The sequence below is a fragment of the Rhyacophila brunnea genome, unplaced genomic scaffold, assembly GCF_057557595.1.
Source record: "Rhyacophila brunnea isolate RB1 unplaced genomic scaffold, BYU_Rbru_1.0 scaffold_12, whole genome shotgun sequence".
Lineage (NCBI taxonomy): Eukaryota > Metazoa > Arthropoda > Insecta > Trichoptera > Rhyacophilidae > Rhyacophila > Rhyacophila brunnea.
Window position 1 is genome coordinate 4,695,334 of NW_028232774.1, and position 127,594 is coordinate 4,822,927.

The 127,594-nt window shown below is 36.4% G+C and overlaps 7 protein-coding genes across 11 annotated transcripts; 5 read left to right on the forward strand and 2 right to left on the reverse strand.

The window, feature by feature from the left end:
- Positions 1–936: 936 nt before the first annotated feature.
- On the forward strand, positions 937–7,304 carry LOC147077672 (cytochrome c oxidase subunit 5B, mitochondrial-like). Its single transcript, XM_085960668.1, has 4 exons — positions 937–1,033; positions 2,335–2,508; positions 5,484–5,527; positions 6,571–7,304. The coding sequence occupies exons 1-4, from the start codon at positions 946–948 to the stop codon at positions 6,631–6,633; spliced, it is 369 nt and encodes a 122-aa protein (XP_085816794.1). The 5' UTR covers positions 937–945; the 3' UTR covers positions 6,634–7,304.
- A 9,932-nt stretch (positions 7,305–17,236) lies between these two features.
- Positions 17,237–21,512, forward strand: LOC147077673 (uncharacterized). Its single transcript, XM_085940068.1, has 3 exons — positions 17,237–19,816; positions 20,777–21,021; positions 21,420–21,512. The coding sequence occupies exons 1-3, from the start codon at positions 19,738–19,740 to the stop codon at positions 21,510–21,512; spliced, it is 417 nt and encodes a 138-aa protein (XP_085796194.1). The 5' UTR covers positions 17,237–19,737.
- Positions 21,513–23,927: 2,415 nt separating this feature from the next.
- Positions 23,928–29,326, forward strand: LOC147077674 (cytochrome c oxidase subunit 6C-like). Its single transcript, XM_085940122.1, has 3 exons — positions 23,928–24,021; positions 26,497–26,666; positions 29,091–29,326. Exons 2-3 carry the CDS (start codon positions 26,497–26,499, stop codon positions 29,155–29,157), a joined length of 237 nt encoding a protein of 78 aa, XP_085796248.1. The 5' UTR covers positions 23,928–24,021; the 3' UTR covers positions 29,158–29,326.
- Positions 29,327–31,481: 2,155 nt separating this feature from the next.
- On the forward strand, positions 31,482–53,359 carry LOC147077675 (uncharacterized). Of its 2 annotated transcripts, none has more exons than XM_085960620.1 (6): positions 31,482–31,930; positions 37,938–38,096; positions 39,247–39,484; positions 40,398–43,322; positions 43,792–46,566; positions 46,909–53,359. In XM_085960620.1, exons 2-6 carry the CDS (start codon positions 37,941–37,943, stop codon positions 46,962–46,964), a joined length of 6,150 nt encoding a protein of 2,049 aa, XP_085816746.1. In that variant the 5' UTR covers positions 31,482–31,930; positions 37,938–37,940; the 3' UTR covers positions 46,965–53,359. The 2 variants fall into 2 exon arrangements, with proteins under 2 accessions (XP_085816746.1, XP_085816747.1); XM_085960621.1 differs by having other exon boundaries at positions 31,482–31,679.
- Positions 53,360–74,213: 20,854 nt separating this feature from the next.
- On the forward strand, positions 74,214–90,217 carry LOC147077676 (snRNA-activating protein complex subunit 1-like). 2 transcript variants are annotated; one of them, XM_085960622.1, is made up of 7 exons: positions 74,214–74,529; positions 78,243–78,392; positions 78,818–79,164; positions 81,219–81,356; positions 83,164–83,280; positions 87,380–87,434; positions 88,823–90,216. In XM_085960622.1, the coding sequence occupies exons 2-7, from the start codon at positions 78,247–78,249 to the stop codon at positions 89,052–89,054; spliced, it is 1,035 nt and encodes a 344-aa protein (XP_085816748.1). In that variant the 5' UTR covers positions 74,214–74,529; positions 78,243–78,246; the 3' UTR covers positions 89,055–90,216. The 2 variants fall into 2 exon arrangements, with proteins under 2 accessions (XP_085816748.1, XP_085816749.1); XM_085960623.1 differs by having other exon boundaries at positions 74,221–74,533; positions 88,823–90,217.
- Positions 90,218–92,410: 2,193 nt separating this feature from the next.
- On the reverse strand, positions 92,411–98,957 carry RpS7 (ribosomal protein S7). Of its 2 annotated transcripts, none has more exons than XM_085960624.1 (5): positions 98,912–98,957; positions 96,280–96,447; positions 95,251–95,435; positions 93,667–93,814; positions 92,411–92,539 (listed from the first exon to the last, which is right to left on the reverse strand). In XM_085960624.1, exons 2-5 carry the CDS (start codon positions 96,445–96,447, stop codon positions 92,462–92,464), a joined length of 579 nt encoding a protein of 192 aa, XP_085816750.1. In that variant the 5' UTR covers positions 98,912–98,957; the 3' UTR covers positions 92,411–92,461. The 2 variants fall into 2 exon arrangements, with proteins under 2 accessions (XP_085816750.1, XP_085816751.1); XM_085960625.1 differs by having other exon boundaries at positions 98,835–98,936.
- A 12,252-nt stretch (positions 98,958–111,209) lies between these two features.
- Gale (UDP-galactose 4'-epimerase) lies at positions 111,210–126,220 on the reverse strand. Of its 2 annotated transcripts, none has more exons than XM_085960629.1 (7): positions 125,863–126,220; positions 119,144–119,386; positions 117,957–118,070; positions 115,029–115,208; positions 113,714–113,827; positions 112,839–113,010; positions 111,210–112,607 (listed from the first exon to the last, which is right to left on the reverse strand). In XM_085960629.1, the coding sequence occupies exons 2-7, from the start codon at positions 119,384–119,386 to the stop codon at positions 112,366–112,368; spliced, it is 1,065 nt and encodes a 354-aa protein (XP_085816755.1). In that variant the 5' UTR covers positions 125,863–126,220; the 3' UTR covers positions 111,210–112,365. The 2 variants fall into 2 exon arrangements, with proteins under 2 accessions (XP_085816755.1, XP_085816754.1); XM_085960628.1 differs by lacking the exon at positions 125,863–126,220 and adding an exon at positions 125,445–125,594 and having other exon boundaries at positions 111,647–112,607.
- Between the last annotated feature and the right edge of the window lie 1,374 nt (positions 126,221–127,594).

The following is a 127,594-nucleotide window of genomic DNA, read 5'->3' on the forward strand; positions in this document are numbered from 1 at the left end:
TTTAGTGCTTTTTAAAATAATATAAAGTTTATATACAACATAAAAGGCCTTTATTTTATCAATAATTTGTAGATAACATTAAGTACTTAATTAATTATTCTTGTCACATTTTCATTTGACATCATCGGGACAATAATATAATGCCACATACGAATGTTTCTTACAGGGCCAATATTTTCATCAATATAAAAATTAATAATTGTGTACAATCCATGCACCTATCCACCTAACAATCCATACTAATGATAAATATATTATTTTACCAGTGGCGGTGTACCTGTTACACGACCACCATAATTGATTGGTGGAGTTCTTATTATTCTACAAAGAGCTCAAGTGATTGAAACTACCTATTTGTGTTTGGGTTTGAATAGAACTTAAAGAACCTAGCGGAAAATGTATAATGTGGCGATATTGCACTGCATAACTCATAACAGCGAGTATTATCATGAGTGTCTGTTTGCGTCACCATTTTAAATCTATCTATAAACAGCGTAATACATATGTACATTCTCTTCATCTCACATACCATCAACCAGTAGATACATTATTTTTGAAATCGTAAATAAAAATTTAAGTTTTTTGGAGATAGGATGAATCTTCGCCGTATCCATGTCCGTAGCCAAAGCATTAGCAAAATTATTTTATGTCAACCAATAAGACCAATAACCTCTTTGAATGGGATACTTTAAATATACTTACCTATATTATTTTAATGCTAGAATATGAATTTTATTCAAGTAGATTTCAACTTTTTATGTTTATTCGATTTAAAATACCTTTATGATACGAATATAGTTCGTAAAATGTTACCATAAGAAAAAAATATACCGCCTCAGTTACACCGGATATAAAATTTGTAGCCCCTATGTTCATGTTGGCCAACTCCTGAGGATTTCAGCAGAAATATTTTGTCCGACTGTCTGATAAATAAATACTTTCAAAATGGCTGCCTTGTGCGCTAGGCTCGCGCGATTCTCTTATTCCAAGAATTTAATTCTGTTCAACGCCCGTCGTTGTTATGCCGACAAAAGTAAGTATTAACGAATATTTTGTCGTGAAAATCTACCCTTTTTACTCCACCTACTTGTCAAAATGTCGTTACGTAATGTCAGATTTCCACCGATACCGGACCGTATATTGATCTTTCTTTAGACTACTATCTAGTCTTAAACCAGTTTTATATATTGCAATATAAAATTGTTATAGTTGCTAACATCCTTTGATTATTTAGTTACCTAGTTAGAACATCGTATATCAGTAAATACAAAGAGTTATATAAAAAGACAACGGTGCCGGAGTGCCTATACTATTTACCATTATGTATTTATACCTTTATTAGACTTATTTTACCAATGTCTCGATTCTATTTTACGCAAATGTAAAGTATTGTTTGATTCTCAACTGTTGAAACGTATTCAACATGATTTTATTGATTAACTACATTATTACACTGACATAAGCAAGAAAAGTGTGCATATTGTATCCACACTTCATGGAGTTTAGTTTATATTACATTGAAGAATTATTATTGTCTTATGAGTTGCAAAAGATGGTTTAATTCCACAATATCTGTCACAGGTACACATCTTCTCTCTCAAGATAATCCCAAATAAATATAACTTCAATTTATGTTTCAATCATTATTATCCATGTAGGTAGGTACATATCGCATATTTTGTCAGGATTTTGCCTTCAATGCTGATTGATTCCTTAAATCCAACAAATGACTGTTGGATCGCGTAAACTATATTAATAACCTACTTTAACCATCTGCTTTTACAAACACCATTTGCTGATTGAACAATTTTTTATTGCACGCCCAATTATAAGTAATTTAGTAGTAGTGAAACGATCACAGAAACACCCACGCTTGAGAAAATCACCAAGATGTATTAAACTGCGAGGATCGTATAAGATGTTTTCTTAAAAATCGTATAAAAAACAGATCTATCATCGCGTATGCGTATTTCACAAAATAATGTTTTTATGTTCATATTAACCACCTAATCGTCTAACTGCAGGATTTAAAAAAAACAAAACCACCGATATTCCCGAAGCTTGGGTAATGATTCCCATTGAAGACAATCGGCGCCAATTTGATGCTGCTGTTGACCAAGTGATTCTGTACAATCGCTGTCAATTTGGCGCCACTTGTCCTATTGAAGTATTTCAACACCTACACAATTTTTTTTAAATATTGAAATTAGACATAACTGAACAGTTTTAGTCTTGTCAAATTTACTACAATGTCTTAATCTGGCTCTTCGTCCACTTTTTTCTCCCTTTAAATCTGTCTTCAATGGGCTAATTGTTGTTATTTTTTATTTATAGTGATGGCAGACCCGATGGAGCACGCAACCGGCTTGGAAAAGAGAGAGTTAATGGCAATGGCTGCTGGAAACGACGATCCCTTTGATGTAAACGTTCTGAAACGTGGCGCTGGTACAAAGGACAAACCCAACCTTATTCCTTCCGCTTTCGAAGCACGTATTGTAGGCTGCCTCTGTAAGTTACCATTGTTAATGAACTTATGTTAAAAATGATTAATAAGTGAGTGAATAATAATTTTTACATAACTTTTTTCATTCTCTCATGTAGCAGCAGGTTTTAGATGACAACAGAAATGTCCACAGTCACATTTTTCTCACTAGAGAGCCACCGGTAAAGCCTTAACTTGATGTATGGCAGAGTCACCCAGGAAAGGAATACATACACTATACAGAACACAATATGTATGTCTCAATGACTTCCTCAGTGATATATTTAGATTGCTCCACACTCTCACAAAGGAGGGATATTAAATCCTCATGCATGCTATACGAACATTGGTTTTTATCCCTACGATGCATTCCAGATGGGAGTTTCTTACCTTGCACCCCTCCAGGCCCATCGTTCTGCTGAACCGAATTCTTTCATAATATACCTATTAATATATTATATTCATAATGAAAAGAATATTATGTTGTACAATATTATTTATCCGTACAGCCACGTCATAAATACATATTCATCAACTATCATAACAGATTTATTTTTGTAATTGGACTATACTTCCATTATATAATATAGTGATGGTATGAAACGCTGTACATGCATTTGCATGTCATTGATCCGTAAATATTTACCAAAATTCTAAATATTAATGACACAATTTTAGTATAATTGAATCATTCGGTGTCAATGGTGGATCTTTCCGATATATAATATATAATAAAGAGCATACTTATACCATGGATACCAGACGACTGATATCGTTATGACTGACTTTCCACTGGATATTGCAAAGGTTTGCAAAAACATCTTCAAAATCAGAATAGCAATTTTTTTTGATAATCAATCTGGTGTAGCTAGTAACATTAGCTCTCTATGCAAAAATGATACAATAGGGCTGATGAGATGGCATAATTTTATTCAAAGATGCTTATCGATGCGTTCATGAATAATATTTCGACTGACTAACGTATGTTGTATGTGATGAAGGTGTTGAGGGGTTGTAGAAAATATGAATGATAAAACGTCAAATTATAAAATATTCCATGAGAATGTGAAATCGATAATTCTCAATTTGGAATGGGAGTTCGAAAATTTTACGTAATTTAGACAAGGTGTGAAAGATTCTGCGATGGGGTGAGGGGTAGTTAAAAAATACTGAAAATCGTGTGATTCGAGAATTCTCAGTACGCAGGTAGATAGAATTTTCTTGTCATACGCAAAGAATAGGCGCGTTTAACTTGTGTATCAAAGGGTCAGTGCACCAGTATTCTATATCCAGTTTTTACCGAATTGAAGATATATTATATACAAACGCTCCTCTACAATATAGCTCACTGCTGTAAAAATATACGTCCAAATAGGGTGTGTCAAATACTTAATTATTACGATTTCGCCTTTGATTTTTAATCAATTAGAATCTTTCATATCCAATTTTCACAAAATATACAAAACTGGAGACAACATCTTTGCACCCATCAATATTGTGTATGGTTACTAACGCCAACAGTGTTTACATTGTTCCTGTTGTATCTAATCGTCTCACTTCCTCTCTTGTTACCCGTCCGACATATCAAACCTTATTTACAATGTACATTTGATGGGATCTAGAAACATAAATAGCAGTTTTAAAAATGTCTTATTATTGGTTATATTAGTACACAAATGACATTTAAAAATACTTTTTTCAGAAGTTATACTCATATAAGTAAAGAAGACATTGTTAATGATTCAGTAACATTTTACGTAAAATGTATACTGCCGTTTTTGTCTCTGCCCCTCATTAAATTTATAGAATGGTTTTATCATATTTTTTTAAACTGCAATCGTAATATCTTTATTGAATACAAAATGTGCAAACACTTGGGGTATATTATAATATAATATCTCTATTGATGTTATTGATTAGATAACATAATATTGTAGAAACACATATGTGTATTCTGTTGAATTTTATCTTTTATTTAAAGAATCTTGCAAGAACATTGTAAACCCCAGAAACATTGCATTGTTAACTTTTAATTTGATCGTTTATCGGTTTATGGATAAAATATTTAGAGATTACGCCATTACTAATCCTGGTAGTTGAACGTAGACTAGAAGTAAAATGTCTACATATCAATTGCAACACATCTATATGGAAATAAACGTCATATTATATTAATTAATAAAAGAAATATATACTTTGCAGTTTTATTAACAGATCTGTTAATACAAACCTCCACTCTGTGGAGGCGGAGGCCCATAATATGATCTTATTAGGTTTGGTATTATCGTCAAAAGAAAGAAGAAAAAAAATATTTTCCAATAAACTGAAAAAAATAACATTAATCCTATTCCGTACGGCGAAAAACAATGTAGCTACATGGTATGCCCTGCCTTTCTGCACTTATTATGTAAAATTTGTTGCTAACTGTCAAATAATCTGATTGTACGGGCGTGATAAACGAGTGTTTCCTGTACTTGCAAATTAGCAGTCAGTCTGCATTCAAACCTTCTACCACGGGCAATGTGATATAAAAAAAGATAATAATTAAGTTTCCTAAATTATTGTTTTTTAGATTTTGATATTATGCTTTTATGGTCTATCCATCCAGATGCACGGATGTCGTTGTTAAGTTAACGGTTGGTAGTTATATAATACCTTACGAAATGCACAGTTATTTATGTATGTACAATAAGTGAATGGTTGCGTTATTAATCATTTAGATTAATAAATGCACTCACTGCAGTTAAAGTAATCCTTGCATTTTGAGCATAATAATTTCAATGACTGTCATTCAATATTTACATACAACAAAATACTCACTTTCTGTGTACAATATACTCAATTATTATGACGGTTGTCACTTCAGTTTCTCTATTTTATCATTAAGTGTCGAGGAGCTGTTAGTTACTAAGTTACATACTTATGTATACTATAAATCATACTTTAAGTATGACTGCATCTGGCATATGTCCTATTAAATTCTATTTTTCTTTGTTCACAGGTGAAGAAGATGCTACTTGTGTAAACTGGATGTGGTTGCATAGAGTAAGTGATTTGTTTTATTACAAATTGTGGAAATATTTATTACGTATCAGAAAAAAATTCACAACAATCTTTTGCAGGCTTCAGACGATTTCAAGTATTAGACATTTATTGTCAGAGAATTTTGTGGGATGTCTATTAAATTAACACGAGTCCTCATTTTTTTGTTGCGCTTATGTAAACCCATGAAAATCGTCTGTGAGTCCACTGTCAGATTGGGCTCGCTTGCATCATGGTGACTGAAAAATGCTCCATACTAATCAGCCTGATGAAACACACTGATCATTGAACGGGGCCCCAATTGCCTTACGAACTGTTAAAAATTGTGTATGTATCAAACCTACGTGAATTTAGCTAAATATGGAAATTAATGGTCTAATTTTGAGGATTTATACAAGGCAATTTGTAACATATTTATGCATGAATTTCGTTGTTTCCGTTTGCACTTCGATTGGTAAACATAATATGAAAAACCGAAGAAAATACGCATGGCTATGTCATCATTATTTAAAAATATTATATAAGTAAGCACTTATATGTTTATTTGTAAAACTTAAAAAAATTTTTTTTTAAATATACATAAGATAGTAATTTCTTTTCTCTTCAAAATGAAACATTCGCGTGCCATGCAAAATCATTTCGCGTGCCATAGGTTCGCCATCCCTGCCCTAGATGTTCTATATACCACCAAAATTAAAACATAATAATTATAGATATCTCATACCTCCAATGTAACAAACACTCAATAATGACAAGTTGCCACTTGTTATTTAAATAATCAAGTTAATCGGAGACTAAAAAAATAATTGGAAGTCTACCTTAATTTGTTTTCTGTAAAATTCAATTTTGTTACGTCATAGGTTTTAACAGCTCGACAACGAAATGTAATTTACACGTTGTTGATCTATTTGTGATTGATTTTTTACATACAGCAGTCATAATCATGCGCAAACATGGGTCTCAAAAATTATTACTGCCATCTGTTGAATATAAGTTTTATGTTAATCATTTGAATATAACTGACATTTCATATGTTTTTTTTCCAGGGATCACCCCGCAGATGTGAATGTGGCCACTGGTTTAAGCTAATTGAAAAGGCAGCACTATGAGGTGCTCTACCAACAAACAGTCAAATGATGTAGTTGTTATATTTATAATCGTGAACACGCATTCGTTACCAAAGTCTCTCCGAAAATCTTGGAAACGATAAATAATTAAGAAAACTTAAAAATGGGACAAAACTTTTATTCAACAAAGCCATACAACCTGTATTTATTATAAATATGTTTACATTCTGTTTAAGTGCGTTATTTCACACTTGCATTAATTCATAGTTTTTAAAAGTTTTTTTTAAACGCAAACGGTAAATATTTTGTCCTGTTTATTTATTTACTTTATTGTATTTCAATATTTGCCAACACTTTTGTATAATTTTGACCATTGTTAATCGAACAATAACGAAGCGTGTTGCAATAAAAAAAATATTCTGTAAGTTACCTACATCGGTGCATCTATTTTGCTTCAAGAGAGTGTAGATGTTTTAGTAGAAATACATATTTTAATAGTATATATGTTGATTGTGGCGATTTTGATGGTGGCCGAATTAATTTGTTACATAATTTAGCCGCAATTAAAATTGTCACACTGAGGGTGAAGAAGTTTGATTGTCATCTTGGTAAATTATGATTTGGGCGTTGTAATTTACTTATTATTGCTGTTGATGTAAATAGGAAATAATGACAAATTACTTAATAAAAATGGCGTAATTATTGTTCCATCACTCTTGTTTTTATGCATTGATCTTCACAGTTATAACCTGTGTCAAAGTAAAGATCATCGTGTCAGCTGCTTGGCTGCTAGGCACATAGGTCAATGGTATGAGTGTAATTTTGAAGGTTCAAGTGTCATCATCCAGTCGTTTCTACCCACTTTGTTTCTACTGCTAAAGTTCAAATGAATGGCTATGAAACTTTGATATTTAAAAATGTAAAATTCTTGACGATTCCATATTTTTTAAATAATCGATTGATTATCAATGATATAACCACTCGACAACATTGACTTCCTAACTAATCGCAAGCGTAGTACTACAAGATTCTAAGTGTCGATTATTGGCAAAACAAAAGCAACAATGAGGTAGTGTTCTCAAATGCCTCTAGCTACTATACTCGCGAAATGTAAAATTTGTCCAATCAATTTTATATTAAAAAAAAAATGATTTCATTTGTTTTCACCAACAGGTGTAGAAATTGTTTTTTTAAATCCACTGGAACAGGTATTCTAAATTTTGTCAGTTCCCTTGGTGGATCAAGTTCAAAAAGTTGGAAACAGTTTCAAAAAAGCCTCCCCATTTCATTTTCCTTCATCACAGCATATGTACAGGGGGAATGATCTGTTTGTTTATGGGTAAGTAAAAAACTCTGCTTGTAATGAATTATTTAAACGGTTCAGTGAAAACATTGGAATACTCCACAGCCCCTCTGTAAGTGCTAAGGCACGATTTTTATATCTTACTCGATTCCAATTGGATACATTTGGAATCGAGCATGACCTGTGTTGTGTCGATTTTCAGTGCTGTGTGTCTTAGCCAATCACGGCACTGGGAACCGTTGCACTAGTATTTACTCATTTTCACAAAAAACTGATTTAGTAAGGCCACAGACCACTACTACAATTTATGTCCAGGTTTGGTATATAGATATACCATCATAAATCGTCATATGTTTGAATTTAGAACTAAGCTCATCTCGGTATAAAAAGTATGAAAATGATGTCAAATGTTAGCATGTGGCGCTCTCATTCAGTGGACAATTTATACTGGTGGATCTATAGTAGGGTTTTCATATTGAAAAAAAAAGTGTATGTAACAAATGATGCTTGTACACGGATTTATTTCTGAAAAAAGTCACAAAATCAGTATCGCCAAAAGATGGAGTATTCATACTTAGTTTTATTTATACATCCCAATAGTTATTTATTTATTTAAAAAAGACAAGTTGAGCACATGACAAATTATTGATTCAAGACGTTCACAACATATTTAGAATAAAAAGTACATGTAAATCAATTAGAGAAAAAAAAACAAAGCAAAAAAATTATGTTATAGAAAAGAATTAAAAAAAAACTATTTAAACAATAAAATAGAATTTTAAAAACAGGTTGCATAATGCATCACAAAAATGTCTACATCTCTAGGGAGTGCACAGCCTTCGCTATTGGTGCCTGGTAAGCCTGACATGAGGAAACAGCTTTCACCCAAAATAGGTCATGGCTGCGACCACACATGTAATTTACGGGTGCATAAAAATTCAAATTTACTAGAATATCGGGATTGGAAACTATACCACGTGAGCAGGGAAAAATGCTTTATAATAATGTTCATCGAAGGAAAAACAGAAGATCTCTCATGACCCAGGGTATCACACGGTAGATAAGAAACTGCGTATATGACAACGGTTGGTATCTATTTTCCAGCTTTATTAATTTTATTGGCTGGTAGGGGGACATTTTCTTGACAAAAGGGAATAAGAGTTGTAGTAATTACCGATAAGTAAAGTACAATATTTCTGTTCAATAAAGTACCCTGGATATAATGTGTCAATTACATTGAGCTACTTTACGAGCTGTTGGCGAATTTAAAAGCGGGCAATTCAACAACTGCGATTGTGATGATGACAAAACTTTCCATTCGCTGAGAAGCCAACAAGCTAGCTACTATTTTGACAGAACGTAGTTCGTTTTTTACCGGGAGGTCATTATTGCGCAGACGCAGTAGGCCCACAGGCCGGCGTGTAGCATGCAAAGTTGACCAGCTTTCAACTTTTCTCGGTAGATTGTTTACAATCTGCTTGTTCGATGATGACACTGGGCGACTTTACAGGCAGATTGTAAATTCGCCAACAAGTAGCTCAATGTCATTGACACATTAGAACAATGATACTCAACCTTTTTTTTCTTCGGGCCTTTCGCGGGTCGCATCACTACTGGTGTGACGAAAAAAATCATGAAACCCCCCCCCCCTTTTTTACAAAACATTTTTGAGATTTTAAAGATTATGCGTGTTTTTTAAATTAATCGTGTGCAATAGCAACATTCTTATACCAGATCTTATGTGTACCATAATGACAATCCCCTTCGGGTGTCGAAAAAGTCGAAACGAATTTCAGGATATACGAAATTCCTGATAATAAATGTGTTTCGGGCCGCACACAAAAGCTTAAAGGGCCGCAGGTTGAGTATCGCTGCATTAGAATACGAAAAATAAGTTATGTCAAACTATTTAATTTCGAGAGATCGAAGACAAAAAAATATTATTTTGATAATTTTCCCTTAACACGCACTAGATTTAATTAAATAGGCAGTGTTCGAAATGGAAACGATATTAATGTTCCGAAAATATAAACAAAGTTATATATTTTTATGTATATTTTATAGAAATAAGTGTGTTAGATTTTTTTGTTATATGGCGTATCGAGCTTGGATGGTAAAAAATATTTTTTCTACGAGAGCGATATTTTTGGGGATTTCATGAACCTGAACGGCGCTCCGGTGGATTTCAAGCCCTGTAAATAGCTAAGTATTAGGCCTTCAATAGACAAACCATATTTGCTTTTCATAATAAAATTATGATATCTGTTCATGGAAACATAGTTTCACTAAGTATATAATATGTGTTTGGCCGTATATATTTCTTCTTTCGACCATGTCCGATCCTAATAGGATCCTATGGCCCCCCACAGAGTGGAGGTTTGTATTAACAGATTTTATTTTTACGAGAAATGGATGTCAGCCACTTGCTCAACCTATTAGGTCCATACTCTGACTCATACACAAATTGAAAAACAATATATTGTGTACTTGCCAGACCCAGGATTCGCACCTGGGACCCTCGACACTATGGACCGGCGCTTAAGCCACGCGGCTATCGTGGGTGTATATATTTAGTGAGAATATAATATCCATGAATAAAAATAAATTATTGCTGATAAAATCCAAGCTAGAAAACAAAAAAAAAAATAGTATATAACTAAAGGACCAGCCAGAATTCGTGAAAATTAAAAAATGTATAAATTCTATATATGAAGATCGCTTCTGCCTAGTGGAGATCAGCCACGATCCGGGCGATCTTTGCCTTTTCATCTACCCGAAACAGTTCAGTGGAGCTGCGCTTGTACCAATAGTTCTTAGCAGCGGCGGCTTATCTAATACCATGCAAGTGCTATGGCAGCCTGCGTTTTTGAAGACATTGCTCAACTTTTCATTTTTATTCATACGTGTATCACTCACTTCGCGAAGTAGAACATGTAGCAGTATTATGAACAATACTCCATTCATGAGCGCAAAGCGATTGCGATCCAAATAGATTTTCAGTTTGCACAGGATTACAATGAGGTCATTGTATACTACTTAAACGGTAGTTAAATGTTTCTGTAATGGCGTTTTGTGTAGAATTTTTTACACACTTAGATCGGCGCACGAAACGAAGGACTCTAGAAACTAAAACGCCAGTTTCTGTTTTATAACAATGTTGGCGAGTTAATTTTTAACAATTTTACAGTTAACATATTTAATGAATCGCCAACATTTTACGAAAATGCAAACTGCTGCGTTTATTTCTAAACCACTCAATCACATTCAAAATAATTATAAAACACATCAGCGGTTATTTATTTGGCTAACGCATTGTTCCAAAGCCATAAACTGTGACATTTATATTTCTTTATTGATATTAAATCATTCTAGCTGTTCAAAATCTTTTTTGAGAAATTGTTTAAATAAACAAAGACATATTTAATTTACCTTCTGAGAAGTCGTAAGAGAACACGGCAGCCTTCGGTGATTGAGGTAATCATGAAAAGACGCTTTACGACCTTACGTGGCTAGGACACGTGTTCCGGATGCCGCCAAAAAGTGAAGTACTTCGTACCGTTATGGCACAGCCTCAAGGGTTCCGTCGCCATGTTCCCTCCCTCACCCTGCAGCGGTGCCACAAAAGCGACCTACGTGCTGCATGTCTGACATAGCGGGAGGCGCAAGAGTTGGCGATGGACCGAGGGAAATGGCGCGAACTTGTGTTTGCCTATGCCCCAATGCTGGGTCGTGACAGGGTGAAAGAAGAAGATCTTCTCTTTATAGAAGGTAAACCATTGCGCACTACCGGAAAATGCTATTCTGAAGACCACCGGCCGCCACTGGTTCTTAGGCCAATAAATACGGTGTCGTCCTCTGATATGGTTGCTGTTGACCTTTCTTTTGGTGATAAGTTGGGGAATGCTGTACTTTTGTCCTCATAATGTGGCCGAGATACTGTAGTTTTCTGGTTTTGAACTACACAGAACTTCTAGTACCTGCTTAAAGAATTAAAAGTACAATACTATAATTTTGATTGGGCGAAAAATGTAAAATAGGTAGGTACTATAATTATTTCAAGCGAAATTTGCTAACTCGTTCACTGCTGACTAGTTAATTACCACAACACGGTCACTACTAAAGACACGCCTGGCGTGAAGCAATTAGCGTGGTAATTAACTCGTCAGGAGTAAAAGTACTATCTAATGGCCCGAAAAATGTTCGTGTACCTACCTAGGTAGGTACTGCTTTTGTAGAAAATACTATATTTTTTACACCTTTCAGCAAAGAAAAGGATAGCAACACTGGTAAAAGTAAATTACAATAGGTACGTCTTATTTTGATTCCGTGAAAAATGTAAAATACTGTAATTTTATGCCAAATATGTTAAAAAACTATTATATTTAGGATTTATTATCAAAAATATTTTTTACTAGGTACTATTTCACATTATTCGCTATTGACTCTGAAGTCCCTTGAGATGTTGATCGTATTTTTTGCCTTGTGTTCTTCTGTGCTTGCCCCTTTTTACCCCCTTTTCTTCTCGATTATTTATCTCTCTGGTTGCTCATCTTGTTTAAAAGGCTGGCAGGACGACGCTTCTATCGTAGCGTCCTTTGTCTTTGGTTATTCAATAGTTTATTATTATTTTTCTTTTGTCAGAAGCGAAAATTTTTTTTCAAACGTTAAAGTACAGTTAAATTGTGAAATTTGTGCATTAACATGGAGCGTAATGAAGCCAGCAAAGTCGCGGTGGGACTAGCGATGGAGACCGACTCCAATGAGTCGGAATTACTGTTGGACGATCCAGTAGGTGAACTGAGGGCATCAGTAATGTCACTGGATAACAAGGTATCTCAGATTTTTTCAATCTTGACCCAATAGGGTCTGCCTGCAGTGGTGCCTACTCCGCAGAGGCCGACGGTAAACATCGACTCTCCGGTAAGTTTTTTACGGCCGCCTGCAAGGCTTGAAACAGCGGAAAAACCCAACAGGATTCCGTTGCCTGTATTTAGTGTCGTAGTTCAGGAGCCTGCTTTTCCGACGCCAGACAAAGCTCGGGTAGCAGAACTTACCAGACTCCAACTTTTCGACACAGATAATTGGGCGGGGGTTCGCTACGCTGAAACCCAAAAACAATATTTGGCGGCCCCGTCTTTCGTTGAGTTGGGACTCAACGATGAGTTACGCCCGATCGTTCATCGCAAATGATACATCTAATGGAGCGTACGATCACCGGCCTCCAAAATGCGACGCTCGCTCAAAAGGAGTGTATTCGGGTCCTCTTTAGCACTCAACAAATTGTCTGAGGACGTCACCCGAATCCTTTGTGGAAAACGGGCAGAGTTGGTTCAGACGAGGCGGAAGAAAATCTTCTCCGTTATACCTTCACACGAGAGGCTCTTAACAAGATCCCACCTAGCGCCGAACATATCTTCAATAAAGATAAACTGGCGGTGTTCCTAGAAAGAGGTGGGGGTCGTGAGAAGGTCTTCGATCAGACCACCAAAGTGGTTGACCAGGGCAGGGAGAGTCAACCTAGCACTTCGTCAGGTGGACACAAGGACACCTTTTGGAGGCAGGGATACACTAGGAGGATACTAGACCAGGTCAGGGGTGGCTTGCCGAGAGGCCCACGCCCATCCAACCGAGGTTTTCCCAGAGATAACCGAGGTGGTGCGAGGGGCACTTACCCTAGACGCAGGTGACCGAGTCTCGCTCACCACGTTCAAAGGGGGACGCCTCCAGCATTTTCAGGAACACTACAACGAAGCCTAACAACAGTTAACGCGATCAAACAGAAATTGAGACGAAGTTTACGTAGATTCAAAATGGAACACAGTAAGTTGTTTAAGACTATTTAAAACAAATACCAAAGTGTTGTACCCACGCGTATAGAAGTCAGTTCTGCGGAACTGTCCATATTGTCGTAATAATAAATAGTTTGGTAAAATAAAATTAGGCTTGGTCGCGGTGTTACAGATATCTTTGGCTAATACTATATCGATGTATATCTCTTACTCATCCCAAGATAATCAATATTCATGAGTGAGATGTTATGGACACCAGGTGGATTTCTTGCAGCATCTCGTTCCCTACTAAACATAGCATGGGTTGGTGTTTACAAAGTACTTGGTATTTTCACAACCTTTAAATACGCAGAATCGATTTTCACACACTGTCTGTCCTTATAAAAGTGACAACCATGAATGTCTCAAACATTATAGTTAATACTCGCAAAATTTCAGCTGCCTAATAACATTACAAAATATTCAGTTTACACAGCAATGATAAACAATCTACCCTATTTTACTTTCATGTATAAAACGCATCTTTGAATGGCTACCTTCATACTGATTATTAATGTGTATACATTTTGTTTCAGAAATACCTTTGTGCTGAGCCAGGGTTGCGTATTGGAGTTCCACAGCACCATTGTGCAATTGACAATCTTATGCTTGTGATCATTTGAGCCGCGTTGACTCGGACCGAGTGCCATCCAAGCGCACTCGTATGAGACAGCTTTATACAAATTACTCCTATCCAAGCTAACTTGGATGAGTAGGACGCGGTTCGAGTAGCTTGGATAGGAATAATTAGTATAAAGCTGTCTCATACGAATGCGCTTGGATGGCACTCGGTCCAAGTGTACTTGGACCGTGTGAACGCGGCTTTACCAACTGATTTTTTATATTTCCTATGTATGGTTGTATTTGTCCGACACAGTAATGTGTCACATAATGTTCCTTTGCTATTTTATATTTAAAAATAATATTTCCATTAACATCAAGTGTTTACTTTTGATCTGTGCTATAGTTTTTGTGATAGTTAAGTTGATTTGTTAAATACTTAAGTATGTGACCTTTTCCATTATTGTAATTAAAATTCCAATGCCCATTTTTAATCTAATAAAAATATTCTACACTTTCTTTTTTAAGCATTACCATGACAATATACTTTCCATCATTAATTCACTTTATTTTAAAATTTGATTGAACTGTATTGGCAAGATTTGAAATTAGGACTAATTGAATCAGTTTTAGAATTTATGAAAACTAGTCTCAGAATTAGAATTTATGCCCAACATCATGATGTAATCTCAGTAAACTAGCACTAGAAAATCTGGTGGTGCCGGATGGTAACCTACGGAATGGTACTTATGGAAAATTGTAAAAAAAAAACAAGTTTTAACATATTATGATTTTATTTCAATAAAGTAATATGTAATTTTAAAAGAGCAGTCTAGTTTTATTGTTATATCACAATGGTATCCTGAGATACAACGCGAATCTTCTATATCTTTCCAGATCAGCCAGTGGGTAAGTACCTGTAAGGCGTGGCTAAGTCTATCATTGCATCTTCCACGAGTCCCTTCTCCAGCAGTTTTTAGCGTATATGGCACTATGCCAGTGGCTGAAATCACACCCGGCTTTGTGGGGTTTTGAACCTGAATTGTGTGGCTGTATTCCAGTGAATTATTTTTATATGATATTATATTCGTTAAATAATAGGCACTTACAACACCGAAACAAATATTATGTAGGTACTGATTTCCACACCACCCTGGAGGTATAGTGCTATGGTGCGTTTTTTTTTTACTTTGTGGTTTCCCCAGGAGGCATATTCCACAGCGTTTTATATTTAAAAGTCTCTTCATTATGGTCAATATTAGTAATATATATGTACACAGAAAAAGAAGCCTTCTACATATTTTTCGAAGCTCAGTATAAAGTTGACTGAGCTTCGAAAACAGATGTTTGCGATGGATACTGGTATGACTGTAGGAGCAACGAGGAGGTATAACGCACCAAGCAGCCTATCATCGCACTGAGAGTGAAGAGGCGACATTGGACCTGGCTCAGCCACGTGCTGCGGATGCCAGAAGAGAATTTCAACCTGGCTTGCCTGTTCTTCAAGTCAACTGGATTCCGGCGTCCTAGAAGGCCGCTAAATACTATCTATAGAGTATGTATGCCGGGGCTACGGGATGCTGGTTTGACCTGGAACGATGCAAGAAAACTGGCAAACGACAGGGATTCTTGGGGGCGCCTCGTGGTGTCTATATGCTCCAACTAAGGGATGGATATGGCCGAAGAAGAAGAAGTAATACTTTTGTTATACTTATTATGTTGAAACTATTGCTAACCTAAGCAAAAATAAGTATATACAATGTATGTAAATATAACTACCAACCTATATCTAACCATTAAACAAAATAGAAAACATATTTATAGTGAAGTGTGGAAACAAATATAGTAACTAATAAAGACTAGGTAGGTACCTAAATAAAATTGAAAAAACTAGACTAACTAAAACTAATAACCTATATCTAACCATTAAACAAAATATTAAAGACAAATTACACTAAGTAAGAGGTACTTTGAGAATACCAGGTAGGACTCCATTCAGTTGATACTTTTTGCTCCCACAAAATCTATATTTGATGAAGTAACAAAATATACCTACTAAGTACCGGCGAACAACAAATAGATACCATAGAAACAAGTTACAGATAAAAACATGATAGGTAGGTACTTAACTGAAATATTGAACTCTGCCTCTACACATACTAAAAGCATTAAAAATTTTATGGAAAGTTCCTGGATGCAAGAAGTTGAGCTATCTCATTTCGTCTATCTGCGCCAGCTGTACTATTATTGCGGGATAAATAGGATGAACCTGCTTCAACACTATTTCCAGTAGGTGAATCAATATCCCACTGAAACTGGTCATTTAAAGACATATTGTGTAAAACACAACATGCTTGAATAAAGTGAGTAATTAAACCAATGTTTTAAGTGGTAGAGTTGTCTAAATTTTTGTTTCAGTAGACCAAATGCGTGCTCAATTTTGATTCTAATTTTACTGAGTTTGGTATAATAATTAATTTGAGTTTGATTTAGTACTCCCCTGGCTTTATAAGGTGTCAGCAAATTCCTGAGGCAGGGATATCCACTGTCGCCAAGTATATATTTGTTGTTACATTTACTTGGTAGTTGTCTATACAGTGAAGAATTTCGATATACTCGACTATCATGCACTGAGCCTGGATATCCAACATAGATATTTCGAAATTTGAGATTATCATCACACACAGCCTGCAACTAAAATAAAGGATAGTTAGTCATACAGAAAGCAATAAAATCCTGCTCCTGCAAACAAGTATGGCACGAATGAGATTTGTGATTTTCAGCTAGGTACTTGGAAAACTTATTAAATAACATTCTTTGAACCAGTGCTATGATTAAATTTATGTGAGATTATTTATTCTTTAATCTAAGGCGAGTCTTTTTTATTATTTTAAAACACAAATATATCTAAAACAAAGAAATATCATAGAAAAATATCTTGTCTTACCTGCATTGAATAATATGATTTCTTATTGATGTATGACAATGGATCATCTTCTGGCTTATCTATTTTTATATGACTACCATCAATGACACCGATGACTTCCGGAAACCCGTTCTCCCTAAAAGCCATCTCTATAACTGCTTTCTCAGAATTCGTTGGCCATTGTATTATTTCTGGGGATAAATTACTAATAAACACAGTCACTCTTTTGATGACTCTGGAGAGAGAACCGATAGTGATATTAAATCTATCAGCCACATCTCGAAATGACGCAGTTTTATGTCCAGCAAACCAAAGGAATATCAGTAAATGGTTAGTGGCAATGATTCTATCATTGCCGCCTCTGTTCTGGGTTGGAAAATGAGAAGAATTTTGAAATCGTTCCGTGAGATCTGCATGCACATCTCTAGAAACGCGAAAATGCATCATGAACTGCCTGTCCGTGTAGTCTACAACAGTCTCTTCGCAATAATTTTCATTTTTCTTATTGGCAATGGGCTGAAAGTCTTCCAGCATGAAAAAATCATCATCAGACGAATCTTCCGACGACGATTCAAAAAATAATGGGATACATTGAAATAAATCCATTGTATTGAAAACCAAAAATACAAAGTACTAAATCTAAAATATATTAATATTAACATATCACGATGATCTTACACATGCCAGAGAATGCTGTTTTTAGGCATGTCGATTTTCCTTAATCCTACAAAATATTATATTAAAGTCAAATGTCGAGAAAATAACAAACGAAATAGGGTAGTTGTACCAGTAGTCAGCCACTTAGCACATATCTGAAGTGCATACTGACGTAATATGTTTATAAATAACATTGGGTGTTGTGTGTTTTTTTTGTAATAAGCGAAATTTAACGAAGTGTTGTTGACATTTTTTATTATGTCTATATCTCATGGAGTTTAGCATATAAATATTGTTTTTGTAAAGTAAACCCAATTTCCCAGTGGCCAGCCACCATGTTCCTAATTCTGGCCACCCCAGCACCAGAAGTCAGCCGCCTGATTCTAAATAGGATTTGAATTATTATACTCTTACTATAATGCTAGTAAAACAGGGCTATTTAATTTGGGTACTCAAATTTTATTAAAAAAGTTAAAAAATATTTACTTATTATATAAAATTGTACGTATAATACTATTGTTAGACGATAAAAAACTTGCAAAACATACTACAAAAATAGAAAACTACGACTACTTAGGTACAAAAATCGCAGAGAAAACTGTTGGTGTCCGCATCAGCACATGCCACATGACACCACACATCGCAGACCACGCATTTAATCCATTCTTCCCCTAATGTACCTTGTGAAAATTTTCGTTTGCAATATTCGCACTCAGCATCGTCAGAAGATAAAACAGAGTTTTCACTGTTTTCTTTACGTGCTTTCAGCTTTTTCTTGGGTATCATCTCCGTAGTTGCAACACTTTTATTTTCTTTTAGAACATTTACAGAAAGTGCTCTTTTTTAGTTTTTTTGGCTATATTTCCCGCTTTCTGACGAGCCTCTTTCCTCGTTCTTATTTCTTCAGCCTTTTTAATTTTTAAAGCTTCCTTGTTCGTTTCAAGCAACCTCCATGCACTCGACGAAATCGCACTGGGCTTGGAAAGTTTATGTTTGGAATTAGATGGGCTTGGAAGTGGGGAAGGGTAAAAGAGATGGCTAGAAAAAGGTGAAGGAACTGAGAGAAATTTGGTTGGTAAGAATATGTCTTCTAGCACAGTATTTTTTTTTGATTCAGTCGTTTCAGATTCGTCATATTGCCGCAACAAACGCTTCTTTGGCTCCATATCTGTAAACTGAAAACAAATAATCAATTTATCAACTAGATCTCGTTATAAATACAAGTAGCTGTTTTTATTATAAAAGAAATCTACAATGATTAAATGAAGAACTTAAAAGGTGGCTGACCTAAGGATTTGAGAACTCCAGTTCTCGGCCGCCAGCATAATAGTACTTTTACAAGCGGCTGACTATAGGATCCTATGAGAAAAATAAATATTTTTTAATTGTATTGATTAGAGAACATCATTAGGTTGTCATTTCAATACCAAGCGATATTATATATTTTTTTATCAAATAATCCAGTTGTCGGCCGGGTGGCTGACTTTTGGAAAACTCGGAAAAAGTTGACCCTAAAGGCAGCCGCTTTAAAAAAGTAACTAATATTATTTAAATGCATTCTTTTTACACTAAAACATAATAAATATATCATGATTAAGTAGAAGGAAAACTTACCTTGAACAAATTATCACAGAATATTGAAGTATATCGTATTTTCGAGCACTGTATCAACTCGTCCAAAACGTCAAAAACACGTACTCACTCTCCGAACTTCCAACTGCAACTAAATAAATATTAAAATTTATTTCTCATTCGAACCACAGATGGCAGTACACTATTGTCAATAATCGTTATTAGGTGACCGAGCATTGGGTCAAATAAATTAAATAATTTAATGTTTACTTTACTTCGTATACAATGTTTTGTTTGGCATGGCTGACTACTGGAGCTGGCTGACCAAAGGAGCACCTACCCTATTTGTCGAAAATCTTGGATCGATATCGTTTTCAGGTTATGTATACTTTTTAATGATTTCCCGTTTGACAGATCGTCTTAGTCTATGAATCGTCCGAATTGGTTTGAAGTTTCATGCCAAACCATTTCTGATGATCCGAGAACGGTTTGATTTTCAATGATACACTGAACCAAACGTCAAATCTCAAACCATTTCCGGTCTCATACAATTTGTATGTATATTGTCTATGGTTTAATTGGATTTGTTTCGTACATGTTGAAAGAAACGAACCTAAAGAAACTGAGATACCCGGGGTTCCAGCGGCTAGCTCAGGAAGTCCATCGAACCCCGGATTCACAAAAAAAAAAGATGTAAACGGTTAGAGTGGAAATAAAACTCGGTCTTTCGTGTTCGTGACGTGATCTTATATTTTCTTATGATTTTTAGTTTCACAAATTTATCTGGGTTTTTACGATTATAGTCGCAGGTCCTATCCTATTGGAAAAGGGACGCTTACTAACTCTTTTTTTTTTCTTTTTCAAACTTCGCGTACCCACGCCATTCTACAAAAAGGACTCTCGTGATTGGCCAAATTTTATCGCATGATTTTGATTTGACGAATCACGAGGACCACCTCGGCGCAGGCGCGCAGATATTTCGACGTAGCCGGCAAGTGCGGCCAAATTTATTATTTTTGAATCCTTATATTTGGTCTAAAAATTATCTCTTTCATCCATCATCATTTTTACTTTTTTAAATTAAATTAAATTTATTTTAATTACACCTCCGCCCAATATGCGATTTTCACACACCGGACGAAGGCCTTTACCTATGAATAAAAAATACTTACGTGGTTGAGCAAGGAATCAGATTAGATGTTTTATGAAGCCGTTTCTAGAGGTCAGGGTTACGTTTCGACTTATAGCTACTAAATGATTATTTTACACCGGGAGAAGCCCGCCTGTAACAGGGGTGTATCAAAACCTCCTCTAATAATGCCTTCCGTACAATTCCAGAAGGATTTCCAAACGCGACAATCGCCGGAGATCACTTCATAAATCGCGGAACTGAAGAAATCGGGAGTATTGGAATCGGCAGAACCATCTCCGAGCTTCCTCTCAACCCTGTTCCTAGTAAGGAAGCAAGACGGCAGTCAACGACCCGTCTTCAACCTAAAACGCCTAAAAGGTTTCCTACAACCAAGACCGTTCAAACTGTTCCACCATTTCAAGGTCCCAACATTCCTGCAAAGGGAAGACTGGTTAGTAAAAATAGACCTAAGCCAAGCGTACCTACATGTACCTATAGCTATACAACATCGCCGATTTCTTCGGCTAGTTTACCAAGGAGAACTCCTTCAATTCACGTGCCTTCCGTTCGGACTGTCAGCAGCACTAAGATTGTTTGCCTCAATAACAAACTGAGTGGCCGAACACCCCCGGGGAAAAGGCATGAGAATCGTCACTTACTTAGACGTCTTTCTGATGGTAAATCAGTCCAGAGAGATTCTTCTGTCGCAACTGACTTATATGATAGATTTCATGCAGGCACTAGGCTGGATAATCAACATGAAAAAATCTTGTCTGATTCCAAGCCAACAGCGGGAGTTCTTGGGTATCACGTGGGATACTCACAACAATCGGAAATATCTATCAACAGAGAAGTGCACATCACTTCGTCACCACCTGCAATTGCAGTTCCAAAAAGGCAGTTGGTCGCTCAGGCAGGCCCAACGCCTCCTCGGGTGACTAAACTTTGCAACCTTCGTCACTCCACAGGGGAGGTTGCATTGCCGACGTCTACAACGTACGAGCGCTCAATTATCAAGGAGCCACCCTCACAAAACAACATCGATTCCACCACAAGCTCGAGACGACATCATGTGGTGGATTCGAGCAGTGGGCTCCTCAGGAAAGATTCACAGGGCAACCAACAATCACTTCCTCACCACAGACGCAGCTGATTCAGGCTGGGGAGCGCAGTTAGACGAGACGAGTACCACCTATCAGGTACAAGGAAAAAACGCCAATCCACGTGGCACTCCAACCGAAAAGAGCTGTATGCAGTACTCTCAGCCATACAACTCCGGGAGCAAACGCTCAGGGGATCAGAATTACTCCTACAAACCGACAACAAAACAGTGGTGGCCTACATCAACAACGAAGGGGGCACAAAGTCCGCAACCCTACTAAGTCTTTGCCGACAGATCCTGGAGATCACCAACCAGGCCAGTATATCATTGACTGCACAATACCTTCTAGCAAAATACAACTGCGTGGCAGACCATCTCTCACGCAGCAAAATTATCCCAGAATGGCACCTAGTTATCGCGGCTACAGTTCCCCTATTTCAAAGATGGGGACTCCCAGACGTAGACCTGTTCGCGTCCAACACAGCCCATGTTGTCGTAACGTATGTCTCACGAAATCCGAACGATGCCCTTGCACTGTTCCACGATGCCTTCAGTCGACAGTGGGACTTCAAACTAGCCTGGATATTCCCGCCACTGAATCTAATTCCACAAGGTATTGGCACACCTGAACATGGCAAGGGGAAAATATTTACTAGTAGCCCCATGGTGGAAGAAGTGTTTTTGGAGCGCAGACCTACAGCAGAGATCACTGGAACCCCCCTACCCGATCCCGCACTTGGAGTCATTTCTGGTGGATACGGTGACAAACCATCCACCTCCACAAGTCCGGGACCCATCACTCCAGTTATGAATAATTTTGGGTGGGCAGAGTTAGTCTCTAGCTGGTCGGTAAAGGACAGATCACTTCTCACTTCCGGCTGGCGACCATCCACTTTGAAGACTTATAGACCTGCATGGGACAAATGGAAGACATGGTGCATGGCCAACACGATAAGCTATAATACCCCCGAGCCGATTGAAGTGGCTAGATACCTGGGTCACTTATACAATAAGGAAGGTCTTTCATATAACACTATTCTTGTACATAAGTCGGCCATAGCTACCTTTTGCAAACCTATGATCAGTAAAGACATCAGCAGTAACATAGTAGTGCGTCATATGTTAAAAGCCATATATCCACCCGCAAGACTAGACCTACAAAACCACCGATTTAGGATCCAAGAATAATCGTGGACTACCTCAAGAAAACAACACCACTAGTATACAACCTATATGAAGTTTCACGCAGAACAGCTATATTATTATTACTCGCATCGGGACGACGGGTTCATGACCTTGCCCTACTCAGTGTAGCGGATAATGGCCTAGTCGATAATGGTGACCATATAATTCTATGGCCAGTGTTTGGTTCCAAGACAGACACATAAAGGCACCGCCAATCTGGATGGAAATTAAGCGCTTCCAGTTGCCAAAACATCGATCCAGTATTTTGGCTATGAAAACTTATCTGCGTTTCCAATGAGAGAAGAGAAGAGGGTAGTAATATTCCGGCATTATTTATCTACTCAAGAGGCCCCCCAAAACCTGCGACTCGAGCAGTCATCGGAAATTGGGTGAAGTCAGTACTCGCCTCTCTAAATTGGTTAGAGAATTACCCCATAGATGACATCCCTGCAGAGAAGTAATTGGCGCCAAGAAGCTACTTTTAAAACATTTTACCAGAGACCGATAGACACACAGACTTCTACAGCGGGGGAACAAAATATGTTGACCTCTCTGTTCAGCCCGGTGCACTGAGCCTAAAAGCAAGGAGATGTTATACCTAATTCTCATGTTAGGTTCATCCACCCTATCTTGCAGGATCTATCTTGCTTTACCAGGTGATAACAAACAGATATCTCAAGGGACTTCAGAGTCAATAGCGAATAATGAATGGAGTTTTACCTACCATTAAAACTCTTATTATTTTTGTTGACTCTGAAGTCCAGAGAACATCTACCTGGTTTCCTTGAGACATATCAAATTGAATAACCAAAGACAAAGGGCGCTATGATAGAAGCGTCAGTCCTGCCAGCCTGCTAAACAAGATGAGCAACCAGAGATATAAATAATCGAGAAGAAAAGGGGGTAAAAAGGGGCCAGCACAGAAGAACACAAGGCAAAAAATACGATCAACATCTCAAGGGACTTCAGAGTCTACATGAATAATAAGAGTTTTAAAGGTAGGCAAAACTCCTTTCATTGTATTTTTAGACCTTTATTCAACTTAGAAAAAGATGGCAACACTGCTTGGCACTGACAACTTGAAAAACTGTCGCCATATTGATTCGGCAGTTTATCGACAAAATTTTTCCTCTGTTTCGGAAAGAATTGTAATATCGTTGTAAAGTAAGTAATTTTTTAATACTTATGAAATGCCTATGTATAAAATTTATTTAGCTATTCATTTACTTGCATTGTTTTGTCGTTCGCTAAATTATGTAACATTTAATCCGCTGTCAAGCCTTTCCTAGATTTACGTAAGACGGGATACCTAACCAAAAAATACGACATTTCAAAAACTATCATAAAGATTAAATTTCTTAATATGCTGCTATTATGTTATTTGTCGTATGAAGATACCTCCAAAGCTTCACTATTATAGCGGAATACGTTAATATTCTGAAAAAATAGATAGGTAACCAAGCCACTTTCCAACTTATTTTTTACGTTTATATCTATGGTTTTTTGACACCACAATTAATAGCTTTAAAATTTCAATGGAAACTCAAATATTACCTTAGGTTGAAATCCATTATTCTGTTTATGTTTACCTTATATTATAATATTAATAAGTTTTACTGACAAACAACTTATTTTCTTTTCTTGCTTCGTCATATTTTTGCTAACGATATTTGGTTTCCTTGAAAGTGATTGTGACACACCTATATAATAATTTAATTGGTATGCCTACTTATAACGCCTGTACACGTGCATGGATTTACTGGCACCAATAGTGTATAAATTAAACTGTCGCGATAATAACTGTTTACACGCAAAAGTGCAGACTATCTCGCCAACCTCTTGTATGGTGCTATTTGATCGATTGTGAAAATTGGTAAACATCAAATTGCTTTGTACGGTGTTGTTTGTATTTTTTCTGGCAGGTTCGCCACTATCATTCTACTGCACATGTTCCAACTATAATGTGAAAATTCAGAAGCTGCTTAACTTTTTTGATCCATGTATGCAATTTTGAAACTTGCACGATAATACATGTTTACATATGCATTTTCTTGTTATGGCTGCGTCGCTGCGGTAATATGTACTGTCAGCTGTAAATCCATGCACGTGTAATCGGGCTATTAGTTCAGACCAAGATGCTGTTTCCGTAAGAACATGAATGTTATATAAAATGTTCATGTTTTTTTGTATTCTGCCGCAGATGGAAAACATTGCTCATGTAGTAATAAAGATATAGAAAAAGCCTGAGCTTCGAACTGTTATTTTTTTTTGTTTCGGTTTTCGTTCCATTTCAAGTAAAAACATATATATCGGTTCAGTTCTGGTTTTCATTCTGAAAAAAAATATTTCTTATAAAAGTTTATGCTTGTCGAATTAGTGTTTCCGTCAATGACCAATGTCGACTAGTGGCACAATTGTTACGTCGCGGTGGCGAGTAAGATTATGTTAACGCACGTGGTTGAACATTTACCAAATCAAAAAAACTGATATTTATTTTTCAGTTCCGGTTCGAAGCCTTGGAAAAAACCTTCTCTTTTATGTTGTATAACTTATGTATAATAGGTATTATGAAAGTGCAGCTGTAAAAAATGTTCCTACTTAAAGTCATTTTTTAATAGTTTCATCTGTAGCCTATTCATACGTTATGGAATCTAAAAAGTTTTTAAAAGTATATTACTCCCTTTATTGTAGTTATTGAATCTCTTTGCATCTCACATTCTTTGCACAAGAACCAATTCAACCACAAATCGAAGGAAGTTTCTGTATAGGTGTAGATTTCAGGGACGGTTCTGATGTAAAGATATGGTTGTTGGTTGGAAGGATATAATATTAGTGTGGAGTAGGGAATCCAATCCCGGGATCACGGGATCCCGAGCTATTTTCGATACCTATGAATCCCGGGATTGATAAACATAATCCCGGGATTTCGGGATTGATTTTTTTATCAATTTTTATGGAAAATATAACAGAAAAAATACTTTTAATACAAAATAACTACATTAGAAATAAACTGAGTTTGTGTAGGTTGCCGATTCGTTTTATTTTTTCACATAGATTATTAAAAATGAGAAAGATTGGTAAAAAAACAATGCTTCGCACTTTTAACAAAGTAATTCCACCATGATATCATACGTTTTACGGCAGTTTCATATTTGGCTGACTAATTAGATTTATGAAGCGAAAAGGCCATAAGTACGACATGATTATTTGCTTTACTATTTTAAATCTCGCTGATCTATTCATTATGTCTTTACTATCAGAAATAGCAATCTCATATTAAATTCACATTATTATTTATATTACAATATTATTTACTCCATTAAACTTGTGTATTTCCAAGATTTAACGTATACAATAATAACAATAAATGTCTTAAATAGTATAAATTATACTAGATTTATTTTTGACCGATTTTATCAATGTTATTTGTAAATATAAAAATTTTATATTAACAATGGAAAAAAATTCCAATCCCGGGACCAGTCCCGGGATCCCGGGATTGTCAAATTGTAATCCCGAAATCCCGGGATCAGAATTTTGGCTCGGGATTGGATTCCCTAGTGTGGAGGCGTCACACACGGTTGTTCTCGTGTGTACCGAGTATATTAATTGTGTAATGGTATTATCTTTTTTACAAAGATGGCTGATGCAGTAGCAAAGATTGCGAGACCCCCGCAAATGCGAGGATTCCTCAACAGCGCCATGAAGAAGAATGTTGTGATAGCCATCGTACTCGGGGCAGCCTCTGGAGTGATCATGAAGGTGACTTACAATGATGTCCGCAAACAGAAATATGCGGAATTCTACAGGTAATTAATTTAAAATGACATTCCCTATTATAGTAGAATCTCGATTATATGGACTAATTATTAGTTAAAAAAAGTGTTTAGGTTCGTTGATAAATAATAATAATCTAAAAATTCAGAAAAATCGAAAGAGATCTTGGTTGTGTCGGGTCTTCAATAGCTACAATGTGTCGCTTCAGAAGTTGGCGAAGGCAACACCATTTTCCTCAGCTTGTAGGATCTCGTCGAAATTGCAGCTTACTGGGCAAGTCTTGCATGGAAAAAGGTGCTCCATGCTTTGCATCTCACCGCACTCGCAGGTTTGGTCACCGGAGAACCCCCACTTCACCATGTTGTCTCGAGTGCGCCCTACCATGGTTCTCAGTCTGTTTAGGACTTTCCATGTACGGTACCCGAGACTGGCTCCGGGTGGGAGATGCTCTGCTTGCTTTACCCAATCTTCGATACCCTCAGTCTGGGTTCACCTCCCATGCGGATAATCTATCTTCTTTGGGTGGGACGGTTAGAGGTATGGTTGTCGCCATAAAGCTTCTGGATTTTAGCCTTGTTTCGCACATTTGATACCCATGCATGATTGAAAATCCATCCTGACTCGTCTCCGTTTTGGTTTCAGTCGGCCGCTTCAGTTTTTCATTTACACGTCAGTATAACGGGCAGCTCGATGGAAATGGCGACTGATTGGATAGCAAAACTGATCATTTAAAAGCACCCTTATCGTATCCGTTTTTAGTGTTGTCAGTTAAATTGACGTGTAAATTACTATGTTGCCATATTTTTCATTCTACTTTCTAATTTCGATTGAAACATTGTTATTTCTTCTACTGTATTATACCAACCAATCTGTTTGGAAAGTTATTTAGGCCAGGGAAAAAAATAGGAGACCCTTGCGTTGTGGCATTAAGCATACGAGCTATTAAATATACTAGAACAGACACTTTAAATTACAAGTTAAGCTTCAATCATCTGCGGAAAGAGCATCCCCAATGTTACCCGATGACTTCTCTATCTTGACCCTACCCCCTCCCCTTCAATCCAGGAGACATCATTCTTAGGGATCATCACAAGTTCTATGAAGATTTGAAGGATGAGTTATGAATTAATACTGAATTGATTTATTTTTAAATTTCATTAAAACCTTCTTTTAATCTAAATTGTACTCCACTATAAGCCGCCTCAGTACCTCCAGTACCTAGTCTTTTATTTCATTTTAATTCTCATTTTAGATATACAGTCTAACTCGGTTATAGCAAGATCTCGGATGTAATGAGGAAACATTCGTTGACATTTGGTTTATGATTTTCTCCATTCAATTATTCACTGTTATAACGAGCAACTTATCAGATATACCAAAATAAAATACTGTTAATGGGTCAATCGTTTAAAAATATTTTGACTCTAAGCAATAAAATCCGATCGGACAGGATGCCGCCGGGGGACGGATTAAGTTTATGAAACTAGTTAAGAGTCTTAATTGTTGTTTTCGCCGACAAATAATGAACAAGTATCCATGCACATGGTTGAAAAATTCAAGGTTTGTGAAGTCCGTAGGTACCTACCAGTGTTCATTACAACAAACAACTTCTTTTGTAGTTTATGAAGGCCATGCTTGTTTTAGGGTTTTTTTCGACTTTTTTTGTTATATGACCGCTCATTTAAAAATACCTATTCTCTGATATAACGAGTACCGCTTAAAACGAGCAAATTCAGTCGGTCCCATCTTCCTCGTAATAACCAATTTCGACTGTATGTAGATGTACAATTTATAGTCTCTTAAATGGTACATAATTAATTAGGAGTAAAATAATAAAGGAACCTCATTCAAAGCAATTGTCTTACATTAACTCATAATTTTGAATCTATGTTCAAGAAGAATAACATTATTTTTATAAAGGAAAACAAATTATTTCGGAATTAAAAACTGAGAGAATAAAGTTTACATGTTGTAGAAAAGGCACAATGAAATACGCAAATGACAAAAGAAAACAATGGCAAGATTTAGTTATTAGCCAATACCTACTGATGTTAACTTTTGCACATAGTATAACACTTTACTTGCCAGATAAGATTGGCATCATAATTTAAAAAAAAGATTAATGATCTTTTACTGTGAGGGTGTACTCGAACAGCATCTTGGCTACGTCTTAAAACTGTGAACCACAAGCTACTCCCATTTTTAACCGCAATTCCATTATAAACTAACAAGCTCCTCCCATTTAGTCAACTACAGCGCCTTCCGGTTTTTGCCTAAATCTTCTTGTTGGAGAGTAGTCTGTCATATTTTAAAATATTTGACAATTGAAGATCGCCGCTGTAACTTTTGTTTTTTCTTTCTTGATTAAATGTATTTTATGGAATTTTAATGAACGGCTGGCTACATGCTTTCTTCAAAATTTTCTATACGTTTAATGTTCTTTTTCTCATTCTCAGAACGTACGATGCAGAAGCTGATTTCAACCAAATGAAGGCAAAAGGCTTGTTCCAATCCTGCAAGTAAACCTGTGGTGGCTTCATTTCTTCACTTCTTTTGTAGGATAATATTATTATAATTTGGTTCGAAATGTACATTATATTTTTTTTATTACAATAATTGTTTCACCTGTATTTACCTTATGATGTGAAACATTTGAACCAGGAATACAAAAATATAATTTATTGTTAATGTATTTGATTTTTTCATTCTCCATAAATCCAGAATGTAATCCATTACAGACACTTTGATTTGATCACATTTAATGTAATATCGGATTGTCAGGTGATATGATTCTGTTAGCTTGCTGCGCCATCTAACTGCCTGATGTTCCAACGAAATTGGGTTTCCTGTAGAGTTGTACTGTAGTTTGCCGCTAGTATATAGTGCTTAAAAGTTAGCAGGTACATGTGGATGCATAATATGTTTCCAAAAGGTAAACTAGGAGGCTAATGTATCGATGTGATAGTTGAGGTCTAGAAATATGTGGCAACACAATGTGCAGTAAACTGAATTAAATGGGTCAGCTTGGAGAGGCCTCAGTAGTGGTAAGTATCCGGCCTGATAATAATGGCTAGGTGCCTCCCTTGCTGCTGTTAAAATATAGCATTTATTGCAACAATTACAACCAATACTTTGATACAAACCTACCCTAAGTTTGATAATATTTACCACTTTAGCGGTCGATAAGTATAGAATAGACCCACTGGTCAAACCAGTGATTTTCAAAAAACGATATGGAGTACCTATTACCTAACATTTCCCTCCAGTCTCAATCGAGCGTATTACGAAGCCCTACGTTTGACGTGAAGCATCAGCAGTTTATGCCTGGAAATGTCTCGGGAGCAGATGCCCAAGAGTGAGGTCGCCATACAATCAAGTGGTTTACTGAGACAATTCAATCCAAGTGCCCATGGGGGAGAAGCACGGAGGCTTAACAAAAATAAATAATTCCAATTAATCGATATGGAGTACTATAAAATGACCCAACCTTTTTACTTTGAGCATTTTGAACGATCTAAGGAACCCCTACCTGGCTGACGTGACAACGGGTAAGCTCTGTTATCTTAAAGTATGAAATGAAAAAACAGCAGAATTATTTACAGAAAGGGATCAACATATTTTTTTCAATAAAAAGGTAAGGATACAGATTACTCCATATCGTTTTTGTGGCTAAGGTGTTTTGAGACTAACAACCTACAGAAATGAAACCAAAACCTAACACAACCTACTTATTATTGGGTTACATTAGTTGTTTTTGGTTTTAAAAAATCGCGATAACAAAAACGGTATGGAGTACTGTCGGTACTGTAATTTTCAACAAAAAAAATCTACATGAGAACGCGACAATGAACAAATTGGTATAAAAACAAATCCACGAAACTCAATCTGTCACTTAATAAAATGTCTATGGTGTGAACTTACTGTCAACAAAGAATAGACAATGATATGTGTCGATGGGATTAAATTGGGCGCTGGTTTTTGTGGAGTATTGCGAAATATTTCCGAAATAATTGAAAACATTTTTTTCCATTATAAATATGTACCTAACATGTTAATATACCATCACAGGTTGGTTTTGTGTAATATAGGTAGGTAGTTAGGGTAAAATAGATCACTATTGAAGTTAATATTATCAATATGACTAGTACCTACCATAATTTTTATAATTATTTACTCTTCATATCCTATTTTGTTGTGAATTACTTGCAAAGACAGTAAAGTTGTATTTTAATTGTAACTAGATATGCCAAATTCAATTAATGTAATTATATTATCTACCTAGATAGTTAGTTAGGTATCTAATCAATTTCTATTGAGATATTTTCGATAAATATCTGTATAAACATTGTCATAAATTTACTACCTACCTACCTATTCTAAATATAATTTCACGTATTTTTATATGTTTAATAAATTAGCTTTGAGACGTTCGAAACTAATATAATATTTTCATTTTATTATTTTCGTCGAACAGGAAGTGATTATGGAGCTCACGTATGTTACAATAAATTAACCAATCACAAAGTGTTCTCTATGAACGGAGCATGCAGAATTATATTTTGGCCAATCAAACTTTCAATGAAATCGTATCATCGACTAGATATAACATTAAACGCGAGTATTGTTATATTTTTTGATAATTCTATAAAAATCGAAAAAGATTATTTTTTGGGTACCAAAAAATAGCTAATATTTTGTAACAGATTATGCAATAAATAATTTATATGTATTTCATTAAAATTACGAATATTTTCCATTATAACATAAAAAATGACGCCGTTTAAGGTTGAAACGATTATTATTTATCTCCAATCCACTCTCAAGTGCGCATGTCAACTCGGAAATTGCAAATGGCGCCCGTTGTTATTGTTCGTACCGAATCAACTATTTGTAAATTATATATGGTACGATTCGTCATATTTTCTATAATTTAATCACTGTAATATGATAGTGAAAACGCTAAAAATTGATTTTAAAATAGTAACTGTCCGTTTTTGAGTGTGTGAAGTGTTGTTTTAGTGATAAAAGTGTGTCATGCAAATGGGGTAAGCTGGATTTATCGGATGTCGCTTAAGTTGTTTTGGTGTACTCGATTTCGTTGTTTGTCTCAAGTTAAGGAAAGAAACTGATCGCCGAAAGGAAATTTAAACTTGTGTAAAACGAGGATGCCACTCCGCGAGTGTAAATGAAGTTTCAGACAACCGTTTTTGACAAATGTTGCATGCCGTGACTACACTCCCCCGTCCATTTCAAAATGGCTGCTGTTCGCTGGATCTAAGCTTTGCGTCACTGAAATGTAAATCACCTTTTTCTTATTGAATGCCAATGTTTTCCCACCGAGTCCTGCAATTTTCTGAAATAAATGTAACTGTCCGTAATTTTTCCACATTGTGTACGTGTAAGGTTATCGGCTGATAAAGTGACATGTTCGGTTGAACTGTACAAAATGTTCGATTGGACCCAGTCCGATGATATGCACGAGCCGGAGACTAATGTCAATTCAATTATTATTATAAAATTAACTAACTAATAGTTTTGGCAATGCGGAATTGAGAGAAATGGGATGTAGCATCGAGGGTATGTTATAAAAAATATTTAGTATAGCGATTTATGGCGCAAAAAGTCATAAAAATCAAGCGTATAATGAAATCTAATTTTTGCTACTCTCATTTCAAGGCATTTATTTGACATTTATCTTCAATAACATACGATATTTCCGATCTTAGCGGGAACAAATTTTGTTGAAGCTTTCTTTTAACATCCGACTTTCAACTTTTAACCAATTAAAACGTAGTTTTATCATGTTTTTTTTTACTTTTAATAACTTGCCTTCCGTGTACACGGAGCTCGTTAATTATGCCAAATAATCCAATGCGAGTCCATTTCGCAATTCGCCCAGCGCTCTTCGTATAGTTATTTTTAATTATTAAGGAAACGTTGGAAAGATGTTTATTTACATTTTAAAATACATAACCTTAACAGAAAACAGGGTATTTTTTTGAGAAAGTTTCGAATAAATATACGGTGGAAATATCTCATTTCTGGTCATAACCTTGAAAATACAGTATCACAATAAAAGTTTTCGAATACGTACGCACGTCCGATCTCAAATTTCTGCCTAATAATATCAACACGATCTTCAATAAGGAGATACGTCAAAAATATTAAAATGTATGGAATATTATATACGCATTAGAATATAACCACATACAATATTAATTACAGTACCTATGTGAAGTCTTCGGTATCATTCGAGGTTACTTTGACATCTTCGATCTTACGATTCCATTAGTTCGTAACGAGTTATAAAGGCTACGTTTTCCTCTTATCTTCACTTGTAAATTTCGAATGCTTGTGACATAATAAATCAAAATTAAAAAAAAAACATTACGGATTTAAATTAATATAAAACACAATATAAATGTGTCACTAAAAAAAAACGATATTCTAAATACCTATATCCCAAAAATAAAATAAAATGTATATTATAATAAATGACAGATGATTTCAATTTGTAGAATTGAGTAATTAAGTCGTCAATTAAGTATTGACAACATTAAATTTCCTCACTCCCTATTCGAGAAGCAGTTTTTTTCATAATGTAAATAATATAATGCTTCAAATGTCAATATTTTCATGATAAGTAACTTCTTCTTCTCTTGGTGCTGTCTTCTATCAAAGGTTGCCTACCAAACTTTCAGTCCATCTTTCATGTGACATATTGAAAGAAAAAAGTTTATTTAATCTGTTTTCCTTACCTAACTAATTAACGTATGTGTGCTTATTTTATAAGAAGGTATTTGTAAAATATAAATTACCCACAAAGTTTATTTTTCGATAATAATGAAAATTCGTGAATAATTTACTAGTTAAAACATTGAATGTGTCACTTTCCTGGTTAAAGTCGTTACTGGCAAAGCTATCCCATTTCCTTATCAAAAATAGGTGTTTATATGTTTTGGGGTAAAATAATAATATTAATGCTATTTATCTATACCTATATCAACACTGTTTTGGTCTATGGAAAAGATCATAATAGGTATCAGATGGAGACATTCATTTTTCAATATAACTATTGCTTACTTACCTATATAGATTAATATCATGCTTATAAACGGCTGTTTTCATGGTAATGAGATGAAATTTGAGAGATAGATAGATGTTGTACCTATTTTTCTTCCGCGACCAATAAACTTAGCCATGTTAAGTAAGTTAAATTAAAATGAGGCATTAACACCCACCCCAGCTTCGATAATTTCTGATTTCTGACGACAAATTTGAAAATCCTACTTCTAAGATACGTTCTGTTGTACAACAATTCACAATATCACCCTCAAAACTAGTTATTTTTAAATACGCATACCTATATTTTAAATACTGACAAATGGCTCAGATAATTTATCCACATTCAGAAAACGCAATACACTGCATAGCAGTGGTGAAGGTGGAGTTAGGCTGTTGAAATCTGACATAAATAGTGCACACTAAATTTTGTCAACCGTAAGTAGTATTTGTTTTCATTGAAATAAGACGACAATGTGTAGACTGTAGATAGTGTTTGTTAGTTTTTACAATTCAATTAAACCGTGCCAAATACCAAAATTCAATTAAAATTAATGTGACTAAACAAGAACACTATCTGCAAATTGTATTCTTAGTTCAATGAAAACAAATGACTGACGAAGTTTAGTGTGTATTATTTATATTTATGCCGAATTTTAACAGGCTACCTCCACTCTTCGCCACTGCTGAATAGAAATAATAAATCTTGGAAATTGAAATAGCGTACATCAAAATGTTGACAAAGCAGCAGTCCTAGATAATAATATTTTGCGCAAAGTGAGATAGGATTTGTCTTTGAAACTTGGGACGTTGCATACGTTTGCTGATATCATGGGGACAAATAGCATTAAACTTCATACAAAATAAAAATCTCAATTACTACTCGCATTTGTTAGCAGACGATTGACGTTGACGATTTGTATACAGTATGATGTCTGTGCGTATGTGAATCCTAAATACAATAGTTGAAGACAGATTGTTCTGTTAATTTTTTAACGTTATAATGTCTTTAGTCTATTTTTTTTTTATTTAGAAGGTAAGCTTTAAATAATCGCCTAGTATGGGGCCTTTGTCACTGGGGCAAGGTGGGAGAAAACATACACGTAAATGCAAATTCTAAATTTGAAAAATAAACTGACACGTAAATAAAGGAATCATTTATTTCAGGTCGTGAAGGATACTCTCATAATAGTTTGACAGATGGAGAATGTTTTTTTCTAGTACATTATAGTTTTATGTTATAGTGTATAGTACTTAGGTACATATTCTGCATATGTTATCACCAAGAATTGACAGCACATTCGATGTGATTGAGTAAATATGTACTACAGACTACTCCTTATCGGTAAAATAGCAGTTTTAATTTTCTTTCGACACCCTACACCAAGAAGTCAAAAAAGAAAACCCAAAAATCATGTTTCAAACAATTAAATTGATTGTCAAAATGAGAAAGTTTTTGTAGGTTGGTTTTTTTTGTTTTGCTATTTTTCAAGTATATCTTTGACGAAACGGAGTACTACTTTTATATTTTCCGGCGATTTTCAGTATAATTTTAATATAGAAAATGATCTTTAATATTTCTCCAAAGTACCGCACTAATAATCTACGTTCATACAAACATTATTTATGATTACAGACTTAATAATTTGATAGTACTTATTTAAACGCAGCACTAGCCTGTGCGTTTTAGTAGAACGGCAACAGTGACTATTTTAACTACCGCATCACTTACGCAAATTCGACGAGTCGCAGTTGTGCCGAGTTTCCTCATATTAGTTAAATAAATATGTGTTTCCGAGTCATAAATGTCTCTAAAATATCTCATGGTGGGAACATTCCCAAAGATTATGCCGTGAAAGTACTAAGAATGCCATACCTATGAGTTATTTTAACATGCAATGAAGATAATTATGTAAACGTTGTATCATCTATTTTTTACCTATATAGGGCATAATCTATATAATATGTGTAGGATGCTTTGAACGACTTTGAGTTGTAAACTATTCGCTCAAACCATATTGTCGTTTGCCTGGTTGAATTTCACTATGAAGCAAATTACCATTTTCGATTCTACATTGGTAACAGTTGGCCATTCTCCTAACCCACAAAGTTCAACAGTAAAAGGAAATATTAATAATTTAAACAAATTAAAACCTTGTCTTCAAAATCATTTGTAACATGTGTATGTATTGAGCTTCTCATGTCTATATTTACCATCACCACCTAGCCGAGAAAGCATCCTTAACTTGAGACATCAATAGTCATTTTTTGTATTATTTTGTAAAAATTAACATGCACAAATCGAATGTTCAAGGTTACTCTAACAATCTTAACTTTCATTCATATATTTTCAGGAATGCACTTACTCAAACTGGGTCAGGTGATTGGTTATCCGTAAATGATGTCACACGTTTATTGGTATTTTTGACCATCCCTCCACTTTGATACGACACCCGTTGTCCTATTTCAAGACTAAATATTTTACCTCCTGTCTGTGTGTAAATTACATCACATTTCTAAACCTTACACCCAAGTTATGTCATAAGTATATGGACGAACGACGTCTTAGGATATGACCATTGTGATGTTTCTCCACTTTATATTCTCTCCACCTATTCTCTTTCACATGAATTTTACTGAATGGCTAGCAATCAGTATGTAAACCCGATCACTGCCAGATACAAGATATCTCGTCAAATGGTCCATGTTCGCTACGCCAGATATGAGATGTCTCGGTTGTACTAACCATTCGATCAAAACAAATAATTTCAAAATAGGACACATACTGACATCTATCGGAATGTTCCTAAAACATATTACGGCATCAGTTAATGATTTTAACATTGATTTACTTTGAATTTTGTCAAGTGATTTTAGAGATGTCGAAGTTTTTTGATTTTTTTTTCGCAAATTATATTTGTCCTGTTGGGTACTGCCAAGGCTTTTTTACGGCAGCCAAAAGGAAAGATGTTAGATTAATGGCATATTATACCCAACCGCAGACTAGATTAGGTGCAAACTGTCAGTCTCGGTGAAGTGTGGAATTTTATGCTCTGATTAAAATCTTGGCTAACTGTGTCCCTCTCGCCCCATACGACTGGCTTATCACCAATCCAAATAATGTCAGGAAAATTCAAAATAAAAAATAGTTGCAACAAGGTTGGATATCCCTGACTGTTAAAGACGTTGAAGAAAACCTTTACTAGACCGAGCCGAGCCTACTTCACTTTTTTCGCCCTCATCTGTTAAGGCTATACTTCAGCTGGGGCACGGTGTAAAACGATTGTGACTACGCGACGCGAAGATTGTGCAAATGACGCATGCAGAACAAAACATAATTTGTCATAAAAAGTCAACATGCGTCCATTTAATGTTATGTTTCATCCGACCATGTCCGATCCTAATAGGATCATATGGGCCTCCACAGAGTAGAGGTTTGTATTAAGAGATTTTGTTTTTTACGAGAAATGGATGTCAGCCACTTGCTCAACATATTAGGTCCATACCCTGACTCACACACAAATTGAAGAACAATATGTGTACTTGCCAGACCCAGGATTCGAACCTGGGACCCACGGCGTGATAGTCCAGCGCTTAAGCCGCGCGGCCACCATGGGTGTTCTATTACTAATAATATTAATAATATATTCATTGGCATGTTTTCTTTTTAACGTAAAACTTTTTAAGTAAATGGTTAACGTTTTTTAGTCATCTTTACACGATTTAAGAATTAATTCCCCCGTCGCCATCACAAAACAAATTGATGTGTTCAGCCAGTCCGAAATTTCGTCACACCTATAGTTGAAAAGTATTTGCCGTTTCACTGAAGTACCGTCTTAAAGAAGCAACCATTTCAACTCTATTTTAGATTCACTCAAACAGTCAATTCCAAAAATAATAATTAATGTTATGTTCAATTCATGAAGTTGCAGAATCTGCTTGGCTTGACTTTAAATGGCATTGTATGACAGGAGTGCACGATTCAGAAGAACATGCGACCATTATCAATCTGCCCTGTTTCAATTTGAATACCCGACTACAAAATATTAATTTTGTTCATGCCATCAATTCTCACACTGTTCCGGGCCAGAAATGCACTCGAGTGTTATAGTATTAAAATTTCATAAGGGTATCTTGTTATGAATCATACGCTTTGTTATCAAACTTTTTGTTTATACCTAGTGATAAAACAAAATGAATGCAGTAAATAATGTGAAAATGTGGTTAATTGTTAATTCCAGGAGATGTTTGCGGAGAGCCGGTGCGGGGTGGTGGTGACGTGCGAGGGCGACCTGCGCGCGGAAGACTTCCCCGCCCGCCTGCGTCATCTGCTGCGTCACCTCCGGCACCTGCTCGCCGACGCGCGCGCCCAAGCCACACCACATCTCAAAGTCGACAAGGTCATTTCCATCATGCAATAATTTACATAGTTTTGTTTCTGTAGATACTGGATCAATTGTATAGAAATGATATTACGGTGGATGTTAAAAAACGCGGCCAAGACTTTGTGTATGGACAATTCATCACATCCAATTCACCGTTCACCGAAAAAATTTATATAGTTTTTATAAACCACATGACGATGTAATCATTTCTTTTAATGAGATAACTGACTCTAGTTTAAGAATTCTTAATTTTTATGATTAGGTCAATGCTTGATTGAGGTAGGTAGGTGACTAAAGCTCATAACTAAAAATATCAGTTTTCAAATCAGGGATTTCTTCCTTTTGTTTAATTGTAATATTTCAAAATATGCAAAAATGAAAAAAGCAATTGCATAAAGCTTTTCATTGCTATATTGTCAAAACAATAATGGAGCTTTCTCGTCAAGTCTGCTAGGACTGTTAATAACTCATCGCTAGGGTTGGATTTCTTTTCATTGCCTATAGAAATGCCTAATAGGTATTTTAACTTAACTGATTTTTTATGAGAAATACTTGCTCAACTTAGCGGATCGATATTCCAGATCCAAACATATGTTGAAAAAACAACATGTAAATTTTCCAAATGTGTAATTCGAACCTGCATTCCACAGCTTCAGAAGTAGACATTCTACACTCACCTATTGCAGACTATTGGGAAGTAGCACACCAGTTGGGATGCTCTGATCTAGGCCTAATTTAATAAATGGATTGATAATATTTTAAATTATAGCTATAATAATATGTTTAAAAGTAGTAGGCCATTGTTTTTATAAATAAAGGCTTTCACGCAATTTCGGTATTTCTATAAATTTTGTCTGTCATAATATTATTAAAAAATCTCAAATTGGTTTGGTGCATATTTTTGGTTTGTTTGTATAAAATTCTGTTAGTATACATATTACGTGAATTTTGAGCACATAAAATAATGAAGTTTCACTGTATGGTCTGGATGGATCTGAAAACTACTCCTAACTTATTTTTTAATTATATGTCTCTTGTACTCATTTAATCCTCGACCCTTCATTTTATGTACTGTAAGGAAACGAAAATATGCCAAATTCGTAGAAATCCGTAATCTGGAGACCCCTAAAAGAAGGCAGTTTGACTGAAATATGAATGTTGGCAGGTGGAGCCGTGGAATTCGGTGCGTGTGACGCTGTCGGTGCCCTTGGGCGCGGCGCTGCGCCTACGGGCGTTGGCCGCGGCCGGGGCGCCGCAGCTTCTGCAGCTGGGCATCCTGTCCGTGCAGATCGATGGCGACCGCCAAGTGCACATCCGCCTCGCCAACTCTGCCCAGCCCCATGCCATCGCCATTGCTACGGCCCTCACTACCGCGACTGCCTCCGCCAATACCACCAATGCAGGTTTGTGCCGACACCAAATTACACTAATGCCAGCTTGTTGCAATGCAAACTAGTCAACTTTTGTGTTAGTGGAGTCTTTATAAGGGGTGGTTTTTCAATTGATTTATATTCATTTCTTTTCAAATAAGCTTACTTAATATCGTTGGGTAATTGGAAACCATTAAATATACTGTTACACCCACGGTGGCCACGCGGCCTAAGCGTTGGACTATCACGTCGTGGGTCTCAGGTTCGAATCCTGGGTCTGGCAAGTACACATTGTTTTTCAATTTGTGTGTGAGTCAGGGTATGGACCTAATAGGTTGAGTAAGTGGCTGACATCCATTTCTCGTGAAAAAACAAAATTTGTTAATACAAACCTCTGTGGAGGCCCATATTATGATCCTATTTGGATCGGCCATGGTTGGAAAAAAAAAATTTACTGTTGTATCTTTGCTGTGTTGTGTATCAGTGCCAACTGAACGCTACCTAAGGTAGTATTTGCAGTTTAGTTTATAATGAATATGATTTTATCACTCTCCTTACTTTGAAATATACTAGTACTGCTAGTAGAACCTCGATTATGTGGACTAATTGGGGATGAAGGTAATCAGGATATTCGAAAAAATAATAAAACATAATTTAGTTCCAGAACAAACTGTTTTAACAGCAATTTTGGATAAATTCATATTTTTTACTGGTTATATGTTTAAATTATACATTTTTTTAATAATAATTATATGAAACTAATGATCAAAATTGAAATCAAAAATCTGGATAATCAATCGGAAATGAATAACACTGATTTAATGAGACATGTAAAAACTATTGCGAATATGAATATGAAGTGTGTTTCCTTAAATGGCTTTAATATACTTACCTAGTTATCTTGTAAAATGTCTTTTTCTGACACAATTGAAATTAAAATTTCCAGGCGGTGTTGCTTTGGATGCGGCGGGACCATCGACGAGCTCTTCCGGCCTTCCGGTGCGACTCTCAATTCCGGCCGGTGGAAGCGGGGTAGAGACTCAGACGCCTCCCTCCCTGCCCCCACCGCCCGCTCCTCCCGACACTTTCAAATCGCCCAACACCGTTGCCCCTCAAGATGGAATCCTGCCTCACGTTCCGAGCTCGGCGCCCTCACCAGAGTGCCGCGAGTACCCTTTTGGCAGCATGACTCAGGCCAGGGTCATTCACCGGAAGGAGAATACCATGGGCTTGAGTGGGCCGGTTGCCCGGCAGCCTGCCGTTTTTGCTGCGCCCCCACCACCCTACCCCCACGCTGCGCACAAGCTGCAGATGGCTGCACAGCAGGCCGCCAACGTTGCCATCTCTAGCCCCCTCCTTGTCAACTTGCTGCAGAATGAGGGCGCTGTTGGCCCACCAGGGCCACGCCTCAAGACCGAACCTGATGATCGGCCCGGCCCTTCGACAGTCGTCGGTGGCCGCACCATTGCCTTTGCTCCGCCTGACCCCCCGCCCTCTCCAGCCCCTCCTCCGCTTGTCAGCCGGCCGACAGTCCCTGTCGCCGCGTCTCCTGCATCCTACCCCCTCTCTCTCCCGCGACCGTCACCATCACCGCGACCTCAGCAGCGGTTTCAGCCTGGTCCCCCTATCGTCGACCGGTTTCCTACGCAGACACACGCCTATGGACGGCAACCTGCGCTACAGCGAACTATGGCTGAAAACCTGCAGGCGCTCATCCCCACCGCCAGCAGCATGGACCTGGAGACCCAGTCGAGCTTCCGAGAGTTTCAGATGTATCAGCAGCAGTACAATGCCAGGCAGCGGGCTGCGGCTGGCCGGGCCAAGAAGGAGCGGTGGCCGGCTGACCCCAAAGACTCCCTCGCCGCCCTCCCCGATATTCCCGATGGCTGTGATCTCGATCAGCTGCTGCCCAGCTTGAGCGCCGCCGACCTTAACCTGGATGGGGCGCTCTCCGCTATGTCTGACCTTGAGTCGGAAATGCCCTCTGGGGCGGCTCTAGACGCTGTCCTGAGGGACGTCAAGCCTGACCCACCGGCAGAACCCCTTCCGCCCGCTCAACCCCCTGATGTGCTCGCTCCTCCTCCGGCGGAACCAGAACCTGAACCCGAACCACGGATACCCTTGCTGCCGGAGGTGACAAAGGTGGCTCCTCCCGAGCCTGCCGTTCCACCCGCTCCTCCGGTTGCCGTGTATGATAGCAAGGGACGGCCGAGAGACTACTCGCTGAACTCTCTTACGGGGGAGATGGAGCCGTTGCCGACTGAGTCTTCTTCCAGTGAGACAGAAGATGAGAGACCCCCTCCACCGCCGCCCGATCCCTACTTTGACGCCCTCAATTCCGAGAGATCGGATTCCTTTTTCTCGGATGATGAGAACTCCGGGTCGGCCGACCTGAACAAACGAAACGACTCCGACCAGAGTGACCCGGAGGCCTCTGCAAAGTCTTCCAACTCAGAGAGCTCCAGGGGCGCCTCTGGCCGGTCCAAGGTGCCGCGGAGAGACCGTCCGCTTGCAAGAGATCTCAAAGCGGCTGGGGGTAAAGCCGTCAGAGAGCGGCCGGCCAAGGAGAAGGCAGGGGTGCCGCGGGATCGGCCCCTCGTCAGGGACAGGGCGGTTCCAGCCGAACGGCTGTCTGCTCAGCCCCCCCGAGCTCCCCCTGTCAAGGCCGCCTTTGTCCGGGAGACGGTCGCTGGGGAGAAAACAGCGATCGTGGAGAAGGAGAAGATCAGACTTCGACTGAAGCTAGAGAAGTCCGAGCCGGTCGTTACGCCAGTCTACAAGGCTGACGTCAGCTTTGTGAATTCTCCAGCTGCTAAGAGAGGGCTGGCGGGTGTCTCCGGTGGGAAGCCCGCGACTGGGTTAAACACTGGCGCAGAGCTGAGAGTACCACCCCTCCACATCAGCCTACGGGGGCGGAACTCCGCCGTCATCAAATCCTCCAGGAGAGACAAGAAGAAAGCTCCGTCGACGTTGCTGGATGCTGTTGAGGGACCTCCCAAGAGATCCAAAGTCCGGAAGGCGGCCGATCAGAGTCCCGACCGCTCGCAGAAGACTGTTGCTGAGGGCGACCGGACAGAGCTTGATCCAAGGCGGAACGATGATGATTCCGATGAGTCTCTCCGAGATGTGGCTACCGAGAGCCTGGCCAAATCAGTGAGGGCAGTCAAATCTAACAGCCATTTCGGCGCAGATCGGGAGGAGGGTGTCGCCGACGCCAAGACACGACCTGGGGGAGACGCCATCAGGAACTATCACATGAAGAGTCTTTATAAGAACGCTCACATCGTCTCTAAATCCCCCAACTTGATTTCGAAATTTGCCACCCCGCTGAAGAATGCGTCTGCCGTCAGACACACTGACGCCAAGGTCAAGCGGGTCCGATCTGAGGGAAAGTCTGGCGGGGGGAGATCCCAGGAAGCCTCTTCCGATCCAGGCGGGCCGTCTGACCGCGACGGGAAATATTCTCACAATGAAGGCTATAGAGAGACAGACCGCCCTGTCGATGCGGATCCCCGCAGGAAGACGAATGATGGGGTTAGGAAAAAGTCCAGCGAGAGAAGTAAAGCATGCGTAAATAATGCCGTTTTGAATAAAACAATTGGTGCTCTGCGTGAAGTGACTGTGATGAGTGTTTCCGTGAAAAGTGACATTGCAAAAGAGACAATTGCGGACGGAATCGTGGATTACCACCAGCAGTTAAAGGTCATCGACGGACATTCAAAAAGTGGGCGGATCAGCGACCCTGTCTCCGAGGGGAAGGGGCCTGGGATGAAGAGGAGTCTGGCCGACAGTGGCCTGGCTGGCGCTAACGGCCTTGTCGCTCTCGAGAAGAGGCGGAAGCTCAGCCAAGCCGTCAATACTGACTTATCAGGTGAGCGCCCCTCGATTTTCTCAATTTTGTTTTTCTTTCAATGTTGACTGTCTGGAAACCAAGGTTTATGAACTGCATTACTCTAAAGTTTGGTAGTCTGCGTAGGAAACATAAAATAGTAGTTGGGATGCTGAACCAAAGAAGGCTCAAAACTTACAGCAACACTGTCTAACCATGATGTGACATTTTCTTTTTTATAGAATATCGCATGTCTGAAATACCCAGGACTTGAAAAATGTGGATTCTGATATGAAAACTACTTCTCAGAATAGGTTTTTGCTAATCACTAATGTGTCAACTTTAATATTGAGGATTTGCGTTTAAGATTACACAATAAAGTCAAGGTCTGGTAAAAAGATAACGGCACTTTGCGTAATGATTCATATTCCAATATTTTAATGCTAACTTTCTACAGGTTTTCTATAATTGTATAATTTTTCCTAATGTATAATCGTATTATACTTTACAGAATCTCCCGGAACCGCCTCGCCACCGGTTTCCAGAGATGCCCCGCCCTCATCGGCTGTGGGTTCCACCAACACAGGAACGCTCCTTCACCATTCGCCTCCTGTTGACCTCCGGCACGCATCAAATGCCCATCCTCAGCGTACCTCGCCCACCGCTCCCTCGCATGTGTTCAAAACCAAGAAAGACAGAAACAAGGACAAATCTTACTCCAAAATGGTCGCCGAAAGGCAAATGGAAAAATTACACCTCGAGGGTTCCGCCAAACCTGTCCAGACAGAGTCCAGAATTCAAAGCCCCAGAGACAGGGACGGCAAGACTGCTAAGACCGTCCTTCCTCAGGGTAATATAGCGGAGATGGAAGCCAAATTCAAACAGAAGCTGTCAGAGGATCCTAAATTTCATCGGGTAGAAAAGTACGATGGCCTCGTCTCAGCGGACAACTCTCGCACGGTCAACCGGGAGGACGGCTCCATTGAAAAAACAGACGGCTCCGATCCGGGAGAGACAGATTTCAAAATGTTGAATCGGCTTTCTAGCAGGCTGGTGGAAGAGATGAGAGAGATCCACCGAGAGGAGGGCCGGGGGGGGGTGTCGAGGTCACCGAGTCAGGAGTCACAAGGTGCGCCTGGCGTCGACAGGACAGCGCCCCGGCCAGGGGGAAACTCCAGCCGCTCGCCCAACTCCCAGGCGCAGGGGGAGGACTCTGGCATCGAGTCCATGGACGCCCTTTCGGAGAAGTCACCCAACCAGGCCAGCCAGTCACCCCGCGCTCTCTCTGCCGACTCTGCCCCTGCCCCGCCCCTCGGTGCCACAGTACCAGCTGATCGCGCCCGAGACGCAGCCCGACACAGGAAGGAGGAAATCAAGGACAGACCGCGGGGGAGGGCCGCTGAGTCCCCCCCTGACGGGTCAAAAAACAGTGAGCCGCGCGCGGTTCCGCCGACTGACGGCCAGGATCGCGCGCTCGAGAGTCCAGATAGCAACCGACCTACCCTCGCCCCGCCTCTCACCGGGGACACAATCCTCTCAGACGAGTCCAGGAGCCGGCTCCTAGACGACCTCTCCTCCAATGGGGACCTCCGCCTGGATCTACTCCGTGGAGGAGACCCCAAGAAGGGTAATCCCTATTCCCAGGTCCATTACGAGCTAGAAGACATGGGCGACATAGAGGCCGAGCTCGCCAAGATGGAAGGCCTGCACTCTGAAGTGAACGGACAGCGGGCTGCCGCCGACCGCTTTATCGATGCCTACATTGGCGATGCCCTCATGCGGCGTGGCCACGCCAAGGCTGACCAGAGCCTCGAATGCATCCTAGTTGGGGACGGCCTGCTTGCCGGGAAAGACATGAATGAGAACAAAAATATCATCAAGAAGGAGGATCGCTTTGTTTTGGATGAGTGCTGCAACATGCCCCTTCGGGATGGTAAAGCATCAGTCACTGACCTTCGACGACCTGACTGCCCGGTGGAGAGAAAGAACGCTATCGGCTCCATTGACCCGCTCAAGGAGGAACCCAAGAGCGATGGCTCCAACGGACGTTCACTCAAATCTGAGGGTGATGTATCTACGATGGTGGGCCTCAACTATCTCAAGAGGGAGACTGATGACTACGATCCCCTGCCTCTAAGGGTCACCCCGGCTCTTTACACCTATTCTAACCCTGACAAAATGAGAGAGTCAGAGCTGTCTGACCAAGAAGAACCTCCGGAACGATCACGCGAGGGCGATGTCGGACTGACAGACCCGGAGGGAGTCAGCCGGCAGCTGAGAGAGGAGAGTGCGCCACGCCGGCTGGAGCAGTGCGACTTCCCTGATAAGAGTCTGCTGGAGCAGCTGCTTATTGAGATTCCCGGCCAGGAGGCGGGTGATCGACGTGTGGGCTCCCTCTCCCCCTCGGCCGACCGGGGCTCTGTCAAGTGCACTGTCAGGACCAGGTCCAGCAGCAAACTCGGCAGCCCCGCTGATCGCCTCCGTACCCCCAAGCACAGCCCTGACCTCCTTCGACCCGACCCTCGGGCCGACTCACCCGCCAACTCAGGCGCCAGAAACAGTCTGCGAAGTGGGTCCGCTGATAAGACCAGTCCCCGGCTGGCCGCCCACAAGACAGTCGCCCCAGCTGCCAAGAGGAAGCGCCATGAGTCTGAGAGCTCCAACCACTCGAGTGTCGGCTGCGACGATGGTCTCTCGCCCAATCTGCAGCAGGCCAGAGCGGGAAAACTCAGAAAATGCATTGACGGCGATGCAGCCGTTTTGAAAATTGGCAATGTTCCGAGTGAAGCAATAGTCGATCGCCCCATCAAGATTGACACAGCTCAACCAGAATCCGAGGGCAAAAAGATTCCCGACAAAGGAAAGACGATAGTTAAAGAAACTGCGGCTGGCGAGAGTGAAAGGTTGGAGTCAGACTCAGACAGTGATGAGCCGCTCATCGCCGTGGCTGGCAAGGTCAGAAACAGAGGACCATCCAAGAGTATTGAGGGAAATCCCCACATCACAAGAAATCAAAACAGCAAAACATCGACAGGAAAGACTCAACCGGCAACTTCCCCCGGTTCGCAGACTACGACCTCACCCGCCTTGACTGGAATGAAGAGCGTGTCTGTAAAAATTCAGAGTTGTGAGGTGGCCCTGGACAAGGTGGGTACCCGCCGATCCGTCCGACAGTCAACGGGCGCATCCGGCTCTGCCAGGAAGGGGAAAGGGAAAGAGGGAGCCGTTGAAGAAGGCGGCCTTGGCACCCTCCCTCTCGCCGCCAGAAGGAAAACAAGAAGTGCAGGTAATTTCATTCGATCACTGTTGTGTAGATTGTTTACCTAACAATGAATCCATCTTTTATTATTCTTTTTATAATTAGTAATCCATAATCAATATAAAAAAATTAATCTCACTCTTGACAGTCCACCGGTAATGTTTCAATTCTCTTCACAATAATGTTATGCTTATTTATGATTAACTAATTTGAATTGAATCTTTTAAATAATACAAATCAAAGGAACCTGTAAAGTAGTTATGTGTACTTATTACTTGAAATGTTGCTCTCGCCACTGTAATTGTACAGCATGTTTGACTGTAGATTGAAAGATTGAGGAGATGTAATTGAGCGGTGTCATTTTTTCAGCCGTGGAGTCTTCGTGGAGCGGCCGGAGGCGAAGGGGTTCGAGGGAGGGGAAGTGACCCCGCGAGGGGCGCCCCTGGCCTCCAAGCGGACCACCGGCGCACCGCCACCTGCAGGCGCACGCCCTCTACCCTCGCCACTCGGACCTCTTCTATGACATCATCCGCCCCCCGTCGGTCTCTCCGCCCCTCCTCCCGCCCCTGCCGCTGTCGCTTCTCATCCCGGAGACGACGGAGCTGCCCCCCTGTGACGCCGAATCCGACCTATTCGCTGATATTCTGCCCCACGACACATTCTGAGCATAAAATGTCATCTTCCGCTGTGCCGCTTCTGTTTGAACATTTTGCAAATCACTTGGAGTGTCAGTTAACTACTACCTTTATGGAGTCGAGTATTTTGAGTGAGCACCTTTTGTAAACGTAAGCTTTTATAATGTGATGAATGGCAGGCCGACAATTTGACATTCGTCTCGAGTAATAATACATTTATAATGATCGGTCAATCTGAATAGCACTTTAAATAGCTGACAATAACTGTTGCAAAATATTCTTTTCCAAATTTACAAATTAAATTAACATTTGTTTTAAAATTGAATTACTAATTTTTGATGGCAATGTAGAAATTATAAGTTTTCCAATAATTCTACTCTATAGGTTATTTTCCTTATTTCGGAATTGTGATTTGATCATTATTTTTTTGATGTGAACATTGTGCTTGTTATTTTGTCTTGGTGTTTTAATGGTGACACTCTTGACTGCAGTTTCTTTATTGACCTGATGAGCTCTGATCTAATCATGAATTAATAGCCTGAATATTGGCTGCATCTTTTTTATATCTATTCAAACACAGAATCACACAGTCACAACTTTTCAGTCTGTAGTGTATGTTACGTAGATATTATACATGGCACATTTTTAAATATTTCTCATGGGCCGGACAGTTTAAATACCATCACTTTAAATGAGAGCAGTCAAAACGGAGAAATCATTGAAATATTAGTACAAAATATTAATTCTGCCCACGATATGTACGCACGTAGTTATGGATCATCCACCTTGCCATTATGTTGTCGGCATTATAAAATCGATTTCGGTATTGAATAATGAAAACTTATTATTTAAACTAAACTCGACACCGGAACATAACTAGACAATCATATTCACAGACGTACTAAGCATTTAATTGTAATCAAATAAATTGTAATCAAATTAATTTTACTCTTGGACTCGCTGTACAAATTTATATTTTGAAAACCGTATCGCATAGAAATTTTAACTGAAAAGTTTTTATAAATTTATTTATTGGATTGTTTCGTTATTGTAGAGTGCAATTTTTTGAATAAGATAATTTACAAGAGAACACGAAGGAGATACTTCTACAATAACATGTGATAAACATTATTACAAAAGTGTAGGTTTAACTTATTATATTACTCGGTAGTGATGCAAGAATATAACAATATAGTATAGTTCATTTATATTTAATACAAAGAATTCAAACACTACAGAGGACGTAATATGGAATAATTATTGGCTATTGCGTACAGTTGGAATGAACAATCTTAAAATGACTTCCCAGAAAATGCTGAATTTATTTTTTCAGTCATCCAAATGACTCGTTTGTAGTGTTTTGAAAGGTTTCAAAGGTTTAAGTGTTATATAATAGTGTACAAAAACTGTCATAGGACTGAACTTACATAAATTACTCCGATATGAATTTTTTTGACGTAATTTTCAACTAGGCGTGTGGTCATTCTTCTGTTCTTTTAGAAGTAAGGAAAATTTTCTGTATTTTTGTGCCTTCGCCGAACTGATATGTGGTTATTTTGCTGATCGTATAGTTGATTTCTGCAACATGTTTAAAATGAATTTACGTAGTTAGCCGAAATGCCTTTCGATATGATATTACACTCTGACTGGAAAGTCCATAGTAGTCCATTTCTCGCTATCTTTTTAAATACCTGTGGTCTTTGGTTAAATTTCGATAGCTGTGAGGTTTTACAAATACTATAAACTCTTCCATATAGTTTAATTAAACTATTATAATAATGACGGTATTTGAAGGTTAGTTTTATATAATTCACTGTTGTAGGTTCTTTTTTCAGTTGAGAGAACTTAAAGTTATACAATCTTCTAATTAGATATGTCAGTAAAGTTGTCAAGTAGTGTGCTTCTCACAAAATAACCAAAAATTAGAGAAATAGAGAAAAAAAACACCACTTATACATAATATATGAGGCTTCTATTTATCAATACCACTTTGGTAAGTCATTACGTCTTATTGTGTGAAGTTATGTTTTTCTATCAGTTTTTGGAAATAGACTACATATATCCATCTATCTACCAAGATGTTTGGACTGCCGATGACTGCAGTAATGAAAAAGATAGCTACCAACATTAGGGAATATTTTGAACTGTTTCTTTCAAAAGGGACAAACATGCTAAAATAATCACGATTAGTTGAATAACCACAGCGGATTTCCATACCCTTGTTGAAAATTCTGTATGCGGAATTACAGAGCTGTCCCGCTATGTTGAAGACAGTTTGATACGCACGCTGCGTATGCATAATTTACGGCAATATTGACGTGATGTATTCGACAATTTGCCAGTACTGTACGCCCTGCTGATATGGATAAATATAGTTTGTAAATAATATAATTTATATATATTTTGTAAATAAATAATGTTTATTATCTGTAAATTGAGATGGAAATGTAAATATGTGTAGTAATAATCATACCAATAGTGTTTGTAAACGGAAACAGTACAATACACAAATATTTTGTTATAAGCTTAACATTGTAAATTAGCCTCTAGGATTTAAGTGGACGCTTTTGTTTGTAATTTTAAGAGGGCTTCTTCATTTTTAATATCGTCGGCGCGCGAGTGTCGCCTTCGTGCGTTAATATATCGTAAAAATTAGATAATAATATTAATAAATAAATAGCGAATGTGTTGAAGAGACGGTCGTATAAGGTTCGGGTTATCATAAGGAGAATCGGCGCGCCGCGGCTTATCGCTTGAAAGATTCTGAATGTGTACTGACATTATTGTGAAATCGCTGCCTCAGCCATAGATATTTTTATACCCAATATTGTGACGAATCTATTTATTGTCTATGGTGCACCTGCCGCCGGCCAGTCAGCTCGACATGAGATGTCGTACTAGGCCTTCCCGCTTTTCTTTTCTATTTATATATATATTTATATAAAAAAAAATGTATAGAAAATATATAATTTTTTAATCTTTAGAAATTAGTAAAAAAATATTATTTTGCTGTTTTTAGGTGATTCTATAGTCCACTTTCAGTATATTCTTTTATATTTTTTTTGTCTTTGATGAATTTTATCTTGTGTATTTTCAATTTACTAACTATTCATAACTCGGCACTAGTATGAGAATACTCCATACACAGACTACATAGCAGACTTCGCTTTTCGACATGACGATATAAATAATATACAGTCGAATAATACACATGTCCAATATGCAAATGCTGTCGTTTAAAGTTAAAATAACTCAGATATTATTTATAATTAGCTGTGATGTAGTAGGTAGAGTTTTACATGAATTGAATATTAAGTCATTCTAATCGTACTGATGGATAATAATAAGTCGTATAGAAGCTAGATTATTTCTCAAAATATGCGGACTGTTCATGATGTACAGTGCTCCGTTCGAATCTGCTATGTTATATGTGTACGGAAATGAATTTCCTCCAATGAACATAATAATCACCGATCCGAGTGCACCACGTTTTAAAAAAAAATTTACTAGGTGTAGTTTGACAAGCAATATTTGCAAGTAATAATTCCAAATATTTTTCTACTCTTTTCGTATTCACCGTTGATAAGTTAAATGGTAGCTCGTAGTGATAAAAGTAATAGCAAATTTCTAATATTATTTTGCTCGGAAGATATAAATGTGATATGTCCGTGCGCGTTAAAATGTGCACTCTTGTAATATTACATGCGAGTCACTCGTTTCCTTCATAATTTATTACGTCATCATGTTTTTCTTTTTATTACATTTCGGTGTAAGAATGTGAGGTATTTTACTTTTTTATTGACAGACTAATTACGTGTCACAAATTTAAACAAACCAGTTGATAGTTTTAAGAGTCGAGTTCATTTATTTTTGAGAGGTTTTGGGATTGCGCTTTCGTGCTTGTATGAACTTATTTAAAAATGTAACGAGGGTGCGCGATGACTGGCCGCAGAATATGCTTCTATTCAGCTGTAATTTTTTTTTACTCACCGAATGTTTCATCCCGACTGGGAATATTTAATTATTGCAATAATCATATGTGCTTTTAAAGCATCAGGTGAAAAAGATTATTTCACGATGAATTTTTTATTTAAACTCTTAACATAGTTTGTTGTTATTAAAAAGCCTATATTAATTATGGCATTAATATTTCACATCATAGAAAATTGACAATTTAAATCACTAAATCGTTCTTCTGTGCCATTAGTTTGCTATCAATTAGCAAATTTTTTTGTAAGGCGATCGTATAATTTATTTATTCTTTCAATACGGATGAAATTATTTTTTACCTATGAATTTTTCAAATCTTTATTTAAGTCAGAAGCTTTTCTGTGGTTGAACGCTTCGATAGTAATCTTTGAATGAAAATTTGAAAATTATTATTCTTTTTTTCGTTTCTTCAAATTTAGAATGTTAAGTGTGTTGTATAGTTTTACTGATTGTTTAAATGTGTTATTTCCAATTGTACGGACGATTTTGTAATATTCTCTGTATAGTTTTGTCAATGGGAGTCAGTCGGATCAATGACGGGACACTAACAAAATCATACTGACAGAGTACCATATCGAAACTCTCGTTGGCAAACCTTAATATTTTTTTTCTGTGGTAATATACAGAAGCTAAATGCACTCGGCATACTTGCGGACCGGCATCGCCGGAAAAATATTTCTTTTAACAAAAAATAATATTGTGATCATGGAACGGTGTTTAAATGAAATGCCTGTTTTAAAAATAGTTATATTAGCTAAAATTAAAGTGTGGATAGCCTGAAAATTTGTTGTGTAAAAAACAGTATTACATATTCAAAACGAGTTAAAAAAAGACAATGAAAATGAATGCTGTCATATAATGTTCATTTTGTGGGTTATTTAGTTTCTTTTTTTTTGTTGTTGAAAATGTTCCTTCAGCCGATTATTAATGTATTTTTTCGTAAGGGAACATCTTTACTTTCTTTCATCTTTCTTTGTGACAGCATCTTTAATTAATCTAAAATTTGTTGCCAATGTGATTTCAACCGTCTTATCCTCGCAAATTACATTGCCTCACTATAAAATTAATATGCTCTTGTGATTTTATACTGTGCTAAGTATTTATCTACAAGTATGGACACAATACAATTTGGGACATTATATATTTTATAAATATTCTGCATGATACCCGACACGACACTACCTGTTGTTTCTTGTAAGCATTTTGCTGTGAATTGCTTCTATATTAATTCTAAATATTACACCTATTTATTTAAATTCATTATTTTGCAATAGATTATTTTATAAAGGGATCTGGTAGTGTTTGTGTGTCATCTTTTACTTTATGAAAATCATTTTCCCACTTGACCCGATTTCTTCTTCAGCCAAAATTGAACTACGTGCATCATTTTCTATGGCTTGTCTAAGAATTATTCTTGTTTTTCTTAGTTAATCTGATTTCACAGTTTTTATCAGTTTTACATATGTAAGAGAGATAGTGTATATATCATTCATAATTATATCATTGAAATGGCAACTCATTTTTCCCGCCTTTCCGTGCGTTTAAGACATGTCTTATTATCCAAATCTCACTTCCCTCGGTCATCATCTCTTTTAGTGTTGTCATTGAACACTTTCTCTTTTGATTTTCCATTAATAAATTGACCTAGTCATAACTGTACGTATGATCGAGTATTTCAAACTTATCCGGGTTTACGAGAATTAATTTTTTTATTTTTTTGTTACATATATTGATATAGAATTTGTTTTGGATACTTTTGAATATGGAATATTGTTGGGTACACGCGGAGGTTGTAAATTTAAGAAAGAGTGTGTAAACAAACAATAGAAATTTGCCTTTGCACCGTTTTTCATAGGGAACGTGTTCACTCTACAGTTGTGTATATATAGGTTAGGTTAGGTATAAATGATAGAAGCCTTTTCTTCGAGCAAAATGTAATCGTTTTGGTCTTTGGATCATTAACACTATGAAAATATATGAATATAAATAGTAAGATTAAATAATTATAATATTTGCATATATTAAAGGATAAGAAATTATATAATTGAGAGAGGATTTTAACAGCTTTAGGATATTAGATTATAATAAAATCACAACCCACATTTGTATTTTAGTATTTTAGTATGGTACATTTTATGATATGAAATGAAACAAACATTTATTGTAATTTGTAATGATTATTGTAGATTTCTGTGGACAGGTTTATTATAGCTAATCTATAAGATCTATATTGTTGAATAGATATCTTACTATTGTGTTAAATTATGTGTTTCATTTTATTTTGTTGTCCTATAAATTTTTCCCTTCGATTTTTACTAAAGAAATTCGACCCCACCCATGTGTCTCAAAATTACACAGTTCATCGAGTTCATTCTTCCGGAAAGATAATATGGGTAAGGACGAAGAGGTTGAAAAAAAAACATCACTAGTTGGACCGGTGTCTGCCAAACAATGTGCCGCAAAAGAAGTCTGAATCGCAAGTTATACCCGTGGAACTGCGGAAAGTTAAAAACTCAGCTTGATTGCATCTCAGATATAGAAGCTACCTCAAACAAATTAAAAAAAACTGAGAAGACAGTAGGAAACCTCTGTAATATTTTCCCTCACTTTATTATCAAATCAATACCATAATTCAATAGGGAAATAACTCAAAAACCGTTGTTCCAAGATAGCGTATAATTTTTTTGGCAGAAATTCTCATTTTAATTTTAAAGCCTTGATTTTTAGGAAAATGTATGATTTTTTAATATGGTTTTAGTGGAATTCAGCAGTGCATAATAACATTTTACAGTTTAATAAGGAGTTAACCCAGACATTTCAGTATATAATTGAATTAATGATTGATATCAAAAAGGGTTATTCGATTTTTGCATGACACATGAAGAAATTTTTGACTCTTGGTGAATTATAAAGGGAAGACCTCATTTCTGACCCAGAGTTGTCAATCAATATCCTCGATTAGCTACTACAGCCATTAAATCTCTGTTACCATTTGAATTGTCATATCTTTGCAAATTAGGTTTTTCAGCTTAAAAAAAATGAAATTTAAAGAAAAAGATAACCGATACAGATGGATGAGGAGTTACATTGGTTAGTTATGTTTATCTAATAAAGAGTTTAAGTCTTACGAGTTCTTTCTCAAAATCAATTTCATCGTTCTCATTAGAAAAAATATTATCTATATTACCTACCTATATATAAATAATATTATATTAACACCTTGTACGAAAAAGCAAGGGCATGGTTATTTATATATATATAAATATAAAAAAATTGATAGATAAAACCATAGTATCTTATTGTTAGGTCGGTAGAATCATGTTAGATTCTTCTAGCAGTGTAGGCGACTCATTTAGGTGTTGGTTGGTTACTTTCAAATGACACTACCACTGTTCCAAAGTGATTTCGTCGTAGCCGCAATACCAGAAGAATCTGTCCTTCCTCTACCTATGCTATGCTTTTTTTATTCATTGCATATAATAAAGTACCAAGATTTAATTTATTATTAAATATTATAATTAATTTAATTTTTATTTGATGTGCCACAAAACAAATTCCCCTTACCCAGTGTGCCATCAGGTAAAATGGTTAGCAGTTAGGCGGAGCTTAAATATAATGAAAATGAAATTGAAAAGAGAACTCATGAATTACTGTTGAAATTAGCTGCAATTCATTTCGCAATGCGGATTCATACGTAGTGAAATTCACTATTTTTGCTTCTGTCAAAGACTGCAAACTTATCAGCACAATTTTGGATTCACTGAAACATTCAATTCTTTAAATTATTTTTATGCCCAGTTGCTGAAGTCACTGAATCTGTGCAGTTTTAACTTTAAATGGCATGATATCGTCACCGTTCAGGCAAAAGTCACCAACCCTAAAAACATAGTTTTGAGATATCGCAATTTGAATGTTTGAAAATGCAGGAAAAATCAGATTTTAATGTTTTGAAGGTTTTATCTACATTAAATTATTTTCTCATGTCTTCTTAATAATTTCTTTAAGGTACTTTTACTTTTTGATGCTAATTAAAACATCTGGAAGGTTTTAAAGGAGGCAAGGTAGCTCAAATTATGGTTTGGTGACTTTTGCTTGTTAATAATCTGAACAATGTTAGCCAAAAGAAGCATCAGTAAAACTCACCATCCATAGTATAGTGACTTTTGCTTGTATATTTATAACGAAGGATTTTTTTTTTATAGAGTCAATAATGTCTATTCACCTATAATGACTTTTGCTTGTTAAGATTTTATCGAAAGTCATTTAGTGAAAAACAAATAATTCGGATTTAAGCAAAATTTTACTAACTAATGTACCGAGGTGAGTTTTGCATCTTAAAGAACATAATTTTACGCTTCGGGTGACATACTCAACTCAAAACTGCCATTTTCAGGGTTGGTGACTTTTGCCTGAACGGTGACGATATGACAATGATAAGTGAAAATGTGACCCCGGTTATCCTGACATAACAGAATAAAATATCGCACCCTCGCAACTTAACTGCCACAATCCAAAAAAGTCAAACAGAGAAAATCAGCTTTGAAGTTTTTACCTTTCGCATTTTTGTACTGTGTTTTTGAAATATGTTTAGTTATTGAATAAAGTTTTGACTTGAATTTGATGACTTAGAGATATGAAATTTTCGGTATATATACTATGAGCGATAGACAATGAAACGTAGTAATTAACTCAAAACACGTAAATTTGGACTTGCGGCGGTTTAGTTGCAAGGGTGCGATATATGAATAATTATTGTCTAATGAGTTTTCAATATGGAATTGTATCATAATTATTGACATATTTGTTACGGAAATTCTAATTCAGCAGTACGCAGAGAATATTTGAATAAACAATCACAATTATGTCAGATGCGTAGGTCTTTCTGGGTCATTCATATCGAAGAGTGAAAACAAAGATGTCGACCATAAATAAATAACGATGTTTCCATATCGTCGCCGTAGGATTCGTTTCTCGAAAGATATGTGAAATGTTTTGAAGACGAAAATGCTTGGAAGATCTTACATATTTATTTATTTTACATGGTGAGAGATACATAATTATTATAATATATATTGTGATATTACTCAAAGGATTTTGTATTTATTTAACAGCAGTTTGACAGTAATCGCTCTGAATTGTGGAGATTAAATATTGTTCAGGATGGAGGAAGTTTTTGAAAAAGGCCAAGACCCACCAAGGGTTGTAGTGTCATAAATGATAATGATAAAAAATTCCAAACCGTATTTTAAAATGGAGTCATAAACACAACTACAGAGTGGCAAAAACGGTTATCCAGAAAATATTAAAATTGAGTTATAATTAATTAATACTTAACCCTTAACCAAAGTATTACATAATGTTTGTTAGGACTATTATTTGTATATAAAAACTAGAAAGAACATCATACAGTCGAACTCGATTATTACTATTACTGCCATAGCGAGATCTCGGTAGTAATGAGGAAACATTCGTTGACATTTTAGTTTATGATTTTCTCCATATATTTATTCACTTTTATAACGAGCTACTTATTGGATATACCGAGCAAAAGTATTGTCAAAATTTTTATTAAAATTGTCAATGTGTCAATCGTTTAAAAACATTTTCGACCCTAAGCAATAAAATCCAACCGTAGACCGATGCCGCCGGGATCAGATTACGTTTATGACATTAGTTAAGTGTCGGAAGTACCTAATTGATGTTTTCACCGACTTGAAAAAGTATCCACGCCATAGACTATAGATACATATAGACGCCACCCGTTGCATTGCTAAATGAAGCTACGTGCCGTGCGTTTGGTTTGTGGGCGAGCGAACGCATTCACCTATAAATGTTCGAGACCATAGACCATTTCGCTAGTGCTCGCCCAAAGTGCTCGCACTAGACGCTCAGAATTAAAATATAATTTTCTGTTTTTTTACGTTATATAGTATTTTTAAGCGCTCAAAATGCAACCAATTAGGTAAATATATCCATAATTTAAGTTATTTTAATGAAACACTAGGTCACTGATATTAAAATAAATAATAATATACAAATAAATTGTCACGAACATGTATAAACTTACATATGAAACGTAATACCATCTTCTTGCTTATCAGTACGGCTACCATATTTTAATACAACATGCAGAACCACCTTTCCTATTTAATTAACTAAAAATATTTACCACTGACTTTATGTTTAACACAAAAAATAGCAAATTTAGCAACACGAACAACACGCTACGTGAAGCGATTCAGCACTATTTGCCGGCGATATTTTTGGAAACCAACTTAAAAATATGTAGACCTTTTATCTTACTCTAGCGCGTGTCGCAGAGATTATAAGGGTGCCGAATACTTTCTCACTCTCACTCGTGCATCGTTTTTGTTCAGGCCTTGATCCACGCATATTGTTGAAATTTCACGTAAAAAATCCGAGCTGAAGTCAGTAGATACCTTAGCGTTCATTACAATAAACAACTTCTTTTGTAGTTTTTGATTACCATGCTTGTTTCAGGGAAAAATTCTATTTGTATATTATTGTTTGAATTGTGACTTTTTGTGTTGTGACCGCTCATTTAAAAATACGTATTCTCTAATATATGTAACGAGTAATGCTTATAATGAGCAAATTCAGTCGGTCCCATCTTCCTCGTAATTTCCAAGTTCGACTGTATAAGAACTATTTACGTGAGAAATTAATTATACTAAGATATTACATGAGTTTTGTCAGGTTTTTTTTCTGACCATGTCCGATCCTAATAGGATCATAATATGGGCCTCCACAGAGTAGAGGTTTGTATTAACAGATTTTGTTTTTTACGAGAGATGGATATCAGCCACTTGCTCAACCTATTAGGTCCATACCCTGACTCATACACAAATTGAAAAACAATATGTGTACTTGCCAGACCCAAGATTCGAACCTGAGACCCACGGCGTGATAGTCCAACGCTTAAGCCGCGCGGCCACCGTGGGTGTGTAAAGGTCAGGTTTGGTCGTACTTAATTCAATGCTATAACATAATATCAAATAAACCTAAGTAGATAATAAATAATAATTGCTAAATTTTTATTTTAAGATTTAAAGTGTAAATAGGTAAATTTTCGTTATTCATGGAGTTGTGTCACAGGTAAAATGATGCAACCTAACCAGGAAAAGCCCAATAATTAGGCTAGGGTTTTTCAGTTATTATGCTATTGTTATTTCAAATTTTCCTATAATTACTTTTTTTCCGAGGGTTATATCTTTACTAGCTTTATATAGCTAACAAGATGTTTTATGCTATAAGCCTGCGTTAATGAGAATCACGTATTAAAATAATATTTTTCGAAAAACACTGATTAGGTGGGTACTTACTTTCATATAATTTATTGATCTGTTTAAAAAAAATCATTTGAATATGTAAGATAGCATCTGACAAAATAACTACCTAGTGTAGGTATTTATCTAAATTATAGGTAAATTTTAAAAAGTAATAAACCCATAAACATCCACCATAACTAAATACCACTGCATTAAAAATAAGGTTTTTTGTTACAAGAAAGTAAGACTCGCATTAAATTTGATAGTAAAATTATTATATTTAAAATCAAAACATTGATCAGAAATAAATATACTTTTGTAACCGATATTTTAAGTCACTCAAGTTTACGTGGGTTAAGAGAGATTTGTATGTTTATACGATCGATTCAACTCACAAAGTATAGTAATAATTTAACCACAATGCTTATACTCGAACAACATCTTGGCTACCTGTTAAAACTGTGAACTAATAAGCTCCTCCCATTTTTAACCGCAATTCCATTATAAACTAACAAGCTCCTCCAATTTAGTCGACAACAGCGCCTTCTGGCTTTTGCCTAAATCTTCTTGTTGGAGAGTACTTCTGTAATTCTGCGGTGAGTTCAGGACGAAACTGGTGATAAATTTCCTATTATATTTAGCCGCCAAACTTTAGTATATGTTTAAAATATCACTTAAAATTCACAAAATTATTATAAAAAATAGAATACATTCAAATGTGTGATGAGGACATAAATCAGTAAAGCTAGACAAGGATAAGCGATCCGTTGACCAACCATGCAGTAGAGGGGGTGGTATCTGAATAACAGTCCTCGGCAGTGTTTGGTTCACACATTAGACAAACCAGTACGGTACCTATGAGTGTTTGGTACCATAGTTTCTCAGACATTTAAAAAAATATCTCTAATGAATAACAAAATATGTTTTTAATATTTTTCAATGTGATAAGTACAAAAAAAACTCAATTTTGCTAAAAATAGAGCGTTGACGAACCAATCCTAGGGCGATGCTATGATAAATCCATTTCAATTGCAGAATACTAATTTTGCGTTGGGTACCAAATCAACAACTAGGTACTCTAAAAAAAGGACTTGTACCTACTATATTTCGTTATCCTAAGCCAGTCGTATCAGATTATTAGCGCCTTGGACATTGATTTAGTGTGGAAGATACCTAGCCAAAAGAATCTTGTTTTACATAATTATTACATTCATGCTATCATATTTCCCAGCATTATTTGGCATATTCAATTCAGTTAAAAAAATAGGCAAAGAAAATCCTTATTATTCGCTATTGACTCTGAAGTCCCTTGAGATGTTGTTGGTATTTTTTGCCTTGTGTTCTTCTGTGCTGGAACTTCTTCCCTTTTTACCCCCTTTTCTTCTCGATTATTTATCTCTCTGGTTGCTTTATCTTGTTTAGCAGGCTGGCAGGACTGACGCTTCTATCGTAGAGTCCTTTGTCTTTGGTTATTCAATAGTTGATTATTTTTTTTCCTTTGTCAGAAGCGAAAAAAATTTTTTAAACGTTAAAGTACAGTTAAATTGTGAAATTTGTGCATTAACATGGAGCGTAATGAAGCCAGCAAAGTCGCGGAGGGACTAGCGATGGAGACCGACTCGAATGAGTCGGAATTACTGTTGGACGATCCAGTAGGTGAACTGAGGGCATCAGTAATATCACTGGATAACAAGGTATCTCAGATTTTTTAAATCTTCACCCAACAGGGTCTGCCCGCAGTGGTGCCTACTCCGCAGAGGCCGACGGTAAACATCGACTCTCCGGTAAGTTTTTTAAGGCCACCCGCAAGGCCTGAAACAGCGGAAAAACCCAACAGGATTCCGTTGCCTGTATTTAGTGTCGTAGTTCAGGAGCCTGCTTTTCCGACGCCAGACAAAGCTCGGGTAGCGGAACTTACCAAACTCCAACTTTTCGACACAGATAATTGGGCGGGGGTTCGTTACGCTGAAACCCAAAAACAATATTTGGCGGCCCCGTCTTTCGTTGAGTTGGGACTCAACGATGAGTAACGATCCTACGATCGTTCATCGCAAACGATACATCTAATAATCGCCGGCCTCCAAAATGCGATGCTCGCTCAAAAGGACTGTATTCAGGACGCGTTACAACGAGTGGTCGACTCTGTCAGCGACCACACCATCGGTACGGCTCTTTTTGAGACGGTCGTAAAGGAGTTTGGGACCTCTTCAGCACTCAACAAAGTGTCCGAGGACGTCACCCGAATCCTTTGTGGAAAACGGGCAGAGTTGATTCAGACGAGGCGGAAGAAAATCCTCTCCGTTATATCTTCACGCGAGAGGCTCTTAACAAGATCCCACCTAGCGCCGAACATATCTTCAATAAAGATAAACTGGCGGTGTTCCTAGAAAGAGGTGGGGGTCGTGAGAAGGTCTTCGATCAGACCACCAAAGTGGTAGACCAGGGCAGGGAGAGTCAACCTATCACTTCGTCAGGTGGACACAAGGACACCTTTTGGAGGCAGGGATACACGAGGACGATACCAGACCAGGTTAGGGGTGGCTAGCCGAGAGACCCACGCCCATCCAACCGAGATTTTCCCAGAGATAACCGAGGTGATGCGAGGGGCACTTACCCTAGACGCAGGTGACCGGGTCTCCCTCACCACGTTCAAAGGAGGACGCCTCCAGCATTTCCAGGAAATCTGGCAAGCCAAGGGTGCACCACCACCATTATTAAAAATAATAACGGGAACCCGTATTCCGTTTATAAAGAAACCCCCTCTAATAATACCTTCCGTACAATTCTAGAAGGATTTCCAAAACGCGACAATCGCCGGAGATCACTTCACAAATCGCGGAACTGAAGAAATCGGGAGTATTGGAATCGGCAGAACCATCTCCGAGCTTCCTCTCAACCCTGTTCCTAGTAAGGAAGCAAGACGGCATTCAACGACCCGTCTTCAACCTAAAACGCCTAAACGGTTTCCTACAACCAAGGCCGTTCAAACTGTTCCACCATTTCAAGGTCCCAACATTCCTGCAAAGGGAAGACTGGTTAGTAAAAATAGACCTAAGCCAATCGTACCTACATGTACCTATAGCTATACAACATCGCCGATTTCATCGGCTAGTTTACCAAGGAGAACTCCTTCAATTCACGTGCCTTCCGTTCGGACTGTCGGCAGCACAAAGACTGTTTGCCTCATTAACAAACTGAGTGGCCGAACACCTCCGGGGAAAAGGTATGAGAATCGTCACTTACTTAGACGACTTTCTGATGGCAAATCAGACCAGAGAGATTCTTCTGTCGCAACTGACAACACTAACACTGTCAAGACGGCAATCCACCAGCCGTGTAACGCATTATAATACAAATACTATTTTGTACCCTGCTTAAACGCCATCCCATTGCATGCCGAAGATGATGCGCACTCCTCCCCAGGAGGATCCTGACCTTCTCGACCCCCGTAACTCCCCAACCCTCGCGGCATCCACGTCCGGATCTACTGCGTATGCCCCATCATCGGCCAGACCGGCGAAAAACAAACAACGATCGCCAAAACCCCCCACGAAGAAAACGTCAAAGAGCGTATCGCCAACCACAATCACGGAACCTGAGGCCAAAAAAACCAAACAAAGGAACCATCAGTCGGCCCCCCCACAAGACGAAGACTCTTCCTCCTCTGGCGAGGACTACGAGATCCCGGTAGACTTCTCCAGATTAGACCCAGACCAACACGATGAAATCTACAACGACGTATCAACCTGCCTTAAAGAAGTTATAACGGCCTTCCGCGGCAAAAAGGCTGGCGCCAAGGAGCGGATAACAAACGCCCACCTGAGCCTGTCGGAAGCCCACAGCCGGCAGAACCTAGCTAAGGCCAAGCTGGAGAGGAAGTCCATCGTTCAAGAGGCGAGGATACAATACCTGGAAGAACTACTCAAAGACAGAACCACCGGCCTTAAACTCCAGAAAAAGGCAATAAAGGACCTACACGCACAATCCAAAATTCTAAAGTCCATCCAGCCATAGGCGCCCACAAACGCTCAACCCACCGCCACGACACCTGCACCAATGTCATGGGCCACAGCATTGGGCAGGAAAAGCCGCCCTCCTACGGTCACGACAGCAACGTTTGCACCACCCTCTACCTCTACTTCCGCCAACCAACAATTCCCGTCCCTACTTCCCCTCGCCAGCAGACCGGGAGTTCTTTTCTTCCCGACGAGAAGAAATCAGCGCCTACACATTACCCCCCCCCCTCAATACCATATTAAATATAGTTTTTTTTTAATACCTACTCATTTTTTGCAAAATCACTTATTTGTCATCAATGTTCTTATACCTAATTGGGCTCTTATCTTCAAAATTCTAAAAGCTCGTACATTTGTGTATTCCTTTGCTGCAAGGTTCTTTTGTGATTTCAAATTATTTTTCTGGTTCCAGAGACCTACTAAATTAGGGTCTCGGACCTGTAGCCCTTTGGTAAATTCAGCCCTGCTTGTAAGGGTAAACAATTGCAAATTTGGGGCACATCTGAAGTCCGAACAGCCTATACTATATTATAGGCCTTTGTAGGACAAATCAAATAATAAATAATATAAATATATCGCAGGCGAATTTTTTTTCCCACGAAATAGTTCTTCGAAAAATTATATTATCCTCTTTTTATTCATTGTCTGTTGGCGCTCCTTAACGTATGGAACACCTAAACAGTGGATTACCTACCTACCCTTCAAGACGTGACTGCTCAAGAAAATATCGCCCCTAGCCAGAGTTAATGGCCATCCCAATTTTTTTGATAATATTTTAGGACTATCAATCATATTATTCATATCGTGATTTAATTACCTACCCACACATTATAATATAAATATAAATATCAATATATAATAAAATATAATATAAATACCCACACATATAATTTTATCATAATACCTATGATGTAAAATATCTCTAAATTTTCAATCAGCAATTATTAATATTTATAAGGCTCTCGTGCAGGGCTCGAAATAGACCGGAACGCACCGAAGCGCCGCTCCTGTTCGTGACATTATAAAAGATACCGTTCCGGCTCGTGGATTCTTTGAAAATTGCGTTCCGTTTCATGTTATTGAGATAATATTGCATGTAGGTATGTAGTTTTAAAGTTGTAAGAACTGATTCGTTGTAAAAAAATTCGCCTGCGGCGCTGAGAAAGTATGTCTGTTATTTATTAATGATTAGTCCGACAAGGTCTATAATATAATATAGGCTGTTCGGACTTCAGATATGTTTAAAAAAGGGCTAAAGGAGCTACAGGTCCAGGACCTTAAATTAGTAGGTCTCCGAAACCTGAAAAATAATTTGAAATCACAAAAGAACCTTGCAGCGAAGGAATACACAAATGTACGAGCTTCTAGAATTATGAAGATAAGAGCCCATGCAAAAATGAGTAATGTACCCATTTAAAAAAAAAACTACATTTTAATTTTGTATGGGGGGGGGGGGGGTAATGTGTATTAGCGCAGAGCCCCTTCAAGTATAAATGAAACCCGGATTATTAGGCATATCGCCCTTATGATATCCGAAAAATATTTAACATAATTTGATATTTTTGAATGATTATTCAGCGCTCCGGTTCGTAAGATTTTCTATTTCGAGCACTGCTCTCGTGATGTAGTGCGTAAGGCGCTGGCCTTCCACCCAAGAGTTCTGGGTTTGACCTGGTGAGGACACGATATTAATTTGTTTTTCTCAAAGCCTGGGTGTTTGTGATTGTTCAAAATTACTAACAACCAACTTGTACGAAAAAGCAAGGACGTTGTTAATAATTCTAAAAAAAATATACATAAATAAATGTTTAATCTACATGGCACGCAGCCTCTTTTTTCCAATAGTGTCAATCGTTATTGTACCTACCTAACTATTTCAAATGAAATTGGACAGTTGGAAGTGCAAGGTATGCTATATGTGAATGCGTCAGAACATCATTCCATCCCTCCAAATTTTTTTTGATAATGCTTGAACAACTAATACAGTTTTTTCTTTATTTGGAAGCAATTGAGCTCTTCTCTGGATGAAAGGCTATTCTGTTTTACAATGGTTTACAAAAGTACCTATACATACATTTTTTTAACTACAGGCATAAATAGTTACATTATTAATAATACAGAATTAGTTACATTTTTGTTACACTATACACTAGACATTTACGTTACATTTTTGGAGAAATTCATGTACAATTTTCATAACTGAAATATTTACTAATACATTTTAATAGTGCGTTATTTTACACTCGTTTTGCAGTAAAAAATCAACAATAATTACATATTATTGATGATTGAATATTTTGAAAACTCGGTTTTATTGGATTGTATTATAAAGATGTCGCACTTCTCCTATTTTGTTTTAATATACCTACTAGTAATATGAGGAAAATTTAACGTATCCATATTACATAATAATATTATGTATTTCCGCCTCACCATTAATTGGTTTGTGTTAATTTTTACTCTCCATTATTCTTCTATCCTCTATAATTCGTGTTATAAATTGTTTTCCTAGTGCATATTTTCATTTTGACTGATATGCACAGATCTAGTTATTATCTCTACTCGATTCGATTGGCATTGGTTTTCCTTGGCTCATTGGGATTCCTAATTAAGCACAAATCTTTTCATATGTGGCTATAGCGATACTTAATAATTGGACCAGTGGGTCTATTCTATACTTATCGAACACTAAATTGATAAATAGTATCAAACTTAGGGTAGGTTTGTATCAAAATATTAGCACTTATTGTAACAATTACACGAAGCCGGTTTTTATTGTTGCAATAAGTGCGATATTTTAACAGCAGCAAGATAGGTGCTGTTAAAATATAGCACTTATTGCAACAATAAAAACCGGCTTCGTGTAATTGTTACAATAAGTGCTAATATTTTGATACAAACCTACCCTAAGTGTGATAATATTTTTCACTTTATCACTTTAGCGGTCGATAAGCATAGAATAGACCCACAGGATCAATTAATATATAACCAAGAATACAAAATACGAATGGTGGTTTCAATAGCATTATCAACACCAAAACTACCTAGTGAAATATTAAGAACCTGAAGGTAATTCGATAAGTTTTCATTTATAATATGTATGTAAATATGGCTACTTTTTATTTGGAGCGATAAAGAGAACCATTTTTATGAACTATTTACAAAATAAAATACGAAACTCACCACAGGCATAGTAATTTTGAGATTTTTACTGGATAGGTAACACAAAACTAAACCGCTATAAAATAAAAATATTATAAAAAAAAATATTTTAGTTCCACTATTGAAGCACTTAATTTCTCTTGTGGTCGGTATATTATAGATACTTAGTAATTATATGACACGACACTAAGTACTGTACAATCAATAATAATTTACACTAAGATAACAGATATTTCTTAATAAACGGATTTGTAGGTAAGTTGATATATAAAATAATAATAAAAAAAGTCAAGCAAAAAACACGAATATATATCAACGAGAAATAGGTATACGCTTTTAATTTTCAAACGTATCAATATTAATATTAATTTTATCATCAAAAGCATTTGGATGATATTTTATTGTCAATTATGTTATATATCTACGTTAAAAATATTTTGTATTGAGATTGATTATAGGAAATATTAAATTACAAGGAAATAATGCGACCAGTTCAGAGAGAGAGAAGATACGTACTACCTTTGGGACATATGTCATCCTTTAAAAATGACCAAATAAGTGCTTTATTTTTTCAAAATTTTGTAAGTTAAGTACAAAAACTTTACAAACAATGCAAGTAAAATAAATGCAAGCTGTCTGCAATAAATCACCATTGTTTGCCTGGATGACGGGCGGTCAGCGCGCGTTTGCTTTTGTTTTATTGACGCAATAATTCGGACAATATGAGAGACCCTAAAATCCATAAAAATGGCATAGTTGCTGAACACCAACATCAACAGGTCGACTAATGAACGGCCTCGATTGTCTGTCATGTCTGTGATGTATTGTCAAAACTATTAATGCGTCAAACCTACCTATGTGAAGTTAGCTATACTATATCCTATATTTTGCGCAATCGTCAATCGGACAGTTATGATTTTGTTTCTCCCATTCATTTCACTCCATAAAACATTGTGACTTCCACTCCCATATTGATTACAAATGTACTCAAAATAAAAACTGTTTGGGAACCTGCGATTTACACTCTTACCAGTCTTATCCAAGTTAGCTAAGCTCCGCGTTTGATACCAAAGGGTTGAAAATCCAAGCCTTGGTAGATACCTACACTGAGGTAATTTAATTATTCATAAAACTTTAATTAGCAAATTAACTATTTTTCACAATAATGTTATGTAGATATTTCATGTGTTTTAATTGAAAATCAAACCATACCTACCAGTGTGTATTACAATTATTATATACGTAATAATTGTACGTTATTATCGTTATTAGTAGTAGGTACCCTAAATAAATGATGTATTCTGTGATTTTGTCTTCAAGCAAAAAACAACTTGTCAAATATCACTATAGAATAGAATAATACCTATAAGTAGGTACTATTATCTCATATTGTCATAAAGAAAACGGAAGAGAGCAATAAATGTAAGGGTTATTTCTTCAATAAAAACTGTATTTTTTATTATCAGACACATGGGTTTTCTAGAAATGCATTGTTAGGAAAAAATATATCTAGATGCATATCTAAGAATAAATTTGGCTTACTGTGGCACCCATGTGTATCGACATGTACGAAGTATTAACAGGGGTAGTCAACAAGTAAAATCATTGTTTAATAGAAAGATTTAAAAAAAAATATATTATACTAATTCATATTCCTCAATTTCAACACATTCTGAACCGAAACGCCATATTAAATAGTCTGATGAGGCTCGAAAATTTTACGAGACATCTTGCTATCAGGATTCCACGAGAAGGAACGGTAGATTCGAGGATTCCACGAGACGGAACGGAATTGTCGAGGAATTTACGAACCGGAACGGCGCTCCGGGGCGTTCCGCTCTATTCCGAGCGCTGTTCTGAGGGACTACGTTGGGGGTAGTAAAATGCAACGTATGCCATGTCTTCGGACACATGGCCAAAGGATGCTCAAATAAAACCCCGACGTGCAGCCACTGCGCCATCTCCGGCCATAACCGCGAGGACTGCCCCAACAAAGGAAACCCACCCAAATGCGTGGCCTGCCACAAACACAAGCAGCCGTCTGACAATTCCACCGGCAGTCTCGATTGCCCAGCAAGGCTACACGCTGAGCTGCGCGAGAGGGCGATGGTGGACTACACTGCCACGCGATTATTACCTTCGCTCAGTTGAACGTCAACCTGAGCGACGCCTACTCGGCGGAGCTAATTGAGACTATGCGGGCCACAGGCTTGTCTCTGGCGCTGGTGCAGGAACCGTACCACTGGGGCTCTGAAAAGGGCCTCAAGGTCACTGAAAAGGGATTGGGGTGCGCAGGCCTTGTCGTCAGCGCCAGATGTGCAGAGCCAAAGGCCTGCGTCTTCGCTCTTGACCCTCGCCTTGGCGTGCTGTCGCTCTCGCACCTGTCAACTGAGCTAGTCGCGTGTGCAGATATAAGCTTTCCCGTAGGAGGCAGCGTGGTGGTTATCTCCGCCTACTTCAACTTTAAGAGCACAAAGGAACACGTGGCATCAGTGCTCGACGGCATCTTACGCGCAGTTGGTGGCAGGGATGTCATAATCTGTGCGGACCTCGCAATCCTCCCTTTGGGCGCCCGTGGATATCCTCCTGTGCGATGCGGACATCATCGAGGAGTTGGTTCACCAGCACAACCTGGTCGTCCTCAACGACCCCAACAGCATGCCGACTTTTGTGTCGCACGCAAACTCCGGAAGCACCCACATCGACATCACCCTGGCCACTGAGTCCGTCGCGAGACGAATCAGCGGCTGGAGAGTCCATTAGAGCGCTTCCATGAGTGATCACCAGTTGATCACTTTTGAGCTGGCCTCTGATTCCTCGCACGATGGCGTCTCTGACGTATCCCCAGCCCCGCCCACGCGATTTAGAACGCGCGACGGGAATTGGGAAAAGTTTGAAGAGGTGCTTTCCAAAAAGCTTGACAGGAAATCTAGAACCCAATTTCCGGACCTACACTCGGCCACCTCACGACTGACTGAAGACATCACTGGATCAGCTGAAGCTTTACTCGGACGCTGCAAGCCCAAGCCACCAAGCCAGTCGCCGTGGTGGACGCAGCATGTTTCGCGCCTGCGTGACCTTTTCAGAAAAGCACGCAAGGCCCATCAACGTGCACGCCTGCGCAAGCAACCACCTGCCTCCATCGATCTCCTTGCAACCATGGCCAAATCCACCCGAATGGAATACAAGAAGCGATTACTCAAGCCAAGAAAGACTACTGGCGTAACTTCGTCACCATTGAGGGAGGTTCGGACCCCTGGGGTCCTCCATACCGTGCACTGAGGCTGGGACTCAGACCGACGATCCTCTTGTGCGGCATCGAGAAACCGAGTGGCGGATTCACCAGTACTGAGTGTGAAATGGCTGCGGTCCTTCTCGAGGCCCTCATCCCACTGGATGATGAATCCAGGGATGACGACGCCATGAGGATGGCCCGCTCTGAGGCGTCTCTTCCCATCGACACTGATCACTCATCGTTGCCTTCCGAACAGGAGATCAACCACATCATACGCACGGGCCCGGACTGCATTGACAATCTACTTGTCAAACGCACATGGGCCATCGCCGCGCCAGAGATTACATTGAAGTTAATCCCTCCAAACCAAAACCCACCAAGCACCACACCCTGTCTTAATCGGGCGTATCACGTGGCCCTACATTGGCGAAGTGAAACATCTAGTTCAATTTTAGGCCGGGAATGCAGCACATTCTAAGACATTCCCAGAAGATGTGGTTGGCATCCTGAATTTCCCCTCCGCATGGACATGTCGGACGGCTTACAAGTCCAAGCTCAAAGAGCTTGCTAGCGAACCCACCGTGTCCAGTCACAAATTGACTGGTGTGATGGCCAGGAGTCAGATATTTGGTTATCTCCAATCGTCATTTAATATTTGGAAAAAAACATATATGTGTGCCGGCCCTTGGTTGATTCATCCCACCGTCGCTGCCAGGTCTACCACGCCGCGTCAAGCGTCATGAGACGTATTGTCCGAGGAGGCGGGGCTAGGTGAAAGTCACCAACAACGGCCTCCTCGCCTTTGAAAAGCATCGTTGACGCGCCGCTGACCTGTATGTGCAGATCTAGTAGGAGAATGCCGGCCAGGACCAGGAGCGCGGTCGTAGAAATTTTTCGGTAGGCCTTGGTTATGGAAAGCAGCGCGCTGCGCTGTCCGCTTAAAAGAGTGCTTCTAAGTTTGACACTTTTCGGGATACGCAAGCACCACGCACTAGCAGCGTAGGCGGCGATCCCCATATAAATGGCGCCATAGGCAATCTTAAGCGCCCTTACTTTAAAGCCCCATCCATCACCAGCCATACGGCCCACCCTCTGGAAGGCCCTCCCAGCCTTATAGACTTGGGTAAAGGCATGGTGATGGAAATTTAACATAGTGTCCATTTGGACGCCCAGGTAGGTGACGATCTTTGACACTTTCACTCTCGTGTCACCGAAGCGGACTGTGGGTGGCCGCTTACAGTTTAGTCGTCCCGGTCCTTTCAGGACAACGGCTTCTGTCTTGGAAGGTGCGAAAGATAGTCTGCTTACTTTACCCCACGCCTCAATTGACTTTAAGGCTTCGCCGACGGCACTCTCAATCTTCGCCCTGCTGTCAGCCTCCACCAACAGCAGCGTATCGTCAGCGTAGGCGATGACAGTGCAAACGGTTGGAAGCGGGATCCTAAGGAGATCGTCGTAGAGCACGTTCCAGAGGAGGGGCCCGAAGACAAAGCCCTGGGGGCAGCCCATGCTGGTGCGCCTCTCTATTGTGGTAGAACCAACACGAAACTCGATCGATCTATTCGTGAAATAACTCTGAATCGACGCGAACAAATTTCCTGGTAGTCTCTTGAGCCGAAGCTATTGAACTATAAGAGGCCAGGATGCACTATCAAACGCACCTGCAATGTCCAGGAAAACTCCTAGGACGTATTTACGGCGAGAATTTTCAGCGATGGCAATCACGTTTTTTATGGCGTCTGTCGTTGATTTGCCTCTTCTGAATTCAAATTGCTTATAAGAAAGCGGCGCATGCTCTTCCAGGTGGGCTTCAATCCTGTAGCACAGAAGTTCCTCCAGCACCTTACCGAGAGCCGGCAAGAGTGTTAGAGGACGGTAGGCTTTGGGGCTTTACGGTTCTCGACCGCCGGCTTTGGGGATTACCTTTAGTAAGCCCCGCTTCCAGCAGTCGGGGAATGTGCCGCTCTTGATGCAGTCACTGAAAAGTTTGGTAATTTCTGACGCGGCGATGGCCCATGTGCGTTTGACAAATATATTGTCAATGCAATCCGGGCCTGGGGCCTTGCCAACAATCAACGTTCTAATGATGCGATTGATCTCCTGTTCAGAGGGCAACGATGAATGGTCCGTGTCGATAGGAAGAGAAGCCTCAAAGCGGACCATACTCATGGAGGCATCATCCCTGGACTCGTCATCTAGGGGAATGAGTGCCTCGAGCATCGAGCCTCGATGGTGACGAAGTTCCTCCAGTAGTCTTTCTTGGGTTGAGTAATTACTTTCTTGTAGTCGTATCGGGCGGACTTAGCCATGGATGCAAGAAGATCAATAGAGGCAGGTGGTTGCTTGAGTCGGCGCGCACGTTGATGGACCTTGCGTGCTTTCCTGAAAAAGTCGCGCAGGTTCGAAACTTGCTGCGTCCACCACGGCGACTGGCTGGGTGGCTTGGGCTTGCAACAGACCTTGACCGAGGGTGGTACGGGGCGGGTTTGGTGCAGGGACTTTAACTTCAATGTCGCAACTGACTTATATGATAGATTTCATGCAGGCACTAGTCTGGATAATCAACAAGAAATTTTTTTGTCTGATTCCAAGCCAACAGCGGGAGTTCTTGGGTATCACGTGGGATACTCACAACAATCGGAAATATCTATCAACAGAGAAGTGCACACCACTTCGTCACCACCGCGACTAAGCTTTGCAACCTTCGTCACTCCACAGGGGAGGTTGCATTGCCGACGTCTACAACGTACGAGCGCTCAATTATCAAGGAGCCACCCTCACAAAACAACATCGATTCCACCACAAGCTTGAGAGGACATCATGTGGTGGATTCGAGCGGTGGGCTCCTCAGGAAAGATTCACAGGGCAACCTACAATCACTTCCTCACCACAGACGCAGCCGATTCAGGCTGGGGAGCGCAGTTAGACTAGTACCACCTATCAGGTACATGGACAAAACGCCAATCCACGTGGCACTCCAACCGAAAAGAGCTGTATGCAGTACTCTCAGCCATACAACTCCGGGAGCAAACACTCAGGGGACCAGAATTACTCCTACAAACCGACAAAAAGACAGTGGTGGCCTACATCAACAACGAAGGGGGCACAAAGTCCGCAACCCTACTAAGTCTTTGCCGACAGATCCTGGAAATCGCCAACCAGGCCAGTATATCATTGACTGCACAATACCTTCCAGGAAAATACAACTGCGTGGCAGACCATCTCTCACGCAGCAAAATTATCCCAGAATGGCACCTAGTTATGGCGGCTACAGCTCCCCTATTTCAAAGATGGGGACTCCCAGACGTAGACCTGTTCGCGTCCAACACAGCCCATGTTGTCGCAACGTATGTCTCACGAAATCCGAACGATGCCCTTGCACTGTTCCACGATGCCTTCAGTCGACAGTGGGACTTCAAACTAGCCTGGATATTCCCGCCACCGAATCTATTTCCACAAGTATTGGCACACCTGAACATGGCAAGGGGAAAATATTTACTAGTGGCCCCATGGTGGAAGAAGTGTTTTTGGAGCGCAGACCTACAGCAGAGATCACTGGAACCCCCCTACCCGATCCCGCACTTGGAGTCATTTCTGGTGGATACGGTGACAAACCATCCACCTCCACAAGTCCGGGACCTATCACTCCAGTTATGGATAATTTTGGGTGGGCAGAGTTAGTTTCTAACTGGTCGGTAGAGGACAGATCACTTCTCACTTCCGGCTGGCGAACATCCACATAGACCTGCATGTGACAAATGGAAGACATGGTGCATGGCCAACACGATAAGCTATAATACCCCCGAGCCGATTGAAGTGGCTAGATACCTGGGTCACTATATAAAATAAGGAAGGTCTTTCATATAACACTATTCTTGTACATAAGTCAGCCATAGCCACCTTTTGCAAACCTATGATCAGTAAAGACATCAGCAGTAACATAGTAGTACGTCATATGTTAAAAGCTATATCCACCCGCAAGACTAGACCTACAAAACCACCGATTTGGGATCCAAGAATAATCGTGGACTACCTCAAGAAAACAACACCACTAGTATACAACCTATATGAAGTTTCACGCAGAACAGCTATGTTATTATTACTCGCATCGGGACGACGGGTTCATGACCTTACCCTACTCAGTGTAGCGGATAATGGCCTGGTAGATAATGGCGAACATATAATTCTATGGCCAGTGTTTGGTTCCGAGACAGACACATCAAGGCACCGACAATCTGGATGGAAATTAAGCGCTTCCAGTTGCCAAAACATCGATCCAGTATTTTGGCTACGAAAATTTATCTGCGTTTCCAATGAGAGAAGAGAAGAGGGTGGTAATATTCCGGCATTATTTATCTTGTCAAGAGGCCAAAACCTGCGACTCGAGCAGTCATCGGAAATTGGGTGAAGTCAGTACTCGCTGATGCAGGGGTACAGGAATCACCAGGCAGTACTCGATCAGCAGTCGCCTCTCTAAATTGGTTAGAGAATTACCGCATAGATGGCATCCTGCAGAGAGGTAATTGGCGCCAAGAAGCTACTTTTAAAACATTTTACCAGAGACCGATAGACACACAGACTTCTACAGCGGGGGAATAAAATATGTTGACCTCTCTGTTCAACCCGGTGCACTGAGCCTAAAAGCAAGGAGATATTGTACCTAATTCTCATGTTAGGTTCATTCACCCTATCTTGCAGGATCTATCTTGCTTTACCAGGTGATAACAAATAGATATCTCAAGGGACTTCAGAGTCAATAGCGATTAATGAAAGGAGTTTTACCTACCATTAAAACTCTTATTATTCTTGTTGACTCTGAAGTCCAGAGAACACCTACCTGGTTTCCTTGAGACATATCAAATTGAATAACCAAAGACAAATGACGCTACGATAGAAGCGTCAGTCCTGCCAGCCTGCTAAACAAGATAAGCAACCAGGGAGATAAATAATCGAGAAGAAAAGGGGTTAAAAGGGGCCAGCACAGAAGAACACAAGGCAAAAAATACGATCAACATCTCAAGGGACTTCAGAGTCAACAATACTAATAAGAGTTTTATTGGTAGGGAAAACTCCTTTCATTATATGGCTAGCAATAGTAATCTCTTTTACTTTTACAATGTACGAGTTTAATATTAAAATAAGCCATTTCTAGGAAAAAGTTTTTCGATACCTAATTATTTATTTATGCACAAAGTCTATTATAGACTTTACGTGTAAAATAGTAAGTTGTATTATAATTTGACATCAATTATGCCGGAAATTTTATAATTTTTGATGTCCAAGAAGGAAAATGTTCCATATAGGTTATAAAGGTTTTTTTTCATAAATTAATAAATTATTACATTAGGAATGATGGCAGCACTGCTCTGTGGCCAAATTATAATCTATGGGCCATGGTGGCAAGAAACGTCAAGTTTGACAGCATAGTCTATGGACAGCATTGTTTATTTTGACAGTTCTTTACGTCAAACATGACAATATTAACTATTAATTTTAACAAAAACTGAAATTATTACAAGCACAAGTGCTGTATTATAATATTTCTGAAATAACCAAATACATATGTCTTGTTAATTGACGTAGATACGATAATATTATGATAGAGCTGTATTGGTTTTGAGTGTCATTAAATAGTTTCCGAATGAAAAACTTCAAGTAACAACGTAGGTAATATTTAGTAAATAAGTTTCAAAGCATTATAAGCAACGGCAAAACTTTTGTATAATAATATTATATCAAAGGGAATATTTAGGTTTATTTCAGAGAGGTTTCAGAGCCATCTCTGTGTCTTGCACAAGATGCATTAGTGATTATTTTTTATTTAAACTAATTTTTTTGCTTTAACACGGTTTAAAAAAAACTAAAAAGAATAAAAATACGTGTTTGTTTATCACATATGGACCGCAAGCCACTGTCTGGTGCATACGTATGTGGTCACCGGATGCCGCCCAGATATACATTATGTACATACATGGCGCCACTAGTCAGTCACTTCGGGTTCGATACGAGAGACGCGCCGCGTGCTTCGACGTCAGCGTCTTTAAATATTTCCAGCGATGAGAGTTAATTTTCGCTAGCGAAAAACAGAGGTAAACGGGCACGTTTATTGTCAAGTAGCGACACTGAATGAATATATTTCTCTCTGCTAAATTTAATTTAAATCTAAAACTATGTATTTTTATGTAAATATACAAATAATAAATAAATGCAATTTATTTTTGAGTTCAAGAATTTCATATTTTGAGTTGATTTAAGTAATGGAACCTATCTATCATTTTTGTATGAGCACCTTATCTTTTTTTACACGGATTTGTTTTGCATGGTAGTCTTTGGAACGTATCTCCTTTGCAAAAAGAGGATCGGGTGTAAATACCTTTTTCTGTCGGCGCATCAGCTTTTCGATTCAATAATTATTGTTAATTTAAAATTTTCATACATTTTGATGCATCATTATCACAAACTGAGATTATATTAGGTTGGGGTAGGTTAGGTTAGGTCAGGTTTGGTTTGGTCTAAAAAGAAAGTTATAAAATCTCATGACGGCATCTGCGGCACATTAAGTGTGCAGATTCTTCAGACATGATATCTAAAACCTAAAATGAAATGTTGTATAGGTACTATTAATCACACCGAAGCAATGAGGGGTACTTCGGCTAGTGACGATTTTCAACTTTACAGGAGTGCGATTTGAAAATAAGAATGTCATATTTTTTTGCTAACTATTCCACCAAAAAACCGTTGTATATGCACCACAGAATGATTTTTGCAAACGCACATTTTGGACACTGAAGATGACATTCTAAATAATCAAAACCAGTGGTGCACACCATTTCCTGACCAAGAATCACTTTATCAAGAGTATACAGTCAAACTTGGTTATTCCGAGGAAGATGGGACCTACTGAATTTGCTCGTTATAAGCATTACTCGTTATATAGCATTTTTCGCACCACGTTCTATTTAAGCATAGAACATAAAATGTCTGAAAACCATCGTAAAAATCCCCGAAACAAGCATGGCATTCATAAACTACGAAAGAAGTTGTTTATTGTAATGAAGTGCTGAGCCGCCGGCGCTGGTAGGTACCTACTGACTTCACAAAGCTTGGATTTTTTTACATGCAATTTCAACCATATGCGTGGATACTTTTTCAATGTTGTCAGTAAAAACACCAATTAGGTACTAAACACTTAACTAGTGTCATAAACGTAATCCAATCCCGGCGGCATGGGTCTAGTTAACTGCCCGGTTGGATTTTATTGCTTATGGTCGATAATGTTGTTTTTAAACGATCGACACATTAACAGTTTTGCTCGGTATACCCGAGAAGTAACTCGTTATAAAGGTGACTAAATGTATGGAGAAAATCATAAACTAAAATGTCAACGAATGTTTCCTCATTACAGCCGAGATCTCGCTATTTCTGTGATCGTAATAACCAAGTTCGACTGTATATCTAAAGTGCCACTTAGGAATACTAACTTTTATTATCTTATAGCAACAATGGGTTCAAATTTGGAAAGTGTTTGAAAAACTTAAGTAACAACGTTAATAATTAATAGTAGGGCGGCTCTCGTGGTGCAGTGCGTAAGGCGCTGGCCTTCCACCCGAGAGTTCTGCGTTCGATTCCCGATGAGGACACAAAAATTTATGTGATTTTCTCAAAGCCTAGGTGTTTGTGATTGTTCAAAATTACTAACAACCACCTTGTACGAAAAAGCAAGGACATGGTTATTAATAATTCAAAAAAAAAAAAAAAACGTTGATAATACTATGAAAACTCATTATAAGCAACTGCAAAGCTTCTAAATCATAAAAAAGTCTGTAGATAAAAATTACGAGTGTCCCATGAGGCACACATACATAGAGATATGAAGGAACAAATATTGAAGGATTCAGTTGTATTAAAAACTGTTATGATCATGGCCTGAACAAAAACAAACCATAAGTTTGAGTGAGAAAGCATTTGGTACGCTTATATTATCTCCGCAATATGGATTAGAGTAAGATAGAATTTCTACGGCTGAACTAAATATTTGTTATGTGTAACGTTTCATAGTTGAGTTAATATTAATAAAATTGAGGTTCTACTGTACGTTATAGGCAAGAAATTTTGCCGAACAATAGCCACTCTCTTTATATTATTACTCTGAGGTTATAATATATTATTTAACTTTAACACGTAGGTACCTACTAATTATTGTTTACTAACCCTACCGTGCCAGTAGGCTGGTTGTGCATTGCTTAAGGCAAGACATTCTAAGAGGGCGTCTCGAAGATTACAATTTTTTTGTCTACGGCTCTAATATCGTGTGTATATGTATAGAGGTATAAATCATGATTATAAACATTTTTTATGCATATTCTCTTTTAGATAGAATCACGGAAACTGCAGTACCTAGGTAATGAATATAGATTGGTAACATTTGAGACTAAAATTGTGTGAAGCGGTGTTTTTAGTCTGCCTATTGCTTAGAACGGCCATTTTATAAATTATCATTCTAGGCCGTAATATGCAGGGACGTCCCTAGACTAGATGCCGCTCCTAGGCAGCGCCAAAATGCCGCCCCTTTTTTATACAGTATTTTTTATCATCCTTTCATGACTCCAATATCTAAGAAATGTGTTGTATGGATACATTACTAACAAAATATATAGGTACCACTGAAAACAAAATTTAATCGTGGACGAAGAGCGGTAGGTGGGACACTCTGTAAGAGGGGGTGCATCTTCAGTTTCGACGGCCAATCAGGGCTCGAAATGGACTGGAACGCACCGGAGCGCCGTTCCGGGTCGTAAAATCGGCAACAAAAATTTTACCATTTGAGCTAGAATGGCCATAATATAACAAAAAATCACACACTCATGTTTTATAAAACACATAAAATTAGATAACTATGTTAATATTTTCATAAAATTACCGAGCGCTCCGGTTCGTAAAATTCTCCATTTCGAGTGCTGCGGCCAATGCAATTTCCGTGCGTACTGTATAAATCAGATCGTTTCTGGTTACCAAGGACGTCGAAGGGCAACATAAGTAAACTAGACATCGCGAATACGACGAAAAACAGTTATTGTAAAACTTATGTTAATTAATACGTTTTGTTTCCAACTAGTGATTTTTTTAATGTAAAGACATTTTCGTTATTACTAAATGTATGTAGCTAAGTATGTCTACATAATACATATCAAATGATTCTCCTCGATTTGCTGCCCTTCGAGTAACTGCCGCCCCCAAGTGATGCTCAATCTGCCTACCCCCACGGGACGTCACTGGTAATATGTGTCAGCCAAATAGGGGTTCCGCCAATCAAAAAAGATGGGAATCACTGGATTAAGCTATGGAATAGATTTATAAAATGCATTACTTTTTTTAGGAAAATGTCTCACCCGACCACATACTATATAGCAAATGGCTTTCGCGATGATTGCAAAGATATTATCGAAGCATTCTCTAAAGAAAATTCACTAAAGTTCTCCGCTTTTGCCAAAGTTTGGCGACAGATGAAGTTCGAGTTAATCTTCTCGTAAGTAATAATATATCACTATCTTACATAAGGATGAGTTGTATAACTTTTTAAAACAGGGTCTTTTTGTTCACTCTGTATTAGGGTATGTAAAATTATCGGTAAAAAAGTAAATACCGGTTTACTAATAATTTAACCGATGTGTTTTAATAATATAAAGTACAGCATTCCCTAGCGTGGGAATGTACCCGCCAAAGGCTACTACAATATAGTGAGTTCTGATAAGTAGGGTTTGGAGATGTAGTCTGTATGGGGGATGTTGAAATGCGGTCACCTTAAGCTACATCGATGTAGGCGCAGAAAATGCATTAATGTACTTCGACATTCGAAATACCACAGGATAACATGTGTTAATAACAAAATAAATTATCATAAATTTTGTTTGATTGACATTCCAAATGTATTTGTTACTATCGTACTTTCAGAGGGAGACAGTCATTATCTGAACTATGTGAATTTTCTGAAGAGATAATGGGAATCGTCGGTGAATACATTCTTCTTGATTCGGCCAATTTGTACCATCAGATAGCTGCAGTTTATCTCGCTCACTCTCTGCGTCTTTGCCAACCGATCGGAAAACTTCCCAACATTCGCATTGTGCCGGCTTCTGCTGAAAGCCTAAAGCGGCTGTATGAAGTGTTGAAGGATACCTTGCCAGACACCACCGAGGCGTTATATGTCTTCTGTTCGCTCATGCGAGATGGAGTGTTTCGGTATGTCATGACCAAAAGAGAATACGGCATAGAAAAAAGTTATAGGAAGTATTTGGAAGGTGAGTTGTATCATATATGTCACTCTTGATGACAGTTTTTGGTTGAACGGGACGGGTAATATGTATTACAGAGCTGTGGCAAGGGGTGGAGGTAGGATGTTAAGATCTCACATAAATAGTGCACACTAAACTTTGTCAGTCATATGTTTTTGTTATTATTGAACAGACTACAATTAATTTACAGATGGTGTTGGTTAGTTTTTAAAAATCAATTAAACCTTGCCTAACCAAACCATAATAGTTTTGGTATGCTATGGGCTTTCTGACAAAATAGTGCACAATTTTTTATTCATACTTATTTCTTTTCGTTGAATTAAGAATACATATTACACATGATGTTGGTTGGTTTTTTTAAATTAATTAAGCCCTGCCTAAACCAAACCATAATAGATAGAATATATTATTCTATCTATAAAATATCCAAAATTATGTATGATTTAATGGCATAATTTTAGATATTTTATAGATAGACAAGTATTTTTTGACTATTATCTATTATGGCTTGGTTTCTAATGGTTTAATTGAATTTTAAAAACTAACCAACACTATCTGTAAATTGTAGTCTTATTTCAATGAAAACAAATATGTATGTCTGAAAAAGTTTAATGTGCACTGTTTATGGCGGATCTTAACAGCCTACCTCCACCCTTCGCCACTGACGAGTAACGCTTATAACAAGCAAATTCAGTCCGTCCCATCTTCCTCGTAATAACCAAGTTCGACTGTACATGCATTATGCAAAATAAGGCTTGAAACATGATGCAAAATTCACAACTTTATTGTTATTAACATGAACAATCCAAAAACATACAATCTGATTTACAACAGAAACCCAAACGTACAAACACTTTCCCTGAGAATTGATGTTTTTCCATTTATCAATATATTTGCGCCATCCACGGATATATTCATAATATTATATTATTCTTTAACAGCCGTGCGTGTTAACACGCTCTACAATTCCATGCGCGCAGTGCCGGATATAGAAAATAAGCGTATATGTACACTCTACTTTCACTCAGTATACTATGCAACGTATGCGGTTTTAATAAATCGGTTTTAATAAAAAAAAATAAAGTATGCAATTAAATCATACATAACTTTGAATATTTTGTAAATAGAATAATATTTTTTATTTATTATAGTTTGGTTTAGTCAGGGTTTAATGAATTAAAAAAATTAACCAACAATATGTGTAATATGTATATTTAATCCAACGAAAACGAATAACTATGAATGAAAAAGTGTGCACAATTTTGTCGTATTGCCCAAATTAGACCAAATCTATTATGGTTTCGTTTAGGCATGGTTTAATTGATTTTTAAAAAGTAACTAACACCATCTGTAAATTGTAGTCTTAGTTCAATAAAAACAAATACATATGACTAAAAAAGTTTAGTGTGCACTATTTATAGCGAATCTTAATAGCCTACCTCCGCCCTTCGCCACTGTTACTCGTTATATCAGAGAATAGGTATTTTTAAATGAGCGGTCACATAACAGAAAAAGTCGCATTTCAAACAAAAATACACAATTAGAATTTTTCCCCCGAAACAAGCATGGCATTCATAAACTACAACAGAAGTTGTTTATTGTAATGAACGCTGGTAGGTACCTATTGACTTCACAAACCTTGGATTTTTTACATGCAATTTCAACCATAATATGCGTGTATACTTTTTCAACATTGTCGGCGAAAACACCAATTAGGTAGGTACTTATGACACTTAACTAGTGTCATGAATGTAATCCGATTCCGGTGGCATTCTGTCCGGTTGGATTTTATTGCTTAGGGTCAAAATCTTTTTAAACGATTGACATTTTAGTAGCTCATTATAAAAGTGAATAAATGTATGGAGAAAATCATAAACTAAAATGTCAACGAATATTTCCTGGTTACATCCGAGATTTTACTATATCCGTGATCGTAATAACCGAGTGCGACTATATTTGTATCTTTTTACACATGCCGTAAAACTTTCTTTTAATAATAATCACATTATGATAATTTTAGTCCATTGATTGTATACTCATGTTTTTGATTGACTTTCCAGACACCAACTGGCCTCCTGCCCCGAACATCAAAGTAGGGCTAGACCATTTAGCAGTGCTCGCGTCTCCCGGTACAGGCCAATTACATAACTTAGCGTCACTCTCCAAATTCTATCACGATGCTAAATGCAAACTGCCAGGTAACAATCCTCTTTTATTGTTTTTAGGATGATTTTGCCATGTAGCGTTGAAACGAAGATATTCGGGAAAACCTTCTACTATTATAGAGACGGAGCCGAAATTTAATTTGGAATTGCACCAATATTTTTTTTCATACAAAAATGTCAAAACATTACAGAAGGCTCCATCTCAAAGAAAATTCAAGATCTTTAGGTTGAACCAAAGAACTATATAAGCCTCTGTATTAGAAAAGGCAGTTCGATTTTCGAATTGAACGATTGTATGTGTGGTTGCATTGGTAACAAGTCCATTATTTATTATAAAAAAAAATAATGGCTTGCGTTCTAGTTTTGCTTTATTTACAAAACCTACGTAAGCATTTCTCGGTGTTTTACATAATTGTTCATCTTAAAAGTAATGGTCAATGTATTGCTTTTGGTTGCCTACGTAAAAGTGATGAGGGAGTATGTTTCCACATGTATTTATAGCTACATTTTATATTGATAAGGCAATATATGAGATACATGACATGTCAAATTTAATTATATTAGTATTCAAGGCTTATTTTGGCAATGGAATCATGTATTTCATATTATATTATTATCCTAGAGCTCTTTCCGTTTTGGCAAGCGATTGTGTGCCTTGTTTATTATGTTCGATAAGTCCAAAAAAAATTGGATCCCCTAGTCGTTCTTTATTCAAAAACAAAAGTGAGGGAGAAATCTCGACCCCAATATTTTTCTATTACGGTGTATTTGATTAATCCATAGTAGGTTTTCTATTCAACATGCAACTTTTTTTGGCCCGCATTTTATTGATGTGTGCAACACATGCAAGCAAGATCCTGTTACATATAATCAGCAGACGTCTGAAGTATTTCATCGACCGACAAATAGAACAAGCAGGTTTTGTTATGGTCAAAGTAACACGTGAACAAATTCTTAACATCAGGCAACTGATTGAAAAGTTCAGAGTTTGATACCCCTATAATATTATGCTTCAATGATTATCAGCAGGCATTCGACGGTGTAAAATGAAACTGTTTATTAACTTAAATTATCAACTTGGTTATTACGAGAAAGATGGGACCGGCTGAATTTTCTCGTTATAAGCATTACTCGTTATATAATATTTTTCACGCCACGTTCTATTTAAGCATAGAACATAAAATATCTGAAAATCATTGTAAAAATCCGCGAAACAAGCACGGCATTCATAACTACAGAAGAGGCCGGGGCTGTCAGGTACCTACTGACTTCACAAAGCTTGGATTTTTTCCATGCAATTTCAAGCATCTGCGTGGATACTTCTTCAATGTTGTTGGCGAAAACACCAATTAGGTACTTAGACACTTAACTAGGGTCATAAATGTAATCCGATCCCGGCGGCATTAGTCTGCCCGGTCGGATTTTATTGCTTAGGGTCGAAAATGTTGTTTATAAACGATCGACACATTAAGAACAGTTTTGCTCGGTATACCCGAGAGGTAGCTCATTATAAAAATGAATAAATGTATGGAAAAAATCATAAACTAAAATGTCAACGATGTTTCCTCATTACATCTGAGATCTCGCTATTTCCGTGATCGTAATAACCAAGTTCGACAGTAATTCAATAAAAGTGGAATTATTACTATAAAATTTTGTTTTATTTAAATTAAGAATATTTCATACGTAAATTGTTGGAAATATAAGCGTAAAACTGGGTATTAAGTATTCTAAACTGAAACACGATTGCAGAAATTACATGCAAATTGCGGGAAAGTGTGAATTCAATGCACATAATTCGGAGTTCCGCTGTAACTAACTTATCATTCATTTTCAACAGGTGGCAGTAAAGATAATCCACCGAAAGAGCTTAACTATGTAGATAAAAATTTTGAAACAGATCTGATAAAATCCCTACACGATTTGATAGATGACAGTAAGGAAAAGCCCTTTGAAGGTAAGGAATTATTCAGTGTTTGCTATAATAGTGTGGATTATGTCCAGTAGTCTATCTGGGTTAGACATGCAGAAGTTTTATTACCACGTAGAATATGTCGCACCCCCAGTAAGATACTGTCGTAAGTCTGAAATCGGCGTTTTCGAGTTATGGATGTGGTTGGATTCGTATTTTTTTTTGCTATTTTAATAAAATATTGTCATATCTCAAACTCAAATATTGTCAGAGAGAAAGCATTTAATACAGTACATTACTTTCCGAAAACTGTTAAATCGATAATAAAATAGTGTTGTAACTAAGTTACGACAGTATTTTACAAGAAGCTTTCTAAAAAACTAAAACAATATTTTTCAAAAAAATACTGTTGTAACTCTGTTACTACAGTAAGATCTTGAGATACATCGTAATTTTCTCACTAGTTGCATGGATATTATTGTTCCAAAGTATTCAAACAAAAAAACTGGAAGCAGCAGAGGCAACAATGTTTGTTATCAACTTCAATTAAATGGAAGTAAAATACAAGAAGTATGCAAAAAATACTTTATCAACACATTTGGGGTGAGTGAAAGGTACTGCTCCACTGTGTGGAAAACAAGGGATCTTCTTTTCGGAACGCCAATTCCAGAACAAAGAGGTCACCATGGCAATCACAAAAAAATTGAAGATGATTTAAAAAATGATATAAGAACTCACATTAAGTCTTTCCAGTGATCGAGTAACATTATTTGCGTGCACAGACATCTAGATTGTATTTAGATGGTAAATTAACAATTGCTGAAATGTATCGGTTATACAAAAAACAACAAGCTGACAGCAATATGCCATTTGGAAAAGAACACTATTATACACATCCATATTTAATGACGAATTTAATATTGGCTTCTTTAAGCCTAAAAAAGATTTGTGGGTTGAATGCGACCCATACAATAATTGTTCACCAGAAGAAAAAGAACAACTTCAAGAAAAGTATGAGACACATCAACCTGGAAAAAAAGAGGCAAGGGATGAAAAGACCAAAGACGTAGCAGAGTCCCGAACTAATAGCCAAAACAGCGTCATTAATGTAGCTGTATATGATTTGCAGGCTGTTTTACCACTTCCTTGCGGAAATGTGTCAACTTTCTATTATAAACGAAGTCGGCAATGTACAATCTTACAGTCTATAATATCACTGAAAATATTGCAAACTGATACATGTGGGATGAGAGTCAAGCTGCATGAAGATCCAATGAAATTGGTAGCTGTGTACTCGATTACATTGCATGTGAAAAATATCATCACATTGAGCTTTTTATTTTTTACAGAGACAATTGTGCCGGGTAGAATAAAAATAAATACATTGCTGCAATGTATTTATATGCCATCAGGAATTCACAAAAAAATAAAACGATCTCTCATAAGTTTTTGGTCATCGGGCATACCCAAAATGAAGGCGATATTGTCCATTCTACAATTGAGCAGCAGAAGACTAGGGCTCTAAAAAGTGGACCAATATTTGTGCCCGGCCAAATGATTACCATTGTACAAACAAGTTATAAAACAGGACAACCATACATTGTTAAACCCATGACAACAAATAATTTTCACAACAAGAAAAAACTAGCAGATGAAATCGGTAAAAATTACAACACGGATGAAAATGGAGAAAAATTTTTGTGGCAGAAGATTAAAGTTATAAAAGTAGACAGAGACTATCCATACATTATTTTTTTAAAACAAGTTATCATGAAGAATGTAGTAAATTGAATGTTCGTCAATGGAAAATAGGTAAACCGTTACCGATGGATGGTCTCGATTCATCCAAAGCATATCAAGAGCGGCCAAAAATAACGACAATTAAAAAGAAGGATTTGCTTTCTCTCTGAAATGCTAAACATCGTGAATTTTATCATGATTTTGTTGCTTCTCTTCCAAGTGATGTTTAAAAATTAAAAATCGTATCTAGAAATTTTATTTGCCCATTAAATAAAATAATTAAGTATTTTTTTGTTGTTTTGAACTAATAATTGTATTTTTCTTGTTTTTTTTCAATAAATCTTTAAAGATTGTACCATAACTTAATATTTTGAAAACCTTCCTTTACAGTGCCCAACAAATTAGTTGAAATTATTAGAGTGATGGTAGGGAAATTTACATAGAAAATATTGAGTTGATTCAAATTTTACCATGAAATTTTCAAATATCCTAATAAAATACTGTCGTAACTCAGAAATATTCAAATATCTTTATTTGTATATGTTTTAGAGAAAAATTATGGATACAGTTGAAAATAGATCATGTTTTTCCATAAAAATGAGGAAAAATTTTTACATTCAGACTTTTCCTGTATTTACAAAGAATATTTGAAACTTCAAATGGCTCTCCTGCAAAATGCCATTTTCTGGATTACTACAGTATTTTACTGGGGGTGCGATGTGCTTTATAACTTTGCACTCCGGCGCTAGGATGAAAATGATCTAATATATTCTAAAAATATTTTTTTTTACATGTATTATCTATTTATTTATACATCTATTAATACAAGTGAATATCATTTGATCTAATTTTATGCGAGGAAATCAGGCAGAGGCGTATCAGTCGTAAAAAGTACAAAGTTATAAAACGTAAAGAACATAATATTATACATTCATGGAAAACTGGTAAAGCAAATTTATTAACTTGTTTATTTCAATGAGACAAAATCAATATAAAAAATTCTGACCACATACATAACTCGCGAGTGGAGAACTACAAGGTTCTAAGTGTTTGTCCTTGGCAAAACAAAAGTAACAATGAGGCAACTTCAAGGCCTGAACAAAAACGATGCATGAGTGCGAGTGAGAAAGTATTCGGCACCCTTACAATCTCTGCGACACGCGCTAGAGTAAGATAAAAGGTCTACTAGCTACAAGCCAGTTTCCAAAAGTATCGCCATCAAATCGGGGCGAAACGCTTCATATAGCGTCGGTAACTTGCGAGCTCGTGTTGCTAAAATTGATATTTTTTGTGTTAAACATAAAGTCAGTGGTAAATTAAGTAGAAAAGATGGTTCTGTGTGTTGTCTTAAAATGTGGTAGCCGTACTGATAAGCAAGAAGATGGTATTACGTTTCATAAGTAAGTTGATACATGTTCGTGATAATTTATTTGTATTTTATTATATATTTTAATATCAGTGACCTAGTGTTTCCTTAAAATAACTTAAATTATGGATATCTTTATCTAATGGTTGCATTTTGACCGCTTAAAAATACTATATAACGTAAAAAAATAGTATATTTTAATTCTGAGCGTCTAGTGCGAGCACTAGCGAAATGGTCTATGGTCTCGAACATTTGTAGACGAATGCGTTCGCTCGCTCACAAACCAAACGCAAGGCACGCGGCTTCATTTAGCAATGCAACGGGTGGCGTCTATATGTATCTATAGTCTAAGGGCAACTTACAATACTACTTCATTGTTGGGTTTGTTTTCTCAAGGATGAACACTTAGAACCTTGTAGTATTAGGCTCGTGAACTATCATTGTATTGACCTGGCATAATATATTGTGACATCACAGATAAAATTTTCGCAAGGGTGCCTCCAAACCTGCCAGCGACACAGACCTCTATGTACCTAAAACCACTACTGTCTGAGAGTAGGTTTCGTGGAAATGCTCTAAGTAGATGATGTTAATTTAAAGATCTTTTCTTTGGTTTATTTGTCAGTTTAAGGTAGCCGAAAATAAATAATAAAATATGTAGGTAGGTATGTGGTTATCCAAGAAATTTGCGGACAATTTAAAACTAAAAATGAAAGGGGACGGCATTCTAAGTCTGCTTACATACGGGCGACACTTTGTATAGGGACGTCTCTTATGATGACAGGCATTTTATATTATAATAACTTAATTCAGTCAAACATGGACAAAAATTGATATCTGCGCATAACACATCAATGTTTTCTCTATAAGTCTACGAAATAATATGACAATTTACCCTTCTTATTTATTGTTTCACTCCTTGTAAGAGGTTGGATATCACAGTGGACAACTTCACCATGTCTACAATAATTATCCTAAAGAGAGTTTCTGTGTCACATTGTTGTCCTATCCGTGATCTAACAGTGAATTGTTTTCTAGGTCATAAAGAAGGTGTATTAAAAAGGACAAGCGAAAAGACTGCTAATGATAAAAGGTATTAAATATTTATTTTTTTAGAAAATAGAATAATGAACTCGCTATAGTTCTCCATATACATAGTTTTTTAAAGTAGGCGGTGCTAATGTGATTATTGTCTATGCTTGCTATCACTGATTGTATTTGGATCGTGCGTAATGCATCACCATGTCTCACTCGGTGCCCTTCCCATTTTTCCTTGTTTCCCACCCAAACTATGAAATCTTACAGTAATGCGTTCTGTTTATATCCACTTGGGACATTTTCAACTGAGTGGACGAAACTGGCCCTTATCAATGCAGATAGTACTATTATATTAGTTTTATTTCGAGTAGGTGATATTATGTCCTTCCACCAAGAATTGACAGTTAATGTTATTTTGTATAAACTACAAAATGATAAAACTAAAGTCTGTCTTCTATAGGCTGGAGTGCGGTTTCCCACCCGCTTCAGCATTCAGCACTGCATTCCCTCTCATTGAAAACTTGCAACAGTCATAGATGGCACAATGCTTTCCGTAAGCGAACGATGTGACGTGAACGCCAGCTTAGAATAGAATAGACTCCATGAAATTTTCCAAAATCATTTTGTGAACTTTTAATACAAAAAAATGGACGTTTTATATAGTAATTAATTTAACAAAACAAATTGAAAAAAATATTTTTATGTTCTTAGATACATATTGATTATTTAAAATGAAAGTTATGACTTTTTGAACAAAAAAATTAATTAAACATTAATAGAATGGTAACCCACTTGTTTTGTATGCATCTATCGGAAAGTAAGTTTTCAACATAAAATATCCTTTAATATAGAGATAAGATAAAAAAATCCTTTAGCTCCATTAAAAATAATTACAAAATAAAAAGAACTTTTTATATACAATGTTTTTAAATCCTGTTGAACCATATAAACTTGACCTGACTAGCTTAAACGATCAAAAAAATTTGTACTTGACATGTCATATTGATTTCCATAGTAACGCACGTATATATTAATAATTTAGTTGATAGGACCCCAGACTCCTAGCAACCAATAATGGTGTCGAAATAACTTTTCATACGAAACAGAATTAACTGAAAATGAATTCAATTCTACTTGGAAGATGGCTAAAAGTATTAAAAAAAATGCATTGGCATCGTGTTCTGATATATTCTAAAAGTTTCAAATGTCTAGCTAGTCGGGAAGTTAGTTAAAAATCGATTGCAAGATTTGTACCGGACAAATAAGAATACGAGCTAAAACGTTGTAATAATAAATGAAAAGATGAATTTTTGTTCTTCCTGTCATTTTGATAATTTTGTAAATATATAGATTATCATAGATGCAATTGCCCAGGATATGTTTCTATTCCTCACTTTTTCATTTCAAAGGTATTGATTAATTTAGTCACTTTATACTTTTCAGTGGCGATCACTGTTCCAAGTCAACCAGATTTCCGAAAAAGAAAATAATACTCAAACCCAAGATGATGGATCACTTGGAATACATTCTACCGGACATAGACGGGGGCAGTAGAGGAACAAATAATGATGCCGATGATAGTAACCCTGATGACCCGATGGAGGCTCCATCAACTGATATGCCAGACATTACTCTGGTTTATGAAGACGAAACAATTGATTTAACATCTATCTAAGGGCTCGTTTACAGTGCTTAGTATTCGCTACTGGCACTAATACCGATACATGGTGGTATTAGTGTGAGAACTAATAATAAGCACTAAGCCCGTGTAAACAAGTTTTAAACATAAAATGTAGTAAATAATTTATAGGTTTAGTTTACTTTCATTTTATTATTATATCAATTTGGAACAAGTTTTTTATTTTTATAAAAAATATGTAATTACAAGATAAAAAGAACTTTTAATATACTTTTTTAAATTTTCTGTACTCAATATGCTCAAACTTGTACTTGATATGAAGTAAATAAAAAACAAACAAATATAGAATACTGAAATGTCACTTTGATTTCCATAGTAACGCACGTATATATTAATAATTTAGTTGCTAGGAGCACTCCCTTCGCAATGAATAATAGTTTTTACTTTTTACGGATTTTTCTGAAATAACTTTCATTACAAAACAGAATTACTTAAAATGAATTCAATTCTGCTTAAAAATGGCTAAAAAAATTAAAAAATGCATTGGCATCCTGTTCTGATATATTCTAAAAGTTTCAAATGTCTAACTAGTCAGGAAGTTAGTTAAAAATCGACTGCAAGATTTGTACTGGACAAACAAGAATACGAGCTAATAAAAACATTGTAAGAAGACACGGTATATTATAAATGGTTTTTTTTTAATCCAAGAAAATTTTTGAAAATCATGTTTTCACTGACATTTAGATAGTGTCATTCTAAAGATGGGCTCATAGCCCGAAACAGCGGTCAACATGAATAACTCAATTATTGTAAAATTAACAAATAACTTTATTTTAAAACCATCATAAATAACTCCTAAATCATGTCCATACAACGGACCCAAATTGTACCTAATCCACCTAAACACAGGAGTCATCATTTTGCAAATTCGTTGCAAAAAAAAAAACCGTGTAAAAAAAAGCACATAATATAAAAATGGGAGAGGTTGACCTTCCAAATGGCAAAAATAACAATATGTAATAATATTCACAAAGAACCATGCTATAAATTCTAAAGGATTGAAATACAAATTTTATCAAGGAACCTCGAACATTTAAAAATACTTTTCGTTATGTAAGTGAAAGCAAAAAAAAATCAGTGTTATTGGTCTGTGCAAAATAAAAATCGGTTGTACATATTATATTGTTTTCATTTTGCCAACAATTCTTTTTCTTTTGACCATGTCCGATCCTAATAGTATGTATGGGCCTCCCCACAGAGTGGAAGTTTGTACCAACAGATATTTGTTTTTATGAGAAATGAATGTTAGCTATTTGCGCAACTTATCAGGTCCACACTGACTCCAAACACAAATTGAAAACAATGTGTATTTGCTAGACCCAGGATTCCCCACGACATTATAAGCCACTCGGCCATCGTCGCCGAATCAAAATTCGACGGTTATTACTGTCTCCCGAAAAAAGTTGTTTTAGAGAATATGTGACATTTACAAGGAACTATGATGACGAGATGGTAAAGCAAAATTGCAATTTTTCAGAATAAATACTTTTAATTGAATTTATCAAATATGTTTACCCTACAAAGTCATAACGACATCACAAAATAACTCACCTTTATATACTTTTGGAATGCTGAAAATAAGTCATTCTAAATAATCAAATAAATAACCCATTTTACACCAAAACGTCCCTTATCCTCCCTCACTTTTGGCTTTGCAATGAATAAATCGTCACTGTTCTGGCAGAAGACACTAATCCGAAAAAATTACATATTGAGTTAGTTATACCAAAATGTTCCTTATTTCAAACTTTACCGTCTTAATAAATAAACAGTCTTCATTTTAGTCATCCTTTTTACGATTACTTAATAAACTCACATGATAGACCATTTCAAACATTTTAACAACTTCAAAGTCAAATTACTCAAAACTAGTATTCTCCAGTTAGTGTGTTCTGCCAGAACGGAGACGAAATATAACATTTGGCGGTCGGGTTTAGATGCTGTTGGCAGAACAGAACATTTTTAACTGAGCCGTGTTGCTGTTCACGTTTCACTTTTGTGATCCCTCACATCGTCTAATACATTATAGCTTTCTTCCGATAAGATGGGTCTACCCTTATCCTACTGTAAAGCGTCAATGCTAGATTATTCAGGAAGGCAGAAGTCCTTGAAAAGCCAAAATCCGCCAGGTTGTGCTGTAGTGCCATAAGTAATGTATAAGTAGGTAAAATTCATGTTTCAATCATGTCATTTACCCATTTATGAAAGAATTTAATTTGTATGAGAAATCTTGACAGGCTCAGAATTCAATGGGTATATGGGACATTTATTTTACCACATGGTTCATTAGTGTTTCGGTTATTAACCTTTTCCACTCGAAAATTTTTTTTATAGGTACATACCACCCACTCGAGACTTTTTTCCGTAAAAAGCATAATTTCAATTTAAAACATTTAATTGGTGAAAAAAAATGTAATTTTTTTTTTTTTTTTATTTCTATAAAATAGATTTATAATGAATATACTGTACTTATTTTTAGTTTATTTATAATTCTTCATTGTGTGGTATTTCACAAAGCAATCTCCAATATGTAATCCTGGCTTATCACAGAATCGTAATGAAATAGCGGTATGTAGATAAGTGGCTATAAATTGTAAATCGTCCATACATATAGTTATGTTATGACTGTAAATATGATCCAAATATAAGCTTGTAAGCAAATATACACTTGTAATATAAGCAGCCGTCTCGTAAATTTTCTAAATTAGTTTCAGGCTCATAACAACTCATTCCCAGTGCGGTACACATTATCAAAAGATTTCTCAAGAAATAATAAATCGATACGTAATAATTTTCATTTGACTCATTAGAGTATTTCACATTATATTTGTAAGGTTCTGAATCGGCATAATATAATAGTAAGTATTGTCATCAAAAACAGTCTATTCAAATATAAAACTGTAAACTATACGAGACGCCCCTGCGCAAGCGAGAACCAATAAAAAAAATAAACACTTCAAAATCATGCGTGACAAACAACTTCAGTTCACTCTAGTCTGGGAACGTTCAATAAATAAAATTTATGTGACAAAAAAACATTGCTTGCAAGCAAGCGACCTACGAATAAAAAAAGAGAAGATTCCGATAAAAATACTATGTAGAAATTACGCACGCAGTATTCTTTTGCCGACTTCTTTCTCAGATAAATGTAATAACCTATTATTATTCATTCTAACTTGATTGAAATCGCATTATAAAAATTGCTGAAAATATTACAAAAAATTACTTTATTGGCGTGCCGCCGTATCTAATGCCGCCGATATGGCGGCACTCGAGTGTTAAGGGTTAACTTTCAAAGGAAGTAGAAATGGGAAGATGGAAACACTGAAAAGTTTTGTTTTATTTTTTTTATATTTTTAGTTTTATAAAAGATAGTTTAGCATTTACAGATAGGGTTCTGGGAATTCAAAGTTGACTTCCCTGCCAGTCAGTTTCTTGTACACAGATTGGAAGGTATCCACCTGAAATGAAAAGAAAGCAATTGATCAACATTATTTTTACATAACAATAAATTGCAAGATCGGAATAGTATAATTTGGCCATTTAGTTCAATCTTTTAAATAGTTACAACTCCTTGATAGGGGTGATTGAATATATAAAATATATCTCTAATTGTTTCTACAGGCAAACAAAACACTCAACACTGACAACATAATTTTACGAATGAACATTTTTAATTGACTTATTGTCCATGAATTATAAGTTGCATGGGTTGGGGTCCAAGGTATTGACCGACGAGAAAAATAGTTAAATTTTGCCAGCCGTGATAGTTAAATATGATATGTCTTCTGATATTTTGAAAAATTGTTACTTCGGTGTCAATTTACATAAAATAATGAGGAATGAAAACAATACAAATATTGCTGTCCTAAGATGTTCCATGCAGAAAAAAGATAATAACTTTTAATTAAATCATCCTGAACAGCATGGCAATGGATTAGGGGTATAAGTAATTTCTTCGTTGGACATCCGCTGAATTCACATTTAATAGAGAGAACAATTTGTGATTATTCAAACTCGCGATCCATAAAACAGAGATTGCATTCATCAAGTTAATAAAAATCCTGTACAGCCCTGATTTAAACCTAAACCCAAAGATACGGTTAGTTTTTTGCTACACTTTTTTTCCTTCTCTTCTATGGCGTAGAGAGAGCTCCCACACCAACCATGCCTAGGGTAAGGCTTCCGAAATCCGAGTCGACTGTAAAATCCTTTGGATATCATGGAAACGAAGAATATGTAATGACGTAGAATCTAAAGAATGGGTTTTAAAAGCCTAGCAGTAGGGTTAACATAAAATATTTTAGAAGTGTTTGCCGATTATTTATTACCATCTCAATATTGTGCGCGGGGCAGGTAAGTGCTAATTAATTCCATGCTGAACAGTAAACACGATTATTCAAATAGGGGCCAGCAAAAATCTTATTCATTGCGGAAATGAAAACTGAATTGTTTGGTTCACAGAGTGCGAAATGACGAAATATCCAATGTTTCCGTTAATCATAAAGAGTAAGGTGGAGGCAAAAGAAAACACATTTTAAGAAACCAGGGTATATCTATTATATACAACAAAGATGACTTGTTTTACCTTGTGTTCAATAGTGGTCTGCTGGTTTTTGTCGAGGTGGACCTTGATGAATCTGCTTCCATCAAGACGTATGCGCACTCTCTTGCCAACAATCTCAGCCGGGAACACCAAGTCTTCCAAAATGCTGTCGTACACTGATGTCAACGTTCTGCAAAACAAAAATGATACAACGTAGTTACAATCTTTGCCTGAAATGTTGTTAAGAAATATTTCTAGCAATTATCAATCATTTCTCATTATTGTGACACATGGTGTTTATTGTATTGAATAATTGACAATGGTCATATCAAGACATAGTCGTAATTATAAACACGGGCTACACTCGAAACCCTATAACAGTAGAACCTTGATAATTCGAAACTCACTAAATTGAAGTAAACCGTATTTAGAATTTTCCGTCAATTTTAAACCACAAGTAAATTCAATATAAAAAGTTCATTGTAAATATTGAAATTTTCGTTATTTCTAATGTTAATACTATCGATCGAAAGTACTTGATGGAATTTGAATTTAAATTCTGTACTATTCTATTTTAGTCATTTTTTGCGACCTGGGTTTCGCCTTTCGGCATCTTCAGGCGCTGTGTACACTCACCAAAGGCAAACACAAACTGACCAACGTGTGTGTTTGCCTTTGGTGAGTGTACACAGCGCCTGAAGATGCCAAAAGGCGAAACTCGGGTCGCAAAAAATGGCTAAAATGGAATAGTACAAAACTTAAATCCATTAGAAGTTCGATATTTAATAATTCAAAAAGGAATTTGGTTCCGAAGGCCATTGTTATCCATGTAAATCGAAATAAATAATGGTAAAATACCCGGAAAGTAATAAATTTAATGACTGCAATTAAGTAGACAAACACATGCAAATTACTGGTGAAACTGGTAGATTTACTGTTACCACACTAGATATTAATATATATTATTATACAGTAACATCGAATATAGATATAATTTAATTGAATATACCTTTTCGAATGGTTGTATAATTTATGCTTCACTTTTGACATTCTAGATTGATTGTTATTATCAACTTGTTGAAAGCGGCGTATTTAATTACTATTTAATTACCGCATTTAAATAACATGCTAATTATATTGAATGGCCAATTAATTAGTGTACAACTGGTGTTACGTCCACGTGGAAAGGATTAACACTATAATATGCAAATATGCTTTAAAATAGTGCAGAGCAATAAATCACACCAAACTACATCATCGAATGCTCGTCATGATTTGATTAGTAACAGAATCTTAAATAGTTAGCAAAAAGCTGGTAAACATGCATTTTTCAAACAACATCCCTATAAGTCATCGCACGCCGCTGGTATTAATGGAGATTATTTATTACCCATTCCATTAGAATTAAGACTGGAATTATTTTTCGTACAGTTTGTGGCGCCCCAAGGCACACTTTGAATACCACTGATATAATCCATACAATATCTTTTCTCCACTTTTTGTGAGGTTAGATTAATTGATTAATATTTATAGTAGCAAAGACTTTTTCACACCATATTTAGATTGCCAATAATACAGTATAAAGAAATTGAATTGTTGAAAGTAAAGAATCAACTGTGTGCGTACCTGGAGTGGGGCCTCTTCTGTTTGTATCCATTGCGCGACTTCCTCGTGGGTTTTGAGAGGATCTTGCGGTCTCCAATGAAAACTACGTGCTTTCCGCTGAATTTCTTTTCTAGCTCTCGCACCAGGCGGATTTGAACCTTCTGGAACTGCTTCAGCTTGGGCATCGGCACATAGATTATGATCGACTGCAAGAAAAAGATACTCAGTTAATACAATATCATTCAGCAATCAGAGCCTTCGTCGCCTACTGTGGTCGGGTTCTCCCTTCCATTTATGAAATTCAAAATAAATTAATCCCATAAAAAACTCATATAAAACTTGTGTGTCATATACAAATACGTGCCACGAATTTTCATGAGTGGAATTATGTGCTTGCAAATCATTCCTGACAATTTTACATAATAAGTGCAGACAGACCAAGCATGGTAAACTAAGAGCCGAGCCACACAGGGCGACTCTGGTCTCGAGACCAGACCGATGTATGCAGTTATATGGAACATGCCACACCTGGTTGCCCAGTAGTCGCGCGAGCACGCATACATCGGTTTGGTCTCGGCGACTGGTCTCAAGACCAGAGTCGCCCGGTGTGGCTCGGCTCTAAGTATATTCTTTTATACAATGTGGAACAAAAGAAATGTTATTTTTTCTGTTTACTGCTAAGTTATATTACTTTTATTCTATGTAGGTATAATGTTAATCTTGTCTAGTTAATTAATATTTTTTATCATTATTTTATCGAATCCGTTGATCGTGGAAGTGTTGAAAAAAGTATTCTCGGCAATCAAAGGGGGTTACTTGTATCATTTTCCGAACCCGATAGGTAATTTTGAAAAACAATGATGTCTTTATTGTCAGCTTGCGGGATGAACAGACTTCAGAAATCGGTACCATACCATATTAACCAAACAATAATGGATAATTATTACAAGTTCATCGATTATAGAGCACTAGCCTGATTTCATTTTCATAGCTTCAAAATTGGTGTAAAAATTGTACAGTATGTTAATAGTTGTGCAATAATAATTATACCTTCTTGTTATTAAGGTCGATTTCCTTGGCCCTTGTGATGTACAGCTCTCTGAGTTGAGCCTTCAGGTCAGAGTTGTTTTGTAACTCGACGAGGGCCTGCGAGATGGAGCCCTCAAACACGTCGGGCTCCGCGCCTCCCGCTTTTAATATTTTCGCACCTGCTGACATCTATCAAAAACAAACAAAAAAATTCTATACTAAACGTTCACAGGATACTATTTTACGTGAATTTAGAGTTTAACCTCTGGCATCGAAACAAGGTACGCAATCTCGCGAATTACAAAAGTTTGATAGGTGCACCATTAATCACATCACTATGATTTGCTGTGCGACTGACTAGCGAGTTAATTCAATGAAGAAGTTATAAAAGCTGAAATTATTATAACAGTGCCTCATTTGTAAATGAACTTTAGACTATGTTAAGTAGCTGTGGTCTCGTCAAAAAGTGGAAATTGGTAGTGTTTATTCGGGGAAATTTTGATTATTTACTTATTATAATAATAGGAAGAAATGAATTGTGAGTTGATAGCTATTACTATAATGTGGGTATACTTTCCACCAGATTTTAATGTGGTTGAAATTGAAAACATCAGTAAACAATAATATTGATGTTTACAATTTAAACCATATTATGTAAGTGGAAAAAATATTGGGTCTTTTTACTGGTTCTCCGACACCGCTCGCTGTCATCTGTCAGTGTTGCCAATCGAACTATAATTATAGTACATTTTGGTTTGCGTACTATTAAAAAAGGAGCATTTTCGTCCGCGTACTATTATAAAAGTATAGTACGTCAAAAATACCACAATTTTGAAAAATGGAATTGATTGAATTCGTCGGTTGTGCGAATATTACCCATTGCTTATTTCATTGCGTTTAAAAGTTGTCTATATTGTCGATGTTTAAAGTTCCGTAAAATGTTCGTACTTCAATCACAGCAAATCGTAATAACGTGAAGCGAGGGACGTAGTAAGTATAATCTATATAATATAAGATCTCAGTGTGCGATATTAGTCTATGGATGTAGTCTTGCGTTGTATACTCTAAAAAACTAACGTGACAGTTAATGACGGCGGCCGGTGTTAGCATTTTTCGGTCGCAAGAGGTGTTTAAATAAAGCAGGGCATCGGAATTTCTCGAATTCTCCGCTATGTTTATGTGACAAACAAAAAACTTACTTTTTCAACACGTCCTATATTTTTTGTCGAAATACTATAATGTCTTGGACCGCGTACTATAATTCGATGACAAAAAGATAGCTGATTTCCAAAATGGCGACTGACAGATAAGGACGACGGAGAACCAGTAAAAGGCACCAAAACATTTTTTAATGCTATAAATATGAAACCGTATCATGGCGCAGCTGTCAAGCCTCTCAGGGCAAGTAGACCTGATATTTCTACTGTTAGGATCTTACAGTATAAGACAACAAAACAGTGACAATGGGCAAACGGTGTAAATCCAAATAAAGGACCTCACTGGACGCATTCAATTCAAGAATTGACCGCTTTTGAAAATCCTCACAGAATTCATATAGATACCGGGGAACAGGAGAAGATTGATGCATAATTCAGGTATGCACAAGGAAATCATTAACACAAAGACAACCAGGGTTGTGAGCAAACTGTAAATTTGAGGACTTGGCTTCGATGAGTCCAGTTAAATATGGTAGTATTATGAGTCTGTAATTATTTTAGATTATTATTATGAATGCTCGGTCGATGCAAGGCAGGGATTTAAAGATTAACTAGAGTCTTTCGAAAATTCAATGGTACATTCTAAACCATTAATGCCGTCTAACGACAGCCACTTAGTGTATCACAAGTATACACACCACACCTACACATTTAGCGAAAACTTGTGGTTCATTTTAGAGAAAATTAAAAAAACCGGGTAATCAAACGGTGGCAAAAGTTAACACACGCAACTGCTAAACAGTGTCGACGACAATGGTAAAAGATTGCCACAAAAAGGATATCGAATGTAAATAAATTAATCAGTTATATTGTAGCCACCATGACAATGAAATTTTACTTTATGAATGGGTACACAGAATATCATTAACGAGGTAGAAAATATGTTACTACATCTTCATATTTTGACAGAATCCAAAATACATACAAGATATCGAAGGATTTTAGCAGTAATTTGGTTAGATAGACATTATAAAAGGAGAGAATGATCGCCGAGACCATGACAAATACACTATTGTGGATTAATTGCATACATTATGACATTACTTCATTGATGAAAGTAAGTAGCGAATGACAGGTTAGGAGTTTGAATAATTTTTGCAATTGTATTCTGACAATTATGAAAATCCAAAACTGGGAATCCACTCTAAGGAATAGGTTAAATATGTAGGAATTCGTTTGACGATCATTAGCAGTAACATTTGACAACTGATATGGGAAAATGGATATATTCAAATGCGTGGATCGGTCCATGTATTGGAGTAGCCGCGAACGAATCCTGCATTATCTCAACACTTTTGAACCATCGGCACTTGTAAATCGCACACACAACAGCTATTTAAACATTTTCGATATAACCACCTTGATTATCACGATATTTCTATAAATTGAAGAGCAATACTGCTAAAATTACAAAGAAATACGGCATAAACGTGTACCTTGTCAAACTGTCGAAGGAAAGAGGTTAGAAAGAGAGAGACATCTGTTAAAAAAAAATTACAAATATTATTGCCACATGAATAAATAATTATTTCCATACTATTTAATGACAGATGTTACAAAGAGGCAACCTCTTTCGTAATAAATAATTATTGACTTTTTTCACAAATCCGACGATGTCCGAACGTCCTTCGTCCGAAAGTATGAAAAATTTAAAAATAAGCAAATTTTCTCAATGTCATAAGTAAAATGTAAAAAAATCCTGGCAACAACACTATTGGATTTATCTCCTGGAGGCCTCCAAACCTGTCTATGTTATGAGCCTCTACTAAAACTGACACTTCCTATTTATGATTGTGTTATGTTCTTATAGATTTTTTTAATGTTTATTTATGATGATTGGCGTCACATCTAATTTTGAAGTAGGATCATGGTCCCCACATTGTAAAGACGGAACTTAGACCAGGATATATATCGAGGCTCTCCACCTACAGCTAAGGTTAAGAGCAGCGTAATGCTCTCCCAAATGACTTTCTGTGGAGCTCAGAGTAGGTACCTACCATTAGATAGAATTAAGGGAACACTGTCTGTTTATAGTAATTTTTTGTGTTTTTAAATAATGCAATTCATAATAATTACATATCTAGTGAAAATGGAAAATTGTTTTTCATAATATTGCAGTGCAGTAGGTACAAGGGATTCACGTAGATACAAGTAGTATCATTAAAAAGTACACAGTTGTTTTGAGACTAACCACAGCAGAACGATTATAAGATAAACTATTTTTTAATGCATAACGAAATATCTATGAAATGGGGTGAGATTAGAACAATGTTGTTTTCAAAACTTTTCCCACCTAAATAACGTTTCAACCAAATAAATCTCAAATTTTGTTAAATAGCATAGTGATACAAATTTTGAAATTAACAATATGTATCATTGTTTTTAAAAAATATTGCATTTTTTGTAATATTGAAAGAGTATCGATATTGACACCCGATATTATGTACGTATTCTTTTAATATGGTGACCCTATCGTCGCTATAGGATTTGTTTCCCGAATAGACCAAATGTCAATTTTACAGGAGACGAAAAACAAATTTCATTGTCGTATATTTAAATATCAGTAGATGTATCGATCATTCTTTCTACACTGTATGATTGCAACATTATCTAAGAATAGATTCCAAGAATAATATACTGGTATAAATCATTAAATGCACAGAAAATGCATTTTATTTACAAGTACTCACTGTGGATATTCGGGAAATTTTTAGCGCTCTCTCAGAATAGTGGATATTCGGGACAAAACATGGACGTTCGGGATTTAAGACTGGAGCGTATTGCTGCACGGCCCACGGATTACTGAGTGGTCAAAAAGTACGCGCCTCAAATGTTATATTTATTAACACGATAATTGTCAATAATTACTTCTACTATTTAAATACTTAATGATCGTAATTACCCAAGTTCGTATGTAATAGTAACATGCGGCAATCGCTTTTTGGTTTTTTCGGATTAAGTAATAAAATAGTTTTTAAGTAATTAACTATTTTTTAATTGAACGAATAATTCACAAGATTTGAGAATATACCATTCTAATAATTGAACATACATAATTTTTAAAATCACTTCTGAGAAAATATATTATAACCAATTGAAAAAATCTTTTTGAAAAAAGTTAGACACCCGGCAGGAATCGACCCTGCATCTCCTGGGTTTACGCCCCAGTCCACGAATTATCCACTATGCTACGAGTTGACATACTTATGACGACAAACTTTAACTATTGGCCTTTTAATACCTGCTCATCAGCATTCTTCAAAATCAAGCGAATATCAGCGATCGGTTTTTGTTTATTAAATAAAAGTAGGTATCTACTACTTCAATTACTAACTGACGTCACGGATTTCTCCAATATTATATGACGGTACTTACCCGTACTTGCTAACAAAAATAATCTATGTATATATATATATATATATATCTATATTATTATATATATATATTTCTATAATTACAAATAAACTTATTACAAACCACCAAATAAATATTATATATTTAGTATTGTAAGGAATAACAACACAAAATAATAGCACGTATAGATTAATTACCATTGGCTGCTAATATTAGATAGGTACTAATATCCTAAGTATATAATATTCACCAAATAAATAGTTACTAACATACATATTAAATTAAATTAACTATCAGCGCATTCAAAAATAAATAATAGCGTCGCCTTTATTTTCATAGAAATACCTAGATTAAAAGTGAAATAAAGACAATGTTTGATTAATAATAATTTGAAATAATAATTATTTTTTACGTCATAGTAGTTGGCGGGTCACACTGTAGAATTCATATAACCGTTGGGATTTTGTGTCATTTATCAAAACAAAATGCAGTTATTTAGGTTAAAATACTCACTTCCATATCTCAACTCTAAGTTCAGGGCGAACTGGTGATGTATCAGCTATGAATGATCTCTTCAAATTTGATGAATTCACTATTAAAACAATAGTAACTTTAAAAACAATATCAATAAGACGAAATTTGAAAGAGGACTACGGAAGGCCGAAAAATATGAAAGTGGGCGTGATTGTTTTAGAGCTAGACAGCGTGAATGTGGGAGCGAGATGCACGGCGTCAGGGCGGTTTGATTGGCTAAAGTCATATTCGGGAAATAAAAACTCAGCCAGAAATCTACTTCGACCAAAATTAACTTGGATATTCAGGTACGAATAGTTGGACATTCGGGAGAACACCACGGAGTAATTGTAACTTAACATGGCGTATTCGGGTTTTTTAAAAAAATATCTCTGTTCCTAGATAAAAATATTTTGTTTTTATAAATGATTTCGGTAGAGTTCGATAAAAGAAATTAAACTAAATTAAAATGTCGATTTCGACGAAAATGGATATTCGGGAAACAAATCCTATAGCGACGCTATTTTGCTGGATAAATATTTAAAATTATCAATGTCTCAGTCACTCCCTTTAACAGGATGTATGCCTTGAGTTTACACGCTCTACAATTCTGTGCGCACAAGGCCGGCCATAAAAAATGACCGTGTATACACACTGTTCGTAATATTCATTATACTAGTCACAGTCGATAGTTTTAAATAATTTAATATATTGTACACACACTTATCTCTTGGAATCATGGAGAAATTAAAGTCTTTGTGATTATACCAAAAAAGATTTCATAGAAATTAGCGGCCCCCCGGGTACCACCATGCTAAAACCTTCCAACATTTCGTCGCCATAGTACTTGTTTTCCGAATATCCATTTTTGTCAAAATCAACATTTTAATGCAGTTATATTTCTTTTGTCTAACTACACCGAAATCATTTATAAAAATTGTATATTTTCATGTAGAAACAGAGATATTTTTTTAAAAACTCCGAATACGCCATGTTTCGCAACGATTGCTTTGTGCTTATTTTCCGAATGTCAAATAGAATAAGCTCGGTCTCACTCTCGCATATCGCTTTCATATAGCGCTGTCTACTTCTAATGTCGCTCACTTCATATGTGACTGATGTCTGTTTTTCGTCTTTCAAAGCGCGCGATTTTGACTACTATTGTGTTATTTTAAGTTTCTATCGTTTAAATAGTGAATTTATCAAATTTAAAGTTATCAATCTTGTCTGGTACATCACCAGTTCGCTCTGAACTTACAGCAGAGTTATGGGAGTAAGTATTTTAACCTAAATTACTGTATTTTGTACTGAGAAACAGAGATAATATCCCAACGGTCATACGAATTGTACAGTGTGACTCGGTAACTACTGTCTTAAAAAATAATTATTATTAATGTCTATAATCAAAACTTTTTCTGTTTTTAATTTACTTTTTATCTATTCATGCTAAAATGTACGCGAATATTTAATCTCATTTATTAATAAGATGTATGTTTATACCTATTTTTTTTGTGGATTTCCATTGAATAGTACATTTGATTGTATTTTCATTAAGTATAATTATAATACTATTGGCTATCCAATAGATATTTTAGTAAATGTACGATCTATTAAGATTAATTCTGGTTTCGTGAGTGAATATTTTATATAATAATATTATACTCAGGATAGAATATTTGCAATTAATGGTTATTAAATAACACATGCCCCTATTTTTTGTTCCATGCCAATAAAACATAATACCTAATATGCAATATATGGTTTGTAATAAGTTTAATTGTATCAAGTTCGATTAAAATAATGAAGCATTATTTGTGACCAATAAAAATATCATTGCCACCGTTTTAATATAGAAATTAGGAAAATTTTACTACCTACATTATTATTACGTAAATCTATGGATATAGATTTTTTATAACTATAATTAGGTATATAATTTTATGTCGATTCCTTATTTTGTAAACAGAAAATGGTGAATGGCATATTTTATAATTACCTATGAAATTAGGTAAAAACGATCATTGATATAACTTGATCACCTATTTACAAAAAATCATGTACCTATCAGTAAATTTATTAAAAATTACGTAAATAAATATTAAGTTTTTAAGTTTGCACTTTTTGACCACACGGTATACCGTGGTCCATGCAACGATACGCTACGGTCTTACATTCCGAATGTCCTTGTTTTGTTCCGAATATCCACTTTTCGGAGCCAGCGCTGAGAATGATCCGTATATCCACATTGCTTACTTGTAAATAAAACGTATTTTCTCTTAGTTTAATGAATTATACTAATATATTATTCATCAAATCTCTTCTTGGATAATGTGGCAATCATAAAAAGGAGACAGAGTGCTTGATATATAAACTGATGTTTAAATATAAGACAGGGAACTTTGTTTTTCGTTTCCTGAGCAATCGACATTTGGTCTATTCGGAAAACAAGTACTATAGCGACGATTTAATGGGCTAAGAAAAGACTTCAATCAATCATTCAGAACAAAAATGGTCGCAGTAAGTAAATTATTAGCATCTTCGTTTCTAAGCAGAGCAAGTAGACCTTCCGACCATGTCCGATCCTAATAAGATCATAATTACCGGAAACTTAAAAGGCTGTAAGTGCCAGAAATTATGAAAACTTTTTTTAAAATTTATTTAGGAAATGGATAGCATGTGCCAAGGCCAATATCCTACAGAAGGGTACAAGTGCCACTGATGCCCGGAAATCCTTCTTAAAAATTCCAGATGACGTTGGTTGTACGAATTGTATGGTTGATGTATGAATTGAATGTTTGAGTGTATCTTTAAATTTCCTCTACCTTCTGTTTTTAAAAATGGCACTTACACCCTTTTATGTTTCCGGTATTCAATATGGGCCTGCATAGAGTGGAAGTTTGTATGAACAGATTTATGTTTTTACGAGAAATGGATGTCAGCCACTTGCTCAACCTATTAGGTCCATATTCTGACTCATACACAAATTGAAAAACAATATGTGTATTTGCCAGTTCCGGGATTCGAACCTGGGACCCACGACATTATAGGCTGATGCTTAAGCCGCGCGGAGGAATAGTTGTTAGTAAAACAATATTGCAACACACTGCACAGCACCAACCGCATTCACCTTAAGGTCCTCTACACACAGTTGACTGGTCTCTGGCAATCATGGTTGCTTACAGCCACAAAGTGTGGCGGGTTGCCAGAACCACAAGCGTAAATGCTGATTTCCTTTCTTCTGCCTCGTGGTTGCTGGCAATCTGGTTGTCGGAGATCAGTCGATAGTGAGTGAGGCCTCTTAATGAAATGTACAAAACTCAAATTCTACAACAACAAAGAAGTTAAGGTGTGGTAACAATAAATAATAACCAGTGGCGGCCGGTAGTCTTCAGAATAGCATTTTCTGGTAGTGCGCAATAGTTTACCTTCTATAAAAAGAAGATCTTCTTCTTTCACCCTGTCACGACCCAGCATTGGGGCATAGGGCAAGCACAAGTTCGCGCCACTTCCCTCGGTCCATCGCCAACTCTTGCGCCTCCCGCCATGTCAGACCTGCAGCCTTCATCGCTGCAGGGTGAGGGAGGGCCGGCCATGGCGACGGAACCCTTGAGGCTGTGCCATAAGGGTACGAAGTGTCACACTCTTTGGCGGCATTTGGAAGTGTCACACTCTTTGGCGGCATTTGGAAGTGTCCTACCCACGTAAGGTCTAAAAGCGTCTTTTCATGATTACCTCAATCACCGAAGGCTGCCGTGTTCTCTTACCGACTTCTCAGAAGGTAAATTAAATATGTCTTTGTTTATTTATACTATTTCTCAAAAAAGCAGCATTGAACAGCTAGAATGATTTAATATCAATAAAGAAATATAAATGTCACAGTTTATGGCTTTACGCAGGAGCGAACAATGCTTCAGCCAAATAAATAACCGCTGATGTGTTTTTTATTATTTTGAATGTATTTGAGTGGTTTAGAAATAAACGCGGCAGTTTGTATTTTAGTAAAATATTGATGATTCATTAAATATGTTAACTGTAAAATTGTTAAAAATTAACTCGCTAACATTGTTATAAAACAGAAATTGGCGTTTTTGTTTCTAGAGTCCTTCGTTTCATGCGCTGATCTAAAAGTGTGTGAAAAATTCTACACACAACGCCATTACAGGAACATTCGTCTACCGTTTAAGTAGTATACAATGACCTCATTGTAATCCTGTGCAAACTGAAAATCTATTCGGATCGCAATCGCTTTGCGCTCATGAACGGAGTATTGTTCATAATACTGCTACATGTTCTACTTCGCGAAGTGAGTGATACACATATGAATAACAGTGAAAAGTTGAGCGATGTCTTCAAAAATGCAGGCAGTGCGCAGCACTTGCATGGTATTAGAGGAGCCACCGCTGATAATAACATACACATTGTAATATTTAAGCAATAGCAATTTATTTATGTAATTTATAAAGATTGTCCTTATTAACAAACATTTTGTATAAATCTTAGGTGATATGATTGTTATAAAATAGCAATGACTTTACAAGCAACAATAGTAACCTTGTAAAAATTTGGTATAACATACATCTTAATTTATAAATAATTTCGACGGCTTAATACACTTTTGGGCAAAAATAACCTTTTCATTCTAATAGTATCCTAAATTTCTACTTATTACAAAAGTATAACTCCAAAAATATCACTGACCATCCATGAAATAGGCCGCATAAAAAAGAACTAACTCCATCTGTGTATTGCGTTAAAAACTAAAGAGGGATCCTACTATTTGTGGAATGAAACAGAACGAGGGGTTAGCGCCGATAAGTTTTCCTCTGTAGTAGCGAAATAGCTGATCACAGAAAGAATTCTGCCCCAACTTACATAGTCGTGAAACAATTCAGTCAGTAGAATTCGAAGATCTGCCTAGCCTGTATTTAAGTAAACTGCCAATAATAACCAGGAAATACCAAGCCCTACAAGATTTGAAAACCACCATCCTATCTGATTACCATTTTTAATAATGTTAATTAATTTACCTAAATTTTAAAATAAAACCTGTTGACAGGTTCTCACTTCTGTTTGTTCTAATGTTTGTTATCCTCACTTTAAAAGAAATATATTATTAAATTTGTATTTTGGCTAATAATTATAATTGTTCCTCTCATAACTAATTCATTAAACACTTTTATGAAATAGGGCCAACTCCTTGAAATAAATTTTAAATATGTGATATGCAAAAGAGCTAATTAATATGAAGGAACTGATTCAAATGTTGAGATATATTTTATTAAGGGGGGACATGCTCGTCGAAGGTCAAAATTGAGTTTTTATTGTATTTTCAAACCATGATACTGGACACTCCTTAAACGTTGTAGATAATCTATTTATTTAATTTTGAAGCCTTATTATCCTTTATAGTTATTTTAAACATTTGATGACTGCATAAAGTATTTTTGTTACATAAAAAAGTATTCTTTTAAACCTCTCGCTCTAATGTTTTAGAATATAGTCATATTTCGGTACATAACTGTGCAGTGGTGTTAAGATTTTTTACATTTATTAATTTTTAAACGCATTTATAAAACCATTAGCATAATTTATTACGAAATAATTTTTGTAAAATATTCACGATAAAAAATTATATTGATAATCTCTGTGATCCCAAATTTGACAAGAATTAGGCATTTTATTATTCAAAAAATCGGCAAGATTAACACATTTGAAGATGATTCTAAAGATATTCATTATAAGCTATGTCTTTAACCATTCAAGTGTGATAAACATCTTATGAATAATGATTGCTTTATAATAATTATTGACCTAAGAATAAGGTAGTGTTTTTTTAAAATACGCCATTTCTTTTGTCATTCCCTCGTGGTTAAGCTACAACATACGGCCGTAGCCATAAATTGACAAACTATAATTAAAGTAGGGAGTAAAATTATGTTAACGCGCGTGTTTGAACATGTACCTAACCGAATTTTTTTTTATTTTTTTTTTAAACGGTACATGTTCAAACACGCGCGTCAATATCATTTTACTCCCTACTTCAATTATAGTTTGTCAATTTATGGCTACGGCCGTATGTTGTAGCTTAACCACTGGGGAATGACAAAAGAAATGGCATATTTCAAAAAAACACTACCTTATTCTTAGGTCAATAATTATTATAAAGCAATCATTATTTATAAGATTTTTATTACACTTGAATGGTCAAAGACATAGCTTATAATAAATATCTTTAGAATCATTTTCAAATGTGTTAATCTTGCCGATTTTTTGATTAATAAAATGCCTAATTCTTGTAAAATTTGGGATCACAGAGATTATCAAAATAATTTTTTATCGTGAATATTTTACAAAAATTATCTCGTAATAAATTATGCTAATGGTTTTATAAATGCGTTTAAAAATTAATAAACGTAAAAAAATCTTAACACCACTGCACAGTTATGTACCGAAATATGACTATATTCTAAAACATTAGAGCGAGAGGTTTAAAAGAATACTATTTTATGTAACAAAAATACTTTATGCAGTCATCAAATGTTTAAAATAACTATAAAGGATAATAAGGCTTCAAAATTATATAAATAGATTATCTACAACGTTTAAGGAGTGTCCAGGATCATGGTTTGAAAATACAATAAAAACTCAATTTTGACCTTCGACGAGCATGTCCCCCCTTAACATACATAAATAATCACAATGTGAATCTTTCCAATAAAAGCATTAACACTATTATACTCAAATTACATTGGTAGATTGCGTCTGACCCGATCGTCTGCCACGATTGCCAAAATTTATTATCTATGGTTTTCCGGAATCGTGAACGATCGTGAGCAAATTGGAACCAATCCTATGTCCGTCTGTCATGATACACGAAGATTGCCAAGAACGTACGAAAATATCCAAAGCTACCGCCCGCTTGCGTGGTTAGGTTTGTCAGCTGAGTTTTGATGTAAAATTGCAAGGGAGAACTGTGCAGGGTAGCCACAATCTAACGAAGAAATAATTTTCGGTCAAACCATATTTTTAATAATAGCAACACTATGCTTATTTTAAACCAATCAAAAGCAAGGACCAACGCGATCAAATCGTTGCGTGTTAATTGCTTGTAGTGTAAAGATGTTGGTCACGACGGTTGGCGTGGATCATTGGATCTGCGCGTCTGCCAATGTAATTAAGCCTTTATAAAAAAACAGTTCATACTGTAAAATTAGCTCTGAAGGAGTTGGGCCCTCTGTGTATTAAGCCGTCGATTTGGTATAACTCATGGCAATTTTCATAATTATTGTACTACATATATAATAACACTATAAACTTTTGGTTTTATCACGCATTAAAAGAATGAAGTAGGTTGGTTAACTGAGAATTTTAGTACCCACGGCAATTAGTAAATAATTCACATCTTCCTGGAATACAAACATTAAATAGGTAGATACCTAAAAATAATAAAATGACGTTCACTGTGTAATAAAATTAATATAAGTGTAAATTAAAAGAAATTACGTAAATTTATATAATAGTAAAGCTTCTAAAAAAATATATTAAACATCTGAAAACAAATAAAAAGGAAATGCAATTATATTTATAGTCGAACTTGGTTATTACGATCACGGAAATAGCGAGATTTCGGATGTAATGAGGAAAAATTCGTTGACATTTTAGTTTATGATTTTCTCCATACATTTATTCACTTTTATAACGAGCTACTTCTCGGGTATACCGAGCAAAACTGTTAATGTGTCGATCGTTAACATTTTCGACCCTGAGCAATAAAATCCGACCTGGCAGAGTTAACTAGACTGATGCCGCCGGGATCGGATTACGTTTATGACACTAGTTAGGTGTCTAAGTACCTAATTGATGTTTTCGCCGACAACATTGAATAAGTATCCACGCATATGGTTGAAATTGCATGTAAAAAATTCAAGCTTTGTGAAGTCAGTAGGTACCTACCAGCGCCGGCGGCTTAGCACTTCATTACAATATACAACTTCTTTTGTAGTTTATGAATGCCTTGTTTCAAGGATTTTTACGATGTTTTCCAGATTTTTTATGTTCTATGCTTAAATAGAACGTGGCGCGAAAAATGTTATATAACGAGTAATGCTTATAACGAGCAAATTCAGTGTGTCCCATCTTCCTCGTAATAACCAAGTTCGACTGTATTGAAAAACAGTTAAAAAAATAATAATAGGTAAAAATAAGTCTCCTATCTGTCAATGGTGAAGGTACTTGATGTTCACAAAAGTGTTTGAAAATTCTCAATAAAATTAATTTTAATCTATTTACATCAATAATAAGATAAATCACAAAATTATACTTATAATATGGCCGTAATTTTAAATGCTGTAATAAATATTTTATTTTTAAGCAGTGAAGAAATTATATTATTCTTCTTTGGTAATCTATATTTATAAATTATTACAAAAAAATGAGGAACTAAATTCAAATGCATTGCATTTAATGGCAACGATGTCTTCTTATTTTATTCATGTAACGACATGATGTGGATTATATAATTTCATTGGTTTCGAGTTGGTAATATTGTTTTAAATATAATATTTTCAATATTCAAATATACAAAGAAGTGATTTACATCATAATACATCAGTGGCGAAGGCTGGAGGTAGGCTGTTAAGATCCGCCATAAATAATGCACATTAAACTTTGCTAGTCATACGTATTTATTTTTATTGAACCAAGACTACAATTTACAGATGGTATTAGTTAGTTTTTAAAAATCAATTAAGCCCTGCCTAAACCAAACCATAATAGTTTTGGTATATTTTGGGCGATAGGACAAAATTCTGCACACATTTTCATTCATGCTTATTTGTTTTCGTTGGATTAAGAATACATATTACACATATTGTTGGTTCATTTTTTTAGTCCTGCACAACCAAACTATAATGGATAAAAAATATTATTCTATCTATAAAATATTCAAAGTTATGTATGATTTAATTGCATAATTTTAGATATTTTATAGATAGACGAGTATTCATTGACTATTATCTATTATGGCTTGGTTGTCGCAGGGTTTAATTAAATTTTAAAAACTAACCAACAAATTGTAGTCTTATTTCAATGAAAACAAATACATATGACTGACAAAGCTTAGTGTACACTATTTAGGGTGGATCTTAACAGCCTACCTATACCCTTCGCCACTGTAATACATGTAATATATTGTCTAACAAAGATAAATTATTACGAAAAGTCCCCGATGGTTGGCAACATTGTAATCAATAAAATTGTATTATGATTCATAATGATGTATTCGGAAAAGAGTCGGACTTATCTGTTAGTAACGGAGCACGAGAGAAACCAGGTTTTATCATTCTTGACTATTTATAAAGTTGATGACGGCAACGATTCTTCTCTGGTCCTGACCACGTTAAGGGAGTTTACACAGTTTGGCAATTCTTCTACAAGGTATTTACGTATTTAACAACCTTTTAAGGAGGAGGGTGTCATAGAATTTTTTAGCAAATTAAAGATTTAAAATGGCTACAATTAGGTGAACTTATTTTGAATAATAATTACTTTAACGGTGTTAAATGTAGATTTTTGGTGAAGACATTTTATTAATTAAAATATAATACAATACATAGTACTTATTCCAGACGACTAATTAATGATCCCCATTGATTAAGTATGCCCCATTGTGCAGATAAAAACCGGCTTTAATCATTATTACATTATGTGGAATAACTACTATTAAAAAATAATACGTGTTGTGTCATATTTTACTTAATATATAAGTTGTCATCATCCATACAAAATGCATTTTACATAGAATCTTTTATATTTAGATCAAGTGCATCACTGTGACAAAGATTTTTTAATTAATTGCTTAATTAGATTGATTTATAAATAATTTCTGGTGAAGTTTCAAACAAAAAACTTCTAAAAAAAAATGGGAGTTTCTAATTCATATCGACAATACCAAGCCTAAATGGTGATAGTGACAGTTTGCATGATTATGAGAGCAATTTAAAAAAAATATTTTATTGGTTTCGTCGTATATTTTTCATTAACCCATTCGCTGCGGACGTTTTAATTAATATTTAATAAATAACATGCTAATTATATCTAATGGCCATCTGATGGGCAACGCACCAGTTGCGTTGGACGCAGCGAATGGGTTAAACACCCTGGCAGAAAATAGTTTTAACTCTCATCAACACATTTTTGGGACTCTGAAGATGACATTCTAAAATAATCTAACCAAAAGATGTTGAATAGAACTCTCTTGTATAGAGATGGAGCCTACAGGTAATGAAAGTAATACCACTGATTTTTATACAAAAAGTATATTATGTACGTACTTAATTTATATTGCATAAAAAAGTGGCACTTATGTTAAGTTAAGTTCAACATCAATCAAAAGATTGACCCCAAAAATAACTACTTTTTTACATCACAAGATTAACAGCAGGTCTATTCCAACTACGTAACCCCATAACACTCAATAACGCACTTTGATTATATTTTCGACATCCAAGATAACTTCAATGTGTTACGAATGTATTCTGTGTACAAAACAGTTATCTACGGTTATCTAAAAGGCAAATTTATCGGTTGGTACCTGTGTTTAGTACTTCATTGCTTCGGATGAGGTCAAGCAATATCGTGCTTGCAACTATTTAATTAAATCACTTGGCAGAATCGAAGTAAAAAGTCTCACTATGTATTGATATTTCATACTAAACATAGAATACATCATAGCATTTTTATAACAATTTCGTAAGACTTTGGAGTTAAATTATGTTGGAATAGACTTGCTGGAAAAATTAATATCACTTCTCCCGGTGCTATATATGCATTTTTGTTTTATGAAGCATAATATATAGTTTGTTGTGTCAAAGGTAATTTTTGTCTCCTAATTCTGTCACAAGATGTCTCATATACTTATTACAATCTCCCCATAAGTTGATATATCATAAATTTTTATATTGTGTATATCGTGGAGAATAAATCCGTTGCCTCTCAATAGTTTAATCTCCTTTATTACTGTCTTCTATTGTTGGGGGGTTTTATATCCGGCCGGGTTCAGCTTTTGCCAGTTCCACGCGTCGGCGCACATCTCATTGAGACTCCTGGTGGCAGTCCATTTGAGTTCCTTGGCGGCAAGTTTGGCGTCCGCGTACGAAGTGGCGATGTCGCCGGCTCTTCTGGGGAGCAGCGCAAATGGAATACTCCTGCCTGCCGCCGCTTTGAAGGCTTCAACCACTTCTAACACCGAATATCCTTTTCCAGTACCTACAATACAAAAAAATATATATATTTCATCATGAACGAGAGATTTCGGCAAGTGACATTCTAATGGGTGGTGATTTTAGAGGTATAGAACTTTAAAATGAAATAAAACACATAAAAATCGTGGTAATGGCCATGGTATTGGCTTTATTGGAAAGATAATTTTATGCCTAATTATATATATATATATATAATTATAGAATAATTGGTGCGCGTTAAAAGGATTAATCTCACCTAAATTGTAAGCCTTAAATCCTGTGAATTCAGTCTGAAGAGCTAGATGCAAAGCGCTGACATGTCCCAGGGCCAAGTCAGTAATGTGGATATAGTCTCGGACTCCCGTTCCGTCAGGAGTGTCGTAGTCACTCCCAAACACTTGCAGCTCTGGTCTTCTGCCAACAGCCACCTGAGACGTAACAAGGATAAACATTTTATTGTAGCTATACAAAAAAGGACAACATAAAAGCAAGTTTCTAGTAAAGAGGATTAAAAACGGTGATATTGATATATTTTGTTATAAACAATGCTACTTTGAAATTATTACTATAATTGCTATTATGTAGTATATTGAGCAGTAAATAGATGTACTGTAAAGAATGTGTACGTGAAAGAGTGGGCGATTTATATTGTCGAAAAAGAACTTCTTTTCCACGTGTTAAAACTGTGAACTAACAATCCCCTCCAGTGCAGGTAATTACACTTCCGTGTTTAAATGAGGAACGTCCCCAAATTTATTATTTCATTTTACGCTCTCGTGGTGTACAGATCAATCAATTTATGTAATTTGAAGCGTTTTATAATAAAAATATGTCTAACTCTAAAACGATCAGGAGCGATGTTAGAATTATTATTAGTGAACTTTTGGTTTATTACGAATAAGAAAATGAGTCGCATCGTAAAGGAGAGCCGATACGATATTTATACATGCCTCTAGCACACATTGTCGCCATGACAGGTATGTCACTGAGAAGTCTTCTAAATGCAACTACAGCTATTTCTTATTATCGCCGATTTCTTGTTATCGGTCAATACTTACATAGATTGTCACTAAAACGTACACAACTGTAATATAAAGGGTCTATACATAGTATGAAAGTAAAAGAAGTTACCTGTGCAATGTAAGGCATCAAATTGTTGGGGGTTCCAGAAGGATCCTCTCCGATTTGACCGGATGTGTGAGCACCGACTGGGTTGAAGTAGCGAAGAGAAATTACTCCCCATGCCTAAAAATATACACAAAAAATTAATAAAGACTCGCTTGAGTTAAATTTAATTATGCAGGCGTTCATGACTTTTTAGTGTTCTGGATCTGGTCCAAATAGTTTAATACAATCTCTAATAGTTTATTGGCCAAAATCTTCCATGCATTTCCATCTACACATCTATTTTTTTTTTACTATGTTCGAACCTAAGAAGATCATACGGGTGTCCACAGAGTGGAAGTTGTATTAACAGATTTTTGTTTTTACGAGAAATATATTATGTTGGCCACTTGCTCAATCTATTAGGTCCATACTGTGACCGAAACACACATTGAAAAACGATATGCGAATTTGCCAGACCCTGGATAATGATAATGTCCCGGGTTCGAACCCGGGACCCACGACATTATAAGCGACGCGGTAACCGTCGCATCTATTTTTACGAGCATAATATTGTTTTTGGCAGTATAAAGGTCATAGATTTATTTATTTATTTATTTATTTATTTAGAAAAAGAGTATTACAGTATTACAGCGATTGGCCAATGCGCCATAATACATAATAAATACAAAATTATAAAAATATCTTAATTACAAATAACAACTAATAAAACAAGAAAGTAGAAAAGACAGCATGTGTTTATGTAAATATTAAAGAAACATGATAATATATACAATTATAAATTTAACCTATTTAACACGTCCGCAAACATTATATAGTTAATAAAAAATAAATCAACTTTATGGTGCCATCAAATAAGTTAATCGCATCATGAAACATAACATCTGTCCTGCGACAAGGTATCTTGAAGACCGTAGACTTACGAGTGATATTGGTGGGAACATGAAAATTAATATTTGCCAGTATATACGGATTGTAAATGAACCTACGAAGAAGTAAAAAGAAATGCTTTAAAAGAGCAATCACTCTTCGGGTGGACAGGGATTGCATTGATAGCATACCCAGAAGAAAATGAGTCGGGAAATTCATTTTATTATCATTATCATAAGGAAAGAACCCGTATGTTCTTATGTAGAGAAATCTAAGAAATCTATTGTGGACTCGATCCAACTTAATTGTGTGGATTGACCTATCAGGACTCCAAATAATGCTGGCATATTCAAGAATACTCAACACAAACGATACGTAGATAGATAGATAGCTAAAAGTCGCATAACAAGCGGCCATATAGCGAGATGTGACTGTATGTAATGATACTTACTGGATCACTCGAGCAGAGATCCCTCATGATTTCCTCGACGAAGTATTTACTTTTGCCGTAGGGGTTGGTGCACCCTTGTCCTGTCGGATGATTTTCGTCCAATGGGAGATACTGTGGAGTACCATAAACGGTTGCGGACGAGCTGTAAACCAGCTTATACACTCCGTGGGTCTTCATTACCTGAAAACAAACAAAATTAGCATACTTGCCGCAGTCTACTTAGCATTTTTTTTTTTGATATTTCAAAAGCTCTACAGATTTACCAATATATTTTAACAGGACATTTTAAATTGAAATGTTTCAATATTTACTTAAATAATAAAAAAGTTTCAGGAGTTTAGTAAATTCATGTCAGATTTATTACAAATTTAAATGTGGATGCGGTCCATTTTTTTTCCTTTGTAAATCTGTCTTGCCAAGATGTATAATATATGCATAACAATAATGAATAATAAATAATTACAAGATAAAAAGAACTTTTTATATACAACGTTTTTAAATTTCCTGTTGAATCATCATATATATATAAACTTGACTTGACTAGCTTAAACGATCAAAAAAATTTGTACTTGATAGAAATAATACTGAAATTTCATATTGATTTCCATAGTAACGCACTGATACCGCCTAAACCATGGCATCCTCAGAGGATCCAAGGCCATGAGGCCTGAATCATCATTGGGCTGATTCATGCAAACATGAACAGATCGTCTGCGAGGCAAATTTCTAGCCCGTAAGCTTAGATGTATGAAAATTTATAGTCACCCTTTTGCAAGTTCTACAAAATTTAATGAAATCATTCTAGCCCTTAATGTATGTAAAATCCTGCATTTTCTTTATACCTACATAAATTCTAGAAGCAAGCAAAGTAAAACCTAGCATCATTATAAATTTTATACTTATTCAATTTTAAACATACAAGCAAGCTGTAATTTAGTGCAGTAATGTTAATCCCAGCAAATGCAGTCGCTTTCAAAGCATGTACCTGGAAAAGGTCTGGTTGAATATTTCTGTGGTTAGCAAAAATTCTCAGAAATATGACACCCAATGTACCTACCAGCCAGGTGTAAAGGCTGTCCTTTTGTCATTTTTCAATGACAGAATTTGTAGGTAATATTTTTAATTCTTGCCTGAGTTAACCTACTCCAAAAAGGTTGATTCATTCGGTTTTTGGTCTCTACTCTCTGCAGACGTCGGCCGCGGCCGCTGGCGTCACCCGCCATTTTAAATTTAATTATTTTTTGTTTTTAAATATTTTCTACGCTGTACTACTTGCCTGTAAATGTATTCTGATATTTGGCACCCAACGTGGGGCGCCAAATGTTACATCATCACGGGGGGTCCAGCGCTCTTACCTACCCCCCCCCCTTTCGGAGGTGATAGCACGTATATATTGATATTAATAATTTAGTTGCTAGGTCCCACTTAGCAACTAATGATAATTTTACTTTTTACGGATTTCTTCCGAAATGACTTTTCATACAAAACAGAATTAACTGAAAATGAAATTAATTCTACTTAAAGTTGGCTAAAAAAATGCATTGGCATCGTGTTCTGATATATTCTAAAAGTTTCAAATGTCTAGATAGTCGGGAAGTTAGTTATTAATCGATTGCAAGATTTGTATCGGACAAAGAACCACCGGACAAATAAGAATACAAGCTAAGAAAAACGTTGTAAAAAATGAGGTTTATTCACAAATTTAATGACAACATTGTAAATTATTTTTCAATATTTCCCATTCGATACTGTCTACACTCTAAGCAGACAATAAGAAATATAATATAATAGGCTGCTGACAATTATAAATTAAAGCATGAAGCAGACAAAAATATTCTCACTATTGATATGAAGAAATACTGTAATTTAAGTGATGAGGATTGAACGAACACAAGTGCACCGGTGATCAAGTTAAGTAAATTGACTTAAAAATTGTCAAAATTCTGAAGATGAGATCTTGTTCTCAAATGAGCCATTCTTACTATGTTTATTAATGTTATGAATGATGATAACAACAATCAAATTAAAGAACATTGCTATGTAAATAACAACACCAATTTATACACAATCTATGGAGTGCAATTAAATGTTAGGAAGGAACATGTTTGAATCCTGTTTTATGTATAAATAGATATGTAAAAACTGCTCCTAAACAAGATCTGAACAAAAACTAACCATAAATGCGAGTGGGAAAACATTCAATATCTGTATAATCTACGCAATATGCGTTAGAGTAAGGTAGAAGACATGAATAAACGACTTGATGAAGCTAGACATCAAGCCGGTATATATTGATTTGACTGATGTGCTTAGTGGTAAAGGTTGGAGGTAGGCTGTTAAGATCCGCCATAAATCGTGCACACTAAACATTGTCAGTCATACGTATTTGTTTTCATTGAAATAAGACTACAATTTACAGATGGTGATGGTTAGTTTTTAAAATCCAATTAAACCCTGCGAAAACCCTAAATGGTGGATCTTAACAGTCTTCCTCCACCCTTCGCTGCTGCTCTATAATAGGTATTATCGCTGTGAGCTCCTCACTCACTTTTTAAACTACAGTATTATGTTACTTGTACTCGTTTCATTCACAGCACCTCAATTTTTTTATTCTTCGCGTCAGTGTGGATTGTGCTCAATTCAACAATACAAAAATAAAAATAATAACTTTGAATCCGATTTGGCAGTCTGGAGTGAAATAGAAAAATGTATTTTCTTGCCAGATCCGACCTTGATTCCGCACAAAAAACAACATGCTATCGCCACACGATCTAATGCTAGATTTCACAATCTTCTTACTTATTTCAAACAAAATCTCTAATAATGCTATTTTAAATAAAAAAATATGAAGACAACTAATAGAGAGTAATGAAATCAAATCGCATTTTAAAATTACCAATATTATTGCATCATAAACGATCAAATTACCTCTAAAAGCACACTGGATCCGGTAATATTATTCTGGTAGTACGTCAGAGGAATTTTGCATGATTCGCCGACGGCTTTCAGAGCTGCAAAATGCATCACGCAGTCAATTTTATGCTGAAATCACAAAAGGTATAACATTACTGTAATATGAGCGGGATGAATCTGGGATTTACTACACCAATCAAATTATACTGAGAAGTATTTATAATTTCAGTATATTTTCTGAGAATTGGTCATGGCTCTGATATAGAGTTAAATTGAGGAAAATTGAGTTATCTACCCAAGCTAGTTTTTGACACAATTATTAGTAGGTATGTTATTATATTGAGACTCGCAAGGTGTCTTACGGGTAGTGATTCTGACGATCTTTGTTGGCATGCAAACTGGTCCCTAGAATATAAGCAATTATCTGTTTAATATTATGTAATAATAGAAAAGATGATTGTTGAATTTTTCAAGTGATTATTACTCCGCTGTGAATGATTTGAATGAATGAGCGCTTAGACTGCAGTGCTTCTCTAACTTTTTCATTGTATTAGTAAAAAAATTTAATAGAATACTTGCATTACAGAAATATACTTGGTTTGTTCAAAAAATATCGAAGCTTTAGCTGGGAAAAATACAATTTATCCACATGGAGGTCTATAAACCCAACCACTTCAAAATAATCTTTTTCGATTCGATGCAAGGTGCATTGTCATGATGCAGCTGTCAAATTCCCGCTGCCCACAAATTCAGTCCAATGTGCCCATCATGAAGGACGGAGGACCTCCAGTTAGTACCCTTTGGTAATGTTTTGACCCTACGGGAGTCAAAGAAAACGGTCAATATCCACAACCAACATGCAGGTTCTTTGAACTGGTTGTACAGCTCCTTAATTTGTGTGATGCCCATGGCAATCTTCTGAATACTTCTCGCTTGGCCATTGCCAAACTTGATGCAATAATAGAGTTCAAGTCGTTGTCACGACACGTTTCGGGTGAAATAAATAACAATTTAACAGGCGCTCAGTACACTTCCTCATTTACCTGATGCCATCGAATGATATTCTCTGAGGCTCGGAGGGGGGAGGGGGATATTCAATATTCTCACATGAAGGTAGCTGCAAAGTTTCATTTGTTTCCGCAGTATAAAACAAAAGTCAGATGTTTTTAAACATCCCATAAAGATAATGAATTACTACTTACATTGTTGAATACTCTGGTTAATTCGTCTTTGTCCTTAATATCGACGGAGTAAAACGTAACAGTGTTGCCGGTGAGTTTCTCTACGCGACGCAGGGCTTCGGGTAAGTCGGAGCCCTTGTCCATGTGCGCGTTGCAGAGGTTGTCCACAGCGATCACTCGACACCCGTTGGACAGGAGTTCCAAGACGGCATGCGAACCCACATAGCCTGCGCCACCCGTCACCAGTACAACAGGAAGAGACATCTGGAAGACGAAATGCAATCGCTCTTTAGTAGTTAATTCAAGTTTGACAGAAATTGCATTGGTCATTGACGGATTCATGGCAAAAAGTTAGTCTATATTATGAAGTCTTATTAAATTTTACTAATAAACTACTTCGAAATCTTCTACGTATAAGGTCGGAACTGCAAAATGGTAACTTGTTAGTACGATTTTAATAAATTTTAATGACACCACAACTTTTTTTTGGTTTTTTTTATCTTTATTTTTATTATCTTTAAAATTATTTAACCTCTCCAGGAGTAAATTAATTAGTCATGCTATGGGGAGTGAGTTTTTTTACATAAATATTGTTTTTCTTTTTTAAATCAAAACAGTGTAATATGAAGATAGAAATGTTTTAAAAATAGTAAAAAAAAAAACTCACTTTTTTAACTTCATACTTGAAGCATAGACACCAATACACCCACTGATACACCCCTGTTACAGGCGGGCTTCTCCCGGTGTAAAATAATCATTTAGTAGCTATAAGTCGAAACGTAACCCTGACCTCTAGAAACGGCTTCATAAAACATCTAATCTGATTCCTTGCTCAACCACGTAAGTATTTTTTGATCATAAGTAAAGGCCTTCGTCCGGTGTGTGAAAATCGCATATTGGGCGGAGGTGTAATTAAGATAAATTTAATTTAATTTAAAAAGTATAAATGATGATGGATGAAAGCGATAATTTTAAGACTAAATATAAGTATTCAAATATAATAAATTTTGCCGCGCATTGTGCGTGAAATCCTCGCGCGCCGGCGCCAGGGTCAGGCTCGTGATTCGCCGAATCAAAGATCATGCGATCAAGATTTGGCCAATCACTAGTCCCTTTTTCTAATGGCGTGGGTACGCGAAGTTTAAAAAAATAAATAAATTAGTAAGCGTCCCCTTTCCGACATATACGGACCTGCGTAACTAATTGTAAAAACCTAAACATGTAAAGAAAGTGTAAAATATAAGGAATACCAAGTTACACGAGACAGACGTGGTTTTATTTAATTCCACTCTCAAATATATCGTACTTTTTTTTTTGTGAATCCGGGGTTCGATGGACAGCTGAGCTAGCCGCTGGAACCCCGGGGATCTCACCACACTACTAGACTGACGTACAAGTACGTCCATACTCCTGCATGTGAAAATCGTGTGAACGTACATATTCCCGGAAAGGTTAAAATTAAATAGGCAATTAAATCAAAATAGCCAAAAACGCAGTTCTGACCTTTTACATAGGAGGCGTCGACTTGATGATATTCCTTGAACATATTATTTAGTGTCGTTGATTTGGTAGCCAGAGCAAAATATGTTTTGAGTATGTTTTTAGGCCATAAGGTCCAATGACAAAAGTGTAGAAGTAGGTGTGAAACAATCACAAAAACACAACCCGGACTATGAGAAAATCACATATATGTATTGTGACCTCACTGGAAATCAAGCCCGGAGTCGTTTCATCAGAAGCCTGCGCCTTACGTATTGGACTATGAGTGAAATTGAAATTGAAACATGGTGATTTATTTATTATGTTTGAATAGGCTTGTGAATATGCCCATGCACAAAGTTGTCTGGCCGGCCAATTGCTGAAAGCGTTGAGCCTTTAATATTGATCAAATACACACTGAAAAACATCATGTGATTTTTGCCAGATGCGGGTCTTGCATCCGCAACTACAGATTCAGAGACGGGAACTCTGTGACTGTGTACCATTGTGCTCCAAATCAGGATGCTTTAAAAAATTCGTTATCATTACAAGCAGGATGCGTTGATGATAATTTTTTTATAAGTAATAATGAAATTCAAATCAAATCCCATTTTCAATATTAAACCATTGTTTAAAATCATAAGTGACTTGTTTTTTTTTTAAACTGTAGGTAATAGAGACTTAGTGGGTGTAAATAGTTAATAGGTAGGTAATAGATAAGATTTTATTAGTGAAGAATATAATAAAACATAGCAATAATTGTTGTTATCAATGTTATCATTATTTTATGGCTGAGCATCCAATAAAATAAGTAGAAAATGACAGATAAAATTTCATGACAAAATGTAAAACTTAATTATTTTCAAAAGGGTAATAATATATCTGCTGTTATTTTAACACTCCGAAATCTTTATGTGGTAAATATCAGTGGCGAATGGTGGAGGTAGGCTGTTCAGATCCAGCACAAATAGTACACTCTAAACTTTTTCAGTCATACATATTTGTTTTCATTGAACTAAAACCACAACAACGCGAAGAGTGTTGGGTTAGTTTTTAAAATTCAATTGAGTTACATAGACGTTCAGCTTTTCTGATGTCTTCTTGCATCCCTAATCTGATGCCATCTCAATTTTTGCTCTTTTCACGAATTATAATGTCTATAGTGAATTGTATGTATGCGGTTTGCCAGAGTTTAGTGTACACTATTTAAGTCGCATCTTAACAGCCTACGTTAAAACACTTCACCACTGGGTGATATTACATGGTGTGGAATGAACACTACATAATTTATTATTGTTTTATTTCAATTAATACAATGTTTTCGCACCAATACTTGACAGATAATATCATTAAAGTGCACCATTTATAAAAATCACAGTCTACCTCAACTAGAATTTTTTACAGTGAACATTCAGATTTTTTTTCCCACACACATGCGACATAAAAAAGAAAGAATCAAGGCCTACTATTGTTAATTAGATCTAAAACAAAATTATAATTCAATTGACTATTTTGAATTTAGTATGCTTCAAATGAATGATGAATTTCATGAATATTAATTGTTTACAAAATTTAAAAGAATGAAACACGTCATGATATTAGTGGCAATGTGTCAACTTATACGTGAGTCTCGGGTTCGAATCACAGGTCTGGCAAAAGCAATGTGTTTTTGGATCCAAAGCATGGACCGAATAGAAAATCTGTTAAGAAACCGCTTAATGAGGCGGCCAAGATGCACATCGGATTGTAGAGCTGATAAAAGAGACTAATATTTCTTGAACTAGGTAAGTTAAATTGCTATTTTCAATCCAAGATAGTGCTTCACAGTGGGGACGTATTTTGTGAGAGGTTCATTTGTTACGAGGATTAGACATTTACTGTAACTCTTCTCATATGGGCATGTCTGTGGTGTATATCAGTGGCGAAGGGTGGAGGTAGGCTATTAAGATCCGCCATAAATATTGCACACTATACTTTGTCAGTCATACATACTTGTTTTCATTGCAATAAGACTACATTTTACAGATTGTGTTGGTTAGTTTTAAAAAATCAATTAAGCCCTGTCTTACTTTTGACTATTTATTATGGCTTGGTTTCGCAGGGTTTAATTGAATTTTAAAAACTAACCAACACCATCCGTAAAATGTAGTCTTATTACAATGAAAACAAGTATGTATGACTGACAAAGTTTAGTGTGCAATATTTATGGCGGATCTTAACGCTTTCGCTGCTGAATAGATAATGAGATTTTAATTGCCCCCTTTAAAATGCACGTTAATTACATCGATCGGCCGCCTGGTCATTACGCACCGTGTGCGTCTTCCGCGTCCAAAGTATTAATAGCCTACCTCCACCCTTCGCCACTGGTGTATATAATATCGTCACCGTTCAGGCAAAAGTCACCAACCCTGAAAATGGCAGTTTTGAGTTGAGTATGTCACACGAAGCGTAAAATTATGTTCTTTAAGATGCAAAAGTCACCACGGTACATTAGTTAGTAAAATGTTGTTTAAATCCGAATTATTTGTTTTCCACTAAATGACTTTTGATAAAATCTTAACAAGCAAAAGTCATTATAGGTGAATAGACATTATTGACTCTAAAAAAATAAATCCTTCGTTATAAATATACAAGCAAAAGTCACTATACTATGGATGGTGAGTTTTACTAATTTGTCATTTGAAAACTTCTAACACTTGTCTGAAATACGCAAAAATAACCAAACAGGAATAGATTACCTTAGCTTGTTATAATAAGATCGCTTTGGTCAGATTATTGACAAGCAAAAGTCACCAAACCATAATTGAGCTACCTTACCTCCTTCAAAACCTTCTAGATGTTTTAATTAGCATCAAAAAGTAAAATTACCTTAAAGAAATTATTAAGAACACATGAGAAAATAATGTAATGTAGATAAAACCTTAAAAACATTTAAATCTGATTTTTCCTGCATTTTCAAATTTTCAAATTGCGATATCTCAAAACTATGTTTTTAGGGTTGGTGACTTTTGCCTGAACGGTGACGATATGACCTCCAATGTGGTATGATGTCCAACATGCTCCAATTAGGAGCGAATTAGGAGCCATGGATAAATAATGATTAACATGTGAATTTCACAGTCAGTAGGATATGCCCACATCGATTACGAGTGAAACATGCTAACTTCTGCTCCTCGATGGGCGACTTGCGAGATGAATTCAATTTTATAAAGTCATTAACAATTTTATTATTTAATGTTTGCGTGCCATTTCCGAGTCACGTAATTGTAGTATAAAATTATACAAAATATTGATAAATTATTTTGATATCTCTGAATTGTTGACCAATATAAATTAATCTCATATCAATCACTATGCGTTACATGTAGTAGATAACGATAATTGAAAAATAAGCTTTAATCAAAGATTTAATACTAAGAAAGTGAATTAGAAAAAAGGTTACTATTTTAAAGCCAACAATTCATGGCTGCACGTAGTTGTAAAAGCGGAAGCGTGCGAGAGTTTGCTCTAAGATTTATTTGCCAGAACCCCATTACATGGTCGTCAAAATGTTGCATTCGTGTGTAAGATTACAAAAGTTTTTTTATATAAAGAACTGCCATTATTCAGTTGAATAATCACAAACAGCATGCAAGCGAGTAACCAAAATAAAACGTCAGCAGCAGGCCGCCTGTCAGCTGTCAGCTAATACAGAGAATATTTATTTTTCAATTTAACAATACTAAAATTGTTATGGAATGGAGTTGTCTTTAAATCATTTTGAGAATGGGTTTATAGTCTGAGTTGTCAACTTAAATAATTAAAATATTTAATTGCATTCTACAAGGTAAACCGCCAGTTAGATTAGGAAATCAAATCATCAATCCCACTAGTAATATTCACAACTCTTTGGTTTCAATTTCTTATGAATATTATACCTAGTATTATTTTTTTGGTTATTCGTAGAGTAAATTCTAATGTTTTATTGTATTCTGGTTATGTATGAAATAAATGATTTATAGATAAGATATTGCCAATAATTACAGTATGAGATTAAGCCATGTAAAATAATATTATCAATAGATAATGATTCAATAGTCACCGAACAAGCAAAGATGAAACGTACAATATTATAAAGTAGGTATTATATTTTTACATATGAAGCGCCTAGTTTCAAAAGCCCCTAAAACGGTTTTTGAACATTTTTGAGTTAGATATGTATTTAGATCGATATTTTTGTTACCTATATGACGGCCAAAGATTGAACTTTAAAAAACGCCAAAAACCGTCAAAAATTAGGGTAAATTTCAAAACCCGCTAAAATGGTTGGGTGTGCTTTTCAAATACCCCTAAAATGGAAAGCTAAAATACTCTTTAGAATATAACGAATTAAAAAATAAATACATTAAGTTCACAGATTTAATTAATATGATTTTTTATCATTATTCTCAAAACTACCTTAACCTGTTTTTCTTATTTTTCTCAGAACTACCTAAAAACGTTTTAGGGGCTTTTGAAACTAGGCGCTTCATATTATTATATTGATTTTTAAAAGCTACAAAAAATACTGTAAATATGCCGCAGATGCCCGCATGAGATTTCATATCTTTCTTTTTAGACCAAACCAAACCTAACCTAACCTAACATAACCTACCCCAACCTAATATAATGTTAGTGTGCGATAATGATGCATCGAAATATATGAAAATTTCAAATTTTAAATTAACAATTATTGGATCGAAAAGCATTCGACAGAAAAAAGTAAGTATTTAATATAATTTTATTGTCTACACTCTACATGGAATAAACTGTTTTCGTCAAAAAAAATTATAAAAGCTCATGCGGGCATCTGTGGCACAATTACCAAAAATACAATATGTATATCGGTGACAAAGGGTGAAGGTAGGCTGTGGAGATATGATATAAATAGTGGACACAAAACATTGTCAGTCATAGGTCTTATTCAGACATACAGTCAGACAGTACTATTAGGTCAGATAATCGAAAATATACTAAGTAGATTGGATCAGATGTACATTAATTATTATTAAATAAATATTTGTACATGATACGTGGAGTAAAGACAGTTTTTAAACACCTTGGTATATTGTAATTTTTCCTTTCAAAATAATAAATATCGCATAATATGGAATAAAGGCGATAAAAATTGTGCAATTTGAAAAAAAACCGCTGACTAAATCTTTTATCAATTAATTGGAGACAGTTAAAAAAACAGTGGTAATTAATATAATACAAATGAAAAAGTGTGGATTTGACGGTACCTTTAGATAAACAGCTTCGCGTGGACGATGCCTCGTCGTAATGATAACGTTTAAAAGCCGTCGTGGCGAATAAAATTTATTGTTTACACATTGCGCTGGAAAATCTGTCGTATCTCTTATCTCATGGTTGCATTTTTACGGCCGGCGTATCGCAGCTGATATAATATAATTAATAATTATACACGGAATAATGTGTTCATCGGCAGTTGCGTGACGTATGGACGAGCGGCTGTAAGTTTACAATAAATAAACGCCAGCCATCGGCCACCGATGAACTAATTTTAGACATTCTGAAATAAAACATGATCCAGTATCCAAACAATATTTGCATCAATTTTAGGTTTTTGATTTGACAACTGTCAAAAAGTTGCCACAATGTAAAGACTACTCTCCCGATTTTTAAATATTATTTATTTGTGCAGTAAACATCACAAAATTGAAGTAATTTATTAATTATTATTGAGTGTGCAGAGATGTGTTTATTTTATAACTCACAGAGAAAATACAAAATAAAATCTTTCAACTATTGCTCTAATAAAAATCTTGGTGCGTGTCAAATCATCATCAGCCTGAGTCTATCCACTGCTGGATGAAGGCCTCTTCAAGCTGCTTCCACTTCTCTTGGTCCTGTGCGTTGCGCAGCCACGTACTTCCACAGAACTTTATCATTTCATCGATCCAGCAGCCTCTAGGTCTACCTTGCGGACGTTTTGTACCTCTTGGATGACTAAATTTGTCCAACGATTGTCTCTTCTTCGAGCTATGTGTCCAGCCCATCTCTATTTGAGGCTTTTGATGAACTCTATCACATCGCAAACCGTTGTCTGCTCCTTATCCACTCATTCCTCTTTTTGTTGTTATGCCCAGCATGCACCTCTCCATACCACGTTGTGCTACTCTCAAATGATTAGTCATAATCCTATTATCTGTGACACCAAGCAGACCTACACAAAAATTATTTAGGTGAATCGAATATTTCTCACCAAGCTGATAAGAATTGTTTCCTTTTAATATTGTCATGATGTGGCATGTCTAAAAGATGGCACAGCATGGCAATGATGACATAAATGGACACGGTCTTAATAATTATGAACGTTAAGCCACGCGGACACGATAACCGCTAGGTAGTGGATGTTATGGGTCACAGCTATTTGTAGGTATTCAATTAGGATTTATAACTAAAGACTAGGCGTTCGTGCATGGGCAATATATCTTAGAAAGTGTGGTCGTTTTACGGATACCAGTGACACTAGGTAGCTGTGGACTTTATTATTAAATTTTGCACACATTACCCACTGGCTGTTGTGTTTTTGGTATTTAAAAAAAATAATGTTTATAATAACAATTTAGCTTAAAATTGTTTACTACCCCTTTACCACATAGTACTATACTAATCGCTGGATCTTTCAGGGTTATGGGTCATGCAATTACAGTGCAATTTTTCAATTTAATCCTAGTGAGATTATTATATTTTCTAAAGCATACGTCACTAAGCAGTCTGTACTGTACATATTCCTCACACATTAGGTAGGCACCTAGTAGATTTTTTTGAGTAATGTCATGTTTTTAATAATCAACCTTGATTACAATGAAATAATAAATAAAATGGATTCATATTGGATAATAATGTTTAAATTGTGAAAATTTATTCAGGTGATTATATTGTACTTTGAAACTTATTCTGGTATGTTATCGATCGATTGTGTCCATGGCCCCCACATCCTAAAGCGGG

Bases quoted from the DNA above. Each gene is read 5' to 3' on its own strand.
- LOC147077672 (XM_085960668.1), top strand. From the start codon at position 946: ATGGCTGCCTTGTGCGCTAGGCTCGCGCGATTCTCTTATTCCAAGAAT. The intron at 1,034-2,334 runs GTAAGTATTAAC...TTTTATTTATAG, and splicing joins TCGTTGTTATGCCGACAAAA to TGATGGCAGACCCGATGGAG. The intron at 5,528-6,570 runs GTAAGTGATTTG...TTTTTTTTCCAG, and splicing joins ACTGGATGTGGTTGCATAGA to GGATCACCCCGCAGATGTGA.
- LOC147077673 (XM_085940068.1), top strand. From the start codon at position 19,738: ATGGCTGACTACTGGAGCTGGCTGACCAAAGGAGCACCTACCCTATTT. The intron at 19,817-20,776 runs GTTATGTATACT...GTACAATTCCAG, and splicing joins TGGATCGATATCGTTTTCAG to AAGGATTTCCAAACGCGACA. The intron at 21,022-21,419 runs GTTAGTAAAAAT...ATCTATCAACAG, and splicing joins TTCCTGCAAAGGGAAGACTG to AGAAGTGCACATCACTTCGT.
- LOC147077674 (XM_085940122.1), top strand. From the start codon at position 26,497: ATGGCTGATGCAGTAGCAAAGATTGCGAGACCCCCGCAAATGCGAGGA. The intron at 26,667-29,090 runs GTAATTAATTTA...TCTCATTCTCAG, and splicing joins AAATATGCGGAATTCTACAG to AACGTACGATGCAGAAGCTG.
- LOC147077675 (XM_085960620.1), top strand. From the start codon at position 37,941: ATGTTTGCGGAGAGCCGGTGCGGGGTGGTGGTGACGTGCGAGGGCGAC. The intron at 38,097-39,246 runs GTCATTTCCATC...GAATGTTGGCAG, and splicing joins CACATCTCAAAGTCGACAAG to GTGGAGCCGTGGAATTCGGT. The intron at 39,485-40,397 runs GTTTGTGCCGAC...TAAAATTTCCAG, and splicing joins CGCCAATACCACCAATGCAG to GCGGTGTTGCTTTGGATGCG.
- LOC147077676 (XM_085960622.1), top strand. From the start codon at position 78,247: ATGTCTCACCCGACCACATACTATATAGCAAATGGCTTTCGCGATGAT. The intron at 81,357-83,163 runs GTAACAATCCTC...CATTTTCAACAG, and splicing joins TGCTAAATGCAAACTGCCAG to GTGGCAGTAAAGATAATCCA. The intron at 87,435-88,822 runs GTATTAAATATT...TATACTTTTCAG, and splicing joins AAGACTGCTAATGATAAAAG to TGGCGATCACTGTTCCAAGT.
- RpS7 (XM_085960624.1), bottom strand. From the start codon at position 96,447: ATGTCAGCAGGTGCGAAAATATTAAAAGCGGGAGGCGCGGAGCCCGAC. The intron at 95,436-96,279 runs GTATAATTATTA...TTTTTCTTGCAG, and splicing joins TCGACCTTAATAACAAGAAG to TCGATCATAATCTATGTGCC. The intron at 93,815-95,250 runs GTACGCACACAG...TTTGTTTTGCAG, and splicing joins CAGAAGAGGCCCCACTCCAG to AACGTTGACATCAGTGTACG.
- Gale (XM_085960628.1), bottom strand. From the start codon at position 125,534: ATGACTGACAATGTTTTGTGTCCACTATTTATATCATATCTCCACAGC. The intron at 115,209-117,956 runs GTAATTTGATCG...GTTTGTTTTCAG, and splicing joins GATCCAGTGTGCTTTTAGAG to GTAATGAAGACCCACGGAGT. The intron at 113,828-115,028 runs GTAAGTATCATT...GTATATTTTTAG, and splicing joins ATCTCTGCTCGAGTGATCCA to GCATGGGGAGTAATTTCTCT.